Raw genomic sequence first — 127,711 nt, forward strand, 5'->3', positions numbered from 1 at the left:
TAAAAAAAAAAAAAAAGTCAACAAAAATATATATTCTAGTTGCAAACTTGGGAGATGCACTGAAAAATTTGATGATTTGTTTTTTTGTTAAATGAAAAATGAAAATAGTAGATGAGTATAAGTGTTAGTCTTAAGTCCTTCTTAAAATTAGGTGATTGATACAATATATTATATTTTCTAAATTAAGCTATCTATATTTATTATTTGAAAGTGTTTTAAATTTTGTAAGTTTTTTTTTTTTTTATAAGAAACATAATGCATTTCACATTCAATTATTATATAAAGCAAGATATTTTGTTAATAATGTAATATGTAGTTGAAAATTGTTTCTAGCACCATAAGTTAAAACTCTCCCTCTAAAAAAAAAAAAGGAAGGAAAACTCCTAAAGCATCGCTGAAGTGGACTAAAATGGACCAAATAGACCAAACTGGACCGATTTCGACTGAATGGACTAAAGTGGGCCAAATGGACTGAAAGCACTGAACATGATCAAAGTGGACTGAAATGACCGAAATGGACCGAAGTGGACTTATATAGATCAAAATGGATGGGATAGACCGAAGTAGACCATAATAGATTGAATGTGACTGAACTGAACTGAATGTGACGAAGTGGACTGAAAGGACCGAAATGGACCGAAGTAAACCTATATAGAGTGAAACGGACCAAATAGACCGAAGTGGACCAAAATGGACCAAAGTGGACTGAATGAGACCAAACTGGATTGAGGACTGGAAGTAGACCATAATGGGTTGAAAAGACCGAAATGGACCGAATGTGATTGAAATGTATCAAATTGGACAAAAGTGTAATGAAGTAGACCGAACTGGATTGAAAGGACCGAATGGACCTAATTGGACCAAACTGTTTTGAGAGGGATATAATTTGACTGAAGTAGATCATAATGGATTGAAATGTTATGCTGATGTGCCTCAACAAGAACATAACAACAATAAATACTAAGTTTCATCTTTTCAATATTAATATAGATATAGATCATAAATTATAGATTATGAATTACAGTTATATATTATCATTCAAAGTCATTAAAAAGGAAAATATGTAATAAAAAAAATCTAAACAAATAAGGCAATAATTTTTTTTTATAAATATAATAGAATTTCAATTTATGTCCGTTCACTCTATGATAATTACAATAATTTATAATACATTAGGAGAAAGCACCAGTGAATTTATTGTCTTTTTTTACTTTTGATTCGTACATATTGACTTGGCAAGATGATATATTGGAGTTTTATCTTCTTCTTTAATTTGTTGATTTTTAATATTTAAGACGAGTTGTAATTAATCCTTTGGATGGAGATTGTTCCTCCAGACACGATTGATGTTTACAATTTTGATCTTCGTTTTAGCACTCAATAACACTCCCCATTGATAGGGGTTTATATATATATATATATAGGGGGATCACAAACAACCCAATTATATATATATATATATATATAATGTAAGTCTGCAAAACTTCTGGTATCAAAATAAAATGTACGGGCTTGACAGTTATATTTCCGCACTCAGATGGCAAGAACCCATCACTTGTAACTTACTCCCTTTTGGTATCAGAGCCAAGTTTTGGCCGATCGTAGTGTTGTTAGTTACATTTTATTTTGAATTAATCAAGTTGGCTGGCACTGTCGCCATAGTTATCCACTATTTTCTGCATTATTATCATTATTTTGAAAATGTTATCTCCTGTCAGTTATATTTTGTTTTACATCTATTTCTTGATAACTCTTGAATTACCATACATAGCTTTCTACTTCTATTATCTCTTGTTCTGTATCATTCTTTTGTTGGAAGGCTGAGCCTCCTATCTATCTGTTTATTATTCTGTGATTCTTTGTTCTTGTTGCTCAGTTATTCCCCAGTTATCTGCTTCTTCTTGTTTCTGTGTTTATCTGTCCAGTTTGTTGCAGATGTGTACTGTTGAGACACGTAAGACTAGATCTGTGGTGTTATCAACCCAATAAGTCCAGTATGTCCCAGGCTGAGTGTGTGTCCAGTACCAAACAATAAGTCCCGACGGTATGGCGTGAGTGGAAGGGAGTTATCTAAGAGTAAGGATTGTGGCGGTAGGAGATTGAGTCTGCACGAGATTAGGCAATAGTCTTGTTGTACCCCTGTTTCAGATCTAAGGATAGATCCAGAAGTTTGAGGTTAAAGATAACTAGGTTGTGATTGTTTAACTAGGCTTTTAATCCAGAACAATGAATAGGTTATTTAGAAGTAACTCTTCCACTAGCATTAGATCATCCAGTACATCCTCCCCAGAGATAACTCAAGAAGATGGAATTCTTAATTCTGAGCCTTATGAGTTATCAGATACAGATCTAAAACTAGGAGATTGGAACATCCCCAAAGTTCCCACCAACCAGATCTATAAGTCATCTTCATGGTCCTTGAAAAAGGCTTTCAAGATAGATTACCATGTTACCAGGTCAACAGGAACCCCAAGATCCGTTTCAGCCAGAACCTGAAATAGATTATGAACTCAAGGTTATTAGGAAAGAATTCACCCCTGATATGGATGCCTTAGGTAAGGAGTTTGAGTCAGAAGAAAGTAGACTCAAAAGAGAAGCCTATAGAGCCAATCATACCCTTGAACAAAAGAAAGAAGTTCTCAAAAATTGGAAAACATTCATGTAAGAGATATCCAGTAATGTCCCTTTCTTTGAATACTTTGAGAACCACTTTGAGTGGCACAAGAAGTTTGTGTTCTCACCAAAACCAATTAGACCAAGCCCCCTAGCAAGGACGCTAGTGGCAAACCCAAACCCCGAGAAGTTGTTAGATTACACCATCCACTTCAGGAAGCCATACTCTCGTACTCCTTGTTGATGCTGCAGACCTGTTCTATAGTTCTAACATGGTAATCCGTCTTGAAAGCCTTTTTCAAAGACCATGAAGATGACTTATAGATCTGGTTGGTGGAAACTTTGGGGATGTTCCAATCTCCTAGTTTTAGATCTATATCTGATAACTCATAAGACTTAGAATTGAGAATTCTATCTTCTTGAGATGTCTCTGGGAGGGATGTATTGGATGATCTAATGCTGGTGGAAGAGTTACTTCTAAATAACCTATTCATTGTTCTGGATTAAAAGCCTAGTTAAACAATCACAACCTAATTATCTTTAACCTCAAACTTCTGGATCTGAATACTTTGAGAACCATTTTGAGTGGCACAAGAAGTCTTGTGTCCTCACCAAAACCAATTGGACCAAGCCCCCTAGCAAGGATGCTAGTGGCAAACCCAAACCCCCAGAAGTTGTTAGATCACACCATCCACCTCAGGAAGCCATAGTCTTCAACCATCGTGGAACTGATCTTATTGCTTCACCCTTTAAAACCCCTACCACTCAAGAAAAAACAGTAGTAAAGAAGGTTACAGAGCAAAACAACTACACCAACCAGTGTTTAGGTGTCATAGGAAAACAGTTTGATAGGATAGAAGATAGAATAGATAGCAAGGTCATTCCCTAACTAGGAAGCCCTAGCAAACCTATCAAGACCCTAGAGAAACCTCTAGTCAAGCTCCCCACATCTAAGCAACCCAACCTTAGAACTAAGGATAAAACAGCCTTAGAAATAGTCAACCAAAAGCTTGAAGAACTAGTAAAGAAGGAACCAGTCACCCCTCCACCAGTTAGTACTTCAACCAGTGTTAATCCCCGTCTAGAAACTAGATTACAGGTTTCCCTAACTTCACCGTAGGACTCAACTGCCCACATGTGATGAAAACCCTCACTCTCAACATCAAGACCCATGGAACCCTCATGTTGCACTGTGTCTAGCAAGTTGCCTTGATCTACAGAGTTTACTACAAGTGCATGAGGACGAACATGAATGTTCAGGCACTTGACAAAAGAAAGATAGGAGAAACTACTCTTATCAAAACCAAAAACCCTCACTCCACAATTCAGGTCCTAAAGACCCTGAAATGGACTGATTTTACTTTCCTTAAAAATTGGATGTTGGAAAATGAAAATAATCATTTACAGTACCAACAACCATCTAGGAACCCAGATGTAGATTTTGTCCAGCAACTAGCTGATGAAAAGGTTAGGTTAAGCTTTGACCAGTCTAGGTTTCGTTCACCCCTAGAATCATATGATCCCAAGTTTAGATCCCTAGTAGATCTACACCAACACCATAATGTAGTACAGATCTAATTCCTATCACCAGAATTCTTAATTCTGAGTCTTATGAGTTATCAGATACAGATCTAAAACTAGGAGATTGGAATATCCCCAAAGTTCCCACCAACCAGATCTATAAGTCATCTTCATGGTCCTTGAAAAAGGCTTTCAAGACAGATTACCATGTTAGAACTATAGAACAGGTCTACAGCATCAACAAGGAGTACGAGACGTGCTTTTTGTTACCCTCTTCTATCCTTCAAAGACACAGGAAAGAAAACCACAACTTCCTACACATAGGACTTGTCTAGGTCGGAGTTAAGCCCTTGTTTAGAGAAGGTTTAAATTATTCTGTCCTAATGGCCCTCAGAGACACTCGTCATATCAGGTTTAATGATAGCCTCTTAGGTACCATTCAAGCCAGTCTAAGTAGTGGACCAGTTCATTTCGACTGTTTCCCTAACTTCACTGTAGGACTCAACTGCCCACGTGTCATGAAAACCCTCACTTTCAATATCAAGACCCATAGAACCCTTATGTTGCACGGTTTCCAGCAAGTTATCTTGATCTACAGAGTTTACTATAAGTGCATGAGGACGAACATGAATGTTCAAGCAGTTGACAAGAGAAAGATAGGAGAAACTACTCTTATCCAAACCAAAGACCCTCACTCCACAATTCAGGTTCCAAAGACCCTGAAATGGACTGATGTTACTTTCCCTAAAAATTGGATGTTGGAAAATGAAAATCATCATTTACAGTACCAACAACCATTTAGGAACCCAGATCTAGGTTTTGTCCAGCAACTAGCCGACGAAAAGGTTAGGTTAAGCTTTAACCAGTCTAGGTTACGTTCACCCCTAGAATCACATGATCCCAGGTTTAGATCCCCAGTAGATCTACACCAACACATCCCACAGTTTCCTATCCGTCTTAGAGATAGACCTGCATCCCAGTGTAGCACATCCATACCTCTAGCACCTTTTCCCAAGTCTAGGAGAGACTTAGATCTAGAGCTCCAAGGTGTCCAGACCAGATCCCAGGTTAGCACACCTTGTTACATAGCCAAGCAAGAATCAGTTTTTGATGAGGAAGAAGACAACAGAAGTCAGAAATGTCAGAAACCTCCATCACCAACAGGTAGTGATATGATGAATCCATATCAACAGGAACCTCAAGATTCGTTTCAGCTAGAACTTGAAATAGATTATGAACTCAAGGTTATTAGGAAAGAATTCACCCCTGATATGGATGCCTTAGGCAAGGAGTTTGAGTCAGAAGAAAACAAACTCAAAAGAGAAGCCTATAGAGCCAACCATACCCTTGAACAAAAGAAAGAAGTTCTTAAAAATTGGACAACATTCATGAAAGAGATATCCAGTAATGTCCCTTTCTTTGAATACTTTGAGAACCACTTTCAATGGCACAAGAAGTCCTATGTCCTCACCAAAACCAATTGGACCAAGCCCCCTAGCAAGGATGCTAGTGGCAAACCCAAACCCCTAGAAGTTGTTAGATCACACCATCCACCTCAGGAAGCCATAGTCTTCAACCATCGTGGAACTGATCTTATTGCTTCACCCTTCAAAACCCCTACCACTCAAGAAGAAACGTTAGTAAAGAAGGTTATAGAGCAAAATAACTACACCAACCAGTGTTTAGGTGTCATAGGAAAACAACTTGATAGGATAGAAGACAGAATAGATAGCAAGGTCATTCCCCAGCCAGGAAGCCCTAGCAAACCTGTCAAGACCCTAGAGAAACCTCTAGTCAAGCTCCCCACATCTAAGCAACCTAACCTTAGAACTAAGGATAAAACAGCCTTAGAAATAGTCAACCAAAAGCTTGAAGAACTAGTAAAGAAGAAACCAGTCGCCCCTCCACCATGTAGTACTTCAACCAGTGTTGATCCCCGTCTAGAAACTAAATTACAGGTTTTAGACGTCCATACAGCTTCTAGCAGTTCTAGCAGAACCTCCTCAGTAAATGAAAAGGAGATAGAACACCTAAAAAACCTGTTCAGGAACTTAGAGGTAAAAAGGCTTACCCATCCAAAGGTAACCCCTACTAGGCTAACTAGGAATTGTTTTGATGCAATGTTTTGAACATCTTTTTCTAAAACATGTTTTGCAGACTTACAATCAATCCTTAGCAAAAACTTTTGATTCAAAAGATCACTTTGAAACTTTGAAATACATAGTACTATAGATAAAATTTTCTTTTTAATAGTACTATAGTTAAGCTGTGTCGGAGTCCAAATTCCTGAATGGAAACAGACAATCTGTTCAGGGGAAGTGGGACTAGCACGCTGAAGGAGAATGCCACCATAAACAATGTTAGAGGCATCAATCTGGACAATCTTGAAGGAATTATCTGATGGAATTCCTAAACAAGGGAGAGACTTGACATATTTTTTGGTTGATTGGACAATGGCAGTATGATTTGGAGTCCAAGGGGGAGGATTTACACGCAGTCTATCAAAAAGAGGTTTACATTGTTGTCTAAGATTTTGATAGAAATCTGCAATGTAATTAAGAGATCCTAGAAATCTTTGAAGCTGAGTCTTGTCTAGGATTTCATCTGGAAACTTATCAGCAAATTGAATAGCTCTATCTATGGGTTTGATGACACCATGGTGGATATCAAAGCCTAAGAATCGAACTTTAGTTTTTAAAAGTTTGATTTTTGGGGCTGAAACAACAAGACCATTGAACTTGATAGTATTAAGAAATGCTCTCATGTGTTTCCAGTGTTGGTTCAGGGTTTCTGAGAAAATGAGTACATCATCAATGTACACAATGATGTGACTGGAGAATGGATTAAAAATCTCATTCATGATGTTTTGGAATTTAGAAGGTGCATTTTTGAGACCAAAGGGCATTACATTCCATTCGTAATGGCCAAAGGGTGTGGTGAAGGCTGTTTTGTATCTATCAGGCTCTCTGATTTGGATTTGCCAAAAACCACTCTTCATGTCAAACTTACTGAAAACCACTGCTTTGCTAAGCCTGTTAACTAAGTCTTTTTTGTTTGGAATAGGGTATCTTATCCATTCTAAGACCTTGTTAAGGGGCTTGTAATTTATGACCAATCTAAGGACACCTCTCTCAATTTCAGCATTTTTTTGGACATAAAAGGCTGAACAGGACCAAGGGGACCTAGATTTCCTGATAATTCCCTTTCTAAGGAGATCCTCAATTTCTGCTCTGCAGGTATCCATAAGTTCTTGATTCATTTGGATAGGTTGAGCTTTAGTTGGGATGTCATTTTCTTGGAAATTTTTGACATAAGGGAGAGCAACCACGTGCCTCTTCCTATGCCAGAAAGCTGTTGGTAGATCAGAACAAACTTCCTGTCTAAGTTTCTCTTCGAACTTCTTGATTTCTTCTTGGGTATTTTTACAAGCTAGTTGTTCTTCAACCTTCTTGTATTTCAAATCATCCTGGAGGTAATTAAGATGGTGAGTTTTGGCATGGATAAGGTTAAGGGTCTTAGAGACAGCTATTTCCTGGAGAGTGCTAATATCTCTAGGTTTAGGGCTTCTAAGATATTAAACTTAATAGGTTTGCCAAAAGGATGGGTAGTGATTCCTTCACTATCCGTGGTGAAAGGGTATAATAGACACATAAAGGGATTTCCTGATATCACTCTATCTGTCATGTTTTTTACTAAGACAAATGTGGTTTTGAAACATGTGTTGTCCTGACACACATGAGCTTTGGGAATTTTGAATTCAATCTGCATTTTTCTACCACTTGCAGAAGTTAACCCTTCTCTGGTTTTTCTGAAGTACTTGGTGAGAATGATTCCTTCCTGAATGCAGTTGAGATCAGCACCTGAATCCATTAAGGCGATGGTCTCAAATTCAAAATCTTTACTGATGACAATCCTGACTTTGGAGTGCCATTTTTGGAAATTAATCCTACTAATGATTACTAAGAACTTGTCATTGGATGGGACAGGGTCTTGTTCTTGAACCATATCTGCAGTTGGATTAATTGTTTCTTCAGCTTCATCATCAGAAGGGTTATGAAATGAGGTTCCTTCTTCATTGCCTTGATGAGAAGTACTTTCCAGATTCTTTAATCTTTGATCAAGGAAATTGTGATCAACTCTAAGGATGGTTAGCTCTTGCTTAAGGGTTCTAACCTCAGACTTGGTTTCCTTGATTTCCTTTTGAAGGTCGTTGACTGTAACTTCCTTCTTGGATTTAGTAAATCTTTTGTAGATTTGTTCCAAATCAACTTTGGGTTCTTGAAGCTTAGGTTCGGGTTTACTGGTTTCCTTAACTAAGATTCTCTTGAATTTTGTAAGCTTCTGAGCTTTAATGACTGGGTCTTCGATCTGTTCTATGAGATCTAAGAGGAGCTCTTCTTGCTTAGAAAGGACGTTGAGGGTTTTGTTCCTACAACAACTATCCATGCATGGTATGGGTTCATCTGGGCCACTAGAGGTGTTAGAAGAAACTCTAGAAGGTTCAGAGGATGACTGGTAGATCTGACGAATCTCACTACTAGAGGACTCACTTTCTGAGTGATTAAGTTCTAGGAGCTTAAAGATTTCATTTTTACCAGCCTAGTCACTTACGAGGGTATTGATAAGGGATTTGGCTTTAGCTTTACACTCTTTCCTGAAATGACCTCTCTTTCCATAGTTGAAGCACTTTCCTAATGCTTTGGGTATGAACTTTCCTGTGGATTTGGATTTACCTTTCTTATAGAAATCATCTTTGCTGTACTTCTGCTTTCTATAATACTTGGCTGCAGTTTTCTTCCTATGAGGATGCTCAGAGGATTCTTTGCCTCTGTATTTGGATTTCCTTTTGGGAAGGATAGAGGGTAAGCCATACTGTGTACAAAAGTTTCCTACTTCGTACTTGGCTTTTCCTTTGTTGGCTTTGCTCTGGATTTTGAGATCTCTGCACATTTTCATTCCTTCACTTCGAATGGTGCTAGAGATGTCTCCATAGGTTAGGTTACCATAATCTATGTGACCTAAGGGATTACACAGGGTTTCTTTAACCTTTTCTCCAAAAAGGGTAGGTAAACCATTGATGAACTTCTCCTTCCAAAATGGAGAGTTGCAATCACTTCTGTGCATGACTCTGGTAGTGAACACATCTTCGTACCACCTAAAGTCACAAAGGGTTTTACATCTAAGGTTACTCAACTGATCGTAAATCCTAGATGTGATGTTGCTGGGCTTTCCTACGAAGTGTTTCATGATCGTATAGACCAGGGTATTGACTCCGTCGGGAATACCTCTACCTAAGTCTGTATCAAAGATGGGGAGTCCTTCCTCATCTTTTTGGACAACATGCTTAATGTCTTCCTTAGATTCTTCTATAAGGCAATTGTTCCACCATTGGAGGAGTTTACCTGTGAATCCTAAGGAAATGAGTTCTATGACCTCAGTATGGGGATGTCCTTCACTGATGTAGTTGTTGGCTACCATGGTCATATGCTGGAGTTTATTCAGGATTTCCTGTTCAGACAAATCATCTATGTTCCATTCATAGAGTTTACCTGAAGAGACTGAGAATTGGTTACTAACATTCCTTTCCTCGAACTGGAGGTCAGGGGGTGTAGGTCTGGGATACCAATTCCTAGTTAGGCTGGTAGGGGTTACCTTTGGATGGGTAAGCCTTTTTACCTCTAAGTTCCTGAACTTGTTTTCTAGGTGTTCTATCTCCTTTTCATTTTCTGAGGAGGTTCTACTAGAACTGCTAGAAGCTGTGTGGATGTCTAAAACCTGTAATTTAATTTCTAGACGGGGATCAACACTAGTTGAAGTACTAACTGGTGGAGGGGTGACTGGTTCCTTCTTCACAAGTTTTTCAAGTTTTTGGTTGACAATTTCTAAGGATGTTTTATCCTTAGGTCTGAGGTTGGGTTGCCTAGATGTGGGGAGCTTGACTAGAGGTTTTTCTAGGGTCTTGACAGGTTTGCTAGGGCTTCCTGGTTGGGGAATGGCCTTGCTATCTATTCTGTCTTCTATCCTATCAAGCTGTTTTCCTATGACACCTAAACACTGGTTGGTATAGTTGTTTTGCTCTATGACCTTCTTTACTACCGTTTCTTCCTGAGTGGTAGGGGTTTTGAAGGGTGAAGCAATAAGATCACTTCCACGGTGGTTGAAGACTATGGCTTCATGAGGTGGATGGTGAGCTCTAACAACTTCTGGGGGTTTGGGTTTGCCACTAGCATCCTTGCTAGGGGGCTTGGTCCAATTGGTTTTGGTGAGGACACATGATTTCTTGTGCCACTCAAAGTGGTTCTCAAAGTATTCAAAGAAAGGGACATTACTGGATATCTCTTTCATGAATGTTGTCCAATTTTTGAGAACTTCTTTCTTTTGGTCAAGGGTATGGTTGGCTTTATAGGCTTCTCTTTTGAGTTTGTTTTCTTCTGACTCAAACTCCTTGCCTAAGGCATCCATATCAGGGGTGAATTCTTTCCTAATAACCTTGAGTTCATAATCTATTTCAGGTTCTGGCTAAAACAGATCTTGGGGTTCCTGTTGATATGGATTCATCATATCACTACCTGTTGGTGACATTTCTGACTTCTGTTGTCTTTTTCCTCATCAACAACTGATTCTTGCTTGGCTGTGTAACAGGGTATGCTAACCTGGGATCTGGTTGGAGCTCTAGATCTAAGTCTCTCCTAGACTTGGAAAAAGGTGCTAGAGGTCTGGATGTGCTACACTGGGATGCAAGTCTATCTCTAAGAGGGATAGGAAATTGCTGGATGTGTTGGTGTAGATCTACTGGGGATCTAAACCTGGGATCATATGATTCTAGGGGTGAACGTAACCTAGACTGGTCAAAGCTTAACCTAACCTTTCCGTCGGCTAGTTGCTGGACAAAATCTAGATCTGGGTTCCTAGATGGTTGTTGGTACTGTAAATGGTGATTTTCATTTTCCAACATCCAATTGTCAGGGAAAGTAACCTCAGTCCATTTCAGGGTCTTTGGAACCTGAATCGTGGAGTGAGGGTCTTTGGTTTGGATAAGAGTAGTTTCTCCAATCTTTCTCTTGTCAAGTGCTTGAACATTCATGTTCGTCCTCATGCACTTGTAGTAAACTCTGTAAATCAAGGCAACTTGCTGGACACCGTGCAACATGAGGGTTCCACGGGTCTTGATGTTGAGAGTGAGGGTTTTCATGACATGTGGGCAGTTGAGTCCTACAGTGGAGTTAGGGAAACAGTCAAAATGAACTGGTCTACTACTTAGACTGGCTTAGATGGTACCTAAGAGGATGTCATTAAACCTAATATGATGAGTGTCTCTGAGGGCCATTAAGACTGAACAGTTTAAACCTTCTCTAAACACGGGCTTAACTCCGACCTGGACAAGTCATATGTGTAGAAAGTTGTGGTTTTCTTTCCTGTGTCTTTGAAGGACAGAGGAGGGTAACAAAAAGCACGTCTCGTACTCCTTGTTGATGCTGTAGACCTGTTCTATAGTTCTAACATGGTAATCTGTCTTGAAAGCCTTTTTCAAGTACCATGAAGATGACTTATAGATCTGGTTGGTGGGAACTTTAGGGATGTTCCAATCTCTTAGTTTTAGATCTGTATCTGATAACTCATAAGACTCAAAATTGAGAATTCCATCTTCTTGAGGTATCTCTGGGAGGGATGTACTGGATGATCTAATACTGGTGGAAGAGTTACTTCTAAATAACCTATTCATTGTTCTGGATTAAAAGCCTAGTTAAACAATTACAACCTAATTATCTTTAACCTCAAACTTCTGGATCTATCCTTAAATCTAAAACAGGGGTACAACAAGACTATTGCCTAATCTCGTGCAAACTCAATCTCCTACCGCCACAATCCTTACTTTGAGATAACTCTCTTTTGCTTACACCCTACCGTCGGGACTTATTGTTTGGTACGGGACACACACTCAGCCTGGGACATACTGGACTTACTGGGTTGAAAACAGCACAGATCTGGTCTTACGTGTCTCAACAGTACACATCTGCAACAAATGGGATGGATAAACACAGAAACAAGAAGAAGCAGATAACTGGGAAATAACTGAGCAACAAGAACAAAAAATCACAGAATAATAAACAGATAGATAGGAGGCTCAGCCTTTCAACAAAAGAATGATACATAACAAGAGATAATAGAATTAGAAAGCTATGTATGGTAATTCAAGAGTTATCAGGAAATAGATGTAAAACAAAATATAATTGACAGGAGCTAACATCTTTAAAATAATGATAATAATGTAGAAAATAATGGATAACTATGGCGGCAGTGCCAGCCAACTTGATTAATTCAAAATAAAATGTAACTTACAACACTACGATCGATCAAAACTTGGTGAGGATACCAGTTAGTACCTCATAAGACTCAGAAATGTCAGAAACCTCCCAGAGATACCAAGTTTTGGTACCTGTAACTTACCCCCTTTTGGTATCAGAGCCAAGTTTTGGCCGATCGTAGTGTTGTAAGTTACATTTTATTTTGAATTAATTAAGTTGGCTGGCACTGCCGCCATAGTTATCCATTATTTTCTGCATTATTATCATTATTTTGAAGATGTTATCTCCTGTCAGTTATATTTTGTTTTACATCTATTTCTTGATAACTCTTGAATTACCATACATAGCTTTCTACTTCTATTATCTCTTGTTTTGTATCATTCTTTTGTTGGAAGGCTGAGCCTCCTATCTATCTGTTTATTATTCTGTGATTCTTTGTTCTTGTTGCTCAGTTATTTCCCAGTTATCTGCTTTTTCTTGTTTCTGTGTTTATCTGTCCAATTTGTTGCAGATGTGTACTGTTGAGACACGTAAGACTAGATCTGTGGTGTTATCAACCCAGTAAGTCCAGTATGTCCCAAGCTGAGTGTGTGTCCCGTACCAAACAATAAGTCCCAACGGTAGGGTGTGAGCGGAAGGGAGTTATCTCAGAGTAAGGATTGTGGCGGTAGGAGATTGAGTTTGCACAAGATTAGGCAATAGTCTTGTTGTACCCCTGTTTTAGATCTAAGGATAGATCCAGAAGTTTGAGGTTAAAGATAACTAGGTTGTGATTGTTTAACTAGGCTTTTAATCCAGAACAATGAATAGGTTATTTAGAAGTAACTCTTCCACCAGCATTAGATCATCCAATACATCCCTCCCAGAGATACCTCAAGAAGATGGAATTCTTAATTCTGAGTCTTATGAGTTATCAGATACAGATCTAAAACTAGGAGATTGGAACATCCCTAAAGTTCCCACCAACCAGATCTATAAGTCATCTTCATGGTCCTTGAAAAAGGCTTTCAAGACAGATTACCATGTTAGAACTATAGAACAGGTCTACAGCATCAACAAGGAGTACGAGACGTGCTTTTTGTTACCCTTCTCTGTCCTTCAAAGACACAGGAAAGAAAACCACAACTTCCTACACATAGGACTTGTCCAGGTCGGAGTTAAGCCCTTGTTTAGAGAAGGTTTAAATTGTTCTGTCCTAATGGCCCTCAGAGACACTCGTCATATCAGGTTTAATGATAGCCTCTTAGGTACCATCCAAGCCAGTTTAAGTAGTGGCCCAGTTCATTTCGACTGTTTCCCTAACTTCACTATATGACCCAACTGCCCACATGTCATGAAAACCCTCACTCTCAATATCAAGACCCATGGAACCCTGATGTTGCACGGTGTCCAGCAAGTTGCCTTGATCTACAGAGTTTACTATAAGTGCATGAGGACGAACATGAATGTTCAATAACTTGACAAGAGAAAGATAGGAGAAACTACTCTTATCCAAACCAAAGACCCTCACTCCACAATTCAGGTTCCAAAGACCTTGAAATGGACTGATGTTACTTTCCCTAAAAATTGGATGTTGGAAAATGAAAATCATCATTTACAGTACCAACAACCATCTAGCAACCCAGATCTAGGTTTTGTACAGCAACTAGCCGACGGAAAGGTTAGGTTAAGCTATGACCAGTATAGGTTACGTTCACCCTTAGAATCATATGATCCTAGGTTTAGATCCCCAGTAGATCTACACCAACACATCCCGCAGCTTCCTATCCCTCTTAGAGATAGACCTGCATCCCAGTGTAGCACATCCAGACCTCTAGCACCTTTTCCCAAGTCTAGGAGAGACTTAGATCTAGAGCTCCAAGGTGTCTAGACTAGATCGCAGGTTAGCACACCCTGTTACATAGCCAAGCAAGAATCAGTTGTTGATGAGGAAGAAGATAACAGAAGTCAGAAATGTTAGAAACCTCCATCACCAACAGGTAGTGATATGATGAATCCATATCAACAGGAACCCTAAGATTCGTTTCTGCCCGAACCTGAAATAGATTATGAACTCAAGTTTATCAGGGGAGAATTCACCCCTGATATGGATGCCTTAGGGAAGGAGTTTGAGTCAGAAGAAAACAGACTCAAAAGAGAAGCCTATAGAGCCAACCATACCCTTGAACAAAAGAAAGAAGTTCTCAAAAATTGGAAAACATTCATGTAAGAGATATCCAGTAATGTCCCTTTCTTTGAATACTTTTAGAACCACTTTGAGTGGCACAAGAAGTCTTGTGTCCTCACCAAAACCAATTGGACTAAGCCCTTTAGCAAGGACACTAGTGGCAAACCCAAACCCCTAGAAGTTGTTAGATCTCACCATCCACTTCAGGAAGCCATAGTCTTTAACCACCGTGGAAGTGATCTTATTGCTTCACCCTTCAAAACCCCTACCACTCAGGAAGAAACGGTAGTAAAGAAGGTCATAGAGCAAAACAACTATATCAACCAGTGTTTAGGTGTCATAGGAAAACAGCTTGATAGGATAGAAGACAGAATAGATAGCAAGGCCATTCCCTAACCAGGAAGCCCTAGTAAACCTGTCAAGACCCTAGAAAAACCTCTAGTCAAGCTCCCCACATCTAAGCAACCCAACCTTAGATCTAAGGATAAAACAGCCTTAGAAATAGTTAACCAAAAGCTTGGAGAACTAGTAAAGAAGGAACCAGTCACCCCTCCACCAGTTAGTACTTCAACCAGTGTTGATCCCTGTCTAGAAACTAGATTACAGGTTTTAGACGTCCATACAGCTTCTAGCAGTTCTAGTAGAACCTCCTCAGATAATGAAAAGGAGATAGAACACCTAGAACTTAATCACTCAGAAAGTGAGTCCTCTTTTAATGAGATTCGTCAGATCTACCAGTCATCCTTTGAACCCTCTAGAGTTTCTTCTAGCACCTTTAGTGGCCCAGATGAACCCATACCATGCATGGATAGTTGTTGTAGGAGCAAAACCTTCAATGTTCTTTCCAAGCAGGAAGAGCTCCTCTTAGATCTCATAGAACAGATCGAAGACCCAGTCATCAAAGCTCAGAAGCTTACAGAATTTAAAAGAACCTTAGTAAGGGAAACCAATAAACCCGACCCAGTCATCAAAGCTCAGAAGCTTACAGAATTTAAAAGAACCTTAGTAAGGGAAACCAGTAAACCCGAACCTAAGGTTCAGGAACCCAAAGTTGATTTGGAACAAATCTATAAAAGATTTACCAAATCCAAGAAGGAAGTTACAGTCAACGACCTTCAAAAGGAAATCAAGGAAACCAAGTCTAAGTTTAGAACCCTTAAGCAAGAGCCAATCATCCTTAGAGTTGATCACAATTTCCTTGATCAAAGATTAAAGAATCTGGAAAGTACTTCTCATCAAGGCAATGAGAAAGGAACCTCATTTCATAACCCTTCTGATGATGAAGCTGAAGAAACAATTAATCCAACTGCAGATATGGTATATGGTTCAAGAACAAGACCCTGTCCCATCCAATGACAAGTTCTTAGTAACCATCAGTAGGATTAACTTCCGGAAATGGCACTCTAAAGTCAGGATTGTCATCAGCAAAGAATTTGAATTCAAGACCATCGCCTTAATGGATTCAGGTGCTGATCTCAACTGCATTCAAGAAGGAATCATTCCCACTAAATACTTCAGAAAACCAAAGAAAATTTAACTTCTGCAAGTGGTGGTAAAATGCAGATTGAATTCAAAATACCCAAAGCTCATGTTTGTCAAGACAACACATGTTTCAAAACCACATTTGTCCTTGTTAAGAACATGACAAATAAAGTGATCTTAGGAAATTCCTTTATGTGTCTGTTGTACCCTTTCACCACGGATAGTGAAGGAATCACTACCCATCCTTTTGGCCAACCAGTTAAGTTTGAGTTTCTCAGAAGCCCTGAGCCAAGGGAGATTACCAGTCTCCAAAATGTTTCAGCTTCTAAGACCCTCAACCTTATCTATTCCAATAATCTCACTCAAGTCAAGAACCTTGATTTGTCCACCCTTGTTGATGATTCTTTTGATCCAATCCAATTCCAAAGAACATCACAGTATTCCAACTCTCATATTTATCATAAAAGTATTTGCTCATTAACAATGCATAGTTTTAACAAAAGCATCTTAGAAAACAAGGTTTTTCATTTTGCCTATTTGTGCAAAACTTTGCAGGAAGAAAAGCAAAAACCTTTTAAAACAAACCCCACTAAAATGTGGAGGAAATTGGCTTCTTCGGCAGAGAAGAGGAACAAGGGGAAAGCACCTGCACAACGCTACCCTCAAAGACTCCCAGCAGCGGGACAGTCTTCCAAAAAGCATGAAGGCGCTTCCTCTAAGGAAAACCAAAGAGGAACAACATCCCTTCAGGATTATGTCCCGACAGAGGTGACATACTCCAGTTGTGATATGGCTATTATTTTGCAGGAAGTCTTATCAGATGAACTACAATGGAAAAAGGGTGCATTCAAAGACTTGCCATTTTCCATCAAATTTATCCTTGATAACTTCCAAGCAGCATGGACCCTAAACAAAAAAAGGCCTTTTCCAAAGAACCTTCAAAGCTCTAGAAATGTACCTAGTCGACCTTGAGGCAAGAAATGAAGCCATCACTAGTCAACTCTTTGGCAAAGAGGATGTCCATTCAATGTATAAAACGACTATCATGGGCACTGATTATGCAAAGTTTAGCCTTAAGGCTCAAACTGTCTTAAGAAGTGCTATTGCCAACTTGCCCCTAGAAATACAAACTAATATTTTTGGTTGCAAGGCTATGTTTGAATCATTTGATCAATGCTGCGAACACTTCAGAATTCTGGTCACCACCCACTTCCCTGTTTTCGGTGAAACTGATAGTGATGTTGACACAGAAGTTGATCATGCCCTTGCATAATCTCTATGGGAACAATATTTTGGAAGTAGCCACAGAGCTTATGAAAAGAGGCATCCTTTCCCTGGTCTCATAATCAATTATGAAGATGGATTAGATGATGGAACAAATGAAGAAGTTATGAACTCAAGTTGGCTTTCCAGGATGTTTGAATATGGGTTTGTTAGGCTAATCAAGCTAACACGCCATGACCAAATTATCCAGTTCCCCCAGATTATACAACAAGTTGTTAGAAAGATCAGAAGTCCATTTGTATCCATTAGATGCTGGAGCACACTCCCACAATGGGATGGTAACAATTGGATGACTGTCATTCCTTCAAGACACCTTGTCCTCATTAATGGTTACACCTACCAAGGTCCTTGGTATGAAGGAGACTCTTATTTATCCTATAGAGAACCCTATGACCTTGCAGATTGTTGGCGTAACTATTTCAACAATGAAATCCTCACTGTGGCCCAAGATTTATGCGCAAATTATCTTTTTGTCGGTAGCACTGGAAGAATTTCAGTTTTCACTACCAAGCCATATTCCGAAGCAGCCATGGATCTTCAATGGATTAATTACAATAATGATCCAAGAAGATTCATCAGTAAAGCTCCAGAATATGAAGCCTTGAATTGGTGTGGTGTCTTTAATCAGTTCGCTACTTTCCATGAGCATGATTACCATCATAGTCCTCCTTCGGATTATTATGGTACAGACACTCCATCCAGCAATACGAACTGCAAACCCAGAGGATGGTCCAGAAATCCTCCACCAGTTAAGGGTTTTCACTCCTTCAGTCTAGACAGCCATTGCTAACATTACAAGATCTCAGTCAAACCTAGACTCCGTCCAGATCATCGGAAAAATCTAGCAAAGTGCTCAAAGATCTTGCCCAGCAATTGCTCCTCCAATTCAATGGTAAGAGTCAACAGACAGAGTTTCTCCTGCCTCTTCAGCAGCATCAGTCAACAAATATCCTTTTGACCCATTATAGGATTCTCAAGATCCTTATGATGGTTACAATTTGGATGAAGACTAAAATTCTATTTGGAACAGTGTTCAGAACCGGTTACTATTCAAAATTCCTGACATGAACAATACCAGAACTCTTCGACAAATCACTATTCTTCCAACAGTACTGATGAACAGTGATTCAGAAAAGCAAGGGGACACAACACTATTCATGTACAGTGACCGACAAAAATCATGGAGTTACTATTGCTTTCGGCTGAAATGATTAGTCACCCGAGTTAAAGCATTTCACCTCCTCCGGATTTTCAGCAATCTTCAGCAGGATCCGATGCTCCCTTCCTCTATAAAAGGCATCTTCCTCTCTAGTCTAAAGCAAGTCCCAATTTTAGGAAGGTCCTAATTTTGGCTACCATCAGGAGGTCTTATTTTAGCAACCTCAGAAGTCTTTAGCTCAGAGTCAGCAAAACACTTCACAGCCCTCTCCTTTACTATTTTGTAATCAGATGGCAGTTTTAGTTTGTATCCCAGTTTACACTTGTATCCACAACTGTAACCTGTACATTTTATATTTCCGCACTCAGATGGCAAGAACCCATCACCTGTAACTTACCCCCTTTTGGTATCAGAGCCAATATATATATATATATATATATATATATATAATTGGGTTGTTAAAATTTTCTATTTTTTTTTAAAATCTAATAGGTAATGAGCAATTTGTTAATTACTAATCAACTTGGGAGTACATTGTTCAATTGTAAAGTTTACATGCTAGGACCATAACTTGTTCACATAGTAAATTATGACTGGTGGAATTGTAAAACCACATAAATCCATTACTATTACTCTACTATTCACAATTCGCTATGTGAATAAATTGTGGCATAAGGAATTTTGTTAGATAAAAGAAAAGATTGAAATGGACCAATAGATAAAGTACAATTAAGTTAACCCATTTTCATCATTAAAAAAAAAAGTAAATAAATAAATAACCCATGGTCTAATAATTTAGAATTTTTTATAAATAAAAAATAATTTGGAGTACAATTGACCCATTGTCTAATAATTCGGAACTTTTTTATCAAAAAAATGAAAAAAAAAAAAGAAGGAATTTTGGATTGGAGAACAAAAATTAGAAGTAGCTTCAAAAAGCAAAACGGCGCCCGTCGAGTGTGTGTCCGTGAGTTCCTCCCGCACAAAAAAGATATCAAGAGTGAGAAAGAGAGAGCAGAGAGTAAAAGAAAAGAGTATTTCGGAGCTGAATGGAGAAAATCTGCGGCGCAGTCCGATTGTCCCCTGAATCCTCCACCACGGCTCGCCTTCTCCTCCCCTTAACCCGCAACCTCAGCCGCCAACACGGCGTCGTTTCTTTTAACCGCCTTGTCGGAGTGAGACTCCCTCACCGTCACCTCACCTCTCTCACAGCCCTCACCACCCATTGTTCACCTTCACCATCGCCCCTCGTCTCAGGTACTTTACTTTTAGTCTGTTCTGTTTTTCTTTCATTGTGGCATTTTGTCGAACATGTTGAACGCATTTTCATTTCTTTTGTTTTTTGGCACACAGCATCAGTGGCTACTGAGACATCTGCTATAGTTATTGACGGAAAAGCAATTGCGAAGCAAATCAGAGATGAGATAACTGAAGAAGTATCAAAGATGAAGAATGCTATCGGTGTTACTCCAGGATTAGCGGTTATTCTTGTTGGGGATAGGAAGGACTCTGCAACTTACGTGCGCAACAAGAAGAAAGCTTGTGAGTCTGTGGGGATTAATTCCTTTGAAGTTCGTTTGCCAGAGGATTGTACAGAACAGGAAGTGCTCAAATTTATCTCTGACTTCAACGATGATCCTTCGGTTCATGGAATCCTCGTTCAGTTACCTCTGCCTTCTGTACGCTTCTCAATTTCAACTTCGTTATTTCTTTTGTTGAAAATCATGGTATAATGCAAAAATAAACAAAAAGGGTGTGTTTTTTTAAGTGTAAAAGTAAATTATTCTTTTGTTGTATGGATTTTCAAGTTTTCTTATTTAGCTGTCTTTACAAATATACGTGTAAGAAAATGTCAAGACCGTCCATGTGTCCAATCCCAGTTAGTTAGGACTAAGGCTTAGTCGTTCAGTCTTTTATTTCGAGAAAAATATGTGTTTTATGTCATGGTATGTTAATGTATTTGCACATTGATATCATTGTACTAATTGATGTAGAAGAATTGATTCTATAGCTTATTATTATTATGTGTATTTGTATACTCTTTGTTAAGTATTTTCCAGCTTACATTAACATACACTGTTGATTCTAGTTTAGCCAGAGCAATTTTATTCCCTAGAGTTTAAAGTGATTGCTTTTGGTCCCTTAGATGACATAGCCAAATCAAAAACTAACATTTCAATACTTTATACTGACTAAAACCGATCCCTTTAGGTTTGGTAGGGACTAAAATGGATCACTTTATATTCTTAGGTACTAAAAGCAATTACTTCAAACTTTAGCGACTAAAACTGCTATGAATTAAAATTTATAGACCAATAGTGTATTTTGGCCTAGAAAAATTTTAACACGTATGTATGGGTCTCATCATGTGCATTTATTTATGCTATGACACTATGAATTAAATAGCAGGGCAGTTTTGGAGATTTGTGGATATTGTGGTGTGTGGTTCATTAATCTTGATTTATTCAGAAATCATATATGAAAACATTGGCACAATGCAGTGTTCTTTCTATGCCCAACTGCCCTATTACTTTATGATGCTGATATTATTGATTTTGGTGAAGTCATACCAAATATTATACATAAAGATTTATGCTATAATTTATTACTGTGTTAGCATGTTTGAAGCCTCAATGTTATTTCTGCCTGTGATTCATGAAAAAGTCTTTCTGAGTTTCTTTGTCTTCTTGGATTTCTTACCAGCATATGAACGAGCAGAACATCTTAAATGCTGTTAGCATTGAGAAAGATGTGGATGGATTTCACCCACTGAACATTGGCTGTCTAGCCATGCGAGGTAGAGAACCCTTGTTTGTTCCATGCACGCCAAAGGGATGTATAGAGTTGTTGCATAGATATGGTATTAATATCAAAGGAAAGAAAGCAGTTGTAATTGGCCGGAGCAATATCGTTGGAATGCCAGCCGCTCTATTGCTGCAAGTGAGATTTCATTCGCCCAAACTTCACTTATTTGTAGAATAGATCATTAGTTTGCTATGGTTCATTTCTGTTTGATTCTAATGCTATTGTGATGTTTTAACATTGTTAGAGGGAAGATGCTACCATAAGTATAGTCCATTCGAGAACCAAAAACCCTGAGGAGTACATAAGAGAAGCAGATATTATTATTTCAGCTGTAGGCCAGCCAAATATGGTTAGGGGCAACTGGATAAAGCCTGGTGCAGTTATTATTGATGTTGGAATTAATCCCGTTGAGGTGAGCAGAAACCTGTGGTCTTTTGCATCATACTTGATTATATCTTTGGTGCTTCTCTCTCTCTCTCTCTCTCTCAATTTTCATTTCTTTTGTTTTTTGGCACACAGCATCAGTGGCTACTGAGACATCTGCTATAGTTATTGACGGAAAAGCAATTGCGAAGCAAATCAGAGATGAGATAACTGAAGAAGTATCAAAGATGAAGAATGCTATCGGTGTTACTCCAGGATTAGCGGTTATTCTTGTTGGGGATAGGAAGGACTCTGCAACTTACGTGCGCAACAAGAAGAAAGCTTGTGAGTCTGTGGGGATTAATTCCTTTGAAGTTCGTTTGCCAGAGGATTGTACAGAACAGGAAGTGCTCAAATTTATCTCTGACTTCAACGATGATCCTTCGGTTCATGGAATCCTCGTTCAGTTACCTCTGCCTTCTGTACGCTTCTCAATTTCAACTTCGTTATTTCTTTTGTTGAAAATCATGGTATAATGCAAAAATAAACAAAAAGGGTGTGTTTTTTTAAGTGTAAAAGTAAATTATTCTTTTGTTGTATGGATTTTCAAGTTTTCTTATTTAGCTGTCTTTACAAATATACGTGTAAGAAAATGTCAAGACCGTCCATGTGTCCAATCCCAGTTAGTTAGGACTAAGGCTTAGTCGTTCAGTCTTTTATTTCGAGAAAAATATGTGTTTTATGTCATGGTATGTTAATGTATTTGCACATTGATATCATTGTACTAATTGATGTAGAAGAATTGATTCTATAGCTTATTATTATTATGTGTATTTGTATACTCTTTGTTAAGTATTTTCCAGCTTACATTAACATACACTGTTGATTCTAGTTTAGCCAGAGCAATTTTATTCCCTAGAGTTTAAAGTGATTGCTTTTGGTCCCTTAGATGACATAGCCAAATCAAAAACTAACATTTCAATACTTTATACTGACTAAAACCGATCCCTTTAGGTTTGGTAGGGACTAAAATGGATCACTTTATATTCTTAGGTACTAAAAGCAATTACTTCAAACTTTAGCGACTAAAACTGCTATGAATTAAAATTTATAGACCAATAGTGTATTTTGGCCTAGAAAAATTTTAACACGTATGTATGGGTCTCATCATGTGCATTTATTTATGCTATGACACTATGAATTAAATAGCAGGGCAGTTTTGGAGATTTGTGGATATTGTGGTGTGTGGTTCATTAATCTTGATTTATTCAGAAATCATATATGAAAACATTGGCACAATGCAGTGTTCTTTCTATGCCCAACTGCCCTATTACTTTATGATGCTGATATTATTGATTTTGGTGAAGTCATACCAAATATTATACATAAAGATTTATGCTATAATTTATTACTGTGTTAGCATGTTTGAAGCCTCAATGTTATTTCTGCCTGTGATTCATGAAAAAGTCTTTCTGAGTTTCTTTGTCTTCTTGGATTTCTTACCAGCATATGAACGAGCAGAACATCTTAAATGCTGTTAGCATTGAGAAAGATGTGGATGGATTTCACCCACTGAACATTGGCTGTCTAGCCATGCGAGGTAGAGAACCCTTGTTTGTTCCATGCACGCCAAAGGGATGTATAGAGTTGTTGCATAGATATGGTATTAATATCAAAGGAAAGAAAGCAGTTGTAATTGGCCGGAGCAATATCGTTGGAATGCCAGCCGCTCTATTGCTGCAAGTGAGATTTCATTTGCCCTAACTTCACTTATTTGAAGAATAGATCATTAGTTTGCTATGTTTCATTTCTGTTTGATTCTAATGCTATTGTGATGTTTTAACATTGTAGAGGGAAGATGCTACCATAAGTATAGTCCATTCGAGAACCAAAAACCCTGAGGAGTACATAAGAGAAGCAGATATTATTATTTCAGCTGTAGGCCAACCAAATATGGTTAGGGGCAACTGGATAAAGCCTGGTGCAGTTATTATTGATGTTGGAATTAATCCCGTTGAGGTGAGCAGAAACCTGTGGTCTTTTGCATCATACTTGATTATATCTTTGGTGCTTCTCTCTCTCTCTCTCTCTCTCACATATTGGCTTTTATTCCTCCCTTAAAAACTTGTGAAATATAAGAAATTACTCAATGAAGCATTGTCTAGGGTTAGCATTTTTTTCTTTTACAATCCGCCTATGGACACACCCGATTTCACAAGAAGTAATGTTAGGACTACAAGTTTTGCCACAACTTGCTCACGTGGCAAGTCGTGAGTGGTGGAGTTGTGGACCCACCACTTTTACTCCACCACTCACTACTTGCCACGTGAGTGAGTTGTGGCAAAAGTTGTGGTCCTAACATTTTCCTTTCACAACGTGCCTGGGTGTCTACTTGTGATTGGATTTCAGCTCTTACACACAGCTACTTGCTGGAAAAAAAATTTAGGTACACCAATCACAAGGTGAAACTTATGCATGTTGTGGATTTGGGTGGTAGTTGGGTATGTCCCTAGCATTATTCCTTAAGTTTTAGTCTGAAGGGAGGGGAAAAGGAGAAATCCGAACTGGTGACATGGTCTCCCTTAAAAACCTCCGCTTCATGAGGCATGGTCTCCAACCATTGTGCTATCCATTGGAGGATTATCAGATGATTTTAAAATATGACTGTTGCCAAAAGAATGAAAGATGATAGCTTGTGCCAATTTGATGTTGCTTTCTAACTCAAGGTTCCATGTTACTGAGCTGGTCATATTTGTGCATTTGGCAGGACACAAAAAGCCCTCGAGGTTACCGTTTGGTTGGAGATGTCTGTTATGAGGAGGCCTGCAAGGTTGCTTCAGCTATCACTCCAGTTCCTGGTGGAGTGGGTCCAATGACAATAGCAATGCTTCTCTCAAATACTCTTGTCTCAGCAAAGAGGATACACAATTTCCAATGAAATTTCTGAGTTTTTGCTGCAAGGAAAGATGCTTCATTCACAGCTTACATTTCGTAATCACCTTGTCCTCTACTATGGGGTGTATTCTCACTCCAGCCTAGATTAGCATTGGTTGTCACAGTTTTGAAATAAATATACTTAATAGAGTCTTTAGATGGAGTAAAAAAGGGTTTTAAAATGATTTCCAGTGGGCAATTTAGCAGCATTATTTTTATGTAAGGATTGGCCCTCTGAAAACATGGTAGTTATGTATTTTGCATCGGAAGTGAAAGTGGGGAAAAGCTGCCTCTACTCTTGAAGAGGAATGGTGTTAACAGATAAGCTACTGGAACTCTTGATTAGTTTTGTTCTGTGTGTAACCTGGAGCCTACTGAAAGTTGTATACCCTTTTCAGAGCCTTGTGAGAACCTCCTTATAGAGAATGTTGGTGAGCATGTTATTATTTTCTTTGATGAAAAAAGGGTCACACAAGATGTCAAATTAGCATCCAAATTCTCGCTTATTGCTGTACTACCAAAATCTTTACGTCTATTTGATTTTAGTCAACATTTTTTTTTTGTTTGATAAGTTGATTTTGGTGAATAAAGCCAGAACTTTGTGCAAATGGGTTGAATCCGCTCGATGGACAAGAGTCACAAGACACTGCCAAAACCCATGAAACAATGCACAAGGTTTCCTCTATAACTAAAGATGGCTTATATTGAAACAATCAAAGCAACCATCATTTTAACAATTGCAGATTTGCAACAAACAATTTCAAAGTTGGTACAACTAACTTCAAATCAATACTAAAAGATATAAAAGCCATTTGTAGCAAAATTCTTTAATCCATCGATTGAACTTGGCATGATACAATTATTTGTGAACAACATTATCAATTTGCAGTCAATTTTAGGGCCTTCTTAACACCTGTGCTAGACTCTTAATTCTCAGTCACTACTTACTAGTGTTGTGTTTCCGCTGAAGGCAGGGCCATTTGAAGCAGCAATCGGGATCTTTGGAATTACCATTACCACTAATAGGAAAAAGCAAATGGTGATCTTTTTTGTCAATTCTGAATATGAACGAGGTTGCCCTGTTCTTCATTGATAAAAAGAACATGACAAACCAGAAGAAGGAAAGCAGTCACCTCAAATTTTCACCTGCAAGATCAATTCGTGCTTCAAAATGGTCTATCCCGGATTTGCTTTGTTGTTTTGTACTCCTAAGAATTGAAACCTGAAAGACGTTATCAGAAGAAAATGAGAATTCTGCTTTTATAAAGGAGTCTACATTAGATATCAACCGAGGTTGATAGATAGCAGGCAATGATGCAGCATTTTGAGTTAATTACCAGGTTGCTGAACAAGACTTCTGTTGTTCTCATACCAAAATGCATTCATTTTATTAAGAAAGTAAACAGCTGGCAATACAAACTATTTAACGTATAATTTCTTTAGATGATCACAATGTAGGCCATTCATTTTCATGAAACACTCTGACTGTCTCTTGGCATGTCACATTATTTTTTGCATTTCAGACTATTCCAAACTCTCTCTCTCTCTCTCTCAGTAAAGAAATATAATATCACCGCTGGCTTATATATATATATATATATATTAATACATTGGTAATAAAATATCTAATTAAAGAAGAATATTAGTATCCAGGACGAATACCCTCATATAGTTCACTGCTTTTATATTCTTGTATCACAGACATTGACATCAAACAATTTTCATCCTATTTGAGCTGAAAATCAATACTAACTAATAAAACAAAAAAGAGAAGAAGACAAACATACAAAATGAAGAGAAATTTGAAATCCTATGATTCAAAAGATTATGTTACCTTGGGCCGTTCCATAGAGTTTCCAAAATATCCAATTCCAAAAGACAAGGAAGAGTAAGCAGCTGCAATCTCTATAGCTTTCAGCTTTGCTGAATTTCCTGGAACCTAAAACAATATTTAAATACATAATCCTTCCAGACAAGCTAATGAAGAAGATCCAGTCAGGAGCTCACCAATATAGGAGCATCAGCTTGCACAAGTAGAATCCCAGCACTTCTATCAGCACCATGCTGTCTGCTCTCATTAGTAACAGAGCGCAACACTTTCATGCAAGCAGAGGCAGGACCAACCTGTGAACTAAGCAACGAATATAACAATGTCAGATTCATATATTGGCTTTGAGTGAATAAAAAAACTCATTTACAGAAACTGCATAATTTTCAGTAAAAAGAACAAATAACATAAGCTCTCTCTCTCTCTCTCTCTCTCTCTCTCTCAATTAACTAGACAAATGAAGGGAAAGTTAAAGATCTTCAGAAACAAAGCAATCATGTCCAAGTTTTGAAAGTGGCATGTAATCACAGACCTGTTTTGTTAGGCACAATTAAGTATTGAATCATTTGGTTAGAATTGATTAATGAAGACTTAATCAGCTAGATGTGTAAACTCAGCTCATATACAACACAAGTCCAAATATTGACAAACTTTATAAATACAACAAAGTGATCAACTTCTGTTCTCATTCTCCTGTAGCATGAATGAATATACATCAAGCTCAAATCAAGGTTGGCCACCTCAATATGATCCATGAAGGCAAGGATCAGCCTGACTTATTGGAAAATTCTCACTCTTGGTGTGGCATCCTTTCAAATCCCTATTGCGCCTACTATGTTGTAACCGACAAACTATTGTTAAAAGGATAGAGGTAAACTAGGTATGAGTCATTCATGTTTAAATTTGTGAGAATAGGATATAGCTTCCACAACCAAGATACACACAATTAACTTTGATTTATGATTAAATTTGGTGACTCTAAACTTTGCCTCTTCCTTTGGGCATTTTAAGCGACATAGAAACAAAGGCTATAACTGTCTTTTCCTTATTACAGGGACCCATACATTGATGACGAGACACAGCACTCCCGAGCAGCAAAACCTCTCATGAGGTATTCTCCTGCACCAGTAGCACAGCAACCAACTATAAATGGAGCCCCCAAGGGGCCTTTTGAGGATGCCCAACAACCTGAACCATACATTGCCGCTAGTCCCACACGCCCACCAACCTGTTTTTTTTTTTTTTCATAGGATAGGAGAGACCGATAAAAAGTTATCTACGGTACTAAAAGGCCATTAAAAAATACAAATGCATATCAAAGGAACCATGCATCACCTTCAGTGCAATACCGCCACTTGAGGCCCCAGATGCTATGTGACCTTCAGCGTCGATACAAATAACTCCAACAGTGTCCATGATGCAATCCTCTTCTGAAGCACTTGATATGGAAAATTCACCACCCCCATTCCCCCTTGAAGTCTCCCCTGGTTGAGCTTCTAAATCCAAGAACAAATGCAATTTTCATAAAACATGCCTCCCAAACTGAATAATACTCAAGAAGGGTGTTTCCCTTCTTTTCTTTTTCTTTTTCTTTTTTTTGGGGGGGGGGGTGGGTGTTGTGGTTTGTTTTGAGGATGAAAAAATCAACAAATCCAGTAAAAGTTGTAAGTGTATAGAATTAGAAAACGGAGGAGCTCCTACACAATGCTCACACATGATAACAGAGCCATGTGATTATTATATCTATCTTGAACAAGATAATATGTTAAAAAATTCAGTGCTATTTCAATGTAACGCCAGATGGTTAAAGAAGAAAGAAAAAAAAATAATAATAATAAGAATGAAGATTTACATAAAGATAATATTAAGTCAAAATATAATATGGTGCAAACATTTTTCTAGATATGGAAAACCCCACTCCAATTTCCCTTTGCTTTTGTTATTTCTTATCATGCTTCCTAGTCTCAAAGTCACTTCCATAGTTTTCAAAAAATTGTTGTCGCCGTGTTTTGCCATGTCTGTGTCTGTACTTAGGATAAAATAACACGTGGAAAGTAAAAGGTGGATCATATTATCTACTTCCTGATCAGAAATATGCGGACAATGTTTGCACTATAAACATTATCTATTTTTGAAGTGGAATGGATTGATGTATACAAAATCATTTACTTATCAAAATAAAGATGTATACAAAATCAAAGGAAGATGAAATACCCAAAATGGCAACAATCTCTTGAGGACTAGAAGAAAGTTCCATGGCAGAAATATCTGTCTTAGTTTCGGCATCATCAACCATTGCTTTATATTTTTTCCACAGTGCTTTTGCCCTTTCTGTAATCAGCCACTGGTTCAAAATGCACTAGATCAACTTACCCATCCTTAGAAGTAAAAAAGAATTCTACAGCTGAGTATCAGTGAAATTATAGATGCAAACTTGACAATTCAACAGGATAAATATTCTTTAATCTCATTGGGGTTAGGTTCGGGGATTAAAAAAAAATGAGGGTGAAAAGGTAAAAGATATTGACCTCATCAGCCTCTGCTATAGTTGCTGGCAATGCAATGCCCTTGGACTTGCCCATGTTCGGGCTCCTTCACCAACCAAGAAGCTGTGTAACATGATGTTTTTTGCAGGTGTAAGTTTGAAGTAATAAACAAAAAAAAAAAAAAAAAAAACAAAAAACAAAAAAAAAAAAGAATGAAAAGAAATTATGAGGCACATTTACTCATTATGCAAGTAGAATATAACCGATTTTCAATAGTAGTGAACTATGTTCTTTTGATAAAATCATCTGACGACAAACTATTAGAAAACTGATGTATCCAAAAATTTAGAAGTGACTATTTCATAGAGATTGATATTATAAGCCAGAATATTGACATCTAGAAGTACAATAAGACAGATTTATATAATGGATCTACAACAATGATTGAGCACTAGTTCTCACATATATAGAAAACGGGTAAACGAAAGTAATCATAGAGTGACATGCTGAATATACAGAACACAGATTTAATTCTTTGGAATTCAACATGTCTAGAAAGGCAGAATAAAGTCAAACATTACCATTAAACATAATGCCTGCTCTACTATGGACCAGGTTGCATGATAATTCTTCCACAATTGTATACAAAATATCTTATTTTTTGCATAAGGAAAACGGGAATAAAAGAATGATATTCATGGGAGGGTACTCGCTATAGTCTTCCAATAGGTTAAAGGAAAAGCAAAGCAAGGTAATCATTACATGGGAGGTATTCGACCCAACAAAGGAGATCCCGTCATTTGCTCCTTGGCCAATAAAGCAGCAATCTGGATTGCATTTTGAACGCCTGGTCTACAACATACAGAACAGACATACATAACTTAAAACTTTGTCCCCTTTTTCACGAGTGACATTCAGAAAATTCATGGGAAAGGCGGATTCTAAATGAAATACAACCTCCAATTTGTAAGAAAAATCATATAAACCAGAAAAATTGCTGGTGATGCATTATTCCATTCGTTAAATTCAATAAAATATGTAATGCTCAGGATTAAGAATACCTGGCACTGCGCCAACAGCTCCAAATGCCCCAGAATGACCATCCATAATACTGGCATCACATTCTACACGACCATCTTCTGTCAAATTGGAGCCTCGACCCGCATTTGTGCAAGGATCATCCTTGATGAAAATAGTCATATCATAAAAATTCATTAAACATAATATAATCAATCTACATGCAAACTTATAAGAAAAATAAGACGCAATGTCTAATCTTTTTGAAATCCGAAATTACCATACCAAATAAGAAAATCCACAATAACCCAAAAAAAAAAAGAAAAAAAGAAAAAAAAAAGAACATATTTTCTAACTCAAAAAAGAACATTTCATAGAAAAATCACTCCACAAAATAAAATATTTCCTAAAGTATAAGCTCAAATATTGGTTAATCCTTATATACTAACATTCCAACATTTAGAAATATATTACAAATTATAAATGATTACCTCCTAAACATAACAATTACAATAACATAAAATTCATACCTCTAGGACTTGAATAGCTGCGGAAACAGCTTCCAAGCATTTTCCAGAGCCCTAAACCAAGAAAAGAGCAAAGCACGTAAGAAACAGCATATATATATATATATATTATAGAGGAATGATATTCCTAGCTTTTGAAAACTTTCAAGGGAAGCAAATGGAGAGAGGGAGAGAGAGAGACCTTGCGGAGAATAGAGGAAGCAGCGAGGCAAGCGCGTTTCATGGCGGATCTGAGAGATTTTTCATTGGAAGGCGCGTGATATCCTGCACCTACGTGCACTGCTACAAAGAATCTAGGGCTTTCATCCTCTGCTTCGCAAGCCATTGGATTTGGCTTTTTTAGTGTATACTGAACTCTCAAAGAGAGAGAGAGAGAGAGAGAGAGAGAGAGAGCAAACAGTATCAGTGAGACAGAAGAAGACGACGATAAGAAATTTTTAGGCTTCTTCGCACCTTCTCGTTTTAGACAAGAGACTGCCGTTTAGTAATTGACGAAAACACGAGGTGTCGTTTCGATGAGGGAAAAGGAGTAAGCTATAGACCGGGAAAAATGGGTATTTATTCCTAATTTACAAACTAGGTAGTAAAATGCCTCTATTTTATAACTATTTAGTAAAATGCCCATATTTTTAAAATTCTATTTTAACAAAATTGAGTTATGTGTAAAACTTGATATTCTCAAAATCAAGTTATATGTATATTTTTAAGTATAACTCGACATTAGTAATGTGAGTTTCACTTAAATTTTTGCACAAAACTTGACATTACAAATGTCAAGTTCCACTTAAAACTTGATTTTATTAAAATCTAGTTACAAAAATAAGAGCATTTTACTAAATAGTTTTAAAATAATGACATTTTACTGCATAATTTGTAAATTAGTGACAAATGCCAATTTTCCCCACTATAGACTATAGAGGGCATTCAACATTGCATTAATTCCAATTCTAAAACTAAAACCCCCATTTTTTATAGGATAAAATACACAAAACTCTGTATGGTTTTTTTATTTATTTATAAAACATGTAATTCCATTTAAGTTTTGAGTGTAATACTTAACTCTCCTTAATATTATTTTTATATAAACTGATAAATATATTTATGAAAATAAATAATGAGTTGCTCCTATGATGACAAGTTGAGTTTTACAATATATATTGTTTTTGATAATTAGTTAATTGTTACACAATTAACAGTTGGGTAAATTTTATGTATAGATTATTTTAGGTTAAGTACATTAGGTTTTCTAATTAAATTTTTATTAATTTTTTAAATAATAACAATGGTAAAACCTAATTTTATTCGTTACTGGCTTACTACAAGTCTGCAACCAAGTATTTGAATTTAGTTGTTGAATCTAATTAACTGTGCCCAAGGGCGTACATAAGATTTGGGTGAAATGGTTGAGAGAGAGAGAGAGAGAGAGAGAGAGAGAGAGAGAGAGAGAGAGAGAGAGAGAGAGAGAGAGAGAGACTCTCTCTCTCTCTCTCTCTCTCTCTCTCTCTCTCTCTCTCTCTCTCTCAGAGAGAGACTTGGGAGTGAACTAGTGAAGTGTAAACAAGAAGACAACAGAAACTTATGCCGTGTGGGCCCTACCAAAGTTTTTTTTTTAAATAACAAAAATGCCACTGAACCCAAAATTTGTATCAAGAAAACACCCAAAACTTGTTTTCAATTTTTTGTTCCCTACAAAAAATTTTGAATTCAATTTTTTGAAAACATAATACAATGCCACCCATAATTTTTAGAAAATAAAAACAAAAGACAACGTGAAAATCTAGGTACATTTCCTTAGATGTACTACATTAGATTTCTTAATTGAATTCAAACATGGTAATTTTAAATTCGATTGCCCTTGGAAAAGATAATTTGTATTCAATTGCCCTTGGAAAAGATAATACAAATTATCTTTCATAGGTTAATGCCATCATGTATTTAAATTTAATTAGGTAATCTAATATACACTTTTGTCCTTTTCCATGCATAGTGATGGAATTGATGACTAGAGGGTAAGTAGATGAAGTGGATTGAGGAGTGGGTGCTGCATCCATAAATTTATTTATTTTTGTAGAGTAATGCCTCCATTGATATTTGAAAGTAAAAAAAAATAGTGAATCAATGAAAAGATTAATGATGATAGGTTCAAAAACGGGGGATGTAAGGCTATATTGCAAACAGTCTCAAACGTTAAGGATTGAAATCAAAATTTTAAACTTTAGGGACCAAAATAAAAATTTCTCCAAACTTGGGTGCACTATATATTTTAGTCCAAAAAATATAAAAATAAATACAAAACCTCCACCTTTGTTTTGGTAAGTAGATTTGATTTCAGTAAAACAATAAACAATCACAATTTAGGTTGGCAATAAAAACGTACATATAATATAAGAATAACAGTTCAAAAATGAATTTTACAGTATCGCTGCTTAGTACTTTTATTCATACATATAAAATACAAATGGCATAGATCTAAAGATTAAACAGTTGGTAGATGTTCAGGGGTTTGCAAGGAAGAGAGCTTTGCACTGCTCCATAGTATCTTCAGGGCTGGTAACTGCAAAGAAAAAACAGTCAACATCAAGACTATACTACAATAAAAACAACTGATCTTTGGACACTCAGCAGACATGATTACATGAATCAACCCATTCTAATAGGCTTTGGGAATGACTCCTTTTGGTTGTGCTTGGCATTTGAAACAAGTTTTTGAAATCTTTTGCATACAAAAATAATGCTATATTACATTCTCTATTGTTAATCTTGGTGTCCGTACCCCTTATGTCCTGTAATAACTCCACCATATGATAAAATTGTACATTCAGATGCTATTAAAATGTAAAACCAGATGATTTTTCACTCCCAAAGGAACTTGCATACAAATTGAAGTTTTGAGCTGACCTGTGTGACCAATTGTTCGTTTTGATTCAAAAATTTCATGGTCATTTCCTCCCTGCACAAACAAAAAACCAGAACTCTTCCATTAGTGTGAATAAAAGAAAAATAAAATGAAGCATTATAAAGGAATGAAGACATCACTAACAAATTTGGTCATATGGAAAATAAGATTGTAGGTGGACATCAACCAACAACACATTTAAATGTCACAAAGGGGTAACTGAAGTAAAATTGAGGGCCAATTTTTAGTTTAAAGTGTGAGAACACGATCGAGTTTCACAATAAGATCAGCACAATTTAGATTTGGAGGATATTTGTATATTTTTTTAATTAGAAATCAAATCTTATGTGGTGTGGGATGTATTTCTATATTTGTCTTGTGTTTTTCCCCTAGTCTTCTAAACCAGTTAACTTGCCCCATTGCTGTGATCATTTCTAATCAAAACCAAAAATATTTTACATGTGAAACTAAGGACTAATTTTTCCAACATGACAGGATTAAACCATTACTCAAATTTGAAAAACAGCCAAAATATTTATTAAAATAATTGAAAGAGATAAATGATGAGACTAAAGGGCTGACCTTGTAAGTTTTGTCACCAAAGAAATGGATTTCATGAAAATCATCTAGATATCTTAAGCAGTAGGTCTTGTCCCAACCTTGAGGGAAAACCTGTTACAAAATTTATGCACCAAAATTAGATACAATGGCACTTACACTTGCCTTTTAATTTACCACCAATCCAAGAATTATCAAAGCATAATGAAGCTTTAGTGTAACCTGAAGTAATACTCACATCAAAACTTATTTGTCCTCCAATGGAAAATGTCAGATTAAGGTGTGCAAACTTCTCGCGAAGCACGGATACCATTTTTGCACGGAAATTGTGAACCTGAAACCTCATTTGCATGTTTTTTCCATATTACATATTGAGACACATAAAAGCTAAAAGAAAAACTTAAAACTTAATATTTTGGGGAAAAAAGGAAGAAAAAGAAATGAAAAAAGAGTATCATTACCTTGTCATACTTTTCAAATTCATCCCTTTCTTCTTGGCTGCAGTTTCGCCCAATAGGTGATATGTTCAGCATGCCACTTCGGAGCTCTATAAATGTTCCCCTAAAGATATTGCAAGAAAAATTTTACTAAGATTTATATTTATATTTTAAATATAAGATATTTTATTAAGAGAAGGATGAGCTTGAAATGGCGAGCTTCCTTGAAGAATTACAAAATACAATCATATGGTCCAAAAATTATGCGTCACATACACAAAAAACATATTTAGGCTTTTGTTCTACTAACCTTTTTATAGGGATATCCAAGTCAGCAAGATAATGCAGAGTAAAATTAAGAAATTCCTGCAAATGTGCAATCCATCAGGACAACAAATTGATAAATCTAGTAGTGTAAAAAGAATTTAAGTATATCATACAACTCTATGACCTAGAGATCCAACAGTCATTCTCCCTGTCCATCATTATTATAGACTTACAGAAGAGCAGTTTTGGAATATTAACCAGATGCTTCTAGTCATTGTTAATGAGTTCTTTGGCATGAAGGCAAGCATACATTAGGGAAATTAATTGTCTAGCCCATGAAAATGCAAGAACATGCTGCAAGAGGGCTGGTCTAGGTGTTCTAACAGTATAATAGGATGAGTGTTTTCCAAATAAGTAACTAAACAGTTCAAGAGTTTAGTACAAGGTCTTACCTTGAGTTTCTCTTCTCCAAGAAATGACTTTAAGCTCTGGACAAAGGAAGAAATGCAACCCACCAAGGAATATCAAATTAAATAAACAATAATTATGCAAAAGATAATAAAATTTCATCATGGTTCCTAAGGATACAAATTATAGTTAGCAAGCACCATGCTTATTTTATATTGGCAAGTTACACATACTCCTAGTGGCTCTTGACTCATGAACTCCTAAACCCAGCCTCCGTTCCATTTTTATGGAGGAAGCTAGAGCTCATTGGCACCCAAAGACACTTTCAAACTTAATGTACAAAAAAAAAGTGACTAGGAATTGATGCATAATTTTCCAGAGCAACAAACACTTCTATGGGGAAATGTACTCAGTGGGTGAGCAAAGGGCCATAGGGGATGTAGTATACAAGCATCAATGGCAATTTAACCTTCTTGATGCTCCTAGCCCTAGTGTGTTGTTTCTATTTAAAGCTATAAACATCAATTACAAATGTGACCGCTTTCTTTTATTTTGGGTTTATGCTGTAATTAATACCTCAGTGCCAATAAGCTTTCCATCTTTGTGAGCCACAAGGCCATTCTCAGAAAATGCATAATCATAGTCATCAATAACTGCACAACAAAAAGAGGTGGTTAAAATAAAAGATAACATGTATCCTAGTCCCAAAAATTTAAGATCTCTAAGGATCCTCAATAAACTAATTGAGATTGCCCACATGTATTCTTCATCACCATTCTACCTTATCCAAAATTATACTCTCTATCGCCATCTGTAACTAAATGTCAATTTTTACTACTAGTAATATTATTTTAGGTCTTCCTCTACCTCTTTTTGTTCCCTCAACTTGAATAAAAATAGAGACAGTCAATAGTCACAACACATAAATATTAAATGCAAAGTAAATGACTGCATTTTGGCCTTGGATTTGAGAACTATTAAGAACTGTTCAAATATAGAATAAAGGCAGTTTTAATAGCCCAAAACAATGATACCAAACACTTTGAACATCACATTTAAAAATAAAAATAAAAACAACCTTGCAAAGGTTAGATTTGAAACCAATTTCTAATCCATGAAAAAGATAATGTTCTGACTGTCAAGGTTCATGATGAACATTGCCTCTGATTCACAGGAAAAACATGGTTCAAAGCTAAGCACCACAGTCTATTTTCAGATCATATTTAATTAAATGGAATGATCACACAGATTTTTGGTTCCTAGCCCGTTTCCAAATACTTTCTCTTATAAGCAAAGATAGAGCAAACCTGTCTTCCCAAGCTGCTCTGATATTTTAACAAGGTCAGATCCTCCCACAACACCAACTGTCACAACCTGCACAATTGTAATTCAATGCCTTATATGAGGTTGGTAAAAGATGAAGAAAAAAAGTCCCACAAAATCCAATCTAAATGCTAATTAATAATGTACCTCACGGAGTTGCCGCATGAACTCTACGATCTTTGGAGTGGCCTCCTAACATTTGAGTGGAAAAAAAACATTGCATCAATGACAATTTAAAGCCCAAATATAATGAGTAGTTCAATATAGATATGCTCGTAAACGAATTTTATGCAATAAATCTAATGAAATAACAATTGGCGATAGCGATCCTATGCTGCTATCATCATATTCATAAAAAAAAATAAAAATAAAAATAAAAATAAAAAAAACAATCTGGTGGAACAATATCCAAATGAAATGAAAATTAATACCTTTCTTGGAGCAGTAAGGGTCCCATCAACATCAAACAAAGCAATTACACCAGGCTTCCTCACAGCCATTGCACTCAAATGTATATTTTTTTTTTCTGCCACACCAAATCCACAACAATATTACAATGCATGCAACAAAGACTTAACTAATTTTAGTTCCTCCAAAATTATCTGGGAAAACAAGTCTCAATTTCCAATACCCAAATAGAAAAAGGGCTTTAAAATCAATTTGAAACTCATACTGAATTCCAAATCAAAACCTACAGCTGTTTGTGGCAGCAGCAAGCACTTAAAAAGCTGGGACTGGAATTCGAAGCTGAAATTCCAATTTCCAAATCCAAGGTTTGGATGTTCAAATAAAGTTCTATATAATTAAAACTCAGAATAGAAATTCATCTGCAGAATCCGCACTTCCAAATCCCATGGAATTGGAATTCCATTTCATGGTGCTAGATTAAAATTAAATAAAAGCTAAGAAGAAGCAACTACGAAAGTAAAGCGAATAAGATAAAATGGAGAGAATTGAAGTTACCTGAAGGAAGTTAGTTGATGAAGAAGTGAGGGAATGTGAAGCTTGGGGGAGTTGGGACTCCGCACAGACTATAGATTTTGAAGCAGATCTAAAGGATATTATATATAAATTATTGTAAAGTCTGAGAGCGTGGAGTATTGTACAAACAGGCTCAATGTCCCTGTCACACGATAGTTGACTGTAATATGTTTGAAATCTTTTTTTTTTTTTTTAAATGTCCATTTTTTCAATCTAAAGTCCGTATTTTTCTTAGCTTATTTTGTGTGTATGCGCGCGAGAGATAGTTTAAAGTTTAAACCTTACCATGGAATTTATTGTTCTTAAATTAGTACCATATCTTTGAGAGGCACATAAGTCTTTTAGAATCGATGATATTTGCCAATTGGTAAACAAGTTTTATCTCTAATACCTCACAAATTATTAAAAGCTATTGTTGAAAATGGAATTCACCATTACGAGCATAATGTAATTTGACATTTAGGCTTCATTATTCAAAAAAGAAAAACAAAAAAGAATTGTGCCGTATATAAAGTATTTTATACTTATGTTTACTCTTTCAGTTTTAATTGCAATTACGAAACAAATATTTTTCGTCATGAATATTGTCAAAACTAACTCTTTGTTCTTGTATATTGGAGGTGAGATTGCTATCAATTTAGTTTAGAATTATTTATATATGATTTTCAAAATTTAAAAACACGTTGAGTTCAATTTCGCTAGATGATTGAGTTGAAATTTACTATATATAAAAAATTATTTTGGGTCATTTATTTTATTAAATCTTGAATTGTAAAAATTTGTTGGTTCATGTTTTCTTCTCCTAAACATAAACGCTTAATTCAATCCCTTAAAGCATTGGTTTCAAAATTGCTTTCTTGATCATTAAAGGGAAAATTGTCATAATTTACTATAAAATAAACCATAGATGATTTTCCAAATTTATAAGAACCTCAAGTTCCATTATGATAGATGATTGAGTCAAAATGTACTAAAAGACATTTATTTTGTATATTTTCTTTTCATATTCTTGAATTGTAATTTTTTATATAGTAAATTGTACAAGTTTGTTGGTTTATAGTTTCTTGCCCTATTCATAAAATCCTAGTTTTGTCTGTAAAAACATTGCTTTCAGAACTAAACATAATTACGCCTAAATGAGATCGACTGGTCACCCCTATGGACCTTTTTTTTATTAAAGGGTAAAAAAAAAAAGTTAGGAGACATTTCCAGCTGATTAATACTCTTTGAAGAAATTCATGTCTTTGTCGGCTGGTAGCTAACATTACATTCTAATGGCTGCTCAATATCGTGGCTATTTTTTTTCTTCTTAAAGATAAAAATGATCTGAATAATCATTAGTATTAGGTACAGTTACAATGCATTAAGTTTTTCAATTAAATTTAAACACATAGTAAATTTGAATTTAATTTTTGTTGAAAAAGATAACATTTTTTTTAATATTAAAACTTATGTATCTAAATTTTGCTCATATATTATCATGGAAAATTTGTTTGGCCTTGTATCATTTTCATGCCTTATTAAGATTGAAGGTGACCATCGCATACCCTTGATGTGATGATTACTTTACAAATATAAGTGCTTGTGGAGTGTGGAGTGTGGAGAGTAAAGGTTGGGGTTTAAGTCTCCAAGAGGGAGCTTTACATATATCTGCACTTAGATTAGACTTAGAGTAGAATATCTATCTTTTATATATATATATATATATATATGTATAAAAAGAAGACTAAAGGGGTGGGTGAGTTTGGAAATGCCAAGTTTAGGTTATTCAGCAAAATAATATTAAAAATAATGATGATGATGCAAAGTTTAGGTTAAGAAATGTTGACTTAAGGATTGCAATTCGACCTCACTAGATCCAGATCCAGTGAGAATAGAAAATTTATTTTGTAGTACCTTTCCAATATATAGATGGCCCGCAATCCAAAACACTTATTCACGTCACGAGAGCACAGAGCACCAATTTGGTTGGACTTGGACAACCAGGAAATTGGTCAGCACTTTCTTCACTAACTTTTGGTTGGGAGGAAATTTCTCCGCACCCACAAGGGACTATCTCTGGTTCTTCTAAAAGGCCTTTTGGGCAATCAAATCCTACTCAATTGTCCATTTTGGGGACTTGCTTGGCCTTTTATTTGAGAAGAGGCCAGGATATATCATTCTCCTCATGGCATATGCTATAGGTTTTATGTTGTTCCTATTTCAAATGCAGTAGCTTACACTTAGATGTGGCTTTTTGGGGTTTTATATCTCTAAAAAAATTTCAATTAGATTAATATTTTTCAAGCCCTTCATTAGGTTTTATGCCCCTTATATGTTTTTTATTTATGGAGATTCTATTTCAATTCAATGTTGTTTACTATCTAATTTGAAACTCATAAACTCATTTATTTAGTAAATTTCTAGACAAGCAAAATAATCCAAAGATTATCTTAAGATTTATCAAGCAGTATAACTTTGTAAGAGTTTCTAATATTTCCAATGGATATATTCAGAATATAATTGGTTGAAAAAGTTAGCTTCAAGCAGGTTTGGAGCCAAACTTTGTCCATTATGATAATTAAAAAAAGAAAAGAAAAAAAAAGCATTGTTATAGCGTACATTGAACCATGCTATATCCTAAACAGATGGATCTTTCTGAAGCCAATAGAACTTGAAGATTCCTCAATCTATCAAGTCTTTTCTTAACCATCATAAATCTGATTTTATCTAGTGTAACTAAGAAATGTCCCTCTAATGTTTGTGACAATCCCTTGCAAACCAACAATTTTCTCTTGAAACATATCATCACCAAGAACTAATATTGGCTTCCAAGAAGCACCAGAAACACATTGATTCTTCATTAAAGAGCCCGTATTGATAAGAGACTTAACAGTGGCATATCCTTATTACATCACAAATCTGAGACAGAGAACATAAGTGAAAGGGGAAGTGCATGAACATTAGAGAGCCAAATATTTTGATAAGTCTATAGAAACAGATTGTCTTCAATTAAAAAGGTGTCAGTTCATTCTTGGCGAAGAAGAGGCCAGAAGGACCTCCACTTGGAAGCAGTGCTAACCTTAGAACTCTTTTAGCACTCTCTTCAGCTGTTAAGGGGCCAAGGTGGAAGTTTATGTCTGTATTGACATAGCCAGGGCAAAGACAATTTATGCAGAAAGATGGGTATTTCTTAGCCAGAATCCTTGTGTAGGCATTCAAAACTGCTTTGGAGACTATATAAGCAGATGTATAAGCAGGCCAACCTTTTGCTTCCAAGGAACCCTCCTTAAAATCTTTTAGAAACTCACTTAATACCTCATCCAATTTTTCTTCTGTAAGGCTTTCAGCATCAGTTAACACTCCTTGAGCCCATTCATTTGGTATCTCCTGGAACAGCATTGAAAGCAAAATTGAGTTTAATTTTTTTAATGGGAGAATGATTCAGAATTGATGTTAAAAAAAGAACTCCATATCTATAGGGAGTGGTTCATATAATTCCATGAATGCTATTTTGAGAGAATACCAATTTCTTTTTGAAAGATAAACAATTAGTTAACCAGTATAGAAACAGATTATGTCCAGTAGTGCACGATTTCATCTCAAAGTATCCACTACATTAACAATAGTAATTTATTAACTTTAGCAACAACCAATATCAGCAATACAATTTTTTAAGTTATTAATGTGTTGATGATTTGTAATCCAAATAACACTCTTCACATTGAGGGTAAATCAAGGTGCAACAATAAGTCTATGTTGGTCAATTATCCATTTATAAAAAGAAATATATTTACTCTTTTTTAAAAAAAAAAAAAAAAAAAATATCTGAGAGACTCAAGTCAGTCAAATTTTAAGTGGCATTGAATTAAATCATGTGTTTCTGAGCTCAATTTAAGCCAATCTCACGCAGAATCATCCACTTTCAATTTAACATAACTGTATTTCAAACCAAATTTATAACTGGTAAAAGACTTGATGGAGCTTTTCATCAGGGTGACTAAAATATGCAAATGATGCTTTCTGATACCTTTAGCTTCCCCATGACGGATGAAACATTGACAATCGTTGGTGAATGAGATAACTGGAGGAGGGTATTAAGTGCTTCAACCATTCTTTTGGCACCATAATAGTTTGTTTGTAGACATTCTTCAGTTAACTCATACGTTTGAGTCACCATTGTATTCCAAGTGATTTCTCCTTATTCCTGCATTGATGAGGAAAAAAAAAAATCCTCTTGGAAGTAAAACATCCCATACTTTGAAGGCTATATTTGATAGGAAGCTGTTGATTGACTATTTACCTTGTAATGCCTAACTCCACAACCCCATACATAACAAGAATAGATTTCATCCTTCTAATCAAAATTTATTTGGAGAATGCTACAGGCATGTCATATTTTTAAAAAGCCCACCAACAAATGGCTAAATATAGCAAGATCTTATCAGAAGCACAAGGGATTTGGTAAAGCTGCTGAGGAGCTAAATAAACTGTATCTAAATTTGACTAAATAACCTTCCCTTTAAGAATGCAAATAGTTATATCAAACTAAAATAGTCCTTGACGCAACTTACTAGGTGCTAGAATGATTTCAAATAGAATTCCGGAAAGAAATAGAGGAATGCATGGCATTGAAACTTGAAAGGTCACAATGGTACCTATAATTTTACATTAACAATGGTGACCTAAAAGCAAGTTGCTCTTCCTCAAATTTGAATATAATTGCAAACTGTTAGTTTGTGGTAACTAAATAAATCATATATAAAGAGTTTGCATTAAAAGCTGAAGTCCTTATAGTATCAGCATCTCCAGTGGCTCCAAGAATCCCTGCATTATTCACCTGCACAGTATTCCATCATTTCCAATCTTCCATTTCTATAAATTTAAATAAGAAAACAGAATTGTGATCTAGATTTCATATACGTCCTTTCAGTAACTAACCACAGTTATGCTTCCAATTTTCAGTTTTAAGTACAAAAGAAGAGTCTATCATAGCAGTAGTATATAACATTTCTTTAAATTTTTTACAAGTTAAATTCCTAAACTGCTTTTTATTTCTAGAATTGATAAATCATTATAAGAAAATGTTGGAACTTGTTGAAGCCAGCATGGGTACAGTCTCATGTTCTCTACACGTATGAAAAGTTAGATTATTTTGGTCATGTTTTGCCATCTGCACAGCTGGAGAATGTATCTCATGCATTTGACTTATGCATCCTCATTTTTACAACATGTGGGTCTCACACGACTATGAGGCCCACACATTGTGAGATGGAGGATGCGTATATTCAATGCACGAGATCTAGGAGTTGATGATGGTACAAAGAATAATTTGATAAGGAAATATAAATTAGACGAAGGAGATAAGGGACACTACAAACAGCCTCCTACGATTATTATAAAAAAGTTGGCAGATACTTCAATGAAGATAAGAGAGGGAGAAAATATCCACATCTTTGGACCATGTCATGTAATCATGGAGTCATGGTAGCTAAACAAGTTAGAATAAATGCATACCAAATCTGGTTTTGATGAAATCTGAAGCAAGTCTAACACAAAGCAATATATATAAACAGAAAATATATTCCAAGAAACTGAATTAGGATGATACCAAGATATCAAGTTTTCCAAAAGTGGCTTTGATGAAATCTGCTAGGGAAGCAATACTAGCAGGGTCAGTGACATCAAGCTGATGAAAAAGCACAAGGTCAGAGAGGCCAGACTCTTTGAACTTGTCAACAGCTTCAATACCCCTTTTCTCATCTCTTGATGTTAACAACACTGTGACCCCATTTAAAGCCAGCTGCCTACATGTTTCAAACCCAATCCCCTTGTTTCCCCCTGTAACTACTGCATACCTGAAAAAACATGATCCCAATATTTGATATTATTAGTATTATTAAAAAAAAAAAAGCTATGGGTGTCATACTGTTATATATAAGGTTTAGAGGCTGTGATGGGAAGTGTCAAATGAAAAAAAAAATCAGCAAATACCTCTTTGTTGCTTCTGCCATTGAAGATGAAGGAGGGACTTTCTGAGAAGTAAGAGAACGGCAAACTGAAATGGATTTCAGTTAAATTTTGTCATATAATACTGACTTTTTCTTAAGGATTTTTTTCCCCCCTTTTTGAGAATTATTTTGATAGAAAATTTGCTACTATCTTTTTTTTTTTTTTTCATCAATGAGAAGAAAAATTAGCTACTATCTTTGTCATATATAATATACTTTTTTTTTTTTGAGAAAGGTCATATATAAATATAATATACTAAAGGTATCTCCGATCTTAATACTCCGTCAAATCCCGCAAAAAGGGGCCAAATAATGTTTTTAAACTCGTGTCTACGTCAAGGAACTAAAATGGTCCATTTTATATTTATATATAAATTAAATTAATATTTTTATATTACAATATACGAGTTTAAAATTAACTAATTAAATTTTTTGTATTTAAGTTATTCCAACATTTCATTTTCAATTGATAACTAATCCACTAGTTAATCTTTCTTGGAACATTGTCGATCTACGATATGATTTTATTAACATCTCATTTTGTGTTGTATTTTATTTATTACTAATAACAAATTTATCAATTGGTTCTTTTGAGGCTTAATTAATTTTTCTTTTATTTTTTAAAGTTTTTCATATACATATTTTTTAGTAGACATTTCTAATCAAACAATATTTACAAATAAAATAAACACTATCTATAATCTATATCCATATTGTGCGGGCCAAATGAGGAGCAAATGGACTAGGCCTTACCTGGGCTCACAACTTATTTAAGAAGTGGGTATAGGATTTCCCACAATGGGTGGTTCTCAGCACAGAAATCCAATGAGATCACTTTTCTTCCTCTACTTGGCTATCTTTTTCCTCTCACCCTCTCTCTCTCTCTCTCTCTTGCTCTCAAAATTCTTCCATCCCCTCTCCACTCTCCTACCTCTCTTATTTATAGTACTCTAATTAGTGGGGTGTTATGATTGTTTTTGCAATTAATGCAATAAGAGGTCCAATGTCATCAGTTATAAGTGGCTGGTTAGGTGGGAGTGGGGTGTGGCGAAGGTGGCTTTGGAACTTGATTCCCACTTTAGCGAGTATGACCGGCAGAAATGCTTTAGGGTATTGCCGGTCATGTTCATGGTGGGATGCTCGACAGTTATCTTGCCTATGTTGTCCGGTAATAGTTTCCCAAGCAAACACTAAGTGGTAAAACCTGGGCCTACACCTTGTGTGGGCTTTAGGGTGGGATCCCAGAAAAAGAAAAGGAAATGGGAACAATGGGCCCGAAACATTCGTGTTTGAACTCAAGGCCCAAATGGGCCTGGTCATCTTGGGGCCGTACATATATCTATATGTTACTAAAAGCTAAAGCGTAGCATTTAATGTTGCTACGCTCACATTGAGCCACATCATTCCAATCCTCTTTTCTGAATTTTTAATTTAATTTTAAAATAGATTTTTCCAATTTTAAAATCTATATCTATCTATATTCTATATATTATTACTAAAAGCTGAAGCGTAGCATTTAATATTGTTACGCTCACATTGAGCCACGTCATTCCCATCATTTTTTCTGAATTTTTAATTTAATTTTAAAATAGATTTTACCAATTTTAAAATACTAATAAAAATAAAATTATTTCTAGCCCTATCTCTACTTTAAAGTCCACTTCTTATACATTTAATTCCACTGCAAAGCCCAAGCCCACACCCAAAGCCTTTTTAATTAAATCCCTGATGTTTTTTCACAGTTACAACTTCCTATCTCCCAGTCCCACGTTTTGTTTCATTGTTTCAAGTTTAGTCCCTTCCCTTTCCCCACTTTTTTATTCTCACGGTTTCAGCTTCTGTTCTTCTGTTTCACTCGCGGTTTCATCTTCCTGATCTACGGTTTCAACTTCTGTTTTGGCTTCTTACGGTAGCCTCTCTGTCTTCCTTCCTTCCTTCCTCTCTGTCTTCTAACGGTAAGCGGGGTTGTTCAGTTGAGGTATCCCTACATTCCAATTTCTTTTGTGCTATATTCTTTTGCTTGATGGTTTTTTTTTCCCTTTCGACGTTTGTTTCTTCCTAGGGTATTGAATTTGTTACTGCTGGGTTATTTAATTGGGGCACTACTTCTTTTGGGTATGTTCATTATGATTTTCTAGCTATATTGAATCTATATATTAAATCTGTCTCCTTTTACTATTTCATGCTGTGCTCTATTCTTTTGTTTGATGGTTGTTTTTTTTTTTTTTTTTTCCTTTCTACGTTTGTTTCTACCTAGGGTGTTGAATTTGTTACTGCTGGGTTACTTAATTGGAGCACTACTTCTTTTTGGTATGNTTTTTTTTTTTTTTTTTTTTTTTTTTTTTTTTTTTTTTTTTTTTTTTCTTTCTACGTTTGTTTCTGCCCAGGGTGTTGAATTTATTACTGCTGGGTTACTTAATTGGAGCACTACTTCTTTTGGGTATGTTCATTCTGATTTTCTAGCTATATTGAATCTGTATATTAAATCTGTCATCTTTCTTATTAATCTTATTTTTCCACTTGCTGGTTGGTTTCTCACTGTCCCAAAAAACCAACAGTATGATTTTGAATTCTAGTTTCTATATTTTATTTTGCGAATTGGAAGGTTTAACATCAATTAAGACAGATATCATGTGCTTTCTTATGATATAAAAGCCATGGAAGAGTTGGGTTTTTGGCTTTACACTATTCATGGAATAATTTAATTAGTTTTGTAGTTTCATATGTTTGATAGTCTTCAATTTGTTTGTTCTATCTATTTGTTATGTTGTTATTGTTGTTTGTTGTGTTACAAAAACTGTTCAATGTGTAAATAAGTTGTATATTTCTGTTTTAAACTATTAATTTCTTTTATTTATAATAACAATCGTTAATATCTTAGACATTAAAATCCTATATCTTAGACATTGATACATGAGGTGTGGATTTCTGACTTGGCTTTGATTGTTTGAACTATTTGATGTGCTCATCCCACACTTAGGATTGTTCATTATCGATTTTATGGTACATTCTAATGTCGAAATTTTGTGCACACCATGTGTTTGACAAAATGTCTTACTTACTCTTGCATTAGTTTATATCGACTTCATGGTTTGTGCCTGTTGGTTTTAGTTTCCATTGGTCATTGCATTTTTTCTAATGTACATTTAGGCATACTATGTCATCAACATAAGTGGCAATTTAGTCTAGAACTTTCCATCATCAAAACCTAAGTTGCAACATTAGAAGATTTAATAATCTTCTTAAATAGGAATGAATTCTAGACTATACCTTCTTTGTTAATAGGGATAATTACAAGTTGCCCACCTGTGGTTTGCCCCGATTTCTATGTGCCTACCTGTGGTTCAAATGTTGACACTTTGCCCACCTGTGCTTGTTACCGTTTATGCGTCGTGTGCCCACCTCTCCCTCACTGTTACTCTAACACAAAAATAGATCAAAACACTCTCAAAACTCACTCTCGCTCCCAAAACTCCCATTCGGCTTGCTCACCAAAAATCACGCACTATCACTCCCAAAAATCACTCACTCACTCACTCCCATCGTGCATGCAAACCAAGCCAAGGAAGACAGCTCCTCTGTTCAGCTGTGGCAACAAGACTCACTTACTCCCATTGTGCAATGTGCTTCGCTGCACTTGAGGTAACTAGGATTTGATCGTGCATGCAAACCGAGCCGAGCCGAGGAAGATCAGGGTTATTGCTTCTCTGTTCAGCCATTGCAGGTAGATCAAAACCCTTTTTGATTTTTAATATTTGAAATCTAGGGTTCTAAATTGGGTTTTAAAATTTCTTCTTCCAAAGTGGGTTTTATTTAAAATTCTTTCTTCCAAATTCGATTCCTACTTAACCATGGAACTGGTTAAGCAAAAACCCAAATTTTTTTTTTACAAAGTCGAAGAAATTTCCAAGTTGAAGAAATTTTCGAGCAAAAACCCTTTTATTTTATTTTATTTTATTTATTTATTTATTTATTTTTACAGTTGCTCCTCATTTTTACAGTTGAAGAAACTTTGTTTTTGGACTCTGTTAATATGACACTTGAACCATGGAACTGATTGATTAATTAAGCAAAAACCTAAATTTGTTTATTTACATCATCGGAGAAATTTCCCAGCTGAAGAAATTTCCGAGCAAAAGCCCAATTTTTTTTCTACAATTGCTCCTCATTTTTACAGTTTAAGAAACTTTGTTTTTGGACTCTGTTAATATGACACTTGATTTATTGCTTGAGGCCAAGTTGCCACATAGAATTGAGGATTCTAAAATGGCCAGCTGTGTGTGTGTTTTTTCGATTTGGGTATGTGTTTTGAAGGATTTTATATAACATGGCTACTTTGAATGTTTAATTGTTTTTGTGGAATGTTATTTGTATATATTTATGTAGAATTAGATTGTGAGCACTGATGCATTAAGCTTGAAATTAAGATTCAAATTGTATATGCTATAAGGCCATTAATATAGGGACCTATAGCAATTAATATGCACTGATGCAAATTGATATATGCTATATGCACTGATGCACTAATGCCTTAAGCTTGAAACTAACTGATATAAGCTTGAAACTAATTGAAATTGCATTAAGCTTGAAATTGTATTGTGAGCACTTTTCTGGAACTAACTGATGCATTAGTTTGTATAGGGCCATTCTGGAATTAACTGATATATGCAGCCAAGTACTGATGCACTGATGCATTAAGCTTGAAACTAACTGATATAAGTACAGGTACTGATGCACTGATGCATTAAGCTTGAAACTAACTGATATAAGCTTGAAACTAATTGAAATTGCATTAAGCTTGAAATTGTATTGTGAGCACTTTTTTGGAACTAATTGATATATGCAGCCAAGTACTAATGCACTAATGCATTAAGCTTAAAACTAACTAATATAAGCTTGAAACTAATTGAAATTGGACAACATGATAGAATTAGATAATTGATCCTTTCATATAAATACATGTTGCACTCCCATATTCGTAAAATGATCAAAAGCCACAACCTTACAGCTTTTGTTCAGCTTTTGGATTTGGGCAGGGGGTTGACATTTGGATTTGGCATGCAAGCCCATCTCATACTTTATTTTGTTGTGTTTTATATGTAAATGGTTGACTTGGCATTCAATTTTGAGATTCATCATGGTGGGCAGTTTGTGTGGAACCCGGATTTGGTATATTTAGGAGGTAGTACTTCATTTGTTGATAATGGTGACCCAGGTAGACTTAGTTATTTTGAAATACAAGATATTTGTTCTGATGTGGGGGCAGTTAGTACAAGTAGATATCATTATCTTATTCCTGGAGGTAATTTGGAGCAAGGGTTAAGGCTTATAAATAGAGATGATGATGTAGTTTATATGTGTGAGATTCATGTTGCGTGGCCTACAGATAAGATAACATTATATGTTGAGGGTGGTGAGAAGCCACTTGCAGTTGAACAACCATTTGGTAATGAGGAAGTAGCAAATGATGATGATGTGCATGAGGTGGTTCAGAATGATGATGATAATGTGGTGGTTCTACATGAGGGAGGTAATGTGGATGCTGAAGGAGGTCAGAGTGATGATGATTGGTTAGAGGAAGGGTTTAAGGGGCCAGATTTTGATGATGATGTATTTGGAAATGTAGATGATCGGCAATCTACACATGCAGCCCCACATAGGCCCTCTGAAGGAGATGATGGGTCATCTACACATGCAGCCCCACATAGGACTACTACAGCTAACAATGACCCACCTCTTGAAGATGACATGGAAAGTCTAGTGGGGTCTGATGATGATCAGCCAGTAACAGCTACTGCTGCAAAAGAACCTGAGTTCAATGTCCAAACTGACATGAGAAAACCAGAGTTAAAGAAAGGAATGAAGTTTCCAAACTCTAAGGTCTTTAGGGAGGCATTGTGGGAATATGCCATAAAGAAGCCAGTAGATATCAAGTTCAAGCTGAATGAGAAGAAGAAGATTTCAGTTTATTGCATAAATGAATATGGATGGAGGTGTTATGCATCTCAACTACCTAAGGAGTTGACATTCCAAATAAAAACATTCAATCCAGAGTGCACCTGCCCTAGATCCTTCAAACACAGCCAAGTGACTTCAAGTTATGTTGCAAAGAAGTTTATGCAGGAGTTTAACAAAAACTCCAATTGGAAAGTGGCTGCTGTTCAACATCATGTGAAGGAAGCACTTGAAATTGACATATCTGACAGACAAGTGTATAGGGCAAAAAGGAAAGCTACTGACTTGATTACTGGGGATGAACAGTTGCAATATGGGAAGCTTAGGGATTATTCAGAGATGATAAGATTGAATGATAAAGGAAGTAGGGTTATTTTGCAAACTCAAATGGAAGATGAAAATGCACAGCCCAAATTTAAGACAATGTATATCAGGTATAATGCACAAAAACTTGGGTTTTTGGGAGGTTGTAGACTAATCATTAGTTTAGATGGGTGCCACCTGAAAGGGAGATTTGGGGGGCAAATACTTTCTGCCATAGCTAGAGATGTAATTGATAATATTTTCCCTGTTGCATTTACTATTGTTGAGCAAGAGAACAAAGATTCATGGGTATGGTTTCTATAGTAATTTTTAGATGACATTGGGAATCCAGAGCAACTTAATCTGGTCTTCATCACTGATAGATAGAAGGTATGACCTACAATTGTACTAACATATTTAACCCACATATTTAAAGTTCAATAATACATGCTTCAGTTCAGTTCAACATGTTTAACTAACACATTTACTTGATCTGTTTTGTATATGAATTAGGGCCTTATACCTGCAATTGAGATGTTGTTCCCAACTTGTGAGCATAGGTATTGTGTGAAGCATATCTATAATAATTTCAAAATAGATCATAAGGGCTTAGAGTTGAAGGATGCACTGTGGAGATGTGCTGGAGCCACAACAATGAGGGAGTTTGAGAGAAGAATGCAGGAAATGAAGGATTTGGATGTCAAGGCATGGGAGTATCTTGCTGACATCAACCCTACACAATGGTCTAAGTCTCACTTTAGTAGTAGAGTTTTGTGTGACTGTTTAGCTAATAACTTGAGTGAGTCTTTTAATGCCTTGATCTTAGAAGCTAGGGATAAGCCAATTTTAGCAATGTTGGAGTGGATCAGAGTTAGGCTCATGACCAAACAATACAAAAAGATAAAAGGTATAACAAAATACACTGGAAAGGTTTGTCCTAATATTCAAGACAAATTAGAGAAGTTAAAACATGAATCTATACCTTTCAGTGCTACTCCAGCAGGCAGCTTCATGTATGAGGTTGATAATGGTCGTGAGAGACATATGGTTGATTTGGCTAAGAAAACATGCAGCTGTAGGATTTGGGATTTGACAGGACTTCCTTGCAAACATGGGATCTCTGCTATTGTTAAGAACCTGGAGAGAGTGGAGGACTATATGCATCCTTGTTACTTGAAAGAGACATTTGCTGAAACTTACAAAGAGATAATATAGCTAATGTCTGGTTAGTCTGAGTGGATTGAGACTAACCAACTTGCTCCTGTTGCTCCTCATATGTATAAACCACCTGGCAAACCACCAAAGCAAAGAAAAAGAGATCCTGAAGAGCCAAGGAACCCTTATAGAGTTTCTAGAGTGAACAAGACAATTAAGTGTGGGAAGTGCAAGAAAGAAGGACATAATGCAAGAGGGTGCAAGGCAGACATTACTGGTGAAACTCCATGGCAGAGAAGAGATAGACTTGGTAAATCACATGCTGTAAGTATTTCCATGCTTTGAAATATATTCATTTCCTCCTATATTTCATGTGTATTTAACTTTTACAGCCCTCTTTGTAGGCACAAGGCAGTAAATCTACAAAAACAAAGCAGACTGCAACACCTCAAACTGCATCTCAGCCACCAAGTACTAGCTCTCAGCCTACATATACAGCTTTTGGTCAAACTGCATCTCAACCTACACCAAACAATAGATCTGAGGCAGCAACTCAACCTCCAACAACTAGATCTAGAGCCAACTGGTTCTCTTCATCCTCATAGACGAGCTTCCATACCCTTAGAGAGACATGGGATTCTTTACCATCTCAGGCATCTCTGCTTTCTTCTATTTTGTTTATTTTTTTCCTCTTACTTGCTATTGTTGGACCATTTTACTAACTGCTGGATTTTGGTTATGCAGCCAAATGCATCTGTGAGCACTAGTGGTGTACCAAGTGAAGGAAGTGGTGGTGGTGCTGCTAAGGGGTTTAAAGGCAGAACGTGTGGTGTATCAAGGCCGACAAAGTTTCAACTAGTTGGTGGAAAGGGCAAGAAGGCAGCTGGCAAGGGCATTAAAAGCAGTAAATGAAGATGAAAGATGTTAAAGTAGCAGACCACTTGTTTTGTTATAGTTCCCACTTGTTTTGATGTAGTCCCCACGCTTAATGTATGTCTGATGTGTAAAGTCAAAAACAATATCGGCAATTTTGGTTGGAAGATGTGTATGTCTGATACAATAGTGGACTAGTAGTTAGGTTTTTGTTGGAAGATGTGTAAAGTCACAAGATGTGCCAAAAACAATATTGGCAATTTTGGTTGGAAGATGTGTATGTCTGATACAATAGTGGATTAGTAGTTGGGTTTTGGTTGGAAGATGTGTAAAGTCACAGGATGTGCCAAAAACAATATTGGCAATTTTGAATGCATGTGACATAAAGTCACAATGACTGTTCATTTTTATTAAAAGTAGTTAATATGCATTGGTTGGATAAAGTATTTTGTTGTGTTATGCTTGTCTTTGCTTTTGGTGGATTTACACAGGACTGTGTTTTGCTTTTGGTGGATCTACACAGGTGTGCATTGACACAATAAAGAAAATTATGTCTTTGAGCTTTATGTTACAACAAAATTATATGCACAATCTTTATATGCAAAATTATGTGCACAATCTTTATGTACACAGTCTTTGAGCTTTATCTTTGAGCTTAACAGGAGTGATTTTTATGTGCACAATCTTTATATGACACAGCAAAATTATGTGCACAATTTTTATGACACAAGTATATGACACAGCATAGTTATTTATATAGGCCAAAACAAAGGGATTCTCAACTCGTTTTATATTATTGCACAATCTTTCCAACACAAAGTAAAATGTGAATTGACAAACCCAAATGAGAATGCTTTTATGGAAGGTTATTAATCATTGGCAAGTTCCAAGTTCCATTCACGTTATTAACATTTCCATATAACACTTTGTGCCAATATATATCAATCACAGAATGAAGTAAAAAAAAAAAAAATTATACTAAAGAATATTTGCACAAAAACAACACTTTCCATTTCAGGAGATAGATAAAATGACATTTTAATTACCTAATCACATTTCAACTCCCTCCCAAGCATCATGGTAGATTAAGGTTCCTCACCCTTACATTGTTGTTCATTGAGGCAAAACACAACGACAACATTACAAAAATGAAAAATAACCATGACAAAACTAGTGCAACCTTGTACAATCTCTCACTCTCTTTAACCCTCTTAAGTTTCTCCCTAACTTCTACATAAAGCTCATGAGTTTCTCTTTCCCTTCGGTTAGATCTTTCTTTCATTTGCCTAGTTGTCATTTCTCTCTGATTTGCAAGCTGCAGTTCATTCTCAAGCATACTTATCCTTTCACGGTCACTCTTACAAGTTTTATTATCCACCCACTGAAAGAAGCCACATTTGGAACCAACCTAATCATTACAATTATAACAATTAATTCCACAGTTCACAATAAATCACAATTAATAATTCAATTCAATTCAAATACAACAATGTAATTGTTTCTTACATTAAATTGACTACAACCAAGGAATCTTCTTCCATAGTTACCAGCTTTTCGACTTGTTCGTAGGGCACAATGCTTAATGGTACATAAATGACCATCTTCGGCATGGTAGAAACCACTAGTTGTAGAGCCATTGCCGGTTGATGAAAACATAGCAAAAATTTGTTACAAGCTTATAGACCAACAAATCTGTTACAAGAGGCATAGTTCAAATTTTCAGCATGTGTGACAGCATAAACCATTGTTAACAATTATCAAATTAAGTAAGATAAACTCACATTGAAGTCCAGCATTAATGCATTGTAAAGGTTTCAACAATCAAAGGTACCATAAAGGCTAGACTACTAAATGCATCATATTCTACCACTAGATTTACTACACATTTTTCTTCTATCAGGTGTATCCCAATTGTTCTCCATAATTATCCTTTTGCAAAGACTCAACCATTACATTACAACTATGTTACAAAGAATTTTTGTTCAGTCAAAATACTGGTAGACATGAATATGAGATCTTTCATATTAGAAATTTTTTGTTGTACAAAGCTCACAACTAAGGCAAAGACAATAAAAATAAATAGACATTTAACTTCATAATGATACAATATTAGCACATTAAGACAGTGATGGAAACTACGCGGCACCCATTGTTTATTTTTTTTTTATTGGCTAAGAAAAGGTCATTTAAATTGGATCTAGAGAAGCTGTACATGCATATGTAATAAGCATTAGATATATGGCTAGCAGCCAAGAAAGTGTATTAGAAAATTTGAAAGTAGTTGACATGTGAAGGAAAGTAGTTAGCATGAGAGAGATGTCTCGATAAATTAAGTTAACAAAACCATAGATAGATTAAATGGGTCCCTCACATTTGCATTGTTCTCCACACACATACAGAGGTTGTATATGAACAACAAAAATCAAACAAGTTATAAAAATATAATAAAAAAAAGTGGCTTTATATAAACAACAACTCAACAACTTCATATTGGCTGTATATAAACAACAACTCAATAACTTCATATTGTGATTAAATTAGCAACTAGTTACACAACTACTATTATAATCTTTCATGAAACAAAAGTAAGGAGAAAAAAAACCCAATTCGAAGAAACATGGAATCAAGAACAGTTTAAGAAACTCAAATTCAAAGAAAGAATAAAAAAACCTGAAGAAAGCATTAAAAAACCCAATTTCAAACCTTACGTTTCAAAAATTAAAAACTAAAGAGGGTTTTGATCTACCTACTGATGCTGAACAGAGGACCATGCAAGATAAAAACCCAAGTTCAATAACCCACGGTGGCACCAAGAGCAAGCACGATCAAAACCCACCCACGATCAAAACCCACTTCCATTGGAAAGTTTGCGAATCGAAGCCCATAGCTAAACAGAGGAGGAGCAACTGTTAGTAACTTGCTTCCTCATCTTGGATCTGAAATTAAGAGTCTCAAACGATGCTTGTTGTAGGAGTGAGTAAGTTTTGAGAGTTTTGGGAGTGAGAGTGAGTTCTAGGAGTGAGAATTAGTTTTGATCCATTTTGGAATGTTTTTTTTACTTATTTGGTGTTAGAGTAATGGAGAGTGGAGAGGTGGATTACGGCTGGGTAACGGTGACAAGCATAGGTGGGCAAAGTGTCAAAATTTGAACCACAGGTAGGCACATAGAAATCGGGGCAAACCATAGGTGGGTAAATTGTAATTATCCCTTGTTAATATATGTATATAACTAAACAGCTACAACTTTAAATTTGATTAAGATCATCTAGATAGACATGTTTTATAAATTAATTGCGGTAACGTGAAAAAAAAAAAAATTACATCTAATTATATGTAGCCATTCTTAGACCTCATACTCCTATTAATGGCCCACATCTTTCCTAAATATCTAAGTCAAGTTAATTACATTTCAAATGTATGCAATTCATATCACTTCTCAGCCAAGAAAGTGTATTAGAAAATTTGAAAGTAGTTGACATGTGAAGGAAAGCAATTAGCATGAGAGAGATGTATCGATAAATTAACTTAACAAAACCATAGATAGATTATATGGGCCCTCACATTTGCATTGTGGTCCGTGGTCCCTCACATTTGCATTGTTCTCCACACACATACAGAGGTTGTATATAAACAACAAAAATCAAACAAGTTATAAAAATATAATCAAAGAAAGTGGCTTTATATAAACAACAACTCAACAACTTCATATTGTGATTAAATTAGCAACTAGTTACACAACTACTATTATAATCTTTCATGAAACAAAAGTAAGGAGAAAAAAACCCAATTCGAAGAAACATGGAATCAAGAATAGTTTAAGAAACTCAAATTCAAAGAAAGAATAAAAAACCTGAAAAAACATTAAAAAAAAAACCCAATTTCAAACCCTAGGTTTCAAAAATTAAAAACTAAAGAGGGTTTTGATCTACCTGTTGATGCTGAACAGAGGACCACGCAAGCTCAAAACCCAAGTTCAATAACCACGGTGGCACCCAAGCGCATGCACGATCAAAACCCACCCACGGTCAAAACCCAGTTCCATTGGAAAGTTTGCGAATCAAAGCCCATAGCTGAACAGAGGAGGAGCAACTGTTAGCAACTTGCTTCCTCGGCTTGGATCTGAAATTAAGAGTCTCAAACGATGCTTGTTGTAGGAGTGAGTAAGTTTTGAGAGTTTTGGGAGTGAGAGTGAGTTCTAGGAGTGATAATTAGTTTTGATCCGTTTTGGAATGTTTTTTTTACTTATTTGGTGTTAGAGTAACGGAGAGTGGAGAGGTGAGTTACGGCTGGGTAACGGTAACAAGCACAGGTGGGCAAAGTGTCAAACTTTGAACCACAGGTAGGCACATAGAAATCGGGTCAAACCACAGGTGGGCAAATTGTAATTATCCCAATTAATTTTTATTAGGTTTTATATATTATTTTATTGAAGTGGATATATTATTTTATTGTGATATTTATTTTATTTTATTGTGTTAAAAGTTAAAATAGATCCATTACTGCAACATGTGTGTAAGTAAAATAGATAAAATAACTTTTTGTGATGTCAAATAGTTAAATTTTTAGCTTCACTGCTGTGGATCCTCTAAGGAACATAGCCAAAGAATGAGGACGAAATGGGTAACTAACCATAAAATCCTAACAATATAATTAGTTGTCAATGTTTTCAAACTATATTTTTTTTAGCACCTCGAGTCTTAGAAAGTCGAGTTGTACGCTCATAACCTCGAGTCTTTGATGCTCGATTTTTATAGTTTGACCTGGCCTAGTTCCACGTGGCATCCCACATGGAACTCGAGTCTCAGAGACTCGAGGTCTAAGCCAATATATAAACCACAGCCACCCAGAAAGAAATCAGAGCATGAAGAAAAAAAAAACCCGAAGAAGAAGAAAGAAGCCGAAAGCCAGAAGAAAAAAAAAAAAAAAAAAAAAACCCAGAAACAGGCGCGACCGCCGGCGCGACCCAGGGCTCGCGCGGCCCGGGTCGCAGGCTCGCGCGGCCTGCGCGACCCAGGCTCGCGCGGCCTGCGCGACTCGGGCCGCGCAGCCCTGGGTCGCGCGCGACCCTGGCCGCACTGCGGCGCCGGTCGCGCCGGCCTGGGGTTTGCCGGCCTGGAGCTTGTTTTTGGGTTTCTCTTTTTTTTTTTTTTTTTTTTTTTTTTTTTTTTNGATCTGATTTTTTTTTTTTTTTTTGGTATTTTGGTTTGTAGATGAGAGACTTGAATACTTAAAATATTTTCAAATTTTTTTGATTTGGAAATCGAGTTTCTGAGACTCGAGGTCCATGTGGGATGCCACGTGGAACTAGGCCAGGTCAAACTATAAAAATCGAGCATCAAAGACTCGAGGTATGAGCGCACAGCTTGACTTTCTGAGACTCGAGGTGCTAAAAAAAAAAATAGTTTGAAAACGTTGACAACTAATTATATTGTTAGGATTTTATGGTTAGTTACCTATTTCGTCCAAAGAATGATCATATTGGTTGGACAGTCCCCATTTATTTTTTTTGATAAGACGGTTCCTATTTTAATTCACAACGCCAGCCAATATAGTGCCTCGATTTCCAAAAAATGAACAAGATGGGTACCTTGATTTAAATTTTTTTTTTTTTTTTAAACGATATTACCAGCTCATAATCAAATTTAGAGATCAAACTCAAATTGGATAGCAAAACAGAATCCAATAAAAGACAAACTTCACCGCAGTTTCTCACTTTCTTTCTCTTTACCCAATTTTGGCCTCTTCTGAGTATAGAATCTATAATCTATCTAACTGCAAGCCAAAGCTGTCACTTTACTTCTGGCAAATTCATTAATAATATATAATTTGCTAGGAATGGCTGGTGTAATACGATTTTCGTTTTTAAATAAAGCTCAAAGAGACAGCAGCAAGTAACAATTCAATTAGCTGAACCCCCCTGTGCATGAAAGAGAGAGAGAGATGGAAAAGAATGGACAGATATCTCGCCGGTTGGTTCTGTTGCCATGTCCATTCCAAGGTCACATAAATCCCATGCTTCAACTAGGCACCATCCTTCACTCCAAGGGATTCTCCATCACCATTGCTCACACTGAATTTAATTCTCCTAATCCTTCCAACCACCCTAATTTCAAGTTCCTTCCAATACCGGATGGCTTATCCGTCCAAGAAATCTCATCCGGGGATATACTAAGTCTTATACAGAGGCTAAATGTAAACTGTAAATTGCATTTGCAGGAATGCTTGTCACAAATAGTGACGGGAGGACAGCAAGACGATATCGCTTGCGTCATCTATGATGAACTCATGTTCTTCGTTGAGACCGTGGCTAATTTTCTGAAGCTTCCAAGTATCATTTTACGAACCACCAGTGCTGCCACTCTTATAGCTCGCACCACCCTTGCCCAACTCAAGCTTGAAGGTCTTGTTTCCTTAGAAGGTATGCACAATATCCTGTCTTAGATTTATATGACCTCTATTTTGTGTTCCACATTATACTAATTATAGTTTATTTATATTCTACTCATTATTGCATCTTTTTTCTTAATAAAATAACCAAACACAAAGTAGAACTATATGAGTCCTAAAGAGCATGTTTAGTTAGCAGTTTACAATGTATAATTGGAATTAGGAAAGTTTAGGTGGAAACAAGGCGTAGCCAAGGGAGGGGCGAGAGGGGGCAATTGCCCCTCCTAAGCTCACCAAAAATCATGTATAAGAGCATCTCCAATAGGAAGAGCTAAAATCAAAATCATAGACAAAGTTGAGAGTGAAGCCTTAAAAACCAAGTCTAGCCATATCTCCAAATGAGGCAAATTGTTTTTGCTCATCTACAATCACTTTCTTTATTTGGAAGTTATTTTAGATGAGCAAAATAATTTGTGGCTTAAAAATTTGTAAAAATGAACTGAAAAACTAATATTTTATTTTTTTTCTCTCTCCACATCTTTCTATTTTTTGAAAAATATAGTTATTGGAAATGAATAAAAAGATAAAATAAATTAATAAATAATATTTAAATAGGATAGGAAAATTATAAAGAGTTTGTTTGAAAGTATTTTAAAAAAGTATGTAGGAAAAATATAAAAGTAATTGCTTACTTAACAAACAATTCCAAAATATGGCTAAGCTGCTTAAGATGCTCTAATAATGGCCTTTTATCGTGGTTGAAAACTTGAAAGTAGTCTGCACATTGCACTAACAAAAAGGCTCGTTTATTAGCAGTGTTTAAATACTGATGTTTGAAATTATGTAAAAACCGTTGTTTAAAGGGTGTTGAGAAAACAACTATTTAAAGTAATCATAATGCAAAAAAATGTGTTTTGTACTATATTTCAAATAACATATTTTCAAACAGTATGTGTTTTTTCTTTTTCTTTTTCTTTTTTAAGTGATGACTTATTGAGTATTTTATTGAAAGAAGAAGAAGAAGAGAATGACAGGAGATAAATGAAGTAGGATTGTAGGAGAAAAAGAAAAAAATCAAATCAAAAGCAAAAGCAAAAAACAACCAGTACTATTTTGGTCAATTTGCTTTGTCACATATTCACTTTCCCCATGGTAAAAAAAAAAAAAAAAAAAAACTTTTTATTCCTCTATACACGTTAGTAGAAGTTACCACTTCGCGCCAAGGTAAATAAGTCACACTAGTCGCCCTTCTCTACTTATTTTTTAACTAAAAAAGAAAAAGAAAAAGTATACCACTAAAAGATGAGCAATGCTATTTATAAGTACATGATACTTTTCAAAATAAACTTTGTAACTTTTGAGTTGTGAAGTTGTTACTTATTTTAATATAAGTCTATCACTAATATTATTTTATTGTCTACTATTTGTAATTTGTTGTCTTAATAATATTGTGAGGAAAAAAAATGGTGACTATAGATTAATTGCTAAGGGCCCATTTAGTAAGAGTACTTTAGTTTTGGTTTTTAAAACAATGTGAAAATTGTGATTTAAAAAGTATACTAAAACACGTTTTTTGAGTACAAAAAAAAAAAAAAAATTGTGTTTAGTAACATATTTTCGTAACATTCTTTTAAAACTAAAAACACAAAATTGACTGTTTGGTATGGGTATTTTTTATATAGAAAAAGTGTGCAAAGCATGGACATGAATAGTGTAAAATAATTTATTTTAATGAAGATGGAGAAAACTCCCTCTTGAATACCAACTGCTACTATAAATTTTATTGTTCTCTCCTTCCTACTTTTTCTCATCTTATCTTCTTCCCATCTCCTCATCATGTTCTCTCTTCATTGTCGATATATAAATATATATATATATATATATATATATAAAATCTTTCCTATAGATGGTCAACTATAATTTAAATTAATTAGGATACAATCTGTCATGATCCATTTATTGGCGTGGTGTGATATAATTGTTACCATGATTTAGAAGATATGGAGAGTTAGATGGGATATTATGAGGAGTAATGAGCGGCAATTGGAAGTTGAGAGGAACATCTGAAAGATTAATGCTGATTTGAGAGAAAGCAGAGTGGATTTGAGAGAGAGATAGCGGTGAGACGTTGATTTGGTACAAATCTGAGATGAGCATTTGATAAAGAAATCTTGTCTAACGTGTGAAGGAGAGATAGAAAAGGCAGTTGTGTTTTGTCAAATTAATCGACTATGTGTGGGTCCCACAGTTTTCACAATATTTATGATTATGTCATTCATAACTGTAACTTAAGTGTTGAATACACCTTCTTATGGGTTCTCTAAATACATGTTTTAAGCTACCTATATTGATTACTGCAATCTAAATACCCTTATAAAAGTTCCCCTACCAAACAACTCACTCCAAAGTGGGCCCCATGGTTTATAGCATTTAAATCACACAAAAGAGTCTTCAAATGGCCTTAACAAACCAGCCCTAAAAAAAACCTTAGAGCATCTACTAATCTTTTTCTTACACCTCTTCACATTTTCACAATTTCAAACTTTGAAATTTTGCTATAATTCAAAAGTTTAACTACTTTTTTTTTTTTGAAACAAAAGTTTAACTACTTAGATGAATAGGGAAAGAAAATGTGAATTCTACTTAGTTTTTTTAAAAGCATTCCTGACAATGAGACATGTATACAACTTTGTAGGCAAATTACTATATTCTTATCACTTTTGTATTGATTTTTTTTTTTCAATTTATTTGAAGAAATCATCAAATTACATAATTAAAATTTATGCATTCAAGTTAATTTCTCAATTTTTTATTATCACTAACTATTTACATCGAGGACACTTGAGTAATTTAAACTAGGTAAAAATAAATAAATTAAAATTTACATTTATATTAGATTAAGTGTGACAATTACATTAGCATATAATTGCTTATTTATTAACATTGAATTATTATTTTTTAGATTAATTTTACTATCAATATCTTGTCTTAATTTTAATCTTACCCCCCTAAGCTAAAATCTTGGCTCTGCCACTGGGTGGATATATAGCTGTTGTTTGGTTCGTGTTAGGTTTGTATTAATTTTCTCTTTTCATTTTCTATCCTCATATTCTCAAACATACTTAATTAATTTGGCACATAATAATGATAACAATGGTAATGATTATAATCATGACCGTCAAAAGAGAGAAAAACCTTATGAAAAATATTAAAGATATTACAAGGTTTACTAGATAAAACTTAAAAACTCATTTGGTAATGAATATGATTGGTGAGTTTCAATTATCTCATAAACGAGTATTTGAATTACCTATTTGTGATTTGTGACATATCAATTTATAGACTCAATTTAGTAAAATTTGTAATACCCTAGTACTAATCAAACTTTATTTATATTTACGTGAAAAAATGTACATCTCTGAGTATTTATAGAAAAAAAAAAATGTAACCAAATATTATTTTAATCCTAGTCAGACTAAGTTATTTGTGGTGCAAATATAGGTTTGCAGATGCTTGGGCTTTCACAAACTTATATCCTAACAGATCTAATTTGGTTCTGATAGATCTGAAATGACTATGGCAATGCCCCAGTATCTTTTCACAATTAAGTAATCACAGCCCATGAATCACTAATACTAACCAATCCTAATCTGGATTTCAGATTCTGTATCACAGGGCCCAGTTCCTAACCATCACCCTCTCAGGTTTAAGGATCTACCCTTTCCCATTAGTAGAAAATTGGAAAGCTTTTCACAGCTAGTGATTGATATGTACAAAATTAAGACATCTTCATCAGCAATCATTTGGAATACCATGGACTGCCTTGAACTATCATCATTGGCACGTATCCAACAACAATATCAAGTTCCAAACCTCCCCATTGGTCCTCTGCACAAATTTGGTCCAGGCCTTCCCAATAGTAGCTTATTGAAGGAAGACGCTAGCTGCATGGCATGGTTAGAGAAGCAAACTAAAAACTCAGTTATATACGTAAGCTTGGGAAGCATAGCAGCCATGGATGAAAGAGAGATAGTTGAAATGGCGTGGGGACTAGCCAATAGCCAGCAACGTTTCTTGTGGGTGTTTCGGCCAGACTCAATTCGTGGTTCAAAAAACGAAGTATTGTCTCTAATTTTCAAAGAAACTATTGGAGAGAGAGGTTGCATTGTGAACTGGGCACCACAGAAGGAAGTTTTGGCGCATAGTGCAGTGGGAGGGTTTTTGAGTCATTGTGGTTGGAATTCCACCCTTGAAAGTATTTGTGAAGGGATTCCAATGATATGCAAACCGTGTTTTGGAGACCAGAGAGTGAATGCAAGGTATGTGAGCCATATATGGAGGGTAGGCTTGGAATTGGAGAATGAGTTGGATAGAGGTGAGATTGAGAAAGCTATAAGAAGACTAATGGCAGGAAAAGAAGGGGAAGCGATGAGGGAAAAAGCCAAGAATTTGAAGGAGAAAGTTGAACTTTGCCTTAAAGAAGGTGGTTCTTCCAACAATTCCCTGAATAAGTTGGTAGAGATGATCATGTCATTTTAATTGTATATATTCCATCATAATATCAAACCAGGACTCATTTCTAAGTTTATTTTGTTTTTTTTTTTTTATTAAAAAAATTAAAAAGCTCTTTTTTACGTATTGTTTTTTTTTTTAATTTAAATTTGATATTCGAGGAACAAGGAATTTGAACCATGGATGTTGAAGACATTAAGAGGTGTTAAGAACCTTGTATTGTATTGAAGTGCTGATACTTTTATGTATTTGTATTATATATGGAGGTCCAAACTCTTCCTTAAAATACTTAATTGGTCATTTAGTTTGGTTAACTGCTAATAAGAATTTCATCGATTAAACCCATGCACAAAGACATATATGTGTGTGTGTGTGTGAGATTTATTGAGATGGTAAGTTATGGATTTCCTCTAATAAAAAAGATAAAGTTATTGATTGTTCAAAATTTATATATTTTTATTATTTCTCATTAACAACTTTCGTTTTTTGGGAGAAACATGCATACACACAGGAAAGAGAGAATGAAGTTCTAACACAAATTCACACCACAAAATCCACTTATTAACAACTTATTACCTCAACTGAAGAGGATAAAATTAAGGTTGACGGATCAGTTTAAATAAACCTGACGGTACAAAATTAATGGATTATCAAAAATATGACGATGAATTGAGGTACTGGACGAATAGATCACATGACGAATGGTCCCCCTATATGGACGGATTCTATGTACAAGGGCCCGAGGCCGATGGATACCGGGGCCACATGGCACCCACATGGCTTAAGTGAACTCCAAGGAATTCTAAATGAAAATACCTTGCACCCTACAATAGCCCTCAATCAATGGGGACCCTATATGAAAAGAATCCTACAGAATACGTACATTTATTAGAATCCTCTCTATAAGGAAATATCTTTCTACCCAAGAAATAGGAGTTCTACACTCCTATAAAAACCACCAAGCCCTCATAAAAAAGGTACGCATAATTTCTCCCAACTCTAGCATTCTAGAGTTGTGAAATTTCTCTAACTTTACCTTCGGAGGGTCTTTGACCGGTACCACACCAGTACTTTCCTAAGGTCTTCTTATTCTATGTTGTGTAGGTGTTTTCTTGAGCACATGAGGACTGTGTGACTTATTGACGATTTTCAGCATTATTAGTTGGCAACGTCTGTGGGAATACACGACTTGTAAGCCATACTATCGCTTCCTAGACAAAGAGTTGCATGGTGCTTACTCGCTTGATGGCGACCACTAACAATGTTCAAGGAGACGAACCACGCACCACCAACCTCAAGAGACAGGTTCAAACTCTTGCCAATGTCGTAGAATGCCTCACCAAGCAAAACCTTGATCTAGAAGAGTAGCTGCACCAAAAGAATGCGGGGCTTAACGCTCAAGAGGAAGACCAAGAAGGCACCGGCGCTAAGAGAAGGGACCAACAGGGGCCGAAAGGTAGCAATGCCCAAGCAAACCAGAGCATCTAACACAAGCCATCCATCCACTGCAGATACAGCTCCACCTCAAATAGTTGCAGAGATGCAGATGATGAAGGAACGAATGGACTTCATGATGAACGCCCTCAAAGGACGAGTGTCTAGCGTCCTTAATGACTTGGTCCATCGAACTGACTCGCCATTCACCGCACCCGTCACTTTACTCCCACTTCCACTGAAGTTCCATATGCTGCAGGTGGAGAGCTACGACAGATCCAAGGATCCCCTAGATCACCTGGAGTCTTTCAAGACTTTGATGTAATTGTAAGGAGTGGCAAATGAGATCATGTGTAGGGCCTTCCCCATTACGCTGAAAGGCCCTGCAAGGGTTTGGTTCAGCAGGTTGACGTCCAACTCTATTAGTACCTTTAAGGAGTTAAGTGCCCAATTTTCCTCACACTTTATCGGGGGACACATGTATAAGAAGTCCACTGCATGCTTGATGAGCATTAAGCAACAAGAGGATGAGACGTTGAGATCTTACATAGCTCGCTTTAACAAAAAGGCCTTCTCAATTGATGAAACTGACGACAAGATACTCGTGGCCACATTCACGAATGGGCTATGGAAGGGTAAGTTTCTATTTTCTTTATATAAAAATAACCCAAAAACCATGTCGGATGGGCTTTACAGAGCTACTAAGTACATGAACGCAGAAGACACGTTGCTGGCCCGAGAAGAGAAGCCCAAGAAGAGGGAAAGACAAGAGGATGCAAGGCAGAATAGGGGACAGAAGATAGCTAGGACTGGAGAACCGTGAAAGGACAGGTGCTCCAAGCCCCCCATAGGGAGGTTCACAAGCTTAACCCCACTAATTGCCCCTATCGACCAATTCCTGATGGAAATCAAGGACGAAGGAGCCCTGACATTCCCCAGCAAGCTGAAGGGAGATCCCAATAAAAGGTCCAGAGAAAAGTATTGTCATTTTCACCAAGACCACGGTCATGACTCGTTTGACTGCTACGATTTGAAGCAACAGATAGAAGCTCTAATCATGCAAGGAAAGTTGCAGAGGTTCGTCAATAAGGAAAGAGCAAACCCACCACAAGAATAGGCTCCTCAATGAGAAAAAGAACGTCCTAGGCCGCCCATAGAAGACGTAAGAATGATTGTGGGAGGCACAGCAGCCTCTTGCTCATCAAAAAAGGCCCATAAAACTTACCTCAGGATGGTCTGGAATGTCCAACAAACAAGCCTCGTACCGAAGATGGCGCAGATCAACAACCCCATCATTGAATTTTTAAAGGAAGATGCTTAACGTCTCCACCACCCGCATGATGATGCACTCGTCAACATATGGGTAGGAGACTACAACACATAACGGGGACTGGTTGACAATGGAAGCTCTGCTGACATCCTCTACTACCCAGCGTTCCAGCAAATGAGGATTGATAGAGAACGGCTGGTCCCGACCAACGCCTCGCTCGTTGGGTTTGGAGGTACAAAATTATACCCACTCGATGCAGTCACATTGCCTGTGACGGTTGGTGATTATCCTCAGCAAATCACCAAGGATGTTACGTTCCTTGTTGTCAACTGCTCGTCTGCATACAATGCCATCCTTGGATGACCTACCCTCAACTCGTGGAAGGCAGTAACTTCAAGCTACCACCTGATGATCAAATTCCCCACTGAGTTCGGAGTAAGAGAGGTATGTGGAGACCAAGTGGCTGCACGAGAGTGCTACATAACAAATGTTGGAGATGGACGATCATCTACAAATAATGAACATAGAAAAGCAGCGGACGGTGGCAAAACCCATAAAAGGACTTGAAGAGATACCTCTTGACAACTCCAGACCAAATCAAACGACTAGGATCGGTACCCTCACCAGCCCACTTGTCTACCAAGCACTTAAGGCATTTCTCAAAGAGAACCAAGATGTATTTTCCTACAACCATAAAGACATGCCTGGGATCGACCTTTCAATCATGGTGCACAAATTGAATATGTCACCCACCTTGCCCTCTATCCGCCAGAAGAAATGAGTGTTCGCCCAAGAACGAGACCAAGTTACAATGGAAAGAAGTCTACAAATTGCAAGAGGATGGCTTCATCAAGGAAGTCAACTAACCTAACTTGCTGGTGAATGTGGTGATGGTCAAGAAAGCCAACGAGAAGTGGAGGATGTGCATGGACTTTACAGACCTAAACAAAGCATGCCCCAAGGACAGCTACCCCCTTCCGTGGGTTGACATCTTGGTAGACTCTACGGCTTAACACTAGTTACTGAGCTTCATGGATGCTTTTTCTGGTTATAACCAGATAAAAATGGACAAGGCAAATCAGGAGAAGACTTTGTTTGTCACTAGCCAGGGCCTTTTCTGCTATACAGTGATGCCATTTGGCCTCAAGAACACAGGCGTGACATATCAGAGGCTCAAGAACAAGATGTTCGCACATCAGATTAGAAGAAACATCCAAGTCTACGTTGACAACATGTTGGTAAAAAGTCAAAAGGAGGATGATCACCTGGATGATCTCAGGGAAACCTTCGACAACCTTCGCTCTTACAACATGAAGCTAAATCCAAGCAAGTGTGCATTCGGGGTGACGGCTGGGAAGTTCCTAGGGTTCTAGGTGTCTTAGAGAGGTATCAAAGTCAACCCAAACAAGATCCGAGCCATAATAGAAATGGCGCCCCCAAAAAATGTGAAAGAAGTACAAAGCCTCAATAGCAAGGTAACCGCACTTAATAGGTTTGTGTTAAGGGCAACGGACAAATGCCTACCTTTCTTCCGCACATTGAAGTCCTTTAAATGGACGGTCGAGTGTTAGCAAGCATTCGAGGATCTAAAAGCATATCTTTCTTCTCCACCTTTACTGAGCCCATCCAAACTAGGTGAAAAATTGTTCATCTACCTAGTTGTCTCCCCGCCGCTATCAGCGCAAATTTAGTCAGAGAGGAGGACAGAGTTCAAAAGCCCGTGTACTTCACAAGCCAAGTGCTTCGGGGTGCAAAAAAGAAGTACCCACTAATGGAAAAGCTAGCTTTTGCCCTAGTAACAGCAGCTCACAAACTTAAACCTTACTTTCAGGCACACACAGTAATTGTTCTGACGAACAAGCCTCTACGATGAGCAATGATCAGCCCAAAGGCAGCCGGACGGATGGTGCTGTGGGCAATTGAATTGAGCGAGCTCGATGTGCAGTATCACCGCCACATGGCCATAAAAGGGCAAGTTATCGTGACTTCATCGTAGAATTCACGCACATAAAAGGCCAGGGGGCAGGAGAAGTTCCTTAATGGAGTATCCACACGGATGAATCATCCACCAGACAAGCAGGCGAAACTGATGTGGTACTCTATAGCCCAAAAGGTGACAAGGTTGAATGCATGATTCAACTCGATTTTCCTACGACAAATAACGAGGTAGAGTATGAAGCCTTGATAGCAGGGCTGGATCTGGCAAAAGCAGCAGGAGCCATGGACGTGGTGGTGTATTGCGACTCTCAGGTAGTCACCAACCAGGTTAATGGCGACTATGAATGCAAAAGTGAACGGATGAAGAAGTACCTCGAGCAGGTAAAGAATCGGGTAAACAACCTTCAAGCAAGGTTTGTTCAAATCCCAAGGGTGAAGAACAAGCACTTCGACCGTCTTGCCAAGGCTGCATTAGCAGAACATATGCTCATTCCTAATCAGGTACTATCCTTCATTCAACTATCACCATTAATAAACAATGTCGATGTGCATAATATAGGCTTCAAGAACGATTGGATGACACCAATAACCTCCTATCTTAAGGACAGCGTACTACCTGGCGATAAGGAGGTTGCAAGGAAACTGAAGGTCCAAGCAACACAGTGTGTGCTGATTAAAGATGTACTATACAAAAGGGGCTTCTCCCACCCTACATAAGGTGTCTTATTCCCGAAGAAGCACATTACGTCATAAGAGAGGTACACGAAAGAGTCTATAGAAACCATTCTAGATCACAATCATTAGTGCACAAATTGATCTGTGCAGGATACTATTGGCCTACCATGCAGAAAGATGTCATTGCATATGTCAAAACTTGTGATAAATGTCAAAGGTTTGGCAGCCTCATCCGGCAGCCAACAGAGGAACTCACTCTAATGACGGCCCCATGGCCTTTCACTCAGTGGGGATTAGACATCATGGGTCTGTTCCCAATGGAAATTCGGTTGCTAAAATTCCTGGTAGTCGGTATAGACTACTTCACAAAGTGGGTAGAAGCCAAAGTTTTGGCTACCATCACGGAGAAGAATGTACAAAGCTTTTTATAGAGAAACATCATCTGCAAGTACGGTATACCTAGAGTACTAGTCTCAAACAACAGGAAGCAATTTGACAACAACGCATTTAGAGACTTTTGTTCATAGCTAGGAATTAAGAATCATTACTCATCACCCGCCCACCCTCAAGCCAATGGACAAGTTAAGGTCACGAGCCGATCCTTGCTCAAAATCATCCAAACTCGACTCGAGGGGGCAAAAGGTATATGGCCTGAAGAATTACCAACCGTTTTATGGGCTTGCAGGACGACAGCAAGGACACTTACAGGGGAGACACCATTTCGCCTGGCGTATGGAAGCGAGGCAGTCATCCCAGCCGAAGTAGGACTCACAAGTTACAAAGTGGGAAACTAAAACTAGAGTAGGAATGATGGAGCTATGCACCTGCAACTTGATCTGGTGGATAAGGTCAGAACAACTGCTAAGCAAAGATTAGCACGGTACCAGAACCTCATAGCCAAACACTACAACTCCAAAGTCAAACACGTGGACTTCCAAGTTGGAGATCTTGTCTTAAGAAAGGTGATGGGTGCAATAAAAGACACCTCACAAGGGAAGCTAGGACCTAACTGGAAAAGACCGTACAAAATTGCATCGTGGCATAGGAAGGGAACTTACCACCTAAAGACACTGGATGGGCAAAAGCTACATCACCCATTGAACACAAAACACCTAAAGAAGTACTACCAGTAGATGGCAGCAAGGACGACGACACTCCTTATTTCCAATTTATTCCCTTTTAGTTAATTTTTACTATTTACAGCACTTTTAGCCCCAAACAGCAGTTTTTTATTATTTATTAGAACAATATACATGTATATTTATCACATAATAAGAGGAGTTTATTCAGACTATATGTGCATCTCTATTAAACATGTCTACAACCAATTTCTTATGAAAATAGGACGACTTGCAACTTGTTAGTCCATAAGTGGACGGGTTCATCCTAAGGGGTGACCTAAGATAAGTCCATAAATGGACGGGTTCATCCTAAGGGGAGATCTAAGATTATGGTCCGTAAGTAGACGGATTCATCTTAAGGGGTGATCTAAAGTTATAAAGTCTATAAGTGGACAGGCTCACCAAAGAATGAGCTGAAAATTAGTCTGTAAGTGGAGGGATTCATCCTAAAGGATGATCTAAGATTCATAAGTGGATGGGCTCATCCTAAGGGGTGATCTAAAGTTATAAAGTCCATAAGTGGATAGGGTTAATCCCACGGGATAAGTACAAAATTATAGTCCATAAATGGACAAGGTTCATCCCACAGGATAAGTACAAAATTATAGTTCTTAAGAGGACAGGTTCATCCCAAGTAATGAGTTAAAAATTAAGTCCACATAAGTAGACGGGTTCATCTCAAGGGATGAGTTAAAATCATAAAACCAAAAAAAAAAAAAAAAGATGTGTTCATCCAAAAGGATGATAAAACCAGGTAGGACGGGATCATCAAGAAGGGTTGATTAGAATTATGTCAAACCCACAAGTGGACGGGCCTACTCCATAGGTGGACAAGTATATTAATTAAATAGTCCCTTAAATTGACGAGCAAGTACATGTCTCAGAATTTGGGAAAAGAAAGCAACATATGTATAAACAAGCATAAGCGACAGATAAATAAAGATTATGAATAAAAGTCCACAAAAAGGAAAATCTTTACATCTTGAGTCAATCGAAGAAAACATAAACAGTTCTCTCAAAAAGCTAAAAATTTACAAGTAAAAAGAAAAAACTACGGCTGGACAACAGGGCTATCTTCGGTCTTCCCCTCCACAGTCTGCTCCACTTGAAGGTAATGGGTAGCATCCTCAACGGATTTTTCTTAGTTAAACTGAACAACATCTCTGTCACCCTGAGGGTCAAGGTTGGTCTCATCGACGAAGAGCTCGTCAGTTCCTTTGGAGTAGAAGAGCTGGGCAAGAATCTGAGCCTAGGCATCGATGGAAACATGAGAAAGATCCAGGTTAGGGAATGTTAGGACATATGTGTTTCACTTGTTAAGAACATATGTCATTCGTTTATGTAAATTGGCTAATCCTTTGACAAAACGCATTTTACTTGTAATTAGGTAGTTCTAGGTGTTTTTAATGCTTCAAGAAACAAGATTTCAAGATCAAGTGTTAAAGTCATCAAGTCCGTCCAAGAAAAACAAGCTGATAGTGCAAATTCATTAAAGCTCGACAGCTGCATCTATCGAGCTTAAGAAAGCTATATCAAGCTCGTAAGCTCGACACCTGCTCGACAGCTTCTCGGCAGCTTCGATCTGTTGAGGTTTATAAAAATCAGATTTCTGATCTGATTTCTTGGGATCCGTGAATGTATCTTTGGGCCTTCTTTTCTCCTAACCCTAGACATATAAAAGGATTGTTTTTAGGGCTGTCAAAGAAGACACAAGTTGCACAAGCATTGAGAAAACTCTGTTCAAGCAATTTGTGATCAAAGACGAAGTTCTTGCCCTAGTTCATCTCTTCTGAAGAAGTTGTTATGTATTTGCACCAAAGGGTTTTGTGACCAAGCATCTTCTTGATCTTCATCGTAGGATGACTTGAAAAACTTTACAGCCAACCTCTCTTTCAAGTTGGTGTTAAAGTCATGTACTGGGATCCGCGCATTGGTTAGTTACGTACTTGGGAGCCGTGCATTCAAAGAGGGAAACTGTCACTATAGAACAAGTCCAATTGAGTATTTGGGTAAGGGTTGAACTGTAGGTTGGTAAGGTACTTGGGATTCCTTTACTTGTAACCGCTTGTTATGATAATAGTTGAGTTTCGGGAGTGGTGACTTAAAAATCACCCGGTGGGGTTTTTACCGTCAGGTTTTTCCCCATTCGTAAACAAATCACTGTGTCATTTAATTTCCGCTGCATATTTAGTTATTTGGTGATTTGTTTGTGCTACCACGCGTTTGCATGTTAAATTAATTAATTAATAACTTGGCTAATTAATTAATTGATTTAATCACAATGGGTCAATTCAATTTGTGGCCTATCAAGTGGTATCAGAGCAGGCACACTCTAATTAGATTTAATCTTTGCTGTGTTGATCCATTGACCCCTATTTGTCATGGATAGAGGACAGTCATTAATCATACCTCCTTTATTTGATGGCACTAACTATGCATATTGGAAAGTACACATGAGAGCTTTCTTGCAGTCTTCAGATGAGAATGTGTGGCAAGCTGTAGAGATTGGCTGGACCAAGCCAAATGAAGTGCCGACCGATTGGGATGAGGCCAAGATCAAGGCGGCAAACATCAACAGTAGAGCATTGAATGCCCTATTTAGCGCAGTCACCAATGAGGAGTTTAAGAAGATATCCTTTACTGAAACTGCAAAGGAAACATGGACCATCCTCCAAACAACCTATAAGGGTACAAAGGCTGTTAAGGATTCAAAACTTCAAAAGCTCCCTACAAGCTTTGAAGAAATAAAGATGGAGGAGGATAAGTCGTTCGATGAGTTCTATACCAAGCTCAAGGACATAGTGAACTCAGATTTCAATCTTGGGAAAACCATTCCTGAACCTAAGATTGTGAGGAAGGTGCTCAGATCTCTACCCAAGAGATTCCATGCCAAGATTACGGCAATAGAAGAATCAAAGGATATTGATAAGATTTCTTTGACTGAGCTGGTTGGAAACGCGCAGACCTATGAGCTAGGGCTGACCAGAATTGGCAAGTCGGGTAAAGGCAAGAGCATGGCCTTGAAGGCAAAGAGCAGTGACACAGATGAGTCTTCTGATGATGAAGATTCCAAGATGAAGTCCTACATTATAAGGCAATTCAAGAAATTTATGAAGAATGCCAATGGGAGGAGCTTCGATAAGGACCGCAGAAAATCCAGTTCTTTTCAGTCTAAGGGACAAGACAAAGTGAAAAAGGACTCTAAGTGATTTCTTCACTTTCTTCTATCTTCTTGTTTTTGTTTGTTGCATTACTTGTGTGTTTCGCATTTATTTTGAGTCAGTCTAGTTTTATACTTTGCTTTGTTTAACATGTTTTTGTGTGTTTACTTTTAGTTTAGTTTTTTTTTTTTTTTTTATATAAAACTAAAAATAAAAAATTTGAAAAATCATAAAAATACAAAAACAATGTGTATTTTGTGTACTTTGGTACTTGTGTACCTTGGATGGCCATTGAAACAAAGTTTCTAAACTTTGTATCTTTTGTAGCTTAGATGAGCATCTCTATGCACAACTAAGCAAATAAGCTTTATGGCTCTTGTTTGTGATGAGTAAAATTAAGTTATTTCTTGAACTTAACACTCGTATCACTCTTTTTGATGAGTAGGACTAGAAAAACCTAAGAGAAATGCATAAATAACCATCTCACCACTGTTGCCCACTAATCATAATATGACACCTGTATGCTTCAGCATAGCAAAAGTGCAGTGTCAAAGACATCCGTATGCTTCGACATAGTAAAAGTGCAATGTCTATGCTTAACATCTTGGGTATTTCTTTTCTCTCTTTTATATGCCCATGCATGATATGCTAAAATAAAATAAAATATGCAAAGAAAATAAAAGCAAAAAGATCAAAAATGCGTTAAATATGATTGCAAGCGTATTTTTTAGGAGATGTGAGAGTTATAGAATGTACCTCGAAGATGATAGTCCCCATCAAACAATTATGATTGTGTGTGAGTTATTTTCTCATATCTCAGATTGTCATAACATGTATACACATATGCAATCTTGCGATATTTTTCACACACAACACACAATATTCTTTGCTACTTTTCATACATGTGCAAGTACAATGTGATTTGGCCATCACAAGTGTTTACATGTGCTAATGTATGCTCACTAAACTGTCTTGACTCGTTTTTGAAATATAAAATTGGTTAGACTTGTTTAGTGTGTGTGTGTGTTTATGAGGATCCATGTGCTTAAAATTTTTGTTGAAAGATGATTTTGAGAGCTTAATATGTTGATTGGATCATTGGTTGAAGTGCATGTTGGATTGCATTCATGAATGTGTTTTTCACTTCTCGAAAAACTATTTTTGAAAGGAAGCTCGACACCTCCTCGATACCTAGCTATCTGTCGAGCTTCTCAAGCTTTTTCTTATCACAATCTCAACACATCCTCGACACCTGGTGGATCAATCGAGAAAGTTTCTGTCTTCTCGATACCTTCTCGACACCTGGTGGATCGATCAAGCCTCTGTTCTTGGTTCTGGTGGTTTGTTCCTCGATACCTCCTCGACACCTATATTTGTCGACGACCATTTCCTCGACACCTTCCTCGACAGCTGTCTCGACACCTCTCGATACCTCATCTGTTGAGAATTACTGATGTTCCTATATAAGCTTCTATCACGATCCGGTTCTCATTTTCTCGATCTCTCTCTAGCTGTCCGCGTCTACTCATCTTCTCACTCAAAACCTTCAACCCACATGATTTTCGGCCCTTCCTTGCTTCAAATCACTTGGTATGATCTCTTTTTCCTTCATTCTTCATGCACTTCATGTTTTGAATCTTAGGTTTTAAGGGTTTTGGAAAATTTTTGAGATTTTTCAAAATTGATGAGTTTTTCTTGCAATTTTTGGATGGATTTTCATTTCAATGTGTTCAAAATCTCATGCATTGCATCACATTTGCATTAGAATGGTATTTCCATGCATTTAGATGTGTGAACTATGCTTGTGTGCTGGTAGGTTTGGATTGGGCTGAGCCCATGATGTAATTTCTTTTGCATGTCACATGTTCATGCATCCTCATGCATACGTACTCTTTATTCAATATATTTGATATATTTGAATTGCTTTGGGACTTTTCTGATTATCTCTTTGTCTCTCTCTCTCTCTTTCTCATTTTGTTCCGTTAGTAGTGTCTATGGCACCTAAGCGTAAATCCACTCCTGCTCGAAACCCTCTTCATTCTGGAGCTTCCTTCTCTTCTGATTATGTTCCTCTTAATCTTTGGTTCCGTGATGATGATGCCCACAAGGCATTCTCGAAAAACTTCTCTAGACGAGGTGTTCATTCGGAACGCCAAGTCATTTTGGTAAACTTCGCCGACACTGACCTTCCCTCTGTCATTCACAGTAGGGGATGGGAGTCACTGTATGACGTCCCGGTCACATGTCCTCTTGTGCTTATTCAGGAGTTTTACTCCAACATGCATGGGATTAATCATTCAATACCTCTTTTCTTCACTCGCATTCGAGGTACGCGCATCCCTATCACACCGTAACTTGTTGCAGATGTGCTTCGGGTTCCTAGGATAAAGTTTCCTAACTATCCTTCTTGTGAGCGTCTGAGGACTGTGTCCAAGGATGAGCTCATATCTGCTTTCTGTGAGCGTCCTTCAGAGTGGGGTGAGCGTCAGTTCACATCATGTAGACCTTTTGCTAAAGGTCATAGATTCTTAAACATGGTGATGACTTTTGTACTCCATCCACTTTCTCACTACAACTTCATCACAGAGCCTCGCGCTCGATTTTTGCTATCCCTCCTTGAGCATTTTACCATAGATTTTCCATCTTATTTCATTTTGTCTATTATAGATGTTCACTTGGATGCAACGACCCGTGATAAGCTCATCTTTCCTTCTGCTATCATGAGAATTCTACGCCATTTTTCCATTCCTTTTCCTGCGTTCGACCATTTCACTTTCATGAGTGCCATAGACGCCGCTACCGTAAAATGTAGTGCAGCACAGTTTAGGTCAAGAAACCCGAATTCCACTCCTTCCTCCCGTTCAGCTACATCCCGTTCTGCTCCTTCTTCCTCTATGGGCGATGTATCTCTTGGAGACATCATGGCGCAGCTGCAGAGCATGGATGCTCGCCTTGATACACTCTCTACTGAGTTGTATCAAGTGAACATTCGTGTTGGTCGTATTGCACAACGGCAGGCAACCATGGGTGGGTTTGCTTCTGAGGCTACTTCTTCATCACCTCCTCCAGCGGATTCGGATTCTGAGGATAATGATGATGATGGTGATAACGATGACACTTCGGATGATGATGGAGATGCTAGCTCTACTGATGAGATGTCTACTTAACACTCTACCTTTTGTCACTCGTGACAAAAAGGGGGAGTAATTTTGGATATGAGAGTAGTCATCTTAGGAGGAGAGTTTGTATAGGACAGTTTTGTTAGAGGGAGCATTGATACTTGAGGGATGTAGTGAGGATTTGATGTATCTTTTTCTTTTCTACTTTTTAGATACATTGTTCTTGTATATGAGGTCTTGTGACCAGTTTTTACATACATTGTACTTATTTTCTCTATATGTGGATGTATGTTTCTTTCATCTGTCTCTACATGTGTTGTTTCTTTTCTATCTTTATACATATGTTTCTTTTACTTATATGCAATCTATTATTTCTGTTTCACACTAAGATGCCTTGATGAGTTTTGTTTAAAGTATTTCAGAAATACAGGTTGTCAAAGTCTACTTGCCATAAACTCTCTTTTTGCAAAGTTTTTCAAGAGTTTGTGATAGGATAAATTTTATTGTATTCAACAAGTGAATATGAGTTGAGTGATTTATGACTTCTCTTATATGTTCATTTGTTTGTTGTGGTTTTGTCACGGATTGCCAAAGAGGGAGATTGTTAAGACATATGTGTTTCACTTGTTAAGAACATATGTCATTCATTTATGTAAATTGGCTAATCATTTGACAAAACGCACATTACTTGTAATTGGGTAATTCTAGGTGTTTTTAATACTTCAAGAAACAAGGTTTCAAGATCAAGTGTTGAAGTCATCAAGTCTATCCAAGAAAAACAAGCTGATAGTGCAAATTCATTAAAACTCGACAGCTGGCTCGACAACTGCATCTATCGAGATTAAGAAAGTTGTATCAAGCCCGTAAGCTCAACACCTGCTTGACAGCTTCTCGGCAGCTTCTATCTGTCGAGGTTTATAAAAATCAGATTTCTAATCTGATTTCTTGGGATCCATGAATGTGTCTTTAGGCCTTCTTTTCTCCTAACTCTAGACATATAAAAGTATTGTTTTTAGGGCCGTCAAAGAAGACACAAGTTGCACAAGCATTGAGCAAACTCTGTTCAAGCAATTTGTGATCAAAGACGAAGTTCTTGCCCTAGTTCATCTCTTCTGAAGAAGTTGCTATGTATTTGCACCAAAAGGTTTTGTGACCAAGCATCTTCTTGATCTTCATTGTAGGATGTACTGAAGAACTTTGCAGTCAACCTCTCCTTCAAATTGGTGTTGAAGTCGCATACTGGAATCCACGCATTGGTTAGTCATGTACTTGGGAGCCGTGCATTCAAAGAGGGAAACTGTCACTATAGAACAAGTCCAATTGGATATTGGGGTAATGGTTGAACTGTAGGTTGGTAAGGTACTTGAGATTCCTTTACTTATAACTACTTGTTGTGATAATAATGGAGTTTCAGGAGTGGTAACCTAAAAATCACTCGATGGGATTTTTGCCGTCAAGTTTTTCCCCATTCATAAAAAAATCACCATGTCATTTAATTTCCGCAGCATATTTAGTTATTTGGTGATTTGTTTGTGCTACCACGCGTTTGCATGTTAAATTGATTAATTAATAACTTGGCTAATTAATTAATTGATTTAATCACAAGAGGTCAATTCAATTTGTGGCCTATTAGGGAAGAAGGCTTTGACCTGATGGAAGCAGTAGTAAAAACTATCAGTAAAGGAGCGGCCAAGCTCCTTCAAGAGGGCATCGGAGTCGTGATACTCTCGCACCACATCCTTCTTAGCCTAATAGAGGTGACGCTTTGCCTCTGAGATCTTTGCTTCCTTATCCTTAAGGATCTTCTTCATTGCCTCGACTTGGGCCTCTAACTCCTTCAATAGTTTTTTTGTCAAATCCAACTTGTTAACCTGGACTTCTTTCCAAGCCGTCAGCTCCCTCAGCTCTAAATCCCTCGCCTCCACCTTCTCCCTCAAACGGGTGATCACCGTCTCATAGGACATACATTGGTCCATACAACCTTTCATCATGACGACCCCTTGCAAGAATCATAGACGAATGTAAGTACAAAATAACAGTAGGACGAAACGAAGGAAAAAGGATGGATAGACATACCTGTACCAAACTGAAAAGGCCCGTCTCCCCCATGGCCTCAATGGCATGATTGCCCAAATCTTCATAGCCGTTATCCATTATGATGGACGACAACTGCTTTAGGGCATACCTTGAGTCTTCATAGAGGAGGATGGGGCATTTTTCCCTATCGAGGATGGGCATTTTTTCGCAATGGGGTCAGCACCCTTCATTAGGCCCTTCCCCCTCCTCGAGCTAGGTTTAGGGAGCAACTTGCTGGTGTCAAGGGTCTCACCAACAGTTAACCCCATCACCACCTTAGGCTTCTTGGGTGGATGGTCCATCTTTTCAAAAGGCTTCCTTTTTGTTGACAGGTTGGCCTGACCCGTCAGCTTAGGAGGTAAGCTCCCCTCCTGTTTCTTCTTAGCAACAACTTACTGCTTGATATAAGTTCTCCTTCTACTTTCCTCCATCTCTACATAAAGAAGGACGGGTAAAAGAAGTTATATGATTTAAAAGCAAAGAAAGAAATCAACGTATTGAGGGACGGACTTACGTTTGCGCACTTGTTTATCGTAGTGACGGGCAACCTTAATTGGTTCAGGACCATCATAATACCAATGGAGGGTGTCCAAGGTAACAAGCTTAGTCCACAACCTCTCGGACAGCTTAGTAGTTGTGAAAATCTTCTCTAGGAAGCTCCACTCCTCAATTGTGACTTCTGGACAGTCCTAAGCTGCAATAGGAGACAGTTAGAGTATCAAATAAAGTAAACATAAATAAAAGCCTAATACATATGGATACATACCAGACGAGGGCATAATACCCCAAGTTTTTTCCACAGGCATGTACTCTTGGTCACCAGGGTGACACATCCATTCGTCACCTTGGATTAAAAAAAATAGCTGATTCTTCCAGTTCCTGTTGGAGCTGGGGGTGTCGCACACTAGCCTAAGCAACGAGCTCCTTGGCATGAAACTGTACATGCCCTTTGACTGAGTGATCTCGGATGGATGGTAGCAATGGAAGAACTCTTCCGCCATCATCCTACATGCCCCGTCGTCCATCACCCCATACAACAGTTCCACGCCCAGGAATACTCTCCAGGCGTTCAAAGAGATTTGGGTTACGGCCAATCCAAGATACTGGAGAAGATGACGGTGAAGAGCACTTAAAGGGAACCTAAGTCCTGCCTTCAGCATCTGCTCATACACATCGATATTTTCTACACCCTTGTAGTAACATTTTTCACATTTAAAGGGTAGACGCATTGGAATGTTGACAGTAATCTGGTACTTAACCCTAAGTATGTTGAAGTGTTATTGTTTGATGGATGAGTTGAAATCATTTATCGTCCACAATGGGAGCATAATGAACTCCCTAAATCCATCAGGGCCTATGACAGATTGGATAGGGGGCTCATCATTTCCTATGTCTTCATTTGAATCACTTTCTAATCCGTCTACGTCCAAATCATCATCCTCCAGGGAAGGTGAGTTGGCGGACGGGACCCTTTTGTCGGAAGAGGTGCTGGGGTTATTCTGACCTAACGGATACACCTCATTGTAGCCCGCTCTCTTACGGACACACGACTATTCACTCGACGCACTAGACATGTCACCTACACATGACAAATAAACCTTAAGATTCTGACAGTCTACATAGACGACGGATAGGCAAAATTTAAATAAATGACAAAGGAAATTCAACATAAGGTAAAGGATACTTACCGATTAAGCAAAGTGGAGAAGGCAACAGAAAAAGGTGTGGCTGACAGTAACACCAAGTAGATGGTATGCCGGTTTGATAAAGAGGACGGTAGCGCTCTGGTTGTAAATTTGTTGCAGAAAGTGAAAATGAAAGGTAAAGGAGCACGTATATATAGAGGTAATGGCACGGAATACGAAGGGACACTTTGGTTCGAGTGATTGACCATTAAAAATGTGCCACGTGTCCCTACATCATTCATGGCCCTAGGCTAGCCTGTCAATCAAGGCACGTTTCCTAGGGGTTGAGTTAGACTATCACTTCACAGGTCCGTCAACTCCATGGGTCTGTCCATGAAAAAGGGTGACGGACCCATGAAGTGAGGAGGCAACTGAAGAGGATAAAATTAAGGTTGACAGATCGGTTTAAATAAACCTGACAATATAAAATTAATGGGTTATCAAAAATACAACGACGAATTGAGGTACTGGACAAATAGATCACGTGACAGATGGTCCCCCTATACGGACGGATTCTATGTACATAGGCCCAAGGCCGACGGACACCAGGGCCACAATGCACCCACATGGCTTAAATGACCTCCAAGGAATCCTAAATGGAAATACCTTGCACCCTACGATAGCCCTCAGTCAATGGGGACCCTATATGGAAAGAATCCCACAGAATATGTACATTTATTAGAATCCTCTCTATAAGGAAAGATCTTTCTGCCCAAGAAACAGGAGTAAGTTCTACACTACTATAAAAACCACCATGCCGTCATAAAAAAAGGTACACATAATTTTTCCTAGCTCTGGCACTCTAGAGTTGTGAAATTTCTCTAACTTAACCTTCGGAGGGTCTTTGGCCGGTACCACACCGATACTCTCCTAAGGTCTTCTTGTTCTGTGTTGTGCAGGTGTTGTCTTAAGCACGTGAGGACCATGTGACTTACTGACAATTTTCGGCTTCATCATCAACAATTGTAATATATATAATATAACAAAAGATTGGGTTTATATAATCCCTCCGTCCCATTTTGTTTGGTTTTTTTAGAAAATCCAACTTTTTTAAGAGAACATCATTTAATGTACAAATTTCCAAAACTACCTTCTGTAACTTAAACTTTAGTAAATGAGAGATACAATCTTTTTAAAATAAAGTGAAGGGTATGTTTGAAAAATTATCTATCTTGAGACATTTCAAATAAGAAATATGACATTATTTTGGGACATTCTAAAATAGTATAGATGTCAAACAATTTGAGATGAAAAGATTATTGAATAAATTAATGATCAAATGCATGAGTTTTTTACCAATATATAACTAGATATAAATGTTTGTTTAGAGGCTTTAGGATTTCCTCTATATGTGTGGAGCTTGATGCCAAGCTTATTGTTTTACTACTTACCAATTGCTTGATAAATAATCTTATGCAAGAGCCTTTGCTCGATGACTACAAGTCCCTATTGAAGAAATTCCATAGATCAACTATCCAACACATATTCAGGGAGGTGAACCAATGTGTTGATGCATTGGTTAAGTTTGGAGCACCCAACCTTCTGACTATGCTAATGATAACCCACCATCTATAGTGGAGGACTTGCTAACTTTGGACAAAGCCAAGCTTTATTGTAATAGACTTATTCATATTTAATACTAGTTGCTAACCCGTGTGATGCACCAGATAGTTAGCAAATGTTAAATATTTCCCCAAAAAAAAAATAGTGGTTAATGCTAAAATTAGATAAAATCGAATGAAAATCAATAATTCTAGACTTGATAGACCATTCTATTATAATAATAAAAAAAGTAATAATAATAAAATTGGGATTAAATCCTAAGCTTGATAAAAGGAGGTACCCAAAAAAAAAAGACAAAAAAAAGACAAAAAAAAAAAAAAATCAAAGAAAGAAAGAGAGGATGATCTGTGAAGAGGATATAAAGTAACCATAGTCATGTAAGATTGTTAAGAGCATGAATCTGTTTGAATATTTGAACTATTTTAAGCCCATGAAAAATTTCGTTTGCTTATTTTTAATCCATTGCAAATTATAACTTTTGATATTTGTGGAATATTTGGTCTTATGTAGATTGTATTATTTTGTGAATTGGAATTTTTATCAATATTTGCATAATCCAATCTATTCGAAACTTATTTTGTCTAAAATTTCAACTAAAAAGTTTCTCAAATTGATTCACATAAAACTTCAAATATAATTTCAATGGCAAAGTTTTGGTTCAGTGTAACCTGTCACAAAAAATCAACTAGATACACACAATTCAAAAGAAATCAATACCTATATTAATTAACCCGAATTTGTGGTACCATGTCAACTATTGTTTATTTATAAGTCTCAAAATTTTATTTATTTATTTTTCAGTAAAATACAAACCTAAATTATGAAATTAGAGATAGAAATTTAAACAGAATAAAAGTTGCAATATAGTTTTTTTTTTTTTTTTTCTTATAACAGATGCAATGCAATTATGTAGTAGCACGGTGCACTTATAGGGAGAAACTATAAAGAGAAAGAAATAGAGCCACTAAAATTACTCAAGCAAACTTTCACCCAAAAGGATGTCAACCTCACCATAAATCTTCTCTAAATAAACTATATATATATATATATTAATAATAAAAAATAAAAAAAAAATGAAAAATAAAAAAAAACACCCTTACCATAAAGACTCACCTAAACCTACAATAGGCCAAAGAGTCAAAGACTCATTTATTTTGCTGCCTCAACTGTGAGTGGTGTTATTGTTTAGAAGAAGTTTTAGGGTTTACAAATTTGAATTCGATAAAATAAAGAGTCATACTAACGAGTGTCCTAAGGGCACTTATTAATAATTTATTTTAGGCAAGTTTTTATATTATTTTTATGGGGAAAAAAAAAACAATCAAAATATTAATTACATTTTTTTTTATTTTTCATAAAAATTTTCTTTAAATAGATTATTAACCAGTGCCCTAAAGGCACTCGTTAGCATTTTCCTAAAATAAAAGATGAACGTAGAAGCAAAAAAGCAGCCTCATGGAAACAATATTGGTGCCGATTCAAAAATCTGATAGTGAGAATTAAATTTGAAGGAGTTGAATTTGTAGTGTTTGACTGAGATGAAGGGAGAAACAGATGAGCAAGAGATACCAATAGGGTTGCGTTAGGTTTAGAGTTTGAAGGCAGATTTATAAAGTTAAAAACCAAATAATAAATAGTAATGATGTGGAAAATTATAAAGACTTCAAAGCTTAATATATATATATATATATAATAGATTATTTCAATATTGGTTTATCAAAAAAAAAAAAAAATCTATATGAGCTTAAATAAAATAAATAAAAACCAACGAAGCGGTCCAGCGGTGTTGCTAAAGATTCTTATAATCTTAAGCCACATGGAATGTTTGCGACAGCAATACGAAGAACCTGTCATAAAGAGCCATATCCTTCCCACTTTAAATAGGCACAAGCACAACCAACCATTCATGATTTACTCAACGGCCGGCAAGCATATCCAAATCTCGATTTAAAGAGCTGCACGGAACAAATGAACAAAAATTACTCATACACCCTCATAATTCACCTCGAGATTTTTTATAGTGGTTGGGTCAAAATTTTTTATTAGTTCTCTTATTGTGTAGAAAGTTTCCTGCAGTGATTTCACTATTTTTCATGAAAAATATATAGAGAACAACAGCACAGTGCAGTTTATCTCATTGTTATTGATTCCGTTCCGTTCTGGCCGGAACGGCCGGAATTTTTCGTACCGGTATGCAAACCGGTACCGGAATACCCCACGTTTCACCTCGGGTCAAATTCCGGCCCGTTCCGGGCCATTCCGGTCATTCCGGTCAATTCCGGCCAATTCCGGCCGAGATGCAAATTCCGGCCGGTACTGGATTTGGCCTATTATTAAAAAAAAGAAAAAAAAAAAGAAAAAGAAAAAAAGAGAGAGTAAAGGTCCAATAGGTGATGGTAGTTCTTGGGAGTTCTTTTGATGATGAATTTGATCCTTCTCTCATGGATGATGATGAGAAGGATGAGTAAATCTTGTATTTTTTGATATTTAGTTATTGTCTTGTAAATCTTTTTATTGTGTGATGTTAAATTGATGTTATATTGATGTTTAAGACTTAAGAGTTAAGACTAAATGATTTGTATTATTTGATATTTAGTTATTTATTTATTAGAATTGACAATTTTATGTTCAACAAAAATATATATAAATTATTTTTTAAGAACTCCGAAACACCCTGAAACGGTACGCCGAAATCGGCCGGTACCGAAATAAAATAACATTAACATACTAAATTCTAATATAAAGCGACAATATTTATATTCTACACAATAAATTTACAATAGGTTAAAAAATGGACGAAAAAATTTCTGGCTTGAACCTATTAGTTCAAGCCTCCACTCTATGAGCTAAGTTTTAAAAAATTCTCTCACTAAAAACTATAACACTTATATATTATGTCAAATCATAATTTGTATCAAACGCAAATAGCTGAATAAACATAACATTTCTCAGTTTTTTTTTGGCGTAAATGCACTTTTAGTCCCTACGTTTTGACTTTTTTCCATTTTAGTAAAATAAAACAGAATTAAAAATCAAAATTCAAAACCTTACCCAAAATAAAAACATGTGTTCTTCTGTTAATCATGTTATTCCCAGCAAACCTTGCCCACAAATTTAAAAAATCAATATTTTTTGTTCCCAGCAAACCTTGCCCAGCAAACGCAGCCAAACTCTCTCTTCTCTCATGGCTGAAAATCCAAGCACGAAGATCCAATCCATCTTCTCTCATGGCTGAAATTCCAAGCACGAAGATTGGATCCCTCTCTCGCTTCTCTCATCTCAAACCCAAGCTCTCTCTCTTCTTTCTTGGCCGATCTATGTTATGATTGAAAACCCACGGCCTTCATCCTCTCTAAATCCATGGCTGAAGACCCATGGCGGAAACCCCATGGTTGAAGACCCATGGTTGAAACCCACCTTAACCGAAATCTCATCTTCTCTCTCTAAACCCAAATCGATAGTGGCTGACAGAAATCTCATATCATCTTCTCTAAATCCATGGCTAAAGACCCATGGCTGAAATCCCATGGTTGAAGACCCATGGCTGAAACCCACCTTGGCCGAAACCACCTTGGCCGAAATCTCATCTTCTCTCTCTCTCTAAACCCAGATCAGTAGTGGAGCCTAATGCCATGATGGTCACCGTGTTTGATCTGTGTGGTGGCGTTTGAGATCGGAATGATGGCTTTTGAGATTGTACGTTTGGTTCGGGTTTGATTCTCACTGTGGCTGTGACTGTAGTGTTTGGCCGTGGGTGTGGTTTTGGTGATGGGTTTTTGGCTGTGGATGGTGATGGGTTTTTGTTCTGTGTTTGGGGTTTGGTGTATTATATAAATGAGGATCTGCTTATTTGTTTGGGAGAGGGAAAATAGTATAAATGAGGATCTGCTTATTTCTGGGCAAGCTTTGCTGGGAAGAACATGCTTAAGAGAAGAACACATGTTTTTATTCTGGGCAAGGTTTGAATTTTGATTTTTAATTCTGTTTTTATTTTTTTTATTTAGTTAAAATTAATAAATTAATTTTTTAAATTTATATGCTGACGTGTAAGTGCTACAGTAAATTTTTATTATTATTTTATTGATTCCGTCAGTTTCCCTGTTAATTGGTGATGGAATGGGGCCTGAAGGACTAAAATAAAAGGCGTAAATTGGTTTTTGGAACTAAAAGTGGAAAAAATAAAATGTACGGACTAAAATGGAAAAAAGTCAAAACGTAGGGACTAAAAGTGCATTTACGCCTTTTTTTTTTCTTTTTTTTCTTTTTTTTTATGACTATAAACTTTCTAATTCAGCCGACTTAAGCCTGCCGCCATTAAAAAAAATAATTATTAAAAAAACTGTACCTTTCGAGGCTTAAAGTTTAAACTTTAAGACCGAAACCACAAGAAAAGATTACGGACCCATATCCTATAGACCTAATTTTTTTTCAACCACTAAGTCACAATCAGAAATTCGGAATGCTGCACTAATAAATAAGCACGAAAAAAGTATCAAATAAAAGATGAGTTTTTAAGGACCAACAAGTCACAATCGGAAGGCAGCACGAATAATAAATTAACACGAATAAGCTATTCATTCATCAAATAAATGACTAATTTCAATACGCTTTCTGTAGTCAAAAGCTAGCATGCTTGGCTTAATTGCCATCGATGTGATCGTTAATCCACTAAAAATGTTTCATTATTAAACCTTCGTCATTGCACACGCACTGCAGTTGAATATATCTCAAAGTGTAGGTCATTTTGAATACTGAATAGTAGGACAAAATGGACTTTTGCCATTATCAGGAAAATTAAATAGATTTATACTTCTTTTTCAAACTAATTAGAAAAATGTTCCTCTTTTAAAACTCGATTTGTAATAAATTAAGTTAGCGCCTATAGTGGCGTTTTAAGGAGCTTATAATGACTTTTTTAAGACCTGTAGTGACATTTTTAACTCGATCTCAATGAAATCGAGTTATAAGAAAAAAAATTGCCTATAACTCGATTTCATTGAAGTCTAGTTAAAAAACGTCACTATAGGTCTTAAAAACGTTACTATAGGCTTATTAAAACGCTACTATAGGGCTTCAAAATTTTTTTTTTTCTAACTCGATTTATCATAAATCGAGTTTTAAAAGAGTGGCATTTTCCTACTTAGTTTGAGAAATTGGGTATAAAGCTATTTAATTTGCCCGAAAAGGGCAAAAGCCCATTTTGTCCCTGAATAGTACTACTATAGTTTGGATCACTCTTTCAAAAATATAATATAGGATAAATTATTAAAAATGGTCAAAGTTTAAATCTTATTTTAGATTAGGTATTAGGTTTTTAATTTGTTAAATAAAATTTTAAAATTATGAAACAATTTTCAACTTGAATTATCTGTCCATCTCCACTATTCGTTTTTATTATTTCGAACAAAAAAAAAAAAGACAAGAAAATAAAGAAATCCTTGAAAAAAAAATGATTTCACCTAAATAACCAATTTTAATTTTCTGATAATTATTTCTTTTTTCCCTCTATTACCTCAATTCAATAGCTACAACTACAAAAGTTAAACCCTTTTGTGGTTATACTCTGATTATGTAATGTATTATAAATCAGGTTTAAAACACTATTATTATTTTCGTGTGTTTTCTAATAAGTATTACTATTTATTAAAAAAAATAGCTACGAAATTGATATATGAATAAATTTTAAGTGAAATGCAAAGTTAATATTTAAATAATTTCATGTGTTTCTCTTCTTTGTTGCTATCCAAAATAGCAAATGATTAAAGGAGACGAGCAGAAGTTTTAAAATGAAACAATTTCATAAGTTTTTTTAGACATTAATTAAAATATTAAGAATCATGAATTTAATATTTAAAAATGGTATAAATTCTAGATATATTTTATGCAATTGTAACAATCACATAAGGATTATAAAGATTAAATAGTCTGACTTTTCGCCTATATCCATAAGTAAAGTCAAGGAGAAATTTTCACTTAAAAAATAAGAAGGTTACAAAGGTGTCACAAAGGTATTCTCACAAAAACCAAACCTCAAATACACTTAACTTAAAGAGCTCACTCTCTCTCACCAAGAATAAAACATGAAAAAAAATATCTCTTTTATTTTACTATTCTGCAAAACACACAAATGAAAGAACTCATATATTCCTCTATATATAATTAGCATAGTTGGATAGGGTATCATGTTTGCCACAAAGAAAGATATGGTCGGGAAAGAAATATAATTCTTTAAAGAGTCATAGCTTTACTAGTATCTCCTTATGTTTACAATAGAAAAATTTAATATTCAAATTCTCCCTCTCCAATATCAGTATATATCGAATTATATATATATATATATATAAAAGATAGATAGACAAATAATAATGGAACACAATTCTATGCTCACTTGAATTTGACTAAGACAAGCGACCAACAACAGGGAGCAGCTTGTGTCCAATACTAGTGATCATTGGACACGTTGCGATGCGGACACATGTTCAAAATTGGACATGTGTCCAAATCCTAACGGGTCCAATGACCTTTGGACATGTGTCCACATCGCAACGGGTCCAGTGGCCACTAACCACTGGACAGATGCCTTACCCCCCAACAATATATATAGAGAGTATGACTTAATCAGACCGGATAGTTTACTCATGGTATCAATATCCTATTCAATATCTTACTTGACACGTGTTTATAGTTTTTCCTAAATTTGAAGCAGGCAGAGAAAGCAAACAAACCAAGCGGCAACCTTTGTGTGTGTGTGTGTGTGAGAGAGAGAGAGATGGAAAGGCAACGAATGAGACCTCTCCGGTTGGTGCTAGTTCCATGTCCATTCCAAGGTCACATAAACCCAATGCTTCAATTGGGAACTATCCTCCATTCCAAGGGCTTTTCAATCACAGTTGCTCACACCCAATTCAACTCTCCACACCCTTCAGCTCACCCTGATTTCAGCTTTCTTCCCTTACCTGATACCTTACCTGACCACAACAGCTCAACTGGTGATTTAGTAGCTTTTGTTTGGGAACTTAATGTGAATTATAAAGCTCGTTTCCATGAATGCTTGGCTCAAGTGATGGAGCAACAGGGGCTTGAAGATCGAATCGCCTGCGTCATCTACGACGAGGTCATGTGCTTCTCTGAAGCGGTGGCTATGGAGTTGAAGCTTCCAAGCATTGTCTTACGCACTGCTAGCGCTGCTACTTTTCTTGCGCGTACAAGCATTCTCCAACTCAAGGCAGAAGGCTATATTCCCTTCCCAGGTATCTATATATGTATGATATTTTCCCTTAATATGGAAACTAACATACATGGTTTATAGAGAAAAAAGAAATCATTCCACCAATCAAATCCTCTTACATGTTTCCTTATAAAGTAACCAAATATAAAATGAAAAAAAATGAACCACATGTTTCACTACAATTAGTGAAGTATAGAGGGAAACACCAAGTATGGAACAAACACTTTTCATTCATTTTTCTCTATACACATAATCATGAGGGAATCAAATATTAGACCTTTGCAATTAGTAATGACTGCTGATGGATTAGTAGTAATTTGTTAATTACTACTGATTAATGTATGCCAGGGGGGGGGAGAGAGAGAGAGAGAGAGAGAAGAGGTGGTTAATTAAACAAGTGATTAATGAATGATTTTGAGGTCACTCTCAAGAGATTCCTTAGTAATTGGAGATTACAGTAGCATGTTGAGATTTCTCATAGCAAAAGTTGTCCAAATAATAAATTTAACTCACAAAAAAAATATATATCTTATCAAATACTCTGTAATAAGAGCCATCACATTTTATATAGAATACACAGCAGAGTTCTCACTAAAAGAGGAGTTTTATTTATACTTAGTACACACTTTACCCCACACATCACTCTTGCTTTCTTATTTCAGTTTTACTTACTAAATAGTAACATGCAAAATACACACCCATTTGACGATACAAAATGCATAAAACACAAACTACCAACATGCAAACTAACTAAAAAGCAATATGCAAAATGCTTCGGAAACAAATCACCGGCCTATTGCTAGAATCGATGATAACTCTTACATAGTACACTCATTTGAGAGATTATTTAGGTATCTTAATTAAAAGCCTTTAGGTTACACGCCAAAAAAAAAAAAAGGAAAAAGAGAGAGATTTATTTTAGAGTATATGTCATGTAATATGGACATACATAATCTTGAGAAAGGAATAAACATCTTCTTATCACAAGGGCGAACGGAAAATAAGATAACATACCCACGGAAATGAAAAAACTTTTTGCTTATGTTATGTACATTTATTTTCCTAATAGTAAATGATTGATTCAATATAATCAATTCTTCTAGAACCACACTATTTATCACAATTTTTTATATAACTTGATGTCATTTGCAACTATAATTGGTAAAATATTACTTAATTCCATCTGTACTCATCATCTTTTTATTTTATCACTCACAGTCGCACTTGTTTGAGTTGTGGCAATACCATAGACTTTATTTGGATTTTTGGATCTAAGTAATCTGTAATTCTCTACATCTATGGATTTCAGAATCAATGTCACAGGATCTAATTCCGGAGCTTTACCCACTCAGGTTCAAGGATCTACCCTTCTCCGTTTTTGTAACATTAGAGGACCTTGTGCAACAATTGAGTACATGTACCAACATTAGAACATCTTCGGCCATCATTTGGAATACAATTGACAGCCTTGAAAAATCAACATTAGCAAAAATCCAACAACAATGTCAAGTTCCAATCTTCCCTGTAGGCCCTTTGCATGAGATTGCCTCGGCCTCCTCTAGTAGCTTATTGGAGGAGGATAGTAGTTGCTTGGCATGGCTTGATAAGCAAAGTTATAACTCAGTCATTTATGTAAGTTTCGGAAGCGTAGCATTCGTGGACATGAAAGAGCTAGCTGAGATTGCGTGGGGACTAGCAAACAGCCAACAACCTTTCTTGTGGGTGGTTCGACCGGGCTCAATTCGTGGTTCTGAATTGATTGAGGTATTACCCAAAGGTTTTAAAGAAACAATTGGGGAGAGAGGTTACATTGTGAAATGGGCACCCCAAAAGGAAGTTTTGGCACATGACGCAGTGGGCGGGTTTTTTAGCCATTGCGGTTGGAACTCTACATTGGAAAGTATTTGTGGAGGAATTCCAATGATATGCAGACCATGTTTTAGTGATCAGAGGGTAAACGCAAGATATATAAGCCAGGTTTGGATGGTAGGCTTGGAATTGGAGAATGAGTTGCAGAGAAGGGAGATAGAGAGAGCTATAAGAAGGCTAATGGTGGAGAAAGAAGGCAAGGAGATGAAGGAAAGGGCCAAGATTTTGAAGGAGAAAGTTGAACTTAGTATTGGGGAAGGGGGTTCTTCTAAAAATTCCTTGAATGAGCTAATAGAGATTATCATGTCATTTTAATGGCATAGAAGAATTTTATCAAATCTAAGGGGTTTTTATTTTATATTTTTATTTTTATTTTAAAGTCTGAGGGATCATGCTTCATATCATATGTATGGATGTCCACAAAAAAAAAATAATAATAAATAATAATAATAATAATAATAATAATAATAATAATCTTTTATTTATATTTGTCTACATTTGAAGTGGTCCCCCACCCCCCCCCCCCCCCCCCCCCCCGGTCCTCTCTCAAAGAAACGCCCTATTTTTTTTTTTTGTTTCACATCTATAATTTATTATACAATATTGTGATGACAAAATTTTTCCTATTAATTGCTTTCATAAGAAAACATGAAGCAAAAATGGGCCAAGCATATAAAGTTACTTGGAAAATTTAATAGTTTGTGATGATTTACTCTCCTTTTATACTCACACAACATAAATGTATAGGACTATAAACAAGTTGAGCTAAGTATTAAAAATTCAAAATTGTTAATTTTTTTTTTTTTTTTTAACAGAAGCTAAGTTCAAGCCCATTAACAAACTAGATTACATATCCAAACTTTGTTTAATTTCTTATCAAGTAAGCTAGAGCTTATTAACAAGCTATCTAATTAACTTAATCTTTTCCCATACAAAATAAACATCACAACTAAATCTTTTTATCCATTTACAAATCTCTACCAATAAGTAATAATTAAATTATAGCTAAAATTGTATTATTTTAGTTAATTAAATATAAATATTTAGTTTATGAACATTAAATTATTAGATTCATCAACTTTATAGTGTTAAAAATTATATATAATTTTTATTGCAAAATGTATTGTCCACTAATATATGACAAATAATAAATTGATATATTATGAATTTTCAAACATACACAATCCAATACCAAGATAAGTATGTTTTTATGCTTGTATACATATAAATATATAATACTACATAATACATAAATCAAACATCATAATTGCGAGCTTGTTCAGTAACACATTATTATATTTAAATTTGACTTATTTAACCGTAGAGCCTAAATTTAGACTTGAACTTGACTCCTTACTAAACTCTGTTTGTTTTGCTGAAAAACCTTCTGTAAAAATAGCTTTCCACATTTTCCAGTGTTTAGTAGCGCGCATGCGCGCACACACACACAAAAAAAAAAAATGGTCAACAAAAAACTATATTTAGTCAACAAAAAACCCTAATAAAAATAAGACTTATTTTCTATAGGTTGTTTTCTAAAAAAAAAAAAATTGGAAAACAATCTCTCTCTCACAGTAAACTTTCTCATTTTTTCTCTCTTCCTTTTACTTTTTCACTCCTTATTGTCACTAACTCTTACCTCTCTCTCTCTCTCTCTCTCTCTCTCTCTTCCCCTTTATAATATAGTTCACTAATTAGATTTTTTTTCCCTTCACTGATCGGTCAATAGCTCTGACTTGCAAAGGAGAACAGATTTGCAGCGACAATTATTTCATTCTTCTCTGCCAAAACCTCAATTCTTTGCTTTGAATTTCAAGCTTGATTTTCTTTTTTTTCTCTAATAAATTTTCTGTTTGATGGATTCTAGGTAGAAGTTACTTCTTTTTTGCACATAAAAGTGTAAAAAAAAGTTATAAAAAATAAATAAATAAGAAGAAGAAAGATTGAACGAAGTAAAAGACGAAAATTTTAAACATAGTGCCTATATGGCTCTAAATTGCTTTTACATAGGACAATCTTTATAGTAAATTAATAATATTGTTATATAATGAATGATAATTGTTTAGAAGAATTTGACAACTAATTTTGATTGTATTTATTGTCAAAATTTTAGTATGAAAACCAAATTCATTCTTCTTTTTTTATATATTAATTATATTAGTTTGTTTATATAATACGCATGTTTTAAATTATACAAGAAATATATAATAAAAAAAATGCATACCAAACACCAGAAAAAATTATTAAGCTCATCTTCAAGGTTGTTATCAAACACCAGAAAATTGAGAAAGTATACTATGTTTCAATAATACCAACTCAATATCTGTTTTGATATTTCCTACCCAATAAATGAGTGACAGACTACTCCAATAAATGATTAATTTATCTTCCCGATATTATATAAGATTGTGATTAATTTATTAAAGTAGTCTTATGTGATTTTTTGAAACAAGTGTTGCTCATTTATTGGGTAAGAAATACTAAAACAGATGCTGAGTTAGTATTACCGAAACATAATATACTTTCTCCAGAAAATGAGATAATTTTCTAAAAAATGCTTTTTGAAAAATGAATCATTATCCAAAAAATGGTAATAACAAACAGAGAGTAAATAAACAAGTTTTTTTTTTTCTCTAACTAAATCCAAATTGTCATAAACACCTTAATTCATTTATTATAAGCCTAGCAATGAAATGTTGGGTGGGCTCGTATCTGATCTAGACGTCCAAGTCCATGATCAGTCTTCGGGAAAACCCACAATAGTTCGCGAATATGGGAGAAGTTCGTAAAATCAATGTTGCGAAACCTCTTCTCCCGAAAGTACTAGAATGGTGCTCAGATTACTTTTAAATACCCAACCTATCCCACTGAATTCCTTCAAACCATTGAGAAACAACAGCGATTCCAAGCAGCTCTCTCGTAAACTAGACAATACGATACCCAATCACCTACGTAACATCAATACTCTCGAACGAGAATGTCGATCATCCCAAGCTTTTTTGGTGGCCAACGAAGCAGTTTTCCATTTGCTTCTTCACTTTCAGCTTCTTTCCCTGAATTTTCTCGGGAAAATTATGCTTTTGTCAACACCAAAATCGACTGGAAAGAGACCCCAGAAGCCCACGTTTTCCAGGCTGATCTTCCGGGGCTTAAGAAGGAGGAAGTGAAGGTTGAGATTGAAGATGACAGGGTGCTACAGATAAGCGGAGAGAGGAATGTGGAGAAGGAAGAGAAGAACGACAAGTGGCATAGAGTGGAGCGCAGTAGCGGCAAGTTCTTGAGGAAGTTCAGGCTGCCTGAGAATGCTAAGATGGATCACGTAAAGGCTTGTATGGAGAATGGTGTTCTCACTGTAACTGTTCCTAAGGTGGAGGTGAAGAAGCCTGATGTCAAAACTATTGAAATTTCTGGTTAAATTACTAATCCGTGTGCAAGTAGATCAGACAAGTATGTACGTCCATTTGTTTAAGGTCAATTGTAAGAAGCTTCTCTGTTTGTAATAAATAATAGAAAGAATAACATTTCTTCTTTTTTTTTTTTTCTTTTTTTAAGTAAAAATCATGAAACTGTGAACTTCTGTAATTTGGTTTTGTAAACAGAGTCATGTTGGCTTCAATGTGATTTTCTAAATTTCGAATACAGACTTTTTGCAGAACAATTGGTTCTCACAGTTGCATGCTGCTTATTTTAGTGGGGCTCATTTAAGATAAAGAAATTTCTCAAATGTAAGCCTCAATCCTATTAAAAATCCCCTATGTTCCAATCAGTTATCATCCTATATTTTGACCTTCTGTAAATTGATATGTTGTCAATAATTAGCAACAAGTCTAACTACTACTAATTTTAAAAGCAGTTTCAGAATGAACGGTATTATAGCATATTCATATTTATATTATCAAAAACAAGAAGATAAGAGTAATAAATAAATAAATAATTAGAATCATGCATATAAGCAAACAAGAATACTTCATCACTTCTCTTTTTGTTAGGACAACATCGCTGAAATTAGACAAATGAAACACACTTGGCACTAGGGTAGTACTACAATTAATAAGAAATGGCCTAATGAATCTTACATATACGATCAACACTCAAGCTGAAGCTAAATGAATCAGAATTAGCTTTGATTTTTTCCACTTGTCCTGAAAACCCGGCAAGGAAGAAGGTGCGAAGGTACATATTATTCAATTGTCAACATGATAACATTTTTAAGTGTTACTAGTGACTGAAACAGAGCAAAATGGAAGAGACTATAATTTTATACTGCCCGTTCCTATCCAATCAAACTGTTGACAATACTATAGCTTCCCTTTGACAAGGAATCAAACTTATTTATAAACTTCAAAGTTGCCGCCTATCATCAGCTGTTTATGGAGAATTAAAAATGCCTCAACAGTTTCAATTCCTTGTAACACAAGCCTTCTATTGCGTCTCAAGGAAACTAAAACCCCAATTAAAGAGTCTACATATGTATATAAAATGACTTAAGTTGACAATGAAATATGAAGTACTAACATTTCCCAAAGGACTAAGATTGAAGTCAAAATTTCCCAATGCTAGCAATCTAATTCTTCCTCAGAGAGAAAAACACAGAGAGAAGGAAGAGCAAAGGCAGAGACACCAAAGAATAGTGCTGGTTCCATGTCCATTCCAAGGCCACATAAATCCGATGCTTCAATTGGGCTCAATTCTTCATTCCAAGGGATTCTCCATCACAATCGCTCACACCCAATTCAACTTTCCCAACACATTAAACCACCCTAATGTCAATTTCCTACCCATTGTTGATGGCTTCTCCAATTGTAATGTCTCCTCTGTGAATTTTATAGATGTAATATCTGGTTTCAATAGCAACTGCAAAGCTCCACTTCAGGAGTTAATGGCTCAGATGATGGAAGCAAAAGAGTATCAAGATGAGATTACCTGCATCATATATGATGAATGCATGTATTTTGCAGAAGCAGTTGCAAACCATCTCAAGCTTCCAAGCGTCATCTTGAGCACAAGCAGTGCTACCAATGCTTTAAGTTTCCACACAATTCTTCAGCTCCTAAAGGACAGCCACATTTCTATACAAGGTACTTAACGGTTAACTCAGCAAAACAAATTTACAACTAAAGCATTGTTGTCATAATTGTAACGACTAATGATTTCATCCATCTGAATTTTAACAAGTAGGTATCAGATTATTGATAAATTGATAATCCAAGATAACTAAGAGTAATCTTCAGATGCAGATTCAATGTCCCCAGAACTAGTACCAGAGCTTCAACCTCTCAGATTCAAGGATCTACCTATTTCCAATTTCAACAATAGAGAAGACTTATTGCAGCTAATAGCTAAAGCACATGAGACAAGAATGTCTTCAGCCATCATTTTGAACACCATGAACTGCCTTGAACAAACATCACTGGTACATTTCCAGCAACAATGCCAGGTTCCACTCTTCACGATAGGCCCTTTTCACAAGATAGCTCCAGCCGCATCCAGCAGCTTAATGGAAGAGGAAAATAGCTGCATTGCATGGCTTGACGAGCAAATGCGCAACTCCATCATCTATGTAAGCTTAGGGAGTATAGCATCCATGAAGAAGAAAGAGCTAGCAGAAATGGCATGGGGTCTAGCCAACAGCAAGCAACCTTTCCTGTGGGTGGTTAGACCAGATCAAACTGATGGTTCGGAATGGAAAGAGTCACTGCCTGATGGTTTCAAAGAAGCTATTGGAGAAAGGGGTTGCATTGTGAAATGGGCACCTCAAAAGGAAGTGTTGGCGCACAGTGCCGTTGGAGGGTTTTGGAGCCATTGTGGTTGGAATTCAACACTCGAAAGTATCTGTGAAGGTGTCCCAATGATATGCCAGCCATTTTTTGGGGATCAGAGGGTGCATGCAAGGTACTTGAGCCAAGTATGGAAAATAGGTATGGAATGGGAAAACAACTTGGGAAGAGGAGAGATAGAAAGAGCTGTAAGAAAGCTTATGGTGGATAGAGAAGGAGAAGAGATGAGGCAGCGGGCAATGGAGCTGAAGTAAAAGATTGATGATTCTATGAAGAAAGGTGGTTCTTCTTACAATTCTTTAAATGAGTTGGTAGATTATATCCTGTCACTTTAATTTCCTAGTCTGTATGTCCCAATTAGTATCTAATTTCCTAGTTTCTTAGCTAAGTAATAGCATTGGATGTTGGATGATAATTGCGATACCTGTTATCAAGAAAATACATAGATTTGACGAAGTGTTACTATATAAAGAGTTATATGCACGGTAGACAACCAATACAGCTCTAACATAAGCAAGCTAAAACAAGTTTATGAGAAGTATTGGTTATTCCCATGGTTTTTCAAGATAGACACGGCAAACAACCAATACAGCTCCATATAGAGTTCCTTTCTCTGCTGACAAAATTCATGTCAGAATCAATTATGAGATTTTCACATCCATGAACTTATTAAAGGTCATAAAGCTAAACATGCTTCGATGCTATATATCCTCATCTCAATCGGATCTTGATTGGGATATCTCCAATGTCATCAGTAATATTTTAAATTTCGAAGTCTTTTTCTCTAGCTGCAATTTTCGTTGGGTCAATAGAGATTGCAACAATTCAGCTCATGCCGCTGCCAAGCTTTCTCTAAAGGACATCTGAATCTTTCTGTTTTAATAATCTCAGTCTTCCAGAGGTTTTAAAAACCATTTGTGAGGATGACTGCTTTTTTTGTTCTCCTTTTTAAATAAACATTTAAGTTTATCAACCAAAAATAAAAAACCTTAGAGCATTCACACCAGCTCGGTTATAATCTTCTAAAATAGATATACAGTACAAAATTTACACATTTTGAGCAAAAACACACCCACATCAGTGGGTGTAAAAATATCCAAATCTGTTTATATATTTCCACGAGCTACAGTACCCGTGTAAATATACACGGGTACTGTAGCTCGTGTATACATTAAAATAATAGCCAAATTAACTTCCCAGCGCGCCAGAATAACCACCAACCACCAAACCCAGCGCCACCACCAACCACCGCACAGAGAATTAGACCAAAATCAACAGAAAATTAAACCAAAAATAACAGAAAATTAAACCAAAACTCACCGGTAAACCCAACCCAAAAAGAGTACAACCCCACCGGAGCCGGATTTGCTACCAGTGTTGTCGCTCGATCCGCCAGATCTTCCATTTCTGTCGTCGGTTGGGGGTGGGAGGCGAAGGTTGGGGGTGGGAGTAAGATACTAAAACAGATGCTGAGTTAGTATTACCGAAACATAATATACTTTCTCCAGAAAATGAGATAATTTTCTAAAAAATGCTTTTTGAAAAATGAATCATTATCCAAAAAATGGTAATAACAAACAGAGAGTAAATAAACAAGTTTTTTTTTTCTCTAACTAAATCCAAATTGTCATAAACACCTTAATTCATTTATTATAAGCCTAGCAATGAAATGTTGGGTGGGCTCGTATCTGATCTAGACGTCCAAGTCCATGATCAGTCTTCGGGAAAACCCACAATAGTTCGCGAATATGGGAGAAGTTCGTAAAATCAATGTTGCGAAACCTCTTCTCCCGAAAGTACTAGAATGGTGCTCAGATTACTTTTAAATACCCAACCTATCCCACTGAATTCCTTCAAACCATTGAGAAACAACAGCGATTCCAAGCAGCTCTCTCGTAAACTAGACAATACGATACCCAATCACCTACGTAACATCAATACTCTCGAACGAGAATGTCGATCATCCCAAGCTTTTTTGGTGGCCAACGAAGCAGTTTTCCATTTGCTTCTTCACTTTCAGCTTCTTTCCCTGAATTTTCTCGGAAAATTATGCTTTTGTCAACACCAAAATCGACTGGAAAGAGACCCCAGAAGCCCACGTTTTCCAGGCTGATCTTCCGGGGCTTAAGAAGGAGGAAGTGAAGGTTGAGATTGAAGATGACAGGGTGCTACAGATAAGCGGAGAGAGGAATGTGGAGAAGGAAGAGAAGAACGACAAGTGGCATAGAGTGGAGCGCAGTAGCGGCAAGTTCTTGAGGAAGTTCAGGCTGCCTGAGAATGCTAAGATGGATCACGTAAAGGCTTGTATGGAGAATGGTGTTCTCACTGTAACTGTTCCTAAGGTGGAGGTGAAGAAGCCTGATGTCAAAACTATTGAAATTTCTGGTTAAATTACTAATCCGTGTGCAAGTAGATCAGACAAGTATGTACGTCCATTTGTTTAAGGTCAATTGTAAGAAGCTTCTCTGTTTGTAATAAATAATAGAAAGAATAACATTTCCTTTTTTTTTTTTTCTTTTTTTAAGTAAAAATCATGAAACTGTGAACTTCTGTAATTTGGTTTTGTAAACAGAGTCATGTTGGCTTCCATGTGATTTTCTAAATTTCGAATACAGACTTTTTGCAGAACAATTGGTTCTCACAGTTGCATGCTGCTTATTTTAGTGGGGCTCATTTAAGATAAAGAAATTTCTCAAATGTAAGCCTCAATCCTATTAAAAATCCCTTATGTTCCAATCAGTTATCATCCTATATTTTGACCTTCTGTAAATTGATATGTTGTCAATAATTAGCAACAAGTCTAACTACTACTAATTTTAAAAGCAGTTTCAGAATGAACGGTATTATAGCATATTCATATTTATATTATCAAAAACAAGAAGATAAGAGTAATAAATAAATAAATAATTAGAATCATGCATATAAGCAAACAAGAATACTTCATCACTTCTCTTTTTGTTAGGACATCATCGCTGAAATTAGACAAATGAAACACACTTGGCACTAGGGTAGTACTACAATTAATAAGAAATGGCCTAATGAATCTTACATATACGATCAACACTCAAGCTGAAGCTAAATGAATCAGAATTAGCTTTGATTTTTTCCACTTGTCCTGAAAACCCGGCAAGGAAGAAGGTGCGAAGGTACATATTATTCAATTGTCAACATGATAACATTTTTAAGTGTTACTAGTGACTGAAACAGAGCAAAATGGAAGAGACTATAATTTTATACTGCCCGTTCCTATCCAATCAAACTGTTGACAATACTATAGCTTCCCTTTGACAAGGAATCAAACTTATTTATAAACTTCAAAGTTGCCGCCTATCATCAGCTGTTTATGGAGAATTAAAAATGCCTCAACAGTTTCAATTCCTTGCAACACAAGCCTTCTATTGCGTCTCAAGGAAACTAAAACCCCAATTAAAGAGTCTACATATGTATATAAAATGACTTAAGTTGACAATGAAATATGAAGTACTAACATTTCCCAAAGGACTAAGATTGAAGTCAAAATTTCCCAATGCTAGCAATCTAATTCTTCCTCAGAGAGAAAAACACAGAGAGAAGGAAGAGCAAAGGCAGAGACACCAAAGAATAGTGCTGGTTCCATGTCCATTCCAAGGCCACATAAATCCGATGCTTCAATTGGGCTCAATTCTTCATTCCAAGGGATTCTCCATCACAATCGCTCACACCCAATTCAACTTTCCCAACACATTAAACCACCCTAATGTCAATTTCCTACCCATTGTTGATGGCTTCTCCAATTGTAATGTCTCCTCTGTGAATTTTATAGATGTAATATCTGGTTTCAATAGCAACTGCAAAGCTCCACTTCAGGAGTTAATGGCTCAGATGATGGAAGCAAAAGAGTATCAAGATGAGATTACCTGCATCATATATGATGAATGCATGTATTTTGCAGAAGCAGTTGCAAACCATCTCAAGCTTCCAAGCGTCATCTTGAGCACAAGCAGTGCTACCAATGCTTTAAGTTTCCACACAATTCTTCAGCTCCTAAAGGACAGCCACATTTCTATACAAGGTACTTAACGGTTAACTCAGCAAAACAAATTTACAACTAAAGCATTGTTGTCATAATTGTAACGACTAATGATTTCATCCATCTGAATTTTAACAAGTAGGTATCAGATTATTGATAAATTGATAATCCAAGATAACTAAGAGTAATCTTCAGATGCAGATTCAATGTCCCCAGAACTAGTACCAGAGCTTCAACCTCTCAGATTCAAGGATCTACCTATTTCCAATTTCAACAATAGAGAAGACTTATTGCAGCTAATAGCTAAAGCACATGAGACAAGAATGTCTTCAGCCATCATTTTGAACACCATGAACTGCCTTGAACAAACATCACTGGTACATTTCCAGCAACAATGCCAGGTTCCACTCTTCACGATAGGCCCTTTTCACAAGATAGCTCCAGCCGCATCCAGCAGCTTAATGGAAGAGGAAAATAGCTGCATTGCATGGCTTGACGAGCAAATGCGCAACTCCATCATCTATGTAAGCTTAGGGAGTATAGCATCCATGAAGAAGAAAGAGCTAGCAGAAATGGCATGGGTCTAGCCAACAGCAAGCAACCTTTCCTGTGGGTGGTTAGACCAGATCAAACTGATGGTTCGGAATGGAAAGAGTCACTGCCTGATGGTTTCAAAGAAGCTATTGGAGAAAGGGGTTGCATTGTGAAATGGGCACCTCAAAAGGAAGTGTTGGCGCACAGTGCCGTTGGAGGGTTTTGGAGCCATTGTGGTTGGAATTCAACACTCGAAAGTATCTGTGAAGGTGTCCCAATGATATGCCAGCCATTTTTTGGGATCAGAGGGTGCATGCAAGGTACTTGAGCCAAGTATGGAAAATAGGTATGGAATGGGAAAACAACTTGGAAGAGGAGAGATAGAAAGAGCTGTAAGAAAGCTTATGGTGGATAGAGAAGGAGAAGAGATGAGGCAGCGGGCAATGGAGCTGAAGTAAAAGATTGATGATTCTATGAAGAAAGGTGGTTCTTCTTACAATTCTTTAAATGAGTTGGTAGATTATATCCTGTCACTTTAATTTCCTAGTCTGTATGTCCCAATTAGTATCTAATTTCCTAGTTTCTTAGCTAAGTAATAGCATTGGATGTTGGATGATAATTGAGATACCTGTTATCAAGAAAATACATAGATTTGACAAAGTGTTACTATATAAAGAGTTATATGCACGGTAGACAACCAATACAGCTCTAACATAAGCAAGCTAAAACAAGTTTATGAGAAGTATTGGTTATTCCCATGGTTTTTCAAGATAGACACGGCAAACAACCAATACAGCTCCATATAGAGTTCCTTTCTCTGCTGACAAAATTCATGTCAGAATCAATTATGAGATTTTCACATCCATGAACTTATTAAAGGTCATAAAGCTAAACATGCTTCGATGCTATATATCCTCATCTCAATCGGATCTTGATTGGGATATCTCCAATGTCATCAGTAATATTTTAAATTTCGAAGTCTTTTTCTCTAGCTGCAATTTTCGTTGGGTCAATAGAGATTGCAACAATTCAGCTCATGCCGCTGCCAAGCTTTCTCTAAAGGACATCTGAATCTTTCTGTTTTAATAATCTCAGTCTTCCAGAGGTTTTAAAAACCATTTGTGAGGATGACTGCTTTTTTTGTTCTCCTTTCTAAATAAACATTTAAGTTTATCAACCAAAAATAAAAAAACCTTATATACTTTAAACTCTAAGCTGGCAATGTAAGAATTTGTTAATAAAATTAAATGGTGTTGCTTCGGAATTAAGATTGCCTCTAATGCTCCAATACCATTCTTCTAAAAGAGTATTAAATTATCACTTAGACCAGTCCTGGTTAGCTGGAAATTTACAACTACTTTTTTCTCCCCAGAGCAACAATATTTGAGAACATTATTTATTTAATTATTTCCCTTACACCAACGACCATTCCAAGATACACAAAGTTCACCTTAATATTACAGTAACCGACTCAACTATCAAACACGCACACACACAATTACTTTAGACGCATTATATCAAACACCTTCATACTATACAAAAACTCAAGAGTTTCCGATGACCCATTACCACTCCACCGCTAATCACACACACAACGAGAGACAAAAGAAAGACCTCCAATTTAGCCAGAGATATCGATTACCCTGATATTGGGCTACTAGTACTGGCCTCCACTTTGGGAACAACGACAGTGAGAACCCCATTATGCATGGACGCCTTCAGTTGCTCAATGAAGCCATTGTCTGGGATCTTGAACCTGCTCATGAAGTTGCCGCTCTCGACACTGACCTGGAGGACTCGATCATCTTGGAGCTCAACCAACACGTCCTCGTTCGGAGCACAGAGCTTCAACACGTGGCTCTCGGGGTTTCCCTCCAATCGAGCCTGGTGTTCACAGAAGCACCAAAAGGAGAGTAGTGAGGGGAGAAGAAAGTGGAGAGCGAGTGTAATGGAGAAGGGAAAGGAAAATCGCTGAATGGGTCCCAGTTCGAGAGGTCTAAGGCCAAAGGGTCCAAAGGTCTTGGGTGGAATTGTTGGAATTGGAGACACTTCTTTCTTGGTCACTGACTGGGACAATCGACATGTTTGCTGAATTGGTCAAAATGAAGATGAGAATTGCAGAAGGTAAAAGCAAATATGAGTGGAAGTGGAACTTTGCAGAAGCGTAGGATTGCTTCAATTATGGAGCAACTTTCGCGAAGAAATTCTCTTTCTAGTTCTAGAGCTTTCGCCAAGTGTACGTACATGGGCTTTTTGAAGCAGTATCTGATAGAAAGGCCCATCCAGCGGTCTAATAGGCTTTAGACATGGTTCTTAAAGCCCACCCACGCTTACTTTACACGTGGTCAAATGGACTTTAGACCGTTTTAGGACCACATTCTTTGGAGAAATGCTATTCCCATGACCTTTTTTTTTACACTTTTACAATAAATTTGAATTAACGTGTTGTTATTAGTTAAAAAAAAAAATGTAATTTTAGTGGTACATTCAAATTATAACTAATAACAACTAATTATTTATGATTTATTATAAAAATATTGTGAGTCTTAAAAAAAAAATTCACTTATTGACTACCATACTATTCTCTTAGGATCTTATGAATCATGAGAGTCTAAAAATGATTAGGACTTATTTATTTTTATATTTTAAAGTAATGTAAAGCACTTATACCAATTAATGTAAAATAGTATAAGGGTTCAATTTGGTCCATATAACTTCAAAAATCACTTATATCAGTCCATATAAACTTTTGTAAATTTTGATTATTGCTACATGCAAATCTATTTTTTAATACTTTTTCTACTCATATACAAAGAGAAAAGGAGAGATAATTTGAGAGAGTAATAAAAAATTGATAAAAAATAATATTTTAATAAAATGTAATATAAAATTGATAATTTGTTTGAGTTTTTTTTTTTCAATGATTAAGTAAAATAATAAAATTATGTGTTTTGAAAAAAAAAATTCCGATTAATCTATGCCTTTAAAACATACATTAATCATCAATTTTAAAAAAGTTTTTATAGAAAATTGAAAATGCTGTCAAATAAGTTAATCACTTTTTTTATTTTTTCATAAATAAAAAAAATAATTGTTTACTAATGTATGTACTTAGAGTTTGTTTGAATAGCACTTATTGTTGCTGAAAGTTGATAAAAACTGATTGTTGCTGAAAACACTGTAGCAAAATAATTTTTAAATGTGTGAATAGTATTGTGGGACCCACTTTTAATATTAAATATTGCGTGAACAGTGTATGAACAGTGCATGAATAATGCACGCACAGTGTATTTTGTCCCCCCAAAGTCAACAAGTGCGGTAAAAAAAAAAAAAAAAAAAAAAAAAAGAAGTATTGGTTATTCCCATGGTTTTTCAAGATAGACACGGCAAACAACCAATACAGCTCCATATAGAGTTCCTTTCTCTGCTGACAAAATTCATGTCAGAATCAATTATGAGATTTTCACATCCATGAACTTATTAAAGGTCATAAAGCTAAACATGCTTCGATGCTATATATCCTCATCTCAATCGGATCTTGATTGGGATATCTCCAATGTCATCAGTAATATTTTAAATTTCGAAGTCTTTTTCTCTAGCTGCAATTTTCGTTGGGTCAATAGAGATTGCAACAATTCAGCTCATGCCGCTGCCAAGCTTTCTCTAAAGGACATCTGAATCTTTCTGTTTTAATAATCTCAGTCTTCCAGAGGTTTTAAAAACCATTTGTGAGGATGACTGCTTTTTTTGTTCTCCTTTCTAAATAAACATTTAAGTTTATCAACCAAAAATAAAAAAAACCTTATATACTTTAAACTCTAAGCTGGCAATGTAAGAATTTGTTAATAAAATTAAATGGTGTTGCTTCGGAATTAAGATTGCCTCTAATGCTCCAATACCATTCTTCTAAAAGAGTATTAAATTATCACTTAGACCAGTCCTGGTTAGCTGGAAATTTACAACTACTTTTTTCTCCCCAGAGCAACAATATTTGAGAACATTATTTATTTAATTATTTCCCTTACACCAACGACCATTCCAAGATACACAAAGTTCACCTTAATATTACAGTAACCGACTCAACTATCAAACACGCACACACACAATTACTTTAGACGCATTATATCAAACACCTTCATACTATACAAAAACTCAAGAGTTTCCGATGACCCATTACCACTCCACCGCTAATCACACACACAACGAGAGACAAAAGAAAGACCTCCAATTTAGCCAGAGATATCGATTACCCTGATATTGGGGCTACTAGTACTGGCCTCCACTTTGGGAACAACGACAGTGAGAACCCCATTATGCATGGACGCCTTCAGTTGCTCAATGAAGCCATTGTCTGGGATCTTGAACCTGCTCATGAAGTTGCCGCTCTCGACACTGACCTGGAGGACTCGATCATCTTGGAGCTCAACCAACACGTCCTCGTTCGGAGCACAGAGCTTCAACACGTGGGCTCTCGGGGTTTCCCTCCAATCGAGCCTGGTGTTCACAGAAGCACCAAAAGGAGAGTAGTGAGGGGAGAAGAAAGTGGAGAGCGAGTGTAATGGAGAAGGGAAAGGAAAATCGCTGAATGGGTCCCAGTTCGAGAGGTCTAAGGCCAAAGGGTCCCAAAGGTCTTGGGTGGAATTGTTGGAATTGGAGACACACATAATTATTATTTTTTTTTTGCAAAAAAATTTATAATTTTATTGATATTTTTTTAACAATAAAATTTAGGATTTAAGTCTCCTCCTAATTAACTATCGAATTTTAAAAGAAAATTTTAATTAATGATATTTAACATCAACACGAGAGAGAGAGAGAGAGAGAGAGAGAGAGAGAGCAACATCATTATATCATGAAAATACTGAAAATTTACTCCAATGTTTTTTTTTTTTTTTTGAGAAACTACTCCAATGTTTAATTTGTTGTAATAAAAATTTAAATAATCAAATTGACCCACATTAAATACCATGATGATGAGTGACTCTCATTTCTTCTTATTCTTATGTGTCAGCCAGGGAAAGACTGTAGGACCTGCTATAGCCAGTTTCCTGTCCCCCTAAAACTGCGTTCGGAATGGCAATACAGACAGGCACGTGGCAGTAGCTGATATTCATTCGGGGAAAAATAGAATAGTTAATGAGAAAGAGACCGAACCCGACAAACCAACATGACCACATGGTTGTCTCTCTGTGTGGGACCCACATACCAAAATTTTTTAAAAAGTAAAAAAAAAAAAAAAAAAAATTTGGTAGGCACATGGACTTTCGCGTTAAAGTTGACTTGTACTTTAAAGAACCCCAGGAACATGTGGGTCCCACACTCCCCTGCTCTACTATACGCTTTCTTTTTTTTTTTTTTCTTTCTTTTCTCTCAGCTTCTATGCACACACGAACACAAGAGTTTGTTTCCTGTGTAATTACTAGGTTGATACCCCCTATCTTCACCCGTGGCTTGTGGAGCCCACGTGTGAGGTGTGGTTTATGTCATTTTACATCTCCTCTCTTCCACGCTTGTGTGTAGTCTCAGATTTGATGTCATTTTACACTCTCTTTCTTATATTTTGCTGAGCGATTGATTGATTGATGTCATTTCCAAGTTGATGTCTTTTGGCTTGGGTGCGTCTCATGCTTGTGAGAGGCGCACTCTATACACATTTAGCGCGTAGAAAATAGTTTTCCTTCAATTACACGCGGATCCACTTGGCACACCTATTCTTACTCCCTACAATTTTTCTTCACGTGGTGATGTGATTTTTCAATCAACCATTCTTTTGTCCTTAAAATGATATATTTGGGAGAATTTTGAATTTTGAATTTCTTTGTTGAAAGTATAAAGAAGTATATAAGACTCTTGACTTGATTTCCACCCTTTAAATTGCCTTATTTGAAGTATTTCATTAATAAATGTTAATTTGTTTGGAGACATGGAGTGTGTGTAAAGTGTAAGCTGGCTTTAGAGTATAGTTAAAGATTTTATTTATATTAACCAACTATCTAATGATATTGTAAAATGACTAAATAGTGCTTGATTTCATTATAACAATATTGTAGATGTTTTTAGAAAATAAAGGAGAATTTGAAAAAAAAAAAAAAATCGTTATGAGGGGGCTTTCAATTGAATAATGTTATATATAATATAAATTTTCATAATTGTTTTTTTCTCACACCTTGTTGAAGTGTTAAATTATGAATGGTTCATTTTCATAGGAATCACCATTGATATAACCTTTATTGTAAATTATTCATAACCTATCATCTCAACAATTCTAAAAAATATTGTGGAACTTGTAATTATATTATTGTTTTTGTTTCTTCCCATTTGGTATACAATTTAATGCTTAAGCATTTAGTATAATTTTTTAAGTTTTGTCAATAAAAAATGTTTTATTTAACTATAAATAACTGGAATAGCTCTTAGGATTAAACCCGACAATAAGAGAAATAAGAGAGAAAATGAAAAATGGGTATGTTTGCTATCAGTTTTTTGGTTTTCAACTTATTTTTATATGTAGAAAATTTTAAAACCTTTTTTACAAAAAATATTATCATAACCATACTTTAATCAATTTTTATATAATAAAAAAAAATTCAATAGAAAACAAAATAAATTTGTGTCAAACGGAAGTCAAATACTATTGACAACAACCATTATCACCTATGATTATGAAAAGAATAGATTAAAAAATAAAAAGTGAACACTTTTTTTTTAAGAAGAATAAAAATTGAACTTGACAACCGCTACCACTTTTTTTGCCACACGGAAGCCAAATACTATGACAACAACCGTTTTCCCCTATCATGAAAAGAATACATTAAAAAAGAGCTCACTATATATATATATATATATAAAGCTAACTTTTGAATCTTAACACTTCATGCTGACACGATGAAAACGTAAAATAAACCTTTTCACTATGGATCAAGATCAAATTTGAAGTTCAAAACAGGAGTTATCACTATAAATCTAGGGGCAAGTTCGGATCAGCATTTGGTTTTTAATTAATTTTGTGTACGGCTTTAATAAGTTAATTTTTAATTTTTTTTAAAAAAGTACAAATATACTTCACACTTTCAGTAAAACTTTTTTAACAGAATACTAGATAAATTGTCCCAAACGGGCATATTTTGAAAATTCATAGAGTACAGTTGCACAGAAACAATGGTTTTCCCAAAGTATTAAAAGAAAAAACCTCAAAAAAACTAATGAAGCAGAGTGGGCCCGGGCCGACAAAGGGCCCAAACTTTCGAACAATGACATTAAATACACACGCTTCCGTCAAACACTGCCACCTACATGGGCGAATCACAACCGCTCTTTCATTTACACGTGTCACCCGCCACTGGCTCAATCATTTTGCCGGCCAGATTCTCCTCTCATCAAATTATATATAGAGCACACAGCCAAATATGTTTAGTCACATTATTTTTGCTTTTGGGTCTCAAAAACTTTAGTCTAAAAAAAAAAAAAAAGATTATAGTTGATCTTGTTAGATCCATATATAAAAGCTAAACATAAATCAAGCGCTATCTGCTCATCTGCCTTACTGTGATTATTTTTAATTTTCATCAAATAATTACAATATTTTCACTTTTTTTTTTCCTTGATCTTTTTCATTTGTTAAATTTAATCATGGGGATCTGAGTTCATGTTCATTTAAATTACATTAACTATTAAATTAAAACTCATATAAATCAAATATAGATATAAAGTGTGTGGAAAGTATTACAATCCAACTCTCTAATATTCACTATCAAAAACTTACAGACCCAAAAAAGGTGAGAAAAAAGCCCACAACATCAATTGCACTAGTACTACAGATGCAACTTGTAGATAATTACAGGCAAGCCTCTCTTATTTTTCTGCTAAACTTTATCTACCTAATTAATCAAAACTCTTCCAACTAAAAAAAGCGAAAGCAAAAAGCCTCTGTACATGAAATTGTATCATTCCAAGGATGCTTGTGAAAGGCTTTTTCTAAGCTGTGCTTGAACATTTTTGTGTGTCCTTGGAGCTGCACCAACACAAAAATAAATAAATAAAAGAAAATGAATATTGTATGATCATTAATAAGATAAAATAGAAAAATAAGTTAGCCTCAGGCAAGAAATAGAGAAATTACCTAGTCCAATTGCCTCCGAGCTTTTCATCAATCTTACCCTCTTGCATGATTCAACAAACATTCTGAAAATAAAAAGAAGGAAAGGATTAATAAGTATAATTAATCATTTATTCTTCTTAAACAAAACTGATAAGGTTAATTAAAACAATTCAAATTATTCAATGTTTTACAAGGGTAGGCTTGGAAACTCACTTCCATGGTACATCCCCAACTAACATCCAGTCACCATCTCTATCCTCATAAGTAGCAACATATTCCACGCCATTTGCAGGGTCCATAAGCTTCCTCTCACTCAAATAATTACCTATATCAAAATCAACAACAAAAAGACCAAATTACACAAAATTGTACATGCATATATATTGAAATATGATAATTATAGTGCATAAACAAAGTATAGAAACAAGGATTTAAGTACGTACGAATTGTCAAACAAGAGAACATATCCTCTAGAGCACTCAACAGCTGCTGGTAGCTATTGTACATTTCTAGATCAACCTTTCTTAGATATGGAGCTCCATCCACAGCCACCTTTATGAACTTGCAGCTCTTCATTACGTTCTTCCTTGATGCTCTCACCGGTGGCCACCCAACTAGTTGTGCCCTGCAAATAAATAAGATTACAAAATTTTATTACTTGTGCTTTGAAAAAAAAATTTAGGAAGACCTGCAACAAGAAAATATATTCCTCACTTTCAAAAATAAGAGCTAACTTAGTTTGACTCATCAAAGAACGAAAAGATTTCAAAATAGTAAACAAATCCCATATCTTTGTTTATCATGAAAAAAAAATTAGTAGTATATGAATTTCCAAGATCTAGAAAAATAAACATGAGTATACAATCATTCTCTCAACGTCATCTTACTATGTAATGATATATGCATGAATTTTTTTACCATAGAAATATGTAATACATGAACTCATTAACCTAAGATAAGATGAATGGTTTGGAAATCTTACTTTTCTGTGAGAGATTTTGTTGCACCACCCAAGACATCATTCTCCAATTCATCATCACAAACTTTATCATGACATTTAACGTTTGATCTACCAAGGTTAAGATCGATGGTCTCTGAAAACCCACGTTTGGTGCCGAACTTTACACCGGTATCCGTCGTTACACGTGTCTCACCCGGCAGCCCTAAGGTCAGCTCCGTCTCCTTCAAATTCAGTCCGACGACATCGGATTCCGGCATGTAGTTTCTATTTTCCGGTGACATTTTGTCAATGGTGCTGGAAGATGAAAAAAAAAAAAAACAAGTCTCCTTAGTACTCTTCTTTATGCTTTTTTTTTTTTTTTTAGACTAAAGTTNAGAGCTGAAGAAGTTAAGAGTGATAGACCGTAAGAGAGAGAAAATTAGTGAATAATATAAAATTTTTTTACAACCTATGAACAATGAGAACCAACTATTAACAGGATGTAAAATAAAAAAAAAAAAAAAAAAAAAACCTATACCCAGATAGGGATGAGTTTTAGCTTATTGGTTGCTAAAGTAGCAACTAGAGGGTTTATACACCCCCAATGCTAGTACTTAGAGCATTAGCATCCAGGGTGTATAAAAGTTGCTATTTTACAACATAAAAAACTACTTTATCTAGTATATCATCCCACTTTACAATACACTTTACATCCTAGTTTTTATTTTTCTATACAACACAATAAAATAATATAATTACAATATAAAATATTATAAATCTCTCTCTCTCTCTCTCTCTCTCTCTCTCTCTCTCTCTCTCTCTCTCTAACACTCCGTCCCCTATCTCTATCCATCATCACCTCCACTGATTCAAATGTAAGCCCTCGCCACCAGCCACTGAAACCGAAGCCCAAGCACCACTGAAACAACCTAACCCAGTCACCGATTCAACAATTTCACCGATTCAAAAACCCAGCCACCGATTTATCAATTCCACAAACTTTTTTTTTTTTTTTTTCGTTTTTTCATTTTTTTTTTCGATTCTTTATCTATCGTTCACTCCCTCTTTGTGACTCACTCCCTCTATTTGCCCCTTTCACTTCTCTCTCTCAAATAGTCTAGTGCTAAAGTGATGGAGGTGTCGGTCATATGGTGGCAACGACGGCAGCTCGGCACATGTGGTAAATGTGTTGTGGGCTTCTACTAGGTTTTAGGCTTTCCGCTGGGTTTTGGGGCTTCTACTTTTTGTGGGTTTTTGCTGGGTTTTGGGGTGGTGCGGTGGTTACAGTGGCGGTGTGGAAGAGAGAAATAAATGGTGGCTGGGGTTTAGGTTTGTGATCTAGGTTTGGGTTTAGCTGGATGATCTGGGTTTGTGATCTGGATTTGCTTCATTGGTGTCTGTAGCTTCAGTTGTGGGTGTTGGTTTGGTGGTGTGTGGGTGCAAGCGCCCGCGACATGGTGTTATCCTCTTTCGTGGGAAGTAAATCTTAGCCTAGGGTGGACCATGGTGGAGGATGTAAATGGAGTCACCACCTAGTTTAGGTCTAAAAACCATAAATATAATGCTCTTCATGGAAGGACTGGTCTTTACTAAAGCACGTGTCCAGAGTTTAGATTTGAGGATGGGAAGGTGTTAGGCACCCAACCCCACCCGACCCATAGGTCGGCTTCCACTCATTGTGTTCCAAGTCTTAATCTCATTAAATACATATTTAACATGTTATTCTAACTCACATACACTCTAGCATGCATCTAGAGCAATCAACATGGTATAATCATCCCAAACCTAATCAGTCATCTATCATGGCATTTTTTTTTTTTTTTAAAAAGGCACATCTAAGGGTAGAAACATCACAAATAGATCAAGATAAACATACAATGGCATCTAAACATAAAAAAAAACATGGGGTTCAAACAAGCATATCAACCATATCACATTAACCAAATCAAATGCATGTTCAAAGTATATATTATGCATGACTTATCTCATTGTATCACAACACCTATGTATCAATGCATGATCATATTATAATGCATTTTCATGATATTCAAGCAATCTAAAACCCTAATTATCATCAAAGTGATAAAACGACAACAAAACAAAACAAAGAGGCGGAGACTTAAAGGCACATAAACTAGGTTAAAAAAAAAAGGCTGAACATGTAAGTAAGATAAAGGAACGACAAACAGAAGTGAATTAGGATGTCTGGGTAAAAGTATGTGTAAGCATACATAAGGCATGCGTCCGCAACCCATTTGTATGTGTACACATACTACGAGTATGCGTACGCATGCAAGTAGCATGCGCACACACCCTAAAAACCCTAACCCAGAAACTACAAAACAAAAACACAAAAACAAAAAATCTAACAACCTAACATGCTCTAAATATAAACATAAAGTAAACCTAGACTAAACGAACATGTTATAAATTCATAAACATATATAAACACAAGATCAAAAAGAAAAGCAAAGACAAGTGAAGAGCCAAAGTTAGAAACTTTACCTCAACACTAAAACTCTTTAAAATTTGATTTTGACCATTCCCCTCAGTAAATCTATTCACAACCAAATCAAAGATGAGTTAGTAAATTTAGAACTCAAAGATCAAGACCAAAAAAGGTCCCAATTAAAACAAAATTTGACTTGAAAATGTTTTGTGAAAAACTTTTCTTTTATTCACTATTTTCTAGTAAATCTTATGTGTTTTTCCACCAGAATTCGTCCTCCTTAAAAAAGTACCATGTATGGTTTTATATAATCGAAAAATAGGGGTTTAAGGCGGCTCCCAAACAATGTGAGATCCATTCCAAACTTAATTTAAACGCAGAAAACTTGTTTTACATAATTTTTGGAACCTTAACATGCACGTGTATGCATACGCATGCTTCATGCATGCGTACACAGAGCTTAAGCATGCGTGCGCATACACGTTTACATGTACGCATGCCCTACGGTTTCCGTGGTCTTTCTTTTTCAAAAATAGTTTATTTTGTCCAAAAATAAGCTATATTTTCCATAAATACTTTCCTCAAGTCAATTTTCATCTAATCAGACCCTAAACCAATCTTGGGTTTTAAAATTCTAACATTATTGAGAAAATGGCCCGAGTCGTAAAAAATACAAAATGCGATGTCTATATGGTGGATGGTGGTTTAGTGGAGGCTGGTGGTTCAGTGGTGGCTGGTTTTTCAATGGAGGGGGTGGGTGGTTTGATGGTGTTTTTGGTTGTAGTGGACAGAGAGACAAAGACAGAGAGGGAAGAGGGAAGAGAGAAAGAGAGAGTAGTTTTTTTTTTGGTATTGTAGTTTATATTATTCTATTAAATAGTATGTAAAAATAAAGATATTGGGTGTATTGATAGATTTTTTTTTTTTTTTTTTGATAAATATTGAGTCTATTGTTAAATAGGTTAGTAAAATAGATAAAATGATTTTGAAAATGAAATTTTTTTTTTTTTATTTCCAAATGCTAATGCTCTAAAACATATAGTATGTCACCAAAACAGAGTAAAAAGAAAAATACATTGCCAAAAAAAAAATGATTTTCATAATGCGAAATTAATATTTTTATTATAACGACGATAATTACATTCACTTTCATTAGTGCTTCCACACTAGGTAGATTGCATCAAACACTCAAATCATCAACATCCACACATAATGATCCAGTACGTCTAACTAGACATACCAATTAAACCACAAACCCAAAATACAGAATTAACAAGGATACAAAATCAGACCCTTATTAGCTAGATTACACTGCAACTATATATATATTCTTCATGTCGCATGGTGAGAGATGACACAAAATGATTTCAGAGTTCAACCTGAAATTTCAATGGCCCTGACATCAGGCTTCTTCTCCTCCACCTTAGGAACAGTCACAGTGAGAACCCCATTCTCCATTGCAACCTTAATCTGATCCATCTTAGCATTCTCAGGAAGCCTAAACCTCCTCAAGAACTTGCCACTGCTACGCTCCACTCTATCCAAGCATCATTCTTGTCTTCCTTCTCAACGCTCCTCTCTCCACTTATCTGGAGCACTCTTCTTCTTCAACTTCAACCTTCACTTCCTCTTTGTTAAGCCCAGGAAGATCAGCCTTGAACACATGAGCTTCTGGGGTCTCCTTCCAGTCGATCCTGGTGTTCACAAAAGCTGAGGTTTCCCGAGAAAACTCAGGGAAATAATTTGAAAGTGAAGAAGGGAAAGGAAAGTCCTTGAATGGGTCCCAAACATCAAGAGCAAAGGGATCAACGTTGTTGCTTCGTCGGTTACCAAAGAAGTGTGGGATCAGCGACATGTTTGATGTTTTTCTTTGCTTGGTTACTTTGTTGCTTTGAAATGAGGTAAAGAGAAAGCTATAAAATACTAGGAAGTTTAGGAACTGAGAGTGGTTGGTTGCTGAGGAATTAAACTGAGAAGATGCTTGTGTTACTTCACGCTACATTTTTTTTTTTTTTTTTTTGCTGAATACTTCACGCTACATTTGGGTCAGAATGGTTTGTGTTATTTATAATTCTTAGAGGAGCATTCTAGTACTTGCGAGGATAGTTTTTATAAATTATCATGGAGTCCTAAATGGCTAGCATGATTGCACTCTCGCACTTGGATTGGTTGACGAACGTTCTAGGCAAAAGCCTAAAGGGGTTCTCTCAATGGCCAATGCCATTTAAACTTTAATGATAAGGCCCACAGGTTATTAATGGGTCATTCAATGGGCTTTCAATGTCCTGCCCAATAATCGGATACCACTTTATGACGAGGAATTGCATTTATTTTCAAAATGCTTTCAATTTTAGTTCTTTTAAAAATTTACTAGATGTGGCAAAATTTGATAGGACCCGTAAATTTAATATGATTAATTTATTTATAAACAGATTATGGGTTAAGACTAAACGTATTTAGGTCATATTTGAATTGACACGGCTAACCCGTTTAATAAACGGGTCGTGTTCGTGTTCAATATACAAACTCGTCTAACCTATTTGACCGATTTAGCTTCTAAAGCTATTAGTTATCTTAATATTATTACTTAATTTATGGTTGTTTTTATATGTTTATTACTATATCTATGATTGTAATTGTATTTTAATTTTAAATATGGGAATTAATAAAAATTATATAGGTTAGGTATGACCTATTGACTTTTACATGGTCTTTTAATTAAATGAGTTAAATGTGTCGAGTCGGGTCGATCTGTTTAATAAATATGTCGTGTTCAGGTTGAGATTTCCTAATACGTTTACTAAACAAATCGAATTTAGGTTAACCTATATACCCGAATACTCATAGTTCGATACGACTCGAACTTGACCCGCGAATACAAATTGTGATCCCTAAAATTTACTAGGATTAATATATTCACACATATTGCATGCACTCATATGTTAAACAATTATATATATATATATATATATAAATAAAAAAATAAAAAATAAAACCACTGACAAGTGTCTAAAGATTAATTATAAGTGAGTTTTTCTCAATAAACATAAAAATAAAATAAAATAAAAAGTTTTTCTACAGATACAATTAATCTTACAACAATTTTATAATAAGTTGGGATGTCAAATTGTCAATAAACTATAACTCAAATAAAACAAAATAAGAGGAAAAATTATTAAACATAGACTCGCTACCACTCGTAACAAATATTTTGTAAAAGTGATGTGTCGTGCCCAATGACCTTTTTCACTCTAAAAAAAAAAAAAAAACTCGTCTCAAGCTTAAAAGACTTTTTTTCCCCTTTATATTAACATTCTGAGTGCATGCATTATGGGTGAATATGTATATATGTGATTGATGAAAAAAATCATAGTAATTTTTTAGAAGCATGAAATTCTAAATCTACTAAAATATAAACATCATACATTACAAGCCCAATAGGTCATATATTATTCTTACAAAATAACAGTATATTGACTACTGCAAAAGTCAACACAGTGGGATCAAATGCTCTTACCTCCTATTTAGAACTTGCCATTTGTTAATCCACTAGAGAAAATTGAAAATAAAATAAAATTTTATAAATATTTGATAAAAGTGTTCAATCCTCTAAAAGACCGTTAATTCAAGAAACACACTCAATTTCTAATTTTTGAAATATTACCCTTTATGTAGGTTTCAATTAACTCACTTGGTAAAATTTATTATCATCAAATAAAAGATTGTGTTCAAACCTCACTTACACTAAAAATCAATTAATGTTTTAGAACGGATGGGAAAAAATTGGCCTTTGCCCTTTTTAAAAAAACAATCCAGCATTTTGTCATCTTTCTCAAACTAATTAGGGAAATACCCCTCTTTTGAAAATCGATTTTCTCAAAATCAAGTTAAGCCCTATAACGGCGTTTTTAAAGAGCCTATAGTGACTTTTTAAGGACCTATAGTGGCGTTTTATAACTCGATTTCCATGAAGTCAAGTTATAGGTAAAAAAAAGAAAAAAAAAATTGCATGTAACTCGACTTAATGGAAATTGAGTTACAAAACGTCACTATAGGCTCCTTAAAAACGCCACTATACAGCTTTAGAATTTTTTTTTTTTAATAACTCGATTTTAAAAAAATCGAGTTTCAAAAAATAGGCATTTTCCTAATTAGTTTAGGAAAGTAGGCAAAATGTTAGATTTTTTTTTTAAATGGGCATTTGCCCATTTTCTCCAGAACGGATGTCATAAGCCGAAATTCTCTCTCTCTCTCTCTCTCTCTCTCTCTCTCTCTCTCTCTCTCTCTCTTAACACACACACACACATATATATATATATATATATATATTCATGAAAAATCGAGGCTAATTTAAAAGAATCGAGGCTAAATTAAAGAGAGTCAATCTATGGTATTATGTTTCAAATATTTTCTCTATGGTATTCTATTATGAAGAATTGGGGCTAATTTTGAGGGGCCAATAATGTATACAACACTTTATTTCATAATCTCAAAGGGTGGAAAAGAACTAATAAGGGACTTAGGTTACTATTTAGCTTATTTTTCTACTATTTAGTTTATTTTTACTACTATTCATGAGTCCTATTACATTTTTTGATACTATTCATTGGTCCTACTGTACTATTTCAACTAATTTTTACCTTTATTTACAATATTTTCAGCAAAAAAATTTCAGTTTTAACTAAATAAATTATTTCCAAATGGACCCTTAACAAGGTAAATGTGGTTGCGAGGGATAGATGGGTTGTTGTTTAATGCTTTGATTTGGTCAAGACTTTAGAAAAGATCAAAGGAATGTCTATGATCCAACTTTAAGCAGTGAACAAGGCTTTTAGCTGTTGGGCATTTGAAGGAATGACAACCTTGTGTAGTTGGTTTCTTTGGACACTACAACAATTTGGTTTTGATATGGAAGAATTATAGCAGGTACCATGAAGCTTAAACCGTCAGCTCCTGCTTTGGCTGACGGGTCAGTCGCGACGGACGTTTATGGGCTAACGTAACGAAAGAAGGCATGCTGACTAGATCAAGACAAACCGACGGGCTGAATGCTCCAGGTCTAACTAACAGCGATCCGAAGCGCCTGGGCTACTCAGCGAGAAGCTGGCGCCAACATGGCTGAAGGGAGAATGCAAGCTGACGATTTCAAGGCTGACGGTTCTATAAAAACCATGACTTGGTCACCACGCATGGGTAATAAGGAAGTTGCTTGTATTCCACGCCCAGTATCAGAGTTCTATAAGGAAAGGGTTCCGCAATCTACGCTCATAAGGATTCCTATAAAGAAAAGACTTCTACTCCAAGGAAGAGAGGTCCACCCTCTACTACTATTAAAACCCCAATACCCTCACAAGCCAAGGTACGAATAATTGACCCCTCTCTAGCACTCTAGAGTTGAAAGAAGTTCTAACTTGACCTTCGGAGGGTATTTGGCCGGCACCACACCGGTGCTCTCTGTTAGGTCTTTTCTTTTTTATTGTGCAGGTGTCGTTTCGAGCGTACAAGTATCGTGCAACTCATTGGTGAGATTTTCAGCATCATCAGGTTTAACTCCAAATTAGGGTAATCTAGTTAGCTAAACCAACTTCGTTATGCTTTACTAGAAGAAAGGATCCCTTAAGAACTTACTAAATCTAAGGGATCTTGTCAGTTAGCATTAAATGAGTTAAGATGGATTTCATGGTTTACCTAAACTTAGGAGATGAACACCAAATTATTAGGGCGTTATTTTATGGGCTTGTAGCATGCACATGGGTCTACTACTCATAGGTTCATGGAATTTGCAAGTGCTCCAAGTCCAAGCCCCTATTCAAAATCAGCATCCTAGTCCCATAGGTAAGCTTAAATAGATTCTCCTTTTTATCTCAATTAATATGAATAGAGTACTACACCGGATACAATAGTAATGAATGGTTAAAATTGAAAGTTGAAAAAAGTAACTTTTAATCTCAACCATTAAATACAAAATGTTGAAAAAAAGTTAAAAAAAAGTTAAAGTTAAAAATTAAGAATGATAAAAATTTATGTGAGAATAAGTAGAGTAATTGGGCATTGCACCGGACCCTAATCCCAATCAATACTACACTCCTTCAAAATTTCCCATTAAAGTTACACAGGTTTGGGGCAAATAAAATAAAAGAAAGGAATAATGGGCCCTAAAATAATTGGGCTATCCTTTTTTTGTGGGTTTTTGGGGAAAAAAAATAACAACAATTTCAAAACAATTTTTTTATTTAGTATAGTTTCTAAACTATTTAGCAATCTAACATCTCAAGACTAAGGGACTCGAGTTCATTGTAGCAAATCGAGTATCACACACTCGTTTTCAATGAAAATGCACCTTTCCACAAAAGAAAACCATAAAATCTCAATCATCTTGTTCTTCCTCTTCTTCCTCTGAAAAAAATCCATGACAAACTCTTCTGCCCTCCAAAAAAAAATATCCGCAACAACCAAAGAAACAACAAAAAAACAAACGCAAACACAAACAAGAGATCAAAGCAGAAATCACACAAAGCAAGAGGAAGAACCCATGAACCCAACAGCAAACTCAGGCGGCGAACCCAAGCAACAAAACCCACGAACTCAAGTGACAAACCCACAACCCAAGCGGTGAAACCCACGAACCCAAGCTCGGATTGAACCCACAAATATGTGTGATTCCTCAGACGAAGGTTGTTTTCCCTCTGTTTCTCTCTTTTTTATTTGTGCAGAGCAGGAACTTGAGTCTCACTAGAAATCGTTTCCTAAAAACTCAAGTTCCATTGGAAATCACTAGATTTGCTACAGTGAACTCGAGTCTTTTAGACTTGAGATGTTACTTTCATAAATAGTTTGAAAACTATGCTAACTAACAAAATTTTTTGAAAATAGATGTTATTTTGAAAAAAAAAAATCCCAAAAAAATGGACATTAACCAATATGTACTTAATCACAAATTAAACGAGTAGAAAATACATCAGAGGTGTGTAATTGATTACAAAACTTTTACCTAATACAACTCGTCTTGGCAAGCACATCAACAGAGCTCTAGTTGATGGTATGTGCTAGCCTTGCATTCTGTTACTTGTCTACATTCAATACCACAATATTTAACAATTTATAAGAATTAATATGACTTTGTATTGAGTTACATATTCATGCACGTGCACTCAAATTTTATTAAATACAAACTATTGAGAAGAGAATATATATATATATATATATATATATATATGTTTTTTTAAGTAATTATTTAGTGCATTTTTTTGGTTGAGTTTTTTCTATTAAAAAAAAAACTAATACACATTCACAAAACTTTGGATGACTAATGGATTAGGCCCAATACGGGTAGTTGTGGGCATTGTGGCACAGCCAAGTACTCACTAGGCTAGAATCGCTAGGTCCAACAGAAGGTTCTCAAAGATGCTCATTGAAAAACAAGAAAGTTCGTTAACGAGACCAGATCGAGGAGACAAACAACTACTACAATTCGCGAGAAAACACTTGAAGAATCCTCCAAGAACCTATAAATAAATACACAAATCATTCTTTCTTTCCAAACCAATCCAAGTCGCAAGTATCGTTGTAAGCTTTCCCAACAAACATCAACTTCTAAGGTTTTCTCTTTACAGTAGTTAGTAACTAAGGTGTCGCTGATTCCAAGCTTCTTTGGTAGCCGCCGAAGCAACATCTTGGATCCATTCTCACTCGAGATTTGGGACCCATTTAAGGATTTCCCGTTCTCATCTGAATCTCAGTTTTGCAAAAGAAACTTCTGCCTTGGTTGACACTCGCGTGGATTGGAAGGAGACCCCAGAAGCCCATGTGTTCAAGGCTGATCTTCCTGGGCTCAACAAAGAGGAGGTGAAGGTTGAGGTTGAAGATGACAGAGTGCTGCAAATAAGCGGAGAGAGGAAGGTGGAGAAGGAAGAGAAGAAAGACACGTGGCATAGAGTGGAGCGTAGTAGCGGCAAATTCTTGAGGAGGTTTAGGCTTCCTGAGAATGCAAAGATGGATCAGACTAAGGCTTCAATGGAAAATGGTGTTCTCACTGTGACGGTTCCTAAGGTGGAGGTGAAGAAGCCTGATGTCAAGTCCATTAGATTTCTGGCTAAATTGTGATTTTAGTATCTATATTGCCATATGTAGTAATTAATATATAAGCACATGCCTTAATCTGTGATTGCAGAATATTTCAAAAATAAAAATTTTGATTGCAGAAAATAAATAGTAATAGTTCTGGGAAGGTGTCTAGTTTTATGTTTGATAATTGCCATGATGTGTCCACCGACTACCTGTCCGGGGAGTATGTAAACGCTTTGGTTTGTTTTGAAAGTTCTAAAGAATGTAAAAACAGATTACTTAAAATGTTTTCGACCTTCTTCAGTTTGTTTTCACTTTCTTCCTCAAATTGACAACATCGAATCAGATACTTTAATGTGTATGATTCCATCAGTTTTCTGTGGATTCTGACAAATTTTAGATCTTTCTAAGATCAAAGCGCATCAACGTTCCGATTAACCATCTAAATGTACCTCAGCATTATTTTTTATGTGGAAGGTAAGAGACTCTTCAACTATTAAAAACTTGAAATAAGACAAATCTGCGGATAATACCTTAGTTAAAAGATCTATCCAAAAAAAAAAAACCGCAGGAGCTGTGACTAGTGTCTGTGAACCTCTTCATGACTTCATCTATTCAATACCTTAATAATTAAGATCTAAATGTAGATTAGCATTTTTATGTGGAAGCTAAGAGACTCTTCATCAATGGGTAACCTTACTTACCACTGACGACTAATTATGTAGGATAGGATTACCCAACCAACAGAGTGACAAACCCACCATTCCTTTTAAGAGGACACCTCCACGCATCTTCTTATGTTTCTCTATCCTAAATATATTTTTGTTTCCCAAACTCCCACGGATTATAATGTGAACAGATTTTGTTTAAACTAAAGTTCGAGCCTTGGTATGATAGCAAATGTTATCTACCAAATGCATTAGATTTCCAATTCGAGTCTGAGAATTAGTTTTATTTGCAAAACAATTTGAGGGTAAGTTGCTTACTATAACATCTTCCAAACCTTGCAAAAAGTGAGAGTTTTACGCACTTGGTACGACCTTTTTATGGTATGCCAACATGTCAATTGTATGATTATAATCATACGATGAGTGAGAAAGCTCATTTGTTGGTGTATGTATCTCTCTAACGTGGAAGATTGTAAATGAACCAAGTTATACATAAATAATTTAGACTCAACTTTAAAAATTTGTTTTGTTTATATTTTTTTAATTAGTAAACAAGTTCAACTCAAACATATTCAAGTGCTTGTGAAAATGCTCACGAATAGGCTTGGATACTAGGCTAGCTTGAATATGTGTGTGTGTGTGTGTAGACACAATGCAATACTATATATTTATTAAGTATAAATGCAAAAAAATATAATTACATAGACTTAAAATTGGATTTATAAGTTTGTAAATATATTCCTAATATGTTCACTTATTATTTGTAATTTATAATTTATTGATAATATAAACAGTTTATTTTCTAGTAAATAATTATATATATATTTTATTGTATTAGGTAAATCTAATTTTTATAATTTTACAAATTAGTCTATCTCATGAACTCAAATAATGTAATTTTAACTTTAACTAGGTTGTAACCTACGCTTAATTACACAAACATTTGATTGAAGCAATGATAAAGTAGTCTTACCTAGGTGAGTGAAGTGGTCATCTCTGCTTTCGCGTTTAGTATTATAAATGACTCACTTGGCATTCAAATAAAGAAAATTAAATTGGACATGTAAAGCAATATTAGACAACAATTAAAAAAAATTTAAATAATAATTGTACTTCGACTTTAATATAATATAAGATGTTATATTATATATGATTTTTTAAAGAACAAAAAAAAAAAAAAAAAGGCTTGTGTGTGTAATCATTACCCCATGCCCCATGATACTTTGCCACTTAAGGTTTTGGGTAAGCCCATGGTTACCACTAGTGCAAAGCAAGGTGTGCTACTAGCCTACTATTCAACCTCATTGCCATGATTTTTTCATATTAGGAAGTATGGGTCAATATTAGGACTCGAACCCACAATCTCTTAGCACTTGGTTTGAAGTGATGGGTCTTTTCGAGTGCATCCTATCACTACACCACATTAGCCAATGGTAATTATTATTAATTATTACTAGTCATGGCCCTGCACGTTACATGTGATAATTTTTTTTAGCGTGGTCTTGTTATTATTAATATTTGTAATATTATTATGACTCAATCTGTGTTATATATGTATCACCAATATATAGTAGGATTCATCCTGGCAAGAGCTTTTGCTCATGAAACTGTATTTTTTGATTATAGATTACTATTTGGAATAAAATGAAGATAATTTATAGTAGAATTGATTTTTTTTTTTTTTGGGAAATATTAATTCTACCATACTCAGTTGACTAATTTATACATTTTCAAGTCAATTGAACACATTTTGCATGTAATGTTAGTTTTAGCAATAATTATTCATTGTCAATTAAGTGAACAAAAGCTTTTCATATGCCTTCCACTATAAAGCTCAAGCCTTATAGTATTTAATATATTTTTCAATTATAGCTAATGTTTACTGTTTTCCTCAAAAAGCCCAAGCCAAATAGTCTTTCACGCTGCAATACCTTATATATATATATATATATATAAATCCCTTATAATTAAACTATTATTAATATTGAAGCATCTAAAACAATCATTAATATCTAGTTCTTCAGCTCTTCATCTCTCTATTTAACTGAATTACTTATTCATACCTATTCAGTTGCCACTTTCCTTAAAAAAATTAAAAGATAGTATATCTGAACTATCAAAACTCCTATATGAATTAATTATTAATAATTTTGAAGTTGCTGAAAAATTGTTAATATCCCTATCAGTTATTTTACCTTTACATAATTAAAAGTGAAATAAAATGTTGGAAAATGAGATTTTTAAATTGGGTAACTTTATTTTTTTATGCAATTTATATTATTACTGGAGGAAATATCCTTGGTAGCTATTTAATAGATTTGGAAGATATAGTTAAATTTAAATGTTGAATAAAATGAGTCGAGATTATATTTTGATGCTTAAATGATGAAGTTTTTATTTCTGCTTAAATGAATAAATTTCATGGAATAGTAATAGCCACAGTTGTCGTCTAGTATTGATGTGATTCATAATTTTTCTATAATTTACTGTTTATTTTTATCAGTGCTAGGGTTCAATTGGATACCCTTGATTCATGTACCTCATGGGGTCAAAAAGTTTGCTGCTTTATTTATTGGGAAATGTTAATGAATGCCGTTAGGGCATTGGTTAAGAATTCATTTAAGAAAGTTTTGATATCACTTTTATGGGAAATGAAAAAAATTGTTAAAACATTAATTTCTTTTTTTTCTTTTCCCATAAAAACTTTCTTTAATTGGATTGTTAACCAATGCCTTACGGCACTCATTAACATGACCCTTATTTATTTATTTGTTATTTTAATGATAATCAAAGTAGGTAGAAGTTAAGAATGTAGGTAGTATAACTTGCATAAGTTTTGATTTTCCAAAAAGGTTTTATTATTAATGGAGCAAAGAATTTATTTGATTGTTTTGACAAAATATGAATTTATTTGTTTGTTTTGACAAAAGATTCTTTTCCTGCTCCTCACACGGTTTACACTCTTTGCACAACGTCCCTCGCCCTTCTTAATTCCTATCCTCGACAATTCAAGCCAATCGTATTTTTTGTCTCCTCCTATGGCCGGGTAACACTAGCTAGCTCAAGTTATTTGTGTATGTGAGTGTTGAGAGAGAAGTCTTATTCTTTTCCTGCAATATTGATGCAATTTCTTTTTGCAAGTATTAGGGGCGGCTCTACCCTTTGTTAGGGGGTTCAAACGAACCCGACTTCAAAAAAAATATATATATATATATATATTACATTTATAATATATATTTTTTGTTAGTTTAATACTTTAATTTATTCTTAGAAATATTTTTGCACACTCTAACTTAAATCTTACACACTCTTGCTACAAGTATTTCCAACTCTAAAAGTACAAATAAGTGTTTGTGAACAGTAAGTGTCACTCTTTTTTATAAATTTATATTATATTTGTGTGAGTGTGTCTAATATTAATTGTGTGTACTACTTTTTATTATAATGTTTTTATGTAAATAATGATATGTGTGTGGATATTTGTGTGTACAATATAAATATAATATAACTTTATATAATTTAATAATTAGGAAATAGAGAGGGTTTATTAAATGTGTGTATATTGTTATCATATTATAATAACTTTTTGTTATAAAGTCAAAAAAATTCAAGAAGAAAAATTTTTAAGTTAGTGATTATTCGAGCATTTAATTGATTAAGTAAACACGTAGACTATGTGTCTACTTAAACTATTATTTTATGTATAAATGAGTGTAGTTGTGTGCATCAATAATTAATACAGAGCCAATGAGTTTAGTTTATTCATTTAGTTTAAAATATTTTTATAAAAACAATTACAAATTAATAAATAATAACAACTACATAAAAATAAAAATGTTAGACAAACTTAACAAAATAAAATGGTCATAACTATTTACATTGGCAATAAATACTCATAATAAACTATCATGTAACAATTCAAAATTTGAAAACTTGTAAAAAATTGTAAAACTTCTTCTTTTTTTTTTTTGTTGGTCGATAACTTAATATATTCAAGTTATTTTTTTATTAAAAAAAATTTTAATTTAAGTTTCTTAATGTCTCTTAAACAAAATTCTTAGAACCGCCATTAGCAAATATATATATATATTTATTTATATATATGTTTTTATACAAGATAGAATTTTTACTCTAACCTAGTCTAAGTGTATATGTATATGAAACCTCTTCTTAGAGACTTAAACTCAAACCCTTACCCTACTAACCGCTCACAAATATTGCAACAGCTTGCATTTGAGCGTTAAAGAGTGTATAAGATTTTTTAAAAGCGATGGCCAAACTGTTGTTCGCAGCAACGTCACCAGCGGCGATAGCACTACCGACAACCAAAGGGGTATCGAATTTCAGGATATTGATGACAACTCTATTGTAGCCTCTGTTGATGGTTCTACATCTGCAGTAAATGGCGTTCAGGCAAAAAGTACTCCTTACTATATTACTACTTAGAATTCCACGCTGCTTTTTTTTGAAGGCACTAGTTCAATGAGGTAGCATGGTCTGAGGACTTTTGACAGACATGAGGGCCAATTTTTCCTACTGTAGTATCAGAGCTTAATCCTATTCTTGGGACAATTATAGTACCTTCCTTGTAGTGCTATGGGCCCAAAAATGAGTTTTGTTACTGATTTTCTCAGCCGGCCCTTTGTTATGCAGTGTGTTTCCTTATGGCTTCATCTGGAGACCTGGGGTGCGTATTTTATGATTTGTTTTGTGGTGGTTATGTTGAATAAAATTTAATCTCATTCATTCCCCTACCTCAATAAAAAAATATAAAAAATTAAAAAAAAAAATTAAAAAAGAAAAAAAGAAAGGAAAAATTGAGATGTGAGATTGGTGGCTCTAATTCTTGTTTTTTGTAATTTTTTTTTTTTTTTGTTATGTTTTTAGTTGTAAAACTTGGTGATCGATCTTCTAGAGTGTGTGGCTTAAATTTTAATAAAAGTATAGTTTTTACTTTTATCATATATGTGTGCGCCAACATTTTATTATTGGATTATTATGAAGTATATGCCCAATCCATTTGAATTGATCTAATCATGGATTGTGGAGTTTTTTTTTCTTCTTTAAATAATTAAATTTTATTTTGCAAAAGATTTTGGTTTTTCTTTTTGTTAAATGGACCCAAAAGAATATTTTTGAGGGTTAAGATTTATGCAAAATTATAAGGTAGTTGCTAGATTTTGTCACCTTATTAAAAGCCTGATTTAAATTTGGGGTACAGTTGGGGCTAAAAGGGAGGTAATTTTGTGTTTGTGCACATTGGACCTAACATTAGTCCTGGTAGTTGGGTACTATGGGCCCAAAAATAGGCTTTATTCATGATCTTGTCAACCGGGATCCGGGATCTTTGTTGTGTGCTTTCTGACATCAGCTCCATCTAGTGTGTCTGCTTGTGTATTGTGCGGTTTTTGTATTGTGGTTGTCTTGTTGTGTAAAATAAAATTTATTCTTATTCACAGGGATATGAAACCAAGATTCATACCCAAAAAAGAAATTTATGAAAATAAAAACTAACATCTATTTCATATTCAACAAAATACGATATACAAAATAAGTATTTCTTAAATATTTCATATTATAAAACACATTAACAAAGTATAACATACAAAATAAGTATTTCTTATTTTGTGCACGATTTTTGTTTAGTCCATATATTTTTTTTTTTTTATAGTTAAAGGGGCATGAATTTTATTTATTTTTTCTTTTCTTGTAGGTCAATATCTAAATACTTTAGAGAAGAGAGACAAATATATATATTTAAGAGCAAATCTTAATTTTTTTTTTATTAGTTTTTTTTTTTATAATTGGGGGGGGGGGGGGGGCATGGCCCCCTCTGCCCTAGTGTAGGTCCGTCCCTGCTATTCATCCCAAGAGTTATGTAATTTGAGATATACAAGTTCTCTTCTTTTTAGTTTCATTTTCCTCCAAAGGTTTCCCAAAAAAAAAAAAAATTTTCATATTCCTCATCTTTTAGCCATCTAAGAACCTTCTAGCTGTCAAACCTAGCCACTCCTCTACCAACCTTCTAGTCTCTCCAAGTTTCAGGGTAAAATTGATCTTTTGATCATTGAAATGTTGAATAAAATTTTTATGGATTTATTATTTTTTTGCTATTGTTGTAGATCACTTAAGGGATACCTTGATATTGTGAGAGAATTTGGATTATAAGTAACGAAAGCCCGATTTTAATTGGATAATTGGGCAATTGATTTGGGAGCTTAAATCATGAAATGTTATGGAATTAAGGGTTGAGTTAGGAGTGAATTTTCTACATTGGACAATTTCAAAGAAATTTTACAAAAATTTGAAAAGTTGTTGTAACCCTGTTTTTGACAGATTTGGCATTTGGGTATACTGACTTGATTTTAGCATGACTTGAGATTGGGCCCTTAAGCACAGGCAACATCATTAAAAAAATTTTGAAGTAATTAATCCAAATTTGTAACAACTTTATTTTAAGACCTATGATCTGTTTTGATACTGATATTTGATGGTGTAGTAATAAATTTATAAAGGTCATGATTTAAATCACTTAAGAATTTTCTTTAGTTTCATTTAACTATCCAAAGCATTGGTTTATTGATTGCTTAACTGTAAACAACAAGCTCTCCACACCAAATAGAATGGTCAAGTGAGGTATTTGGGTGATAGCTTATATATATATATATATATATTTTAACTTTTTTGTACAAATTGTCTTGAAAGTAGAGATCATCTCTCTTCTTTGAATGTTCGTTCACTTGAAGAGTTTAGGATGACATGATGAAGTTGTGTCTAGTTCCAAATGCTTGGTTTGTGTTGGAGAATTTGATTGCTTGGGGGCTAGAGAGTTAAAAGGGAAGGAGCTAAGAGTAATATGCTGCAAACTTGCTTGGTGGTCAACAGTCTATCACATTTAGCTGCAAAAAATGTTGTAGTTCATGAAGATAAAATTGGGACTAAAGAGCAACCGAGAGAAGCATCGATCATTTAGGATGTCAAAACTAGGCTGGGGTTTCAAATCATGTTCTTTCAAATGCTACTATATGTTGTAATTGGGGATTGATCCAAGTGGTATTTTAAATTGATCCTAGAACCCCTGTGCTGTTGTGTTTTTTCAAAATGTTATTGTGATGTCCACTTGAATAGATGTGTTGTTTAGTTGTTAGTGCAATTTTTCATTGCTAGTTGCTTTGCTTGTTTTGTTTTTGTAGTTAGATTTGTAATTTCGTTGATGTAGTAGGGAGGTTCTCTATGCTAGTGTCTTCTCTTCTTTAATTTGGGGATTTTCCCTAAGTTCTCTATTTTGTTTTAATAAATATAAGCATAATTAAAATAAAAATAAATAAATCACTTAGGAATTATGAATATCAGTTAACCTAATTTTGGGAAAATTGAGAAATTCATGTACTACCACATTATAATTTTGAGGGCTGTCTTAATGTGTTTAAAACGTTAAGCACAAAATTTTAAGTTTTAAATCAAGTACGTATTAGTAGTTAAATCTATCTTATCTT

General features: G+C 35.7%; 13 protein-coding genes and 3 pseudogenes across 13 annotated transcripts; 9 read left to right on the forward strand and 7 right to left on the reverse strand.

Annotated features, from left to right (window-relative positions):
* The first annotated feature begins 19,419 nt into the window (after window positions 1-19,419).
* On the forward strand, window positions 19,420-25,138 carry LOC112005718 (bifunctional protein FolD 4, chloroplastic). Its single transcript, XM_065775781.1, has 8 exons — window positions 19,420-19,789; window positions 19,886-20,211; window positions 21,236-21,472; window positions 21,582-21,797; window positions 21,853-22,182; window positions 23,207-23,443; window positions 23,552-23,719; window positions 24,468-25,138. The coding sequence occupies exons 1-8, from the start codon at window positions 19,582-19,584 to the stop codon at window positions 24,636-24,638; spliced, it is 1,893 nt and encodes a 630-aa protein (XP_065631853.1). The 5' UTR covers window positions 19,420-19,581; the 3' UTR covers window positions 24,639-25,138.
* A 211-nt stretch (window positions 25,139-25,349) lies between these two features.
* Window positions 25,350-30,959, reverse strand: LOC112005719 (putative threonine aspartase). The gene is given in 13 exon segments (XM_024038017.2): window positions 25,350-25,653; window positions 25,781-25,856; window positions 26,469-26,573; window positions 26,642-26,765; window positions 27,527-27,690; window positions 27,798-27,958; window positions 28,677-28,806; window positions 28,991-29,040; window positions 29,043-29,071; window positions 29,711-29,795; window positions 30,010-30,130; window positions 30,496-30,546; window positions 30,674-30,959. Coding segments are annotated over 13 exon segments (1,326 nt in total). The 5' UTR covers window positions 30,818-30,959; the 3' UTR covers window positions 25,350-25,567.
* A 1,892-nt stretch (window positions 30,960-32,851) lies between these two features.
* LOC112005717 (phosphomannomutase) lies at window positions 32,852-37,455 on the reverse strand. The gene is made up of 12 exons (XM_024038015.2): window positions 37,345-37,455; window positions 36,813-36,907; window positions 36,529-36,573; window positions 36,366-36,432; window positions 35,635-35,711; window positions 35,103-35,138; window positions 34,694-34,749; window positions 34,408-34,507; window positions 34,185-34,280; window positions 33,971-34,060; window positions 33,391-33,442; window positions 32,852-33,046 (listed from the first exon to the last, which is right to left on the reverse strand). The coding sequence occupies exons 2-12, from the start codon at window positions 36,879-36,881 to the stop codon at window positions 32,988-32,990; spliced, it is 747 nt and encodes a 248-aa protein (XP_023893783.2). The 5' UTR covers window positions 36,882-36,907; window positions 37,345-37,455; the 3' UTR covers window positions 32,852-32,987.
* Window positions 37,456-39,892: 2,437 nt separating this feature from the next.
* LOC112007697 ((+)-neomenthol dehydrogenase-like) lies at window positions 39,893-43,520 on the reverse strand (annotated as a pseudogene).
* Window positions 43,521-57,445: 13,925 nt separating this feature from the next.
* On the forward strand, window positions 57,446-62,608 carry LOC112015550 (UDP-glucose iridoid glucosyltransferase). Its single transcript, XM_024047955.2, has 2 exons — window positions 57,446-58,056; window positions 61,687-62,608. The coding sequence occupies exons 1-2, from the start codon at window positions 57,579-57,581 to the stop codon at window positions 62,562-62,564; spliced, it is 1,356 nt and encodes a 451-aa protein (XP_023903723.1). The 5' UTR covers window positions 57,446-57,578; the 3' UTR covers window positions 62,565-62,608.
* Window positions 62,609-64,449: 1,841 nt separating this feature from the next.
* Window positions 64,450-64,794, forward strand: LOC111986252 (uncharacterized). The gene has a single exon (XM_024017887.1). The coding sequence runs from the start codon at window positions 64,450-64,452 to the stop codon at window positions 64,792-64,794; it is 345 nt and encodes a 114-aa protein (XP_023873655.1).
* Window positions 64,795-87,227: 22,433 nt separating this feature from the next.
* LOC111986254 (UDP-glucose iridoid glucosyltransferase) lies at window positions 87,228-90,122 on the forward strand. Its single transcript, XM_024017889.2, has 2 exons — window positions 87,228-87,829; window positions 89,117-90,122. Exons 1-2 carry the CDS (start codon window positions 87,349-87,351, stop codon window positions 89,989-89,991), a joined length of 1,356 nt encoding a protein of 451 aa, XP_023873657.1. The 5' UTR covers window positions 87,228-87,348; the 3' UTR covers window positions 89,992-90,122.
* Window positions 90,123-92,528: 2,406 nt separating this feature from the next.
* LOC136068522 (class I heat shock protein-like) lies at window positions 92,529-93,306 on the forward strand. Its single transcript, XM_065775810.1, has one exon. It carries the CDS (start codon window positions 92,654-92,656, stop codon window positions 93,089-93,091), a length of 438 nt encoding a protein of 145 aa, XP_065631882.1. The 5' UTR covers window positions 92,529-92,653; the 3' UTR covers window positions 93,092-93,306.
* A 909-nt stretch (window positions 93,307-94,215) lies between these two features.
* On the forward strand, window positions 94,216-95,808 carry LOC136068511 (UDP-glucose iridoid glucosyltransferase-like; annotated as a pseudogene).
* Window positions 95,809-97,281: 1,473 nt separating this feature from the next.
* On the forward strand, window positions 97,282-98,094 carry LOC111986253 (class I heat shock protein). Its single transcript, XM_024017888.2, is given in 2 exon segments — window positions 97,282-97,491; window positions 97,494-98,094. Coding segments are annotated over 2 exon segments (435 nt in total). The 5' UTR covers window positions 97,282-97,406; the 3' UTR covers window positions 97,844-98,094.
* Window positions 98,095-98,965: 871 nt separating this feature from the next.
* Window positions 98,966-100,555, forward strand: LOC111986243 (UDP-glucose iridoid glucosyltransferase). The gene is given in 5 exon segments (XM_024017880.2): window positions 98,966-99,504; window positions 99,664-100,041; window positions 100,044-100,286; window positions 100,289-100,363; window positions 100,366-100,555. Coding segments are annotated over 5 exon segments (1,275 nt in total). The 5' UTR covers window positions 98,966-99,095; the 3' UTR covers window positions 100,536-100,555.
* An 823-nt stretch (window positions 100,556-101,378) lies between these two features.
* LOC111986244 (18.5 kDa class I heat shock protein) lies at window positions 101,379-102,237 on the reverse strand. Its single transcript, XM_024017881.2, is given in 4 exon segments — window positions 101,379-101,650; window positions 101,653-101,855; window positions 101,858-101,998; window positions 102,001-102,237. Coding segments are annotated over 4 exon segments (456 nt in total). The 5' UTR covers window positions 102,080-102,237; the 3' UTR covers window positions 101,379-101,617.
* A 1,988-nt stretch (window positions 102,238-104,225) lies between these two features.
* LOC136068518 (18.5 kDa class I heat shock protein-like) lies at window positions 104,226-104,660 on the reverse strand. Its single transcript, XM_065775782.1, has one exon. The coding sequence runs from the start codon at window positions 104,658-104,660 to the stop codon at window positions 104,226-104,228; it is 435 nt and encodes a 144-aa protein (XP_065631854.1).
* Window positions 104,661-107,668: 3,008 nt separating this feature from the next.
* Window positions 107,669-109,422, reverse strand: LOC112027116 (auxin-responsive protein IAA17). The gene is made up of 5 exons (XM_024059787.2): window positions 109,077-109,422; window positions 108,538-108,719; window positions 108,308-108,419; window positions 108,116-108,177; window positions 107,669-108,007 (listed from the first exon to the last, which is right to left on the reverse strand). Exons 1-5 carry the CDS (start codon window positions 109,334-109,336, stop codon window positions 107,940-107,942), a joined length of 684 nt encoding a protein of 227 aa, XP_023915555.2. The 5' UTR covers window positions 109,337-109,422; the 3' UTR covers window positions 107,669-107,939.
* A 3,155-nt stretch (window positions 109,423-112,577) lies between these two features.
* On the reverse strand, window positions 112,578-113,553 carry LOC111986245 (18.5 kDa class I heat shock protein). Its single transcript, XM_024017882.2, is given in 3 exon segments — window positions 112,578-113,024; window positions 113,027-113,083; window positions 113,086-113,553. Coding segments are annotated over 3 exon segments (477 nt in total). The 5' UTR covers window positions 113,339-113,553; the 3' UTR covers window positions 112,578-112,857.
* Window positions 113,554-116,597: 3,044 nt separating this feature from the next.
* On the forward strand, window positions 116,598-119,832 carry LOC111986246 (17.3 kDa class I heat shock protein-like; annotated as a pseudogene).
* Window positions 119,833-127,711: the final 7,879 nt, after the last annotated feature.

Source organism: Quercus suber, unplaced genomic scaffold (genome assembly GCF_002906115.3).
Source record: "Quercus suber isolate HL8 unplaced genomic scaffold, Cork oak 2.0 scaffold_119, whole genome shotgun sequence".
NCBI classification, from domain to species: Eukaryota; Viridiplantae; Streptophyta; class Magnoliopsida; order Fagales; family Fagaceae; genus Quercus; species Quercus suber.

Bases quoted from the DNA above. Each gene is read 5' to 3' on its own strand.
- LOC136068518 (XM_065775782.1), bottom strand. From the start codon at position 104,660: ATGTGTGTCTCCAATTCCAACAATTCCACCCAAGACCTTTGGGACCCT.
- LOC112005718 (XM_065775781.1), top strand. From the start codon at position 19,582: ATGGAGAAAATCTGCGGCGCAGTCCGATTGTCCCCTGAATCCTCCACC. The intron at 21,798-21,852 runs GTGCTTCTCTCT...GTTTTTTGGCAC, and splicing joins CATACTTGATTATATCTTTG to ACAGCATCAGTGGCTACTGA. The intron at 23,720-24,467 runs GTGAGCAGAAAC...TGCATTTGGCAG, and splicing joins TTGGAATTAATCCCGTTGAG to GACACAAAAAGCCCTCGAGG.
- LOC112005717 (XM_024038015.2), bottom strand. From the start codon at position 36,881: ATGGCTGTGAGGAAGCCTGGTGTAATTGCTTTGTTTGATGTTGATGGG. The intron at 35,712-36,365 runs GTTTGCTCTATC...TTTGTTGTGCAG, and splicing joins AGAGCAGCTTGGGAAGACAG to TTATTGATGACTATGATTAT. The intron at 33,047-33,390 runs GTCAGCTCAAAA...TTTTCTTTGCAG, and splicing joins ACGAACAATTGGTCACACAG to TTACCAGCCCTGAAGATACT.
- LOC111986254 (XM_024017889.2), top strand. From the start codon at position 87,349: ATGGAAAGGCAACGAATGAGACCTCTCCGGTTGGTGCTAGTTCCATGT. The intron at 87,830-89,116 runs GTATCTATATAT...TATGGATTTCAG, and splicing joins AGGCTATATTCCCTTCCCAG to AATCAATGTCACAGGATCTA.
- LOC112015550 (XM_024047955.2), top strand. From the start codon at position 57,579: ATGGAAAAGAATGGACAGATATCTCGCCGGTTGGTTCTGTTGCCATGT. The intron at 58,057-61,686 runs GTATGCACAATA...TCTGGATTTCAG, and splicing joins AGGTCTTGTTTCCTTAGAAG to ATTCTGTATCACAGGGCCCA.
- LOC111986252 (XM_024017887.1), top strand. From the start codon at position 64,450: ATGTATAAGAAGTCCACTGCATGCTTGATGAGCATTAAGCAACAAGAG.
- LOC136068522 (XM_065775810.1), top strand. From the start codon at position 92,654: ATGTCGATCATCCCAAGCTTTTTTGGTGGCCAACGAAGCAGTTTTCCA.
- LOC112027116 (XM_024059787.2), bottom strand. From the start codon at position 109,336: ATGTCACCGGAAAATAGAAACTACATGCCGGAATCCGATGTCGTCGGA. The intron at 108,178-108,307 runs GTGAGTTTCCAA...TTTTATTTTCAG, and splicing joins GTTGGGGATGTACCATGGAA to AATGTTTGTTGAATCATGCA. The intron at 108,008-108,115 runs GTAATTTCTCTA...GTGTTGGTGCAG, and splicing joins CTCGGAGGCAATTGGACTAG to CTCCAAGGACACACAAAAAT.